The sequence below is a fragment of the Micropterus salmoides genome, unplaced genomic scaffold (genome assembly GCF_014851395.1).
Source record: "Micropterus salmoides isolate LMB-PRFRI ecotype aquatic unplaced genomic scaffold, ASM1485139v1 Ms_hic_scaffold_20, whole genome shotgun sequence".
Taxonomy (NCBI): Eukaryota; Metazoa; Chordata; class Actinopteri; order Centrarchiformes; family Centrarchidae; genus Micropterus; species Micropterus salmoides.
The window spans coordinates 11,501,151-11,607,851 of record NW_024041151.1 but is presented as its reverse complement, the minus strand read 5'-3'; the positions used below and the strand labels follow the sequence as shown (position 1 = coordinate 11,607,851).

The window sequence follows — 106,701 nt, the reverse complement described above, 5'->3', positions numbered from 1 at the left end:
ACTGCAGTTGCACTGAATGTGGGGCTGCAGCTAATGGTTATTGTCATTATCAGTTGATCAACTTATTATATTTTTAACTTAAGAAATTATAAATGAAAAAATAATAGATAATATAATAGAGAAATAATGCATGTACATATTTCTCAGAGTACAAGATGACATCTTCAAATGTCATGTGTTGTCATACCGGCAGTCCATAACCCAAACATATTCAGTTTTGAATTATATAAATCATTCAGATCAATCATTTCAGCTTTAATTGGGTGTTTTTTGTACCCCTGTACAAAAATACAATTGTAATTTATGACCCACAAATGGAGAAAAAAAAGATTGTTTCCAAAACAACATTTTTAATTACAAACCAACAAGCCTAGAAGTCCTTAGAGACAGTAAGCATCTCAGTGGATGAGATAGTCCCAAAATAAGGAACATGGAACAAGTCCAAAATCAAGCTAATTTAGCATACACAATGATATCTTTGATATGTTATATATTCAAATGAATTACGAACTGATGAACTAATCTGACAACCATTATTCAGGACTATAAAACCCTGCAAGCTGTGGTTCTTATATGTGAGCGTCTGCCGGAGGAGGCGGGGTTGTAGTTCAGCCTGAGAGGAAGCGTTGCCTGTGAGCCTTAAACCGGGACAATTATTCCCTATCAAGTCAGGGAGTTTGATAAATTGTTCTGCGTGGCCATACGGGCACATAGAGTCCTTTCTGTTGATTCAATGTGTCTTAGCCCCGCCCGCCCGCGCTGAATTGATAAAGCTTATGTAACAAACCGCCGTGTGAGCGTGGACGAGCTCATCCACAGTGTCTTCTCTCCATGCTGAAAACGGGCAAACGTTTCTGATCGAGGAAACCGTGGACGAGCGCAGTGAAAGTGGTTTTGCTGCAGGTTTGTTTTCCTTAACTTAGTCCGGGTATAATAACGTCGCGTCATTTAACATGCTTGCTAGCTGTGGTTCATGTAATTATATTTCACCGCTGACGTTACAGGATAGCTGGATTCTTCCGCTGGGCTCTTGCTATTTCTCCTCGCTAGTGAATGTTGTACAGTCGCAACGTGGACACCGTCGCTGGTAGACACGCCTAGCAAAACACAGACAGCAGCTGGCTAGCTTAGCAGGGCTGTTAGCTTAGTAAAGTAATGTCAATTTAGCCACATCGCAGATAACGTTAATCCAGCTATCTCCTGTTTGCAGACAAACAGACACGTTTTCCTATTTAAGTGTATGGAATTGCGCAGTTTCCTTTTATGTGCAGTTTATTCGTGTAGCTGTGTTTGATTTAGTTGGACATAGAAGGGTATAAGAAGTTGCAGTGCGTGATTAGCTTTCTCCACATATGGCTAATTTGTTCCGGATGGCACAAATGCACCTGTGAACGTGTTTTCTGGAGAACCTTTCATGCATGGAGGTAGCTGCGGGTGCTCTTGGAAAAACCCACGGTTAGTTAAAATGGGCGCTGCTAAAACCCAAACTATGTAGGCGTTGACCAGCATCTCCATGTAACTTAGCAAGGCCTCAGAGCAGGAGTGATGCTTGGCAGAAGTTCAACCTGCCTTTGCTGTATTCAGCTTTGCATCAGTGGGCAGTGTATGTAGGTGGACTGCATGCGTTCAGTATAACGTTACTATATTTACAACCTTCATGCTGCTGCGTGCAGTCTTGCTTGTGATTTCACATTATTTAACTTCTGTCACACACATATCACTTGTCAGCAATTAGAATTAATTAAAATTTCATCTTTAATTTTTTAAGCAAGTTGTTGATCAGAATAACAATCTGCTACTACTTTGATGATCAATTCATTGTCTGTTGGTTACAAAACAAGACATTTGAATATGTCGCTTGTTTTCTGATGTATGAAAACAAACAAATTCCAGAAAAGGATTGGCAGATTAATTGATGATAAACAGAATTCTTAGTTGCAGCACAATTCAGAATATTTGATTAGATCTATCTTTGCATGAACAATATGTAGCCAGGCTGATGTATTATTGCCCCCCCCCCCCCCAACCCCTCTTTTTAGCAGATCCAGGGAGAGGAGCCTGTTTGCATTCCAGTGCAGGTGCAAGACAATGGAGGTGAAAATCGAAGAGCAGGACGAAGACAACACATTCAGCAGCACTGACGCTAATGGTACAATCATACACGCCTTTCATTTTAACTGTAAACCACATGAATGCAGTCATGCATTAATTGGACAATGAACTGAGCCTGTCTTGAAATACAGCATGTAGATATACCGGCTAATTAGTTTACTCAAGGGAGGATAAAAAACCTGAACATTTCTGGCTGGCACTACATAGCATGTGGACATGTCAGATGGTTGGGAGATTCTCCTGTCCAAGATACTGCTGTTCTGTGGGCCCTGAGCAGATCTGACCGTGTTTTAATCCAGGAAGGGTACTTTGTGGCTCTGGACATAATCCAGAATACAGTTGGCTGCTGAATGAAACTCATTCTTGGGGTGGAACATACTGTAGACCTAGTACTCGCCATGTATTTATATTTTTGTCACTTGAATTAAATTCAGTGGCTGTGATTAGTAATGATAATTTGGTTTCCTAAATATTACAGTGGCATAGTCCTAAATTTTATTTTTTTATTTTATTCCATGTGTAGATTTTCTGTGATTGTAGAAGACTGTAGCAAGGTTTTGTTTTTAGAAAAGTAAGAAAATCAAATAAGTTTATATACTACCATATTTGGGTGCTGACGTTGTAAATGATCAAATTCTACAGAGTGGTGTTAAAGTTATTATCCAGGATCTCTGTTGTAACTGATGAGCAACTTGTGCAGAATGACTGCCTGGCTCAGATTTGAACTGGATTGTCTTCCCTCTCAGGTAAACGGCCAGCTGAGGACATGGACGAGGAGCAGGCCTTCAAACGTTCTCGCAACGCAGACGAGATGGTGGAGCTGCGTGTGCTGCTTCAGAGCAAAGTAAACATCCATAGAAACAATGGGCTGCATTAGTGGCGGGGCCGCTCCTTTATTTTATTTATTTTTTTGTCCTGTATTTTTCTAAGGAAAACCTTCTTTTTCTTCACAGAATGCTGGTGCTGTTATTGGAAAGGGTGGAAAGAATATAAAAGCCCTACGTACAGACGTGAGTAAAAACGGATAAAAATGCTGCTAACGTTTCTGCAGCTGAGGAGAAAATGTAGTTGGCTGATTTAAATTTAAAGGACCCCAACTTAAATTCCAATTTATTCAAACTTCCTATTCAATTAATTACCATAGAAACTTCTTCCCAGCTGATTTTAATCATTTGACATCAAGAATTGACATGCACTGTTGGTCAAAGATCACTTCTCCATACTAGTGAAACCATGTTGGCTCTTGTGGACAGACAAGGAAGGCCTCGTTAGGCAGATGTGTTGGGTTTTGCTTCCTGTCTTGACTTGATACCAGTTCCCCTCACAGAATTGAAGCCGTTGCCCTTGATGTGACAACAGGTGCCTGAAAGCCTGAGTGGATATATTTATTTCAGGGATGTTAATCTCTGTATGCTCCAGACTGTTTTTTTTTTTTTTATATTTTTTTATGAATAATTATCCTTTGATGAGGTTGCACTTCCTGTTCTTCTTCACTCACCACAGTTTCAAGTCTCTCATTTCACTTTTGGGTCAAATTATAGCTTGTATTCAATTAAAAATGTATTCCTTCTCCCCCTCTTCCCTTCTCCTTTTACTTTTTTGCTTTTATTTTTGGCCACCTTCCTCCGTTGCCCATGTACTGGATCGACATGCCCCTCCTGCGTTGCCCACCTTGACGTTGGCCCAACCTCCGCCCACCCCTGAACGCCCGCCCACCTGACACTTCCGGTTGGCCCCCGCCCATAAACCGTGCCCCTCCTTAAACGGGCACCTAACTTGACATCTTGTGATTGAATGCCCCTGCCCAATGCCAACCTCCTCCACCACAACCACCACCACAACCACCACCACCAACTCGGCCCATGCAGTACAATGCCAGTGTATCAGTCCCAGACAGCAGTGGCCCAGAGCGGTATGTCCCACCAGTTATTGCCTCACTGCCTGATTAGAACAGTGAAACACATGTCTTTGATAACCTGCCTTCTGTTTCATTTTAACATTTTTATATACATGACAGTATACTCCACCTCCCCCAAACACCCCCCTCCTCCACTTGTAAGAGACGTGTATTGTTCCCTTTTGATTTTTCTGTCCATTTTAAGCATCTCCGTTGAGTTGGACTTTTTGTCATTGCAGTTTATTGTCCATGCAGAGAATCACTGACAACCCACTACCAAGTAGTTGGTATTTAATGGTTAGCAACACGGCAGTTTGATGTTGTTTTTCCTTGCTGTGATGTTTAATTTTACCATGAAACTTGTGGAAAGCAGAAATCTTTTTCTCGCTCTGTCCTCTTTGGCCCACCTGGCCCCCTTACATCCGACCCCCTCCTTCCTCCAACCCCTCCCCCTCTGTTTTCAGCATCACTGTCCATGATTTCTGAGAGGGCACTGGCTCTTGTCTGGAGGTTCCGTCCCCCACACTCACTCATTAATGTCGTCTCTTTATTTGATTGTGCTACATCACTTCTGTTAAATTTCTCTCAGGCCACATCAGATCAGAGCTGCCTGTCAAACCTTTCATAGCCTCCCAACCCCTCCACCCCTGCTCCTGTCCTGTGCCACGAAGTAGTTGGTAACAACTCACATTTCCTCCCCTACCCCTCTGCTCTGTTACTCTCTCTGTTACTCTTTTCTACTGCCCACCTCGTCTCTTCCTCACCTCAGCCCCAAGACCCCTCCTCCCCACCTCTCCCCTCTTCCCCAACCCCTGGTCACAATGAAAAGGTGTGCTGGTGGTGCAATTGTCATGGCAAGCTATTGTCTCAGTTTGATACGTTCCATTTCCCCAACTTGCTGGTGGTGGGATGGTAATAGAAGATCTCTCTCTTTCTCTCACCCCCTCCTCCCCCAACCCTGTGTGGCCAGTCTCACGTTAATTTGAGTCGTTCTGAAGCTTTCCATCCGCCCAAGGCTTCTCTTACTTTGAATATAATGTTAGACTGAATGCATGTCAGCTGCTTATTGAATCAGTCTAGTGTCGGGGGAAAAGTTATAATATGTAGCAGTGTTCATTTTTCCTTTTGTAAGTTTGTCCGTTAGTATTTGCTGGACTGCTTCTCGTGTATTTTTATTTATTTAGTTTTTTGGTTATCAGATTTTGCTTTGCGTTCTACTTTTTGTCCCCCTTGTAATGCCTTACTTCCTTTTGGCCAAAATGGTTCCTGATAGGATCTTGAGTGTGAATGCCAGCATCGACACTATTGGAGACATTCTGCTTAGAATCATACCAACTCTAGAGGAGGTAAGCCACCATGTTAATGACCTTGTTAATTATGTCTACATCAACAGAGTCCAGGATGATTGATGACATTGTTTTGTTTTTTTCCCCAGGCCAATACAGATTATTAGTAACCAATTAGACTGATGACCGATATTTGGAACTGATATACATATGCTGTAAAATTTTTGATTTTGGTGTCAAAAATTGGAATAACGCAAACTCCAGCACAAATCTTTGTTAAAAATAACTAAACTAAAATTGTCATGTTTATTTTTTGTAAGTAGTAAATTAAATGAATTTCAGATCGATCCCAGAGATGGACTTGTTAATTATGAGTGATAAGTTATCATAAACTTTGTCTTTGCCTGCTGCCTTTGTATTTATTTTATATTGTTAGGATTTTATTGATACATTTGTTGATACTATTTATTGGTTCTGTTTATCTATACTCTTATTGGTTTTTCATTACTAAATAAATAATTTCCTTTTAAAAATGTACAATAAATTCAGAACAGTAATCAAATTTAACTGTTTTCAGAGCAGCCACAAAAGTAAAGTTTACAGCAGCAAAGTCACTGTATAAAATCAGTGTCTCACTGGAAACAAAAGGAACATGTAATATAAACTATATTCCTGACATCAAAATAGAATAGAGTGAAGTTTAGAATGAAGACATCATTATCAGTCAGTCGTTTGTCCTCATGTCCTCCTCCCTCTGCTGCTGGTAGAGAGGTACGTAGCATCTCAGCTAAACAGGCTACAGACAGAGAGGTTTTGTTTTAGCTTGTTTATAACTAGCCATTAGCTGAGCTAGCACATGTGTTTGTGTAAAACCAGAACACAGCTGCGATGGATGAGAAAGCAGATTAAAATATTGCTCCGTACACGTTCCTGCTTGTTGTACTGATGCAGTATCAGCCTTTTACTACTACTGCTTGTTTTGCAGTGCTTACTTAAAGTAACGAGCGTAGTTATGAGTAAACTGGTGTAATCTAAACTGATCTGCTCCTCATTTCGCTCAGTGTTTGCAAGCTCTGCTGAGAGGCTACTTGTGCACAATAGTCAGTGTTGAAAGGCTGTTACTCACGACTTGTTACCTATCAGCTAGTACAGTGGGCGGGACGTTGTACTCACCCCTCTGTGGGCTTGAGCAGACAGAAGCGGCTGCATCAGAGCCAAAGGAGCGCATTTTTTATTAATTATGTCGGCTATCTGTTTTTAAAATGACCGATGCAGATTATTGGAAAAATTATCGTCCAGACCAATTATTGGTCGACCCCTAGTTAATGTGCTCTTGATTAGGAATATGGAATCAACTTGAACATGTACTACAAAGATCTGTTGGATTAGCATTAATAGAGCATATAAACACACAGACATCTACCAAATCTTATCACTTTAATTTCAAAATCCAACAACGAAAAGGCTATGAAAACTGTCACCAGACAACCCCTGGAAAAGTTTTTAATGATTGAATGAGGAAAGAAAATTCCAATTTATTCTGACATCACATGATCAGTCACTGCTCACCGCTATGTGGCCGACACCCTCTGTCGGCACTTGTGCTAAATCATATGTGAGCTCCTCTATTTTGTCCTAATTTCTCTTCTCTTCTTACTTCTAACACACCAGATGACTACTACTTTTTTTCCTCCATAAGTTTTCAACGTAGTGGCGAAAGGCACTCTGTAGAGTAGTTTGTCTGTTCAGACTACTGTAGAAACATGGAGGCGCAACATGGCAACTTTCATGTAAGGGGACCCGCATTGTCTTTAGATAGATAGAAAAACATAACTGTTCATTATGTAAGGTCTTTATACACCAGTGAAAACATAGTTATGGATATTATATATTTCACTTGTGTCAGTAAATCCTCCTAAATATTACACACGGAACCTTTAAAGGTTCCCTGTGAAGCAGGGCACACGAGGACATGAGGGAGGCAAAATTTACATGCTCCCTTTTGGTTTTGCACTATACTATCCATTGACAGTTGGTGGCAATAATGCACCAACAAACACATCAATGTGTCAACTGCTAGTTATTCAAACTATTCAGTCAAATCTTGGCTTCTTTACTGAGCTCAGTCTTTGACACCACTGCTCTTTTAAACAAGTACAGTTTGTGTGTTTTTGGCAAATGCTGTCATGATTTATTGAGTTTATCTTGTGAAATAATTTTGAGACAAATTCAACAGCAATTTGAGTGCCAATTATTTGGCGTCTTTGTAGGTCTGTCAGTTACCCTGGGCTGCTTTTAAAAACATGTCTTCTATAACTGTTACAGGCTTATTATTTTTCTTCTATTTAATATTAGTGGTGTAAGAATGAACTAATCTGAAATGATTTCCAACCAGTTCTTTTAAAACCAGACTACAGTGATTCAAATCATCAAAATTTACATTTTTGTGTATTGATGATTTAAAACTTAAATCCCACTACATGTTAAACTGTAAAATGGAAATCATTTGTCATTGGCAACATAGACAGAAATACTAATCAACAATGGGAAGAGTTTCAGGCCCTACTGACTCTTATCTGATATTTCTTTGTATTTCTGTAGTACCAGCATTACAGTGGGATTGATTTTGACAGTGAGCTTCGCCTGCTTATCCATCAGAGCTTGGCAGGAGGCATCATCGGTGTAAAAGGTGCCAAGATAAAGGAGCTAAGAGAGGTAGGAAAGAGTCCAGGTTAGCAGGAGCCCTGCCATTATGCTCTAGTGTGCACCAGTAGTTGGCCTAGAGATGAGGTGGTGGTGTTGTTATTATTACCTGTATTTTGTGAGTTGCAGTAGCAATAATGGCACTACATACATGTATAAAATAGTACTTTATTTTTTATTTTTTTTACTACTTTCATTGTCTAGTTCAGTAGCAAAGCAATCCAAAAGTGAATTTGATTGTCTGGAATATAAGTGTTTAATGTGTGTGTGCACCAGAATACCCAGACCACCATCAAGTTGTTCCAAGAGTGCTGTCCACACTCCACTGACAGAGTTGTCTTGGTGGGAGGAAAGCCAGAACGGGTCATTGAATGTATAAAAGTTATTCTGGAGTTGGTGTCAGAGGTGAGTTTACATCTGAGATCTGTTGAAATCCTTAACATACTTTATACAGTCATGCGTTTCATCTCCTGCTAATGTGAGGATAGTTGTATGACTGGAGGATAAAGTTACTGAAAAGTCAAGAGAGTTGCGTGAAATGTAAGTTTGGGTGCTTTTACAGCTAATTTCAACAGTTATTTCAGAACAGAGCTGTCTTATCTTTCATCTTGCAGGCACCAATCAAAGGTCGTGCCCAGCCTTATGACCCTAATTTCTACGATGAGACATACGACTATGGTGGTTTCACGATGTTATTCGAGGAGAGAGGAAGACGACCCATTGGTGGCTTCCCCATTCGTGTGCGTGGGGGCTTTGAGCGCATGCCCCCCATTCGTGGCAATAGACCCATGCCTCCCTCCAGAAGGGAGTACGACGACATGAGCCCCCGTCGGGGTCCTCCACCACCGCTGAGCAGAGGTGGACGAGGGGGCAGCCGAGCACGAAACCTGCCTCTTCCCCCACCGCCGCCGCCAAGAGGAGGGTGAGGAGTGGCCCTCCCAATGTGGGTGTTTTCACACCTAACCTGTTTGGTTCATTAAAGTGAAAGTTTGCCCAAAGTGGTTTGGTTCATTCTGGCTGGTGTGAAAGCTGCTAAAGAGGAGGGTCTCAGTCTGCCTTCCAAGCAGACTGGTGTGGTTTGTTGGGCAGTCTGAAAGCAACAGTAGAAAGGTGATTTTTAGCATAAATTCAAAAGCTTAACTTCTATTAAATCCGTCTACTGATCACAAACTGCAGATGGACTCGCTGAACAAATATACAGATCATTTACTGATCAATTGAACAATAGCCATGGATCATGGTTTTCGACTAGTTGTTAAATTATAAAAAAAATCAAATAGTTTATGCAACTATCATTTTGTATTGAGAAATATATTTTCCTTTTAGTAATGCGTTACTACCGTGTGTGTGTGTGTGTAGCACCTTCGAAGAATGGTTGAATAATCACCATGTCAGTGATAAAGTAAAAAGGAGTTGAACTTGTATCCAACTAATGTATTTTCCCAGTGATGTAGTGCTCACAGAGTAATTATCCTCCTGTAAGATGCGTAAAGATGAACCAGACCATATCTAAAAGCCAACAATGTTTTTATTTTCCTTATCTGGACCAAATGAACCAAACTACAGGTGTGATAACACCATTAGATGCCAATTTGTTTAGATATTTATATTTTATTTTATTTTATTCAACACACTTTCCCTTGTCTGTAATTGTTTGCAGGGGAGACAGGTTCTCACATGGCAGCTATCATGGCAGCATGGACGACAGACCAAGGTGAGTATGGAGCAGGATTGTCAATGATACAATTTCTCTCTAAAGCAGAGTGATGGATATCACTGAAAGTTGCTTAGTAGCAGAATGTCAACCCACCATCCCTGATTCAGAGTCTGATCACAAGTCCTCAATATAGTCTGCATGTCCTTTCACACTCACAGCTCTCTAAATGCCAATCTAACAGTGAGGACCTGCTTGATACCGTAATGTCAAGTGTCCTCTAGAGTAGAGAAACTATAATAATGCTTATCTTTTTGTCTGTAGTGACAGAAGAGGCCGAGGTGGAGACCGTTACGACAGCATGGTGAGTCTGTGCACAGGTGCTGCTGTAATGCTAGGCTGCATGTTTGTAGCTTCCAAGCTGTGTGCAGTAGGTGAATTATTTTACAGATGAGGCGACTAGGATTCCTTTGTTTGAGTGTTGTACAAGCACGGAGGCATGGACACTGCTGCTTTTTCACAGTGTACGCACACTGATCTAGGCCTGTTGTTGCCTGGCAACAGTTGTCTCCTTGGTTACCACAGAGCAGCTGAGTACGTAGCCCAGAGATCCGCCAGGCTAGCAAATGAACTTGAGCTGAAACCAAAGCGATTCCTGAACACGTTCCCTTTTAGGTTCTAGCTACAAGCACGTTGTTTCAACCAGAAGGCAAAAACAGCTGCTTGGGGGGGGGGGGGAACAAACATTTTATCAAATAAATACCAATAGTGCTCATGTTTTAAAAACCTTAACAGAAATGTTTTTATTTATTATGCCCCATCTCAAATGAAGACTGCTCTATTAACAATAGTCAGTGACTTTATGGGGTTATGGCAAATGTCCTATGCATTTAAATTTCCTAAATGTGAGCAATTGATTCATTATCATGAACCATTTCTATCTTCTAACATCCCAGGTTGTTTCTCAATTATTTTGAGAAAAGGTCAAGTACTGAATAAGTTTAAATATTTTGACCCAGTTTCAAGCTTCTTGGAGTCCAAATGTCTGCGTTTCCTCCCCTGTGACTGCTTTCAATGTAGAAAATGGCTCAGTGACACATCTTCCTTTTCCAAGCCTTATCTTTGCATCATACATGTACCATTTATTTATCGCATCTGCTTCCCCACCCCATGATGTTACTTAAGATTAAAAAAAATGTTTAGAGCCCCTCTTCTTCCCATTGTATTTGCACTTCACTACTTATCAGTTGACATTTAATCTATTTTTGACTGTGAATCAAACAAAATATCCCACCTTTTTAATAGTTAGCATATTTACAGTACAAACTTTGTCAATGAGCTATGCAAAAAAGCTAAAACAAAATAATCATTCATTAATCGTAATGAAGGACAAACGTTCGGTTAATTGTGATTTTGATTGTAGGTAATCTCGTTCAGCCCTACAAAAATACACTCAGTGGCCAATTTAATAGATAGATACACCGGGGTGGGACTCCCCTTTGGTGGCATGGGTTCCACAAGGTGCTGGAAACACTCTAGAGTTTCTGATCAATGTTGACTTGATTGCATTACACAGTTGTTGCAGATTTGGCAGCTGTACATTTAGTGCTTCAAATCTCCCTTTCCACCACATCTTGAACGTGCTCGGCGATGTGTATCCAGTCTTCTAGGGCGGCTGTGGCTCAGGAGGAAGAGCGGGTTGGCCGTTAATCGGAAGGTCGGTTCAATCCCTGGCTCCCCCTGGTTGCGTGTCGAAGTGTCCTTGGGCAAGATACTGAACCCCGATCGGCTATTCCGCCAGTGTATGAATGAGTGTGAATGCTAGTTTCTGTTTGAGCACTTAGGCTCACTGTATGAATGTGTATGACTGGTGAATGCAGATGTAGTGTAAAAGAGTTTGAGTGGTCGAAAAGACTAGAAAGGCGCTATACAAGTACGGAGCATTTACATTTACATTCTACTTTCCACTACTCCAGTTAACAAAACCCTTGCAGAATTAAATTGTAAAATGTTAAACTTAGACACCAGATTTTGCATTAAAACAAAATGCAGACCTAACAGTCTGCCAGTGCCAGCAGTGCTTGAAGTGGCCAGTACCTGAGTTTGGTACCGTGACTTTTTAGCCAGTTTGAATGGGCCTGATGCAGCTGATAAAATGCATAATAGTATTGTTATCTATAATTGACTGGTTCAATGCAAAACTTTGCCAGTAGAGAAGATGCTAGATCATCAGCCTGTACAAGCACAGACTGAGTTAATATTCACTTATCTCATTCAATAAATATTGTTTGTTTCTCTCATTCTGTTCTGTAGACTGACAGATGGAGCAAACTGAAGAAGGTTTGTAGTGGGAGTACTGTATGAGGTGCTAGTCAAAGTAATGTTACATTAACCTTACAATCATCTTAATAAATTGCCATGTTTTTTTACTCTAATTGAAATGGTCGTCCCCCTGGTTAAGCAACAGTAACATCTTCTATTATCATTCAAAATGTAATACCTATTGTTTTTCTGACACCGACCGACACACACACCGCACCATGTGAAAAAGGGGAGTACTAGTCGTTGGTTTTTTTCTCATTTCAAGTACTGGTCAAAGCTGCAGAAGCTTTTCCTGTCCTTACCTATAGATGGCACACACAAACATGTCTAAATCTGCATTTCTAAACTGCTGCAACTGCTGCCAATCGTGCGCTTGCCAATAAGACTGAGCATGTTGGACTTGAACTGCAGGTCTAACTGCTGACGCTTTTACCTACTTTGTATGAATGATGAGTATGTGAGAGAGCGAGTAAGGTTGTTTGTCCCATGTCCCTTTTTGTTATTGTGCTTTAAAGGGGTCATTTAATTCATCGTCACATTATCAACATTAAATAATTGTTGAACAGGTTGTATCCTTTCATTGCTGTGCCATAATTAATATTTCCAGAAAGATCTTGACAAATTTAGATTTGTTTCAGTGGCCTGCAGGCCTCAGATTCAAACCAGTAATGTAAACCTTTCAGATGAAGTAGAATGGGATATTTGAAGCATGAATGTCACTGAAAAATGTGCAGGGACTGCTTAATGCTATGGAATCAGCACAGACTCCGATCCTAGTGGAACATTTGAAGCACTTTGCTGAAGCCGTGCCTTAGGTAATCCTGACTGTTCTGGATACAAAAATGATCGTACCCGGTAGTGGCCAGCGTTTAATATGAGGAATGGATACAGAGTGCATGGATTATTATTGTGCAGAAAACATGTAAAGGTTGTGCTAGCATACTGTCATTATTGTGTCATTAAAAGAGTTTTATGCTTGTCTTTTTTCTTTCCTCCAATTGATCCTGAAATGCAGAGTGGAGGCGGATATGGTGAGTGCTGACGTATGTAAATCCAGCACATATTTACAATTATTTAATCAAAGGAAAATCATGCGTTCTGCACCATTAACTATGACCTCACTGCTTAAAGATATAATTTAATTAACACCTCTGGGACAGTGTATTGGATTGCATTCGACTATACATGTGTACCTAGCAAAGTGGGAAATCTAAACCAGTAAATGTTAAAGTTTAATGTTTAACAACTAATTACACCCTTTTTGGCAGAGTGACTTCCTGGTTAAATTTTGGCTTACTGTACTATTGCATAATCTGTGCATGTACATAGTTAGTTATACTACATAATGAATGATTATATCACACATTTCAATGTTGCAATGTTACCCCTTTTTTTTTTAATACATGTTGTACATGACTGACTTGACTTAAACTAAGATATGTTTAAAATAATTTCATTCAAGAATGAACTCATGCTCAGTTGTTTAAGCCCCGTCTGGTTAACTGATCACTCATGCTTTGTGACATTTAAACTAAGTTGTTCAGCTGTGACTACAGGTTTTGACATTTCTCCACATCCCAGGAAGCACAACAATGAATACATTCCTTTTAACATTAACATTTGTTAGAGCACATAAAAACACATTTGTCTTGTGACATTTGCTGTATTTCCTGTTTACTATCTCACTGCCTCTTGTCTTTGTCCCTGTGGTGTACTTTAATTTTTCACTTTGTTGTTTCCTTTCCAATGTTTTTCAAAGACAACAATTCTTCCTGGGAGCACTTTCAGTCTGGTGAGTGGTGATGGATGATTACTATTGTCCCAGCGTAATGTTTCCTAACCTAAAGGGATTGTTTCTTCTTGTTGCATGTTTTAGTTAATGACAAATTCACCTTAAATGTTCTTTCTCACCACCTGCCGTAGGTGGTAGAGGCTCATACAGTGATATTGGAGGCCCAGTCATCACAACACAAGTCACCATCCCAAAAGATGTAAGTGAGACATCTATCCACTCTCACATGACTCTAGCAGCAAAGAATGACGGAAAAGACATTTCACTCCTAAATCTGTTTTCAATTGGCCCATGTGGTTGTTTTGCAGCTGGCTGGCTCCATCATCGGTAAGGGTGGCCAGAGGATCAAGCAGATCCGCCATGAGTCTGGGGCATCCATCAAGATTGATGAACCACTAGAGGGCTCTGAGGACCGCATCATCACCATCACAGGAACACAGGACCAGATCCAGAACGCACAGTACCTGCTGCAGAACAGGCATGTGCTCCTGTGATTTCCTCAAAACTCAAAATCACCTATTTGGAGCAGTGCGGTCTCCTCTGATGGCCTGTTTACTCAGCTCCGCTCTACTCCACTCATGCACCACTGCATGGAAGTAAACAGTTTTTGAGTAAACTTTGACTTAACTTTATTGTCCCCAGGTAAATTTGTGTTGCAGCCTGGTGACTCAAAGACAGACTTAATAATAAAATGCATAAAACATATAATTACGGTAGTTTGTTGACCAAACTTTGCTGTTGTGTTAATTGCACTATACACTAAATGCTGTGTTTATTATTATTATTATTATTATTATTATTATACTACTACTACTACTACGTACTTAGTTTTTGAACCAGAAGTTGTCCAAGATCATTAACACCAGGACGGTGTCTTGAGCTGAAACAAGTGTCATTGATTAACAATTATTCTTATCTGTTATTTTGAAAATCAGTCATTTTAAATAATCTTTTAAGCATAAAAGGCAAACTTTTCAGATCTTCTGCTTTTTGCTGTTTTCACATTATAGTGTCTTTGAGTTCACACTTCGAAGACCTCACCTACTATATATTACAATGTTAGATTGTTAAAACGATACATTTAATATGTAAGTAGCATTGTATGCAATATTTTACTACTTTGGCTCCCAAACAGTTAAATGAAACCATCTGAGAAGTTTAGAGGGGAAATTACTTTTGGTGGAACTGAAAAACAACTCCGACATCTGAAACTGCATCGTATTTTGTATGTAAAAGTAACTGTAACTTGGATAAGTCGTGGATTAAAAAGTACAATGTATCCCCATTTAGCATAAAATGGAAATAATCAAGTAGGAGTACCTCAAAATTGTACTGAAGTGTTCAGCACTGGAGTAAATGCCCTTATTTATTCTCCACCCCTGTCCTAACTGTAGCCCATATAGTTGTAAAGACTAGCTCCACATTGACGACAACACATTTTAACAACAGTGCCTATACATTAATGCACCAATAAAATTCAAATATTATACTGTATGTATGATAAATATAACACACTAAGTTGGGCAGATTTGCATAATGAGTACTTGCTTTTGATACTTTAATTCCATGTTTCTGATAATACTTTGTGCTTTATAAAGCACACAAATTTATACAGCCGTATAAAAACACTCGAGTACAAGTCCTGCATTCAATCTTAAGTAAAATATCTCAATATGTCTTTGACCACTATGTATGAGAGAAATTAATTAAAGCTCCGAAACACAAAAAAAATAAATAATTGCTTAATTGGCCTTGAACATACTTGAGTGCGCAATCACGCATTTGTGGTTGAATGTGAACAGTTGAGGTTATTTTCTTACATGGGTATTATATCTTGAAGAGCTTTTCAGTTCACAGACCCCCCACCCCCCATCACTAAATGGCTAAGCTGGTCTCAGCAGTCATACTGCTTCTTGGAGAAAATTTATTTTCAGCCTTGACCGTGGCATACTTTTTATTACTTACAATTGTGCTCCACATGAAAAATGTCTTGCAGTTTGCAGTATCCAGTCATTTACGGCTCCTGAGCCATGTCATGGTCCTGTTCAAATAAATATTCTTAATGTTATGATGAAATGTCCTTACCTTTTTATCTGTCTCTTATTTCAGTGTGAGGCAGTACTCTGGTCGGTTCTTCTAGGAAGAAGGAAATGAAGAAAATTTGAAGCCATGCTGCCATACTGTTTGCTCCTTCTATTCAGAGCCTACATTCCTTTGCTTTGGGTAGATGTGCCCCCTCCCCTCACTATCACACACTACACCATCTGTCTATAAATCAGTTTTTAAAAAAGTTTTAAAAAATATCTTAAGCTGTCAAACAGCAACCAAGGAGTAAACAACATGTTTCTGTGCTGGTGTAATTATTTTTTGGAGATTCTTGTGCAGTCATTGGAGTAAACTCATCTGTGTGATAACTTTTGGTGTTATGAGCCACCCCATTTCAGTACAGCATGCAGAATGTATCTTTTTGTTAGGAACATTATGTGATTTAAAGTTTATTTTTGCTTTTGTTTTTCCCCTCACATGTTTAAGTGCACTCTTCAAATGAAGTTGCATAGTCTTGGAATGGTTAAAGAACCATTAAATAAACTTTAGTTTACATTTTACACAACATTCAACATCTTCTTCCACTGTCAAATGAAGTGCTTATTTGTAAGATGGGCTTTAATGGAGTAGTTTGACAAGCTTATTCGTGTCCTGGTGTAAAGTTAGATGAGAAGATCAATACCACTGTTACGTCTTTTAAATCTGAAACTGCAGCCAGTTAGCTTAGCATAAAGACTGTGGGGGGGCTAGACTTGCAAAAACTACCACATCTATAGCTCACTAATTAACACTTTATTTGTCATTTCTTTAATCCTGTACAAAAAGCAAATTGTTTAAAGGTCAATTTATTGTTTTAGGGTTGTTATGTAATGCCTCTTGCCTGGCAACTGCTCCTAACCAAGAAATGGTTTAAGACAACCCCATGTGAAATGAGTTGTTGTTGTTTTTATCTTTTTTTTTTTGTAGGAATTAAACAAACAAGATTTAACATTAATTAGTGGGCTTTCAAGGTGCTGGTACTGCAGGTGGACTTTAACACAAGCAAGCTAGTTGTTTGCCCATTTACAGTCTTTGTGCTAAGCTAACCGGCTGCTAGCATAGTTATTGCTAGCTTCATGAGTAATGGGCAGATACAAGTGGCATTAATCCTATCATTAACTCTCTGCCAGAAATTTAATGAACATATTTTCAAAAATGTCGTTCTTTTGCTTTAAGTAGGGATAAATATGCCAGTGTGATATTGGGGGGGAGACAATTTTAAGATTTTATTTTTATTTTTTGGTTGAAAGACAAAGGGTTGTATGAAGTGTGTGTGTGTGTGTATGTTATATAACATAGAAACAGTAACTTAACTGTTGTGATTTCATGAGTGTTTAGATAGGCCCAGAATACTTTCTACTTTATTGGAAGGAGATGGTGCCATAAGACATGTTTGGTAATATTTTTTTTTCTTCCCCTCTCTATCTGTTAACGTGATTTATTTTCTACCACTCACCGTGATGGACTCGCTGTAATGCAGCCTTAATATCTGATCTGTTAGATGCATTCACTCTTGCTTGTTTTCATTTTTTTTTTTTTTTTTTTTAGTGAAAGGATCTTTAGGCTATTTGAGATGCAGTTTGAGAAGAGGAGCGTACAGCTTTGTGAGTCCATGAGTGGTGTCTTCTGTCCAGTCATATCTGTAACGTTACCTCTGTGTCTGATATCTATAGAACCTGCAGGTGTTGAAGAAATAAAAAGTCTGTATTACAGTTCGCAAAGTGTTTGTTCTGCTTTATTTCGACAGCGGATTGATCTAGTTACTTTTTTTAATGCTTTCCAGTGAAGGTGAAGTGTTTCAGGCTGTTGCTCTAACTGCCACATGCATCCGTAGTTCAGTACAAAACACCGGAAATCTGTTCCCATAATGTAATAGTCAAAGCCAAGCCTACATGATTTCCCGTCAGACCACAGCCTCCCGTCACATGGTACACTTGGTTTTTACCAGGAGGGGACAGGACAAACACAACGCAGAGGAAGATAACACTGAGATTCACCTATAACTGTGATATAAACGTGGCGTTAGTCATTTGTGGTTTGCTTTTGTAGCGCTATGAAGTGAAACTCCGCCATATTCATCCCACCACGCCCGCCTCGGCTAACGGGTAACTAGCTATTTCACGTCTATCTAAAGTTGTTGCGCGAATTAAACTTCTTCACAGGAGAGGAACAAGGTAATAAAATCAGCCTTGACAGTAACGTCTTTACTTACTTACATTAACATTGTTTAACCTTGTTTTCAGCTCAATAAAAAAACTGTTTTGGCGTACGCAGTGGGTATTGTGGAGGGGTTAAAAAAAAAATTGACTTTAGTATGCTCGGGGCATTTTTTTCTTGTATAACAAACATTATGTATGTTATGTATGTGTCTTTGTCTTGGAAGGTGTCGTCCAGGAGTAATGATTCTGAGCTCCGTGGGGGCTTGCTGCCTCAGTCCAGAGACCAAAGAGGCTCGCAGAATCAACGATGAGATTGAGAGGCAGCTCCGCCGGGACAAGAGAGATTCCCGACGAGAATACAAGCTCCTTCTGCTCGGTAAGGATCAAACAATACAGTACTGCTCTTGTAACACTTGTATGGTAGACTATAAATAATGGTGGAAGAAGTATTTAGATTTAACTGTTACTTGAGTAAAAGCAGCAATATCCTACTAAAAAACCAAACTAATATGTAAAACTAAAAACAATAACAATATGTACTTAAAAGAAGGCTGCTTGTTATGCAGAATGACCCCTTTCAGAGTTAACATATATCATTGTATATTCGTCATGTATTGTTGCTGCAACGATTAATCGATTATCTGATGGAAAGAAAACTTTCTTTTAAATATTGATTAGTTGTTTCAGGCATTTTTCAAGCAAAAAGCTCAAACATTTAGGGCTCCAGCTTCTTAAATGTAAAGATTTGCTGCCTGTCATTTATGATAGTAAATGAATATTCTTTGGTTTTTGACTGTTGGTTGGACAAATGAAGTAATCTGAAGACTTAACTATGGGCTTTGGGAAATTATGAAGAGCATTTTTCACTTTTTTTGACATTTTATAGACTTAATGATTAATAGTGAAAATAATCCGCAGTGTTATCGATAATGAAAATAATAGATAGTCGCAGTGCTAATTATTATTGATGCAGATAAAGAATATAGTGGATAAAAAGTACAATGTATCCCTCTAAAAAGTTGTGGAGTAGAAGTATAATATATCATAAAATTGAAATACTCAAGTAAAGTACAAGTACATCAAAATTTGATTAATGTTCTGCACTGGACTTTACCACTGTAACAGTATGGATGTTAAGATTAGCTCCACAGTGACGAGATAGATTCATTAATGCTTACACATTAATGCACATATAATATTCCAATAATATACTGTATGATAAGTATAACATTCTGAATAAGTAAAAGTACATAAGTATTAGCAGCAAAATGAACTTAAAGAATCAAAAGTACTCATTATGCAAAACAGACCTAAGTAAGATTAAGAATTCAGGACTTTTACTTGTAATTGAGTGTTTTAATACTGCTGTATTGCTACTTTTACTTTACACTAAGTATGATAGAAATTAATCAAAGCTTCTCACAAAAAAATTGACATTCAAATCCTTAACTTAATTGGCCTTGAAATTACTTGAATGCATAATGATGCTTTTGTGGTTGAATATGAAAAGTTAATGTGCACTGTAAAAGTGCTGCAGCTGTGTCTGGTAACAGTACAGCCCACCACAGAAAACTCTACAGAAAAATTACAGTGTGTAGTAAAGTATTGTTGTAATTATAATCAGGAGTGAAAGAAGGGTTCAGATTCCTTTCTTTAATGGGACACCACAATGTAGAAATACTCAATTATAAGTAAATGCAGTCAAAATCCCACTTAAGTCAAAGTACAGAGGTATTATCAGCTAAATGTACTTAAAAATGAACTGTCATATAAATGTAGTGGAGTAAAAGTACAATATTTTTCTCTCGCAAAGTAATGTTGTAAAAGTAAAAAGAGATATGCAAGTAAAGCACAAGCACCTCAAAGCAGTATAGTAAATGTGTTTCCACCACTAACTAACTAACTATCGAGTAGACACTTATTTGTCCCAACAGTTAGATAAATGTATGATAGCTGTGTCATTTTGGGAGGCACATTTTATTTGTGTTAGTTGACAATGGATGAATCAGTAATGCTGTGAAGTGTAAGGTAGTCCCATTGGTTATGATTATCTTGCTATTAAAAGTGATTGACTCATGCTGAATATATAACCAACCACCCTTCTAGGTTAAAAAGTCAGATGTGTGGCTTCAGTGCTCTCCAAACAATGTTAGTTATAAGTAAGTAATAATCATATCAAGTGTCAACCCTTAAATATGTTTGTCTATTTTTTAAATGTCTTTAAAATTAAAACTACATGCTAATGAACATGCCACATGCACACATTCATTTAAACTTCACTCTGTCTGAAAGGCTGTCTAAGTGTTACCAAAGAATGCTTTCAGTTCAATTTGGTTAGCTGCAGGGGGAAATGGTGCAACTTCTTCTATTTAGGCTATTTTTTTTTTAAATAGATGCTGGTGAGATGACAAAATACTGTTTGTAAAACTCGACTGAAAGAATAAACACAAGACCCATAAGGGCATAAGAATAAGATGAAACCCAGACTATGGTGATTTAAAGTTAGTTGAAGATTGCGTAAGAGTGAGATGTGAAAGTACTTCACACACAATAAAGACAAAACCTGTTGCTTTTTTTTTTGATATAGACAACAGGCAAAGTTAAGCATAAGACTGGAGATAATCTATATTTTTCATAGTGTCAACAAATCCCATGAAAAGATCAGAACTACAACGGATTGATCCTACTAACAAGTATTGCATGCATAGCTAAAGTCCATGCTAGCAGCTCTGTAAGACCGTACTTTGGCATAGTGGTGCTTTCCGCTAAGTGCTAACATCAACATGCTATCATGCACACAATGACAATACTATGCTGATGTCTAGCGGGGGGACAATGACGCTGGCTTGTTTGTATTTTTTTAAACCAATCACAATTGTCTTGGGTTTACTATTAAACTCATCAGTGAGCCCCACAGCAGTGCACTTGGTGACATGTTCTCCCATTACCATGAACATGAGCACTGTAGTTTATTTTGAGACAAGCATACTGCTGCCGTACATACTAATGCAGCAAATCCAAATTAATCTGTGGCTGAAAATAGTTCTCAACAAATACACAATTTACTCCAGTAATGTTTACTAAAACCTACATTGCCCAGCTATTTTGGAAAAGTCAGAGAGAAACAGACAGGTAGGGAGATTGTCAAGCATTAATAGATGGACATTTAGTTTTGGTCTTTTAATGGGATTTGTTGACAATTTGTTGACAAAAATATAGAATAATGTAAGCCTTATCCTTTAAGTCAATATGTGTGTGTACATCAATGATCTGTATCTTTTGGCGGCTAGGAACTGGTGAAAGTGGGAAGAGCACTTTCATCAAGCAGATGAGGATCATCCATGGCCGTGGATACTCTGACGAGGACAAAAGAGGCTTCACCAGGCTGGTCTTCCAGAACATCTTCACAGCCATGCAGGCCATGATCCAGGCCATGAACACTTTACAGATCCCCTACAAGTATGAACACAATAAGGTACACCAGACTAATGTTTCTTTGTCATTTCTTTGCTGCTTCACACAGATTAAGAAAGAGGGTTTACCACACACTGTCCCACAGAAGCGTGTGCAACGTTTATTGTCTCTGACACTGACAGAGCCTGCAGTGTGTTTTCAGGGTAAAGTACTTCTGGTAATTTGCAACAGTGTTTAGTTTTGTAATCCTGCTGCCAGAGAGTTTTGTCTATTTACTGAAATAAGTACACATGATGTTACACTGCAGACATGTAAAGACAGGTACTCCTATGCCAAATGCAAGTAAGAAACTTAAGAGTCCACTTCCTGTGATCGGGAATTAACCAAGTCTGAGTCAGCATTTGGTTTTGTGGGTTATAATGTTTTCCTTTCTCTGAGTGTGAGTGGAGGTAATGTTCTGTGGAAGCTCACAGGATGACACTGTTTGTCACTGAGCACGTAGACATTAGTACTTAAATGTAGAGTGCCTTTAGGTCAGAGAGGTCAAGAAGCCAATATGCCAAATGGCCATTCACTAAACCCCTCTCCCAAACAGAGATTGTTCAAGCGGTATGTAAGGGCCTGTAGTAAGACAGATACTCATCATCCAAGTATGCAGGCTATGCAGCCAAACAAGGTCATGTTAAAACAAAACTAAATAGTCGGATATATTTCCCTATTATACTTATAATACTAGAGCTTGCTAGAACTACACTGCAATACAAGAACAATGCTGTTTCTTTATTTACATCTGCATGGATCATTACTGGAAATGATGATGTCTTTTTTCGCCTGGGACCTGTTAGCTTTAGCCTCAATCTTTTATCATGATATCATGTATTTGACCATCCAGTACATACAGTATTTTAGTACTTGCTTTACAGGGTTTGCATTTCAAACCGAGTCAGCTGGAAAAAGTACAAAAATCAGTTGGTGACTTTTCAGCTGACGATTGGAGCTAAAGTTATATTAATTAGTTTGTTAGCCACAGTGGATAAAATCTGCTTGCGACATATTTGCTGTGTGAGAATGGAAAGCTTGACAGATTTTTGATTGGTCTCAGGTTATTTCAGACAATATAGAGAAAAGAGATGAAATAGCAGAGGCTGTCACAGTAGTTTCTTTGGATCCCTTTAAATTGTCCCATCATTTGAAAGTGATGAAGCAGGAGGGAAGGGCATGGCTTCCCCCACAAATATTTTTTAAAAGTAAGTTAAAAATACACTTGCCAAATTGTTTTGAACACAAATACAACTTCTGGTAGCAATTTCAGTAAGCCGAAAAACAGGAAAATCTGTGTGTCTTATCATTTCATATTCAATTTGGAATCTAAAATGAAAAAACAATTTGTCGTTATTCAATTATGAATCCAACACACACAGATAAAATAACGGCTTGTTTTTTGTACTACCATTTTAGTCAAAAACAGGAAATGAAAAAAACGGGCCTTGTAATGAATTTGAATTTCATATTGGATTGTGTCCGATTTGTAGGAGTGTCACTGTTCCAGCACAGACCACTGCCGAAGGTGTCCTTGAGCAAGGCCCTGAACCCCTAACTGGGCACTGCACAATGGCTGCGCACTGCTCCTAAATAGGATGGGTTAAATGCAGAGAACTTTATCTTTAATTTATACTCCAATAAAGTGTAAGAAAAGGAAAAAAATACACTTGGGCGATGGCGCTACCTGATTTAATGTAGGCTATTGAATGTGAGCTTGTACATCAGTGGATAATTTTTTATCCACAGAAGTATTACGGGGCCCGTTCTATTTTGGACAACAAAGTTTGCCAAATTAACTATTAACAGTTCATTTTTTGCTGTGTACCATTAAATGTACTGACAACTGTCATTGAATTTATTTGATACCGAAGAACCTTTAAAAAACTGAACTCTCTGGCAAGTTTTGAAGCGTTCCCATTCTTGTCCCAGTACATATACATATTGTTAGTTACACTGTGTGTAGTTGAACCCCCCCCACACACACACAAACACACACCCCACACCCCACCCACACACACATGTTCAAGCTCATATACATTAGGCTACATTAAAACAGGTAGCGCCATCATCCATGCATAGGCCTATTTACTCAGTTGCCCATCAACAAAATGACAATTGCACTATGTCTACAAAAGCACCTTGTACAATAAGGCTGTTTATTGATGCATGTGTAAACAGACTTGGTGCAATAGTTTACCCATAAATGACCATAAAAGTTCTCCAAATTCTTGTGCAGATTTTCCCAAGTGTTTCCTAGCTGAAGAATTGCACTGTGGGTCCACAATTGATGTGCAGCCAGGATAATATTTATTATTAATCAGACACAGATTAGGGTGGTAAAGGGTATATTCCAAGAAGACGCAGGATATCACTTAATAATCCAATGAAAGCAAGGCGACCTTGAACACATAGAAGCAGTTTAGCTCTTTGTGTTTATAAATGTACATATGAAAGACAAGAAACTAGGCACACTGAAATAAATAACACTGAAGCAAACTAGGAGAGAAAGTAAGTGTACTCTCTGTGGTAGTTATGTGCAGTACATCATTGCTACATCTACCATCAATTAACTGTGCAGGGTTGTGTTCAGGGTTTACAGAAGGAGTCAAAGGCAGCTTAAATGAATAGAGCCTCCAGTGACTGATGCTGAGGACAAGAAAGACATTTGGGTCCTAATCGTACAATCTCTTTGATGGAGATTCTATGACCATAGTCTTTGTAACGGACTGGATAGTCCCACATCATCCTTCGCTTGTGGTGCTATTATTTTATGTTGGGTAAGTATCCAGTCTACAAATGATAAGTGATCCAAGTTTTGTCGATGAGTCGGCATAAAATCTGTGCTGAGAGCTCAGTATAATCATATAAGTTATATAACACAATTTATAAACAAGGACAGTTAAAAAAAAAAAGCATAATAATTACTCTAAGAAGATTAGACAAATTATATTACATCTCTGGGGACAGTGTGTTTCAGCTTCTTGTTCAGTTGCAATCAGACTGAACGTGTTTAAAAGCTGTCTGTGAATGGGGTTAAAGTTCTAATTGTTCGCTGCAAAGTTCTCATCTCTCATCATAGATCAATTCTGCTGAAGATCAAAACATGTAGACAATCTAAATCCAGCCTGTTGTGTGAGCTAAAGTGATTTTATTTTTCCACACTGTAAGTTGTTAATGTAAAGGTATTTTCCCCTGTCTAATCAAACTACAGCATACATCTATATTTGGAGATGCATGCTTGATAAAGCCAGTGACATCACCAGGACTCAAGAACTCAAGCATTACATCATATAAATCCTAAATCCTTCTGTATATTTGTTTCTGAAAGTGTTTGGCCATGTCATTAATTTCAGTGCGATGTTATGTTGTTGTTTAGACAAATGCCAGTCTTGTCAGTGGGGTTGATGTGGAGAAGGTCACAACGTTAACAAACCCTTACGTGGACGCCATTAAGAGCCTGTGGAGCGATCCAGGGATTCAGGAATGTTACAATCGGAAGAGGGAATACCAGCTCTCAGACTCAACCAAATAGTGAGTGGGAACAGACCCGAATAACTCCTCAGACATTGCCAAATAGTTTCCTCTGTTTCATCTGCCAGGTGTCTGTTTAATGAGCTCAGAAGGTTCAGGTTCAGTGGTTATTCCATTTAAGGTTGTTGACAGAAGGCCTAAAAGCAAAGAAACAATGTTTATTATTCAGTATAGTGAAGTGGCTGAAACAAGAAACATTTCCAACTCTTAATATTTTACAATAAATGTCTCCTTTGTCCCTGATCTGTTTCTATATCTCTCTTTTTGTTCTATGGGTTGTCTTCCTGTGTTAATAGCTATCTGAATAGCTTGGACCGAATTGCTGATACTGCTTATCTGCCAACCCAGCAGGATGTCCTGAGGGTCAGAGTGCCCACAACAGGTATTATAGAGTACCCCTTTGACGTGGAGAATGTGGTGTTCAGGTGAGTATTTTATGTTGTCGTTATATTTTATGTTGCAGTGGCTTACTTTCTGTTGAGGTCATAAACAGTGAGAGTAGGGGCAGCTAACGTAGATAAAATTTAATATCTATGAGAAGTTTTGTATCATGATGAGGATGTACTGTATATCATGATATGTTTTCTGGAAATGTATTTTAAGTGTTTATAGGTGAAATGACAAGATGAGGGTGTCGAGGTACTTCATCACATAGATGCAAAAATCCATATAACCTAAATTGCCCTGCTCCATTGATGGTGCAGCATATCTCACCATCTTTCAGAAATATTGCTATGAAATTTTGGTATACACATTCATGTCCCCCTCTGGATACATTTTTAAAAACTAATTACATTACCATCAGCCTGGACTGTATGCTAAGATACTAAGCATAGTAAACATTGTACCTACCAGCATGTTAGCATTGTCATTGTGAATGTTAGCATGTTGATGTTAGCATTTAGCTGAAAGTACAGAAGACGCCAAAGCTGATCACGGCCATTCTAGACAATGTTTGTGATTCTACCAGATGTGTCGCAGCCTGTTTCAGAAGCTGCCCAGAAGCCGCTCTCAGTGGAGAATACGCGTCTAGTCTATTTTTGACGTAAGCTGTGTCAATCTGCACAGAGCAAAAAGAAAACATTTTAATCACGAAGCTCAGAAATCAAGGTAAAATGACCAAATGAGCAAAATCTGAGCAACTCAAGAAAATTAGACACACAACACACTCTGCTTCTGAAACGCTCCCTGTGGGGTGTGAAGACCGCCTGAGGATGGAACAAAACCAGGTTGCAGATGCGACGTGCCAAGTAAAATCCAGGCGATAGTGTTGTTCCTTTCTGTGTCCTTTGACAAGACTAAACAGCATTGTTGTGGAAGTCGAGACACATGTTGGAAGCCCTTGTTTTATTAGTCTTGTTTGAGCACAGCTGGACCTCGTTTAGCAATTAATTGTCAGAAGCCCGTGGTCTTTTATGTGGATTTATACTGTAGTTTCACAAGTTTCATTAGCTGTGTCAAATCAGGCTGGTTTTGGAAGTGGGTTTTGTTTCTGTTGAATTACATGAAATTGGTAGCATGAAAGAGGTCTTAAGACTTTTAAATGTCTCCTTTTGAAACCAGCAGATTATTTGGGGAAGTTTCTCCAGAATTTAACCTTGATGCCACAAAGGCAAATGTCCTGGTGGTCATGACAATGTAGTAAAATCATTAAAGCCTCTCAACACTTACCAAACAGATTTTTTGGTAATGGCAACAGTACAGATAGAACTAGGCAATACATTAATATAATGTTGCTATTGAGATATTAGATTATGTGTAATTTGGAATTTTGGTTGTTGTAAATGTGTGATAAACGCTGCAGTACAGTGAACTGGTGCAACCTTGTGAACTTATTACACTGTAAAGTAAAAAGGATAATCCCCCCACCTGATTTGTCATCATGGCTATTATACTTATGATCTATTGTCAAAAAACGTTTGTCATATTATCAATATTAAGGGATTTATTTCACCATAGCCCAGCCCTAAAGAATAAAACTGGTTGTAAATTGGTGATGTTGTGTGTGTGTGTGTGTGTGTGTGTGTGTGTGTGTGTGTGTGTGTGTGTGTGTGTGTGTGTGTAATGATGGCTTGAACATGTGCCTGTAGGATGGTGGATGTGGGTGGCCAGCGTTCAGAGAGGAGGAAGTGGATTCACTGTTTTGAGAAAGTCACCTCCATCATGTTCCTGGTGGCGCTCAGCGAGTACGATCAGGTCCTTGTTGAGTCCGTCAATGAGGTGAGATGCACGCCGCTGCCTACAAAATTAAATGTAACAATTACAAGCTAATTTTATATATCTTGTAAGTCTGTACATGAGAAAGAAAATGGCTCAATTTGGGATAATCAAAAAAATAAATCACTGGGATAGACACAGAAGGACATTGTTTCTTTTGTTTAAGGCCCACAGATGATGGAGATGATGATCTATTATTCTACAGAGTAGACACTATTTCAACACTAGTCTGATTTCTCTCTCTTATTTTCTTTCTGTCTCTCTGGTCACAATGATAAATGTTGACCCTCCTGTGTGGCAATGTGCATAGTTAATCTGCAGGGGGAGCTCTTTAGTTGCTCTGTTCAGCAAAGCGCACCTCTCAGCAAGGCTTGTCCACTTGATGATAGTGCAGCTAGTGGAATATGCAATAACATAAATTCATATTTATGCTTATGTTTAAGATGTCTGTTTCTTGTGTTTTTTCCCAAAGAATCGCATGGAGGAAAGCATGGCCTTGTTCCGGACAATCATAACCTACAAGTGGTTCAAAAAGTCTTCAGTCATCTTGTTCCTCAACAAGATAGATTTACTGGAGGAGAAAATCATGTACTCACATTTGGTTGACTACTTCCCAGAATATGATGGTAAGAGGAAAATGGTCAAAAACGCAGTTGAGCAGGGTGGTATTGATATTTTTAATACAATATTATAGTAGCTTAATTTACCATCTCTAAAGTGACACTACGTATTTTAGATATAACACGGTCTTCCTTTTACAAATGAAAAGCTGAATTCAGAAGCAATAAAACACAACCTTGCTTATGTCATTACACTGGAATTGCATCAGCAGCCCACTGTGGTGGGGTATGACCTGTAGCTTATAGTGGCTAATGTTAGATAATGTTTAATGTTGCCAACTTCAAATATTACAGTGTAACTGACTTACTAAGTCAGCTCACTACTTTATAACTTTGCTCAAACATTAACACACTGGAACGTGTTTTCTGCTTGTAGTTCCATTTTATTCACTCTAAGTCAGTCAACTCATGATTATGTCTTTAAATCCAAGAGGAAGTGTTATTTCTTCTTTCAAAAGTTGCAGTTTCACTTGAATGTTGGATGCATTTAATATTACAGGGCTAGCCTGTCTTATGTTCTTAAAGGTTTTATGTAACTTCTGAAAAAACTGACTTTCATGTCCTGTTTTTGCCCTCTGTCTCTTTCTGCCAGGTCCCCAGCGGGATGTCATAGCTGGAAAGGAATTCATCTTAAATATGTTTGTCAGTCTCAATCCAAACGAGAAAAAAATTATCTACTCCCACTTCACCTGTGCCACAGACACGAACAACATTCGATTTGTCTTTCACGCAGTGAAGGACCACATCTTGCAGATCAACCTGGAAGTCTACAACTTGGTTTAAAATGGGGGTGTTGCTGCTCTAATTCAATCGGCTTTGTACAGCTGGTAGTCAGGGGAGCTCGGCAGTGATTCAGTTTGCCTCACACTGCTGCTGAACACTATAATCCAAAACAGGAAATTGAGAAGCAGAGCTTGTCCACAAATGACTGTACTACTGATGTATTTCAAATTTTCCTGTTAGACTTTTTGAAAATGGATGTCTCCAGCTATAATGACGTGTGTCCTGACAATTAAAGTGCTGCCTTAGTGAGTCTACTATAGTGTGCACTCTGAAATATATGGAGCCCTTTGTAAATGTTTTTGAGCAGTAACAGTATAAATGCACTTGGATGGATTGAGAGGGGAAAAAAGTACTTCACTGGCCTCAAAAGCCTCTGAAGACATGTAATGTACTAGGTCTCTCCTTCAGGGAATCTGTGCAAGTGAATGTAGACTAACTGCAATGCAGCACCTCACATCACTAACCCAAGTTGGTCATAGTTTATTTTTTTAAGTTAAATACTGTTTGAAATACTAATGCCTAGTTTGTGTCTTCACTTAATGGAAAACGAGTCATAATTAACACTAATGACGCATTTACTTTATTACAGATATTGATTTGCACACTGTACATTTTGCAACAATGGTGTTTGTGCTGGTGTTCTGTTATGTATGGACCTCACTTAGCTGGGTATGATAACTTCCACAACCTTGTGTCAAGTTTCTCTAGACTATACACTTTGCATTTGTTTGTGATGGCATTGTTCAGTCTTGAACCACTTTCTGTGAGCAAAGCATTAATATATATATTTTATAATTTAACACATTTCAAAGGGAATCTTACTGTCACTCTACTAGATTCTGCTACATTAGCATTCCTTTTTTTTAAATCTTCATTTTCTCAAAGCTGTAGAATCACATGTTCGTTCAGTTCAGGGACTATTTGATTGTATTTTTAAGTAGTTGCCTAAACATTGTCCTTGCTAAAATGGCTTCAGAACCTGCCCTTACTTGTTTACATTAATGCATATTGTGAATATAACATGGTACAATACATTTTGTTCCCCACCTTTGTTTACATCAAGGTCAGTGTTGAAAGGTTAACTGCTGAAGAGAGAACTGTTATGTTAAATAATCTCTGAGGCATTACTGCGCTTTTGATCTTAATTCATATGCTGTTCAAGGGTATTAAATGCATGAATAAAAAGCTAATGAGAGTGTATCCACTAATGTTTACACGACCCTTCTCCTCTTGTTAAAAATAATTACAGCCTAAATTGAACAGTTTAATTTATGGTTAGATTTCACTGTCACTGCGATGTCTTAATGCAGTCTTAGTGTTTTTAATGTGATTAGAAAAATAAAAATATTTTGCTTTTCATTTGCTGATTTTGTTTTCATTCTATGTTTACAAATCAGCTCCGGCACACTGTCAGTTTAGCATTCAAGTGTTTGTCTGTTTGGCTGCTCCATTGTCTCATCTAGAGCAGTGTTAGTCCTGAAATCCTCTATGATGATAACATCCATCTGGCTAGAGCCTGCAGCAGCACTTCTATTGGAGGTCTGTATATTTAGTGTTGTACACAGGGACATACAGCGTGGCAAAGAACCTTTATTTTTGGAGGACAATGAAAGTATATGTTGCAGCAGTAGGCTACATAGTACTATTGATTTGCAAGAATGGATGTAGGGATGAGGTGGCTGTCGAGCACGGGATCTTTGCTGGTCCCTTCCACATTTAATCAATCCAGACTCAAATCTTCCCTGAATATACATAACACATAATCCACTGTATACTAGGGCTGCAACTAAGAATTATTTTCATTATTGATAAATCTTAATATTTGTTTCTCTCTACCGCATATTTGTGTCTTCTTTGGGAAAACACTAGTTTTAATACAATACAGTGTATATTAAAGCAGGGGTAGGCACCTTAGAAGAAACCTGCTGGAGACAGCTAGATTTTTAAAGTATCCACTGGAAAAATCTCACCACCTTCCTCCAACGCACTTTCATGCAGGAAGAGTGCATGGGCAGAATGCCTTCAGGGACACATGTAGACAAACAGGTAGCTAAATCATTTCATTTGGACTGAAACAGTTGTATAATGGTGATGTTATCAGGGAAAATTCAGATATGACTGTAGAATACAGAAACCCTGTGTTACCATTTAACCATACCAGTCAGGAAGGGTGAAAATGAAAGACACTGTTGAGTTGCAGGACAGGAAATGTAGGAGAAGTGTTTTTTTTAACAATTTAACAATAGGCACAACAAGTCAGGAAATCTCTGCTGCTTGGATTCTGACCACTCAAATCTGTCCCAACCTTATGTAAGCACAATGATTAATTACCCTTTAACCTCAAATGTAAACTATGTGTTGTCCCCTGGATATTGTAAAAGTCGAAACATTTTTGAAACCTCAGTTTGATTTAATAGATTCAGGTATAATAAGACCTGCAATGGCATCATTAGGTTTTAATTTAGATTTAATACATATAACCAGACAAGTTGGTGCCTGGCTGTCCTCCATTATGTTTCCCCTCCAGCACCGTAGACTACCTCATTGTGAGGAAAGAGAGGCTCATGGGAGTACGGACCTGTAAACAGACACACAGGAGCTGTCCACATTTAACTCGAATTGCCTTTTTCACTCAGAGCCTGCCCATTCACCCCGCCTCCCTTGCACAGCAGGAATGTGAAATGCACCTGAACTGGATCCTACACGAGGAAGATTGACTGCTGAAAGTCACGAATCCACCTGTTCCGGGACAGAAGTGAACCTGTCAGATCCGCGCAAAAGCATTATCCATTCGTTTCATTTGCCTAATCCCTGTCAACTGTGAAGAAACTGAAGGCAGCTCGTAAACGCGTGTACAACAATGTTTGACTGCTGCGTGTCAGGTGAGGAAGCGGAGAGACTCAGGATACACAGAGAAATAGAGAGACAACTTCGTCGTGATAAAACAGCCTCTCACCGGGAGTTGAAGTTGCTGCTGTTAGGTGAGTGTTTGTAGCGTAAAGTTTAGTCATTTCCACATGCGACTGAAATGTTGAAATTATCAACGACATACTTACCTTGGGATATTAAATGCATCCTATTAAAATGTGGATATTACCATATAAATCTAGCCAACAAAGGGACTAAAAACTGTACATAGAATAAACAAATAGCTTGCTATGGACTAATTGTTACCCCAAAGGTAGCTTATATGTAGTTACAGTTGAGTCTAGGTTGAATTGACAAACGTACATATATTTATACAACTATAGCTCAACAGAGGTTTTCCTGTAGGCCTAAAGCAAGAACTTCCTGTGATGATCCAATAAATACTGTTATTTGTGGGGATGTAGAAATAAAATAGCTATAATTAGTTTGTAATAGAGTCTTCATGACTTATATTGGAGTTTAGAAGCTGTCTTTGTTATTTAAAAGTTAGTTTAAAAGTTAAAAAAATATTTTATATATTGGCAAATATTTGTTGTTTTTTTAAAACACAAAACATTTTGGGTGTAACACCAAAATCTGTGACCTATCAGATTCTGTGACTACACCCAAACGACGATGTTTTCCTAACCATAACCAAGTACTTTTGTACTTGAAAAAGTAAGGTATCACAAATTCGTTTTGAGTGGTATATGAATGTGTGTACCAAATTTCACGGCAATCCATCCAGTACTTGTTGAGATATTTCACTCAGAAACAAAAGTGTCAACCCCATGTTTGCAATACTGGAAAGGAAAGTCATAAGGATTCATGCTCTGGGCACCATAAATGTCTGTATAAGATTTAATGACAATCCATTCAGCGGTTGTTGAGATATTACCCCCAAAACCAAAAGTTGAATCCTCTGGGCACCATGATCCATTCAAAAATTTTAGATTGGATACTGGACTGAAGGTGGACTGTACTAGCCATAACAAGACTAAAAATTGTGTGTGAGATAGACGATAGTCGGACTTTGGAAGAAAGTCTTAAATAAAAACACATCATCATTTAGGTTTGCAGATTGAGATTTTTTGTCCCCCTGATGTCAAGGGTCATATTAGTTTGATCTGATAAAACCAGCAAATACAAAAGTGTCTGGATCAATAGCTGGCAAGCCTTTGGTGTGTGTTTATTCCTGCATTGTTCATTTTAAAAGTTATTACAGGTTACCCTTTGCATTCAAATTGTTGGTGAAGCCCAGATTAGCCAGCACTTGATAACCTTTATAGTTTTCTTCCCTTAAAACCAAACTAGACTTCTGCATGTTTTCACAAGTGTAGACCTGTGTATTTATGCTTTATGTGCCGTTGTTTGTTAGGATGTTTTTGCTCACAAGACATTAAAGTCTCCAATAAAAATGCTCCATTGTAAAAGCCATGATAGGTCAATACAGTACAAGCAGGCTGTTTTGTTTTTGTTTTGTTTCTTTGAATGACACATTGACTTGCACAGATCAGACACAAGCCTTTACTGTCCCATAACAATGTAGAGTATGCAAAACATTTGTAACTGGCATAACCATTAGTGGGAAATTACAAACATAAACGTAACTTCCAAATACGTCTTTTTATTAATCTATATTCTTTACATATTTCTCTTACGATGTCGTCTTTTTTTATTTTGGTCCACTGTGGGTTTTTTGATTATTTGACTTGTTGGTTCTTTGTCTGTTTTTATGTTGTTCATGTAAGTACATATACACAGAAATTAAATTAGATGATGTGCGTACCCGCATACCTATAGAAATAACGTTAGTAATGGGGTGTTTTGTGGAAACAGGGTATAAATGCACCCACTCGCGTACACATACTCACATGTATAGCTTGGGGGAAAAAACTATAATAAATTATGAACCTTTATTTAAAATATTCCTACATTCCTAAGAATGCAGCCTTTTTTTGTTGTTGTTTTGTTGCCGAAATCCTGTTTAGCTAAAACTGATTGATGTTCAGATGATTTTTTTAGTGCATGTCCTATTTCTGGCATTGCTTTGATGTTATTCCATTTCTCATCCTTGGGTCTTATTCATCTCATTTGCCTAGGGACTGGTGAAAGTGGGAAGAGTACTTTCATCAAACAGATGAGGATCATCCATGGCACTGGATACAGTGAAGCTGACAGGAAAGGTTTCACTCGGCTTGTGTTTCAGAACATCGTCACAGCCATTCAGGCGCTGATCCACGCCATGGAGACTCTACAGATTGACTACATCAGTGACCAGAACATTGTGAGAAACTGTACCCATTTAATAAAAGATGATATTGATGTGTTATGGAGTACATTTGCAGTTCTCATGCTCCTAATGGTTACTAATAGGTCAGTCAAAGATTGAAATATTGTGTTTAGAAAGGTCCCCTGTGGATGTCTTGTGTGTTTCAGCTCCACGCACAGAAGTTGAGCCAAGTAGAGGCAGACCGGGTGTCCACTTTGGAGGCTTGGCAGGTGGACGCCATTAAGAGAGTGTGGAATGACCATGGTGTTCAAATATGCTACGACCGCAGGAGGGAATTCCAGTTATCTGACTCTGCCAAATAGTAAGACTTTAAAATATTTCATGTCATTTACATAAGCCCAGGGCTCTTCAAGAGAACCAAAGCTTTTGCACTCATCAACTCAAATTTAAAACTTTTAATGTGCATGTGACGATGCTATTTCTTCGTTCAGGTTTGTGTTAGGAAATTAAACTGGATGCATTGTTGTTAACTTTTCAGTTATCTGACCGACTTGGACAGAATCACAGCCCCGTTTTACATCCCCACCCTGCAGGACATCTTGAGGGTCAGGGTCCCCACCACGGGGATCATAGAGTACCCCTTTGACCTTTCAAAAGTTATCTTCAGGTAGGGTATTGTTAACTTGACTGACTATAAAACGAATCTTTTGCTACATATATAGGAGGAGTATTCCATGTTTTTACGTTGCTTAACGCCGCTCTCTCCCAACGAGTGCACGCATCACTGGCAGTAGCTGCCTTCCTGTCAGTGGTGGAGTTTCTTTAAGTTTCACATTGCTATGTGGGTTTAGCTGATGGTTCAATAAATTAGATGAAAGCAATTCCGTGGTTGTTCTTTGCATCTTTGTGACACAATATTGGCAATACTTACAGGTGTCGAAAGAACGCCTGTCTGCCTCGTTCTCAATTCTTCTTTTAGCTTTTTGGATTTTAATAACAGAAGGGCCTCTCGATTTGAATTACCACTGACTTGCTGCGTAATCACGCATACACATCAAAGACAACAAAACAAATTCTGGTAATGCAGTACCGCAGCGTTACACGGACTAATAACTGTACTATTACTGTTTTGTAAATAGTAATTCCTTACACTACTAGTTACTGGGGAAAGTGATAATATTACGGTAACACGTTATTTCCCAACACTGTCTGTTGCACAGGACTGGGACTGACTCTTAACAATGACGAGAACAACTTGGGGATTCCCTCTTGGTCAATCAGGTTGTGACAGTGTCCAAACTTAAAGGAATAAGAATACCAGAGGCGCGGAAGCATTGTGAACATTCCCCTATGTGGTGCAGAACTCACTTTTCCAGACATAGTCAGCCTGAATCTTTGTCCTTTGGGACCTTCTGAAACCTCTTTGCTGTCTCTCTTGTCTACCTTTGATAGCGACTGAGTATTATGGATGTTAGCACAGAGTAAATATAGAGCCCCTTAGCTGGTATCTACTGGGGCTTAAATTCAGCCTGGGACTTTGGCATTAGTAGAAGGATTTTTTGCAGTTATTTTAATAGTTGTAGTGTTTTTCTGGTATAAAAGAATCCGATTTCGACCTTCAAGAAACTTTTGGATGATACCTGCCTCCTCAGTTACTATAAGCAAGTCACCAGTGCACTGAACAAGTCCAGGTCAGGCAAGCCCGAGCTGGAAAACCACAGTACAGGGCTACTGCTATATATAATGCAATCTCCTTGTAGGTAGGTAGGTTTATTGTCACAATATAACAAGTGAAATTGTGTTTTGTAACTCCCTTCTGCTACATAGCAGACAATATACATTAATACGGAATCAATTATTAAAAATGGTAAACAGAAATAAACTATAATCAATGGAGCAGGGCTGAGGATGAATTAGAGTTTAAGAGTCACATAAACCCTATGTAAAGTAAACTCCTTTTGATTTGCACCGTTGAGCAGTTTTCAGCTGAAAAGAAGATCGGTCCAAGTTGGGAGGGGCCAGGAATGAACCGGCCATTCGAGAGTCTCCCCGAACTTCCCAATGCCCAGTCCGCCCCTGCCCCTTTGTGCCTAAAGCAGGGAAGCCTTTGGTGTCATTTGGGCAAGTGTTTCCTTGCCCAACATTACCTGCTGCTTGCAGGCTCCCATATTTGTTTATTGGTTTGTTTTCATTAAAAAACACTCTTCCCATTTCTTTTTTTACCGTCTTGAAAAGGTATTTGTTATTGAAGAGCCAATTGTTGATCATCTACAAAGCGTTGGATTAGTTTTTGAAGAGGAGTTTTATTGTTAAAGTACGTGTGAGATTTGTTCTCCATGGTTCTTATTTATTATGTGTTTGTGAACTGGGTCTCATGCACATTTTTCCCTGAGCTGTGGCCTGTAGAATCAGTACCACCATAGTTAAATGAGAAGATAGATAATACTTATATCTGTACGCTAAATATAAAGCTAGAGTTAGTAGGCGTTTCGCTTTGGCTTAGCATGAAGATTGGAAACAGTGGGAAACAATTACACAAACAATCATTTAAAAACAACAAGTTCGGGAAGTTACCGTTTACCTTGTTAAACCAAAACTTGTTGTTTTTACATTTAAATATTTGTCTGAACTTTTATATTGTCATCTAACTTGGCAAGAAAGAAAATAAGTATATTTCTCAAATTACATATATTCCTTTTTTAATTAACTTGAACAAATGTTCGTGTGTCTAGGATGGTGGATGTGGGTGGTCAGCGTTCAGAGCGGAAGAAATGGATCCACTGTTTTGAGAATGTCACGTCCATCATTTTTCTGGCGGCCCTCAGCGAGTACGATCAAGTCCTTTACGAGAGTGAGAATGATGTAAGGTCAAAAGCCTTTCCATCCACTCTGTACTTCTTCAAAATGATGATTTGATTCTCGATTTCTTGTGCCATGGTTATATTTTGCTCTCAGTAATTTTCTCTTTAAAAGGAACTATTATTTCCATACAGTAGTCTTTTGTCTAAGACTATTCTCACCTCCTTCTTCAGAATCGACTGAGAGAGAGCCTTGCCTTGTTCAAGACCATCCTCTCATACGCTTGGTTCCAAGAATCCTCCACTATCCTCTTCCTGAACAAAACAGACTTGCTACAGGAGAAAATCACAAAGTCTCATTTGGCAACCTACTTCCCAGACTTTACTGGTAAAGCATGCATTCTCTTTTTGCTCTGCATGTGTTAAAACAGCATTCATAGCTATGAAGTAAATTAACATTTACTATTTAGTGCACCATATTTACCATATTTACTGAGTGCCATTTTATTTGATTGTCTCTTTCACTCTTCTATGTAGAGATAGTCAAAACAATTTATCAGCAACTATTTGATGATTGATTTACTATTTCTATTATTGACTTGATCCTGCTCTTACTTTGTGATGATTTGCTGCTTCTCTCTGTATTTCTTTGTAATACATCTTTGTAAACTCGAATATTCTGTTGATCAGACAAAAAAAGCAATTTGAAGACATCATCTTGGCTCTGAGAAACTGTAATGGATGTTTTTTCAAATTTTGTACTTAAAATGACTTAATAATCGGCAGATTTATCAATAATAAAAATAATCCTTAGTTGCAGCATTCATTCTGAGTGTGACATTTTACTATGGCATGAAAGCAGTATAGTCCATGGCATGTATACACTATAGAGCCTAATAAACAGAATCTATTATACTGGGATAAGTAAGGGGAACAAGGGTGTGATTTTGGACAAAGCCCATGTCTTAAGGGATCACAATTAAATTTATTCAGAATACACAGATTCTCTCTGATTTTGACCACTTTCGCCTCCACAGGGCCTCAGCATGATGCTGAATCTGCAAAAAAGTTTATCTTGGAAATGTACAAGGAACGGCATTGCGGGCACCCTAAACGCCTTTACACACACTACACCTGCGCCACGGATACAGAGAACATCCGGATTGTCTTTAAGGCCGTCAAGGACACAATCTTCAGAGAAAACCTGGGCAAGTTCAACCTCGAATAAGGAGGTTGTAGGACAAAGTGATCACTTGATCTCATCATTTGGAACAAGAAAACTGGTACAGTCACATGCTGTAACACCTTTGTGGACATTTTATCTGTTAGTGCTCCCAGTTGTAGCTTGTTCAACAACATGAGGCAGTCAGACATCAGTGTCAGGTAAGGAACATTTCTCAGACACAGACAGTATGTGCCATTTTTTTGCAACACAGTTCATCATATGTGGTATAAAAAAAACACATGTTGTATAGCTAAAAGAGAGGAATGGACAATTGAAATGTTAATTGTTGTACTGAATTGTTAGACAGGCTCCTTTTATACCATTACTGTTTGACAGAGAACTAAATGGAGTTGAACTAGTATGATAAAATCATATAGAATGCAACCTTCCCTGTCTTACAGCTCTGGGAGGAGGAAGAAACCTGCCTTAGATTATACATATGATAATATTTTTATGTGTGCAACAACAACCACGTAGCCTATGACATACTTTTTCCCCCACTGTTGCTAACTTTAAAATATACATATTAAAAACCACAAATTGTTTTTAAACAAACTGGATTCTGTGTTGTCCTGGTCTCTATGCATATAACTTAATTTTGACATTAAATAAATATACATATGTTTCCGTACAAAAATGTGTCATCCATTTTGTGATATATGACAGCAGATGCATGGCATTCATTAACCAAAGGCTGTTTTGGGGCGTCTCCACTCTATGTCGGCGCTCCAGGCGTGGTCACACTGATTGGTATGTAACAACCTTTGTACTAAACAATGTGCAAAGGTCTGACAGGCTGGTCTCTGTCTTCCTGTCTAAGTGTTGGGACTGAATAGTGGTAAGTGAAAAGAGGCATTCACTGACGGTTAAACCTGTGGAGAGAACAATGCTTGTTTCCACACGGAAGGAGAGACTAGGTACAATTTATTTTATCTGCTTTGTGGCTATAGTTTGCTTGTTTAAGGGTTGAAAAGTTCAGTGCTAATGCAGAATATAAAGGACACATTTGGTGTTCTCTTATAGACAGTGGAATGGTAAGCGTCAGATGTTTGGATTGGATCAGTCTTTATTTTTCTACCAGCATGTGGTAAAGTGTGTGAATATTATCAGCACATGAAGCTGACAATGTTCTCGTTTCTGATTGTTATTGCTCTTTTTTCCCATGAGGGCTAATAAAATGTTGTAGCTGCACAGCTAGCCCTCACAAATCTAATGTCAGGCATTAATAGCAGTACCACACTCCTTGGGTAGTAATAACACAACAGCTCCTACACATACACATAGAGTTAATCCCCTCCAGTTTAGGATAATAATGACACACAAACACACCCTCCTATAGCACCATTTAATGGCACTGCTTGAGGAAGCTGCTGTGCAGAGAGCTGTTATAGCAGGTGATCTCCCTTATTTGGTAACAGCCCAGATCATGTGACCACAAAATGGTGGAAGCTGTGAGCTGTTTGTAAGCTGAGCATCTCCACCGAGAGGCTGGGAGCAGGAAATAGGCAGGAAACTTGGAAGTACATCCATGCTCTGAGACGCACAAAGAGAGAATCCCGATCCCCAGCAGTGGTGAGTAGATGGCTTTTGTTCAGCAAAGATAAATAGAAGAGAAAGAGGGATATGTCGTTTTTTTTTCTCTCCCAGCCAGCAGACAGGAAGCAAGAGTGAGGGAGGGGCTGCTGTCATCAGCACTGTGGTCCTGTGCTGAGCTGTGGATGTGAAGCAGCTCGGCATCCTTCATGGAGGATGCAAAAGACAGCTGATGCTGATTTTGTTATTCTGCGTTGTAGGAGGCTATGTCATTGTATGTTTATCTCTGTGAATGTTTAAGGGTGGGTGTGCACATATATCTGTGAATCGTCAGCATGCCAGCCATCTCCACTGTACAGGAATCAAACATTGGCAGATTTCTGTTGTAGCTGTTAATGCGATGACATTTTCCTTGTTCCAGGCAGAGTCTGCCGAGGAGGAACAAGGATGTATCTTTTTCATGATGAGCGCACGTGACTCACTGAATTTGCATCTCTGCCCAATCTGTGCTCAGGCGAGCGTGCAGTCATTCGCTTTGAATCAGCACTAGAAAAAGACAGCGAGGGGGGGGGGTTGTCATGATGTAACAAGCGTTGTTCCTCCCCCTCTGCCAGTTTGAATGGAGGGATTATTCATAGGGGAAGATGACCTTTAACCTCAAAATCTCTCCCATTTCTTTCACCCCCCCTTCTCCCCTTACCACCTTACAACTCTTGTCTTCTTTGTCTCTCGTTTTCTGATAACTGTGTAAATCTATCTGTAAAATAGATCAATATAGCTGTAAAACCAATACACCATGTGCTGGTGTTTGGGAGGTTCTTGCACTTACGATTTATAGTATAGCCAGACTGTTACTGGATCTTTTGGGCCAATATTGGTTTTTGGGAGTTTGTCCGACTGTAAATTTTCAACATAAACACAACATAAACATGGATCCCTTACATTTGCTTGTGACCAAGATTCATAGGGACTATTACTATGTAACAGTGACACTGTTTCTAAATTATCTCAAACCTAGTATGGCATTTCTGTTCAGACAAATACTTGTCATGTACACCGATTCCAATGTATCTGCAATAAGATAATGCCCGATTTATCGGTCTAGGCCTACTATGTGCTCCAACAATATCTAAGAAAGTAGAGTAAGAAAGTATTCACATTCTTGACTTAATAAAAATAGCAAACTGCATATTAAAACAGTCCATTACAAGGTACATTCATTATATGTTTTATTCTGTAAAGTAACTTGTAACTAAAACTATCAAGTAAATGTAGTGGAATAAAAAATTACCTCCAAATTGTATAGGATAAAAGTTGAAGTAGCATGAAATGTAAATATTGTAAAGTACTTGCCCAAATGTATAATAAGTACAATACTTAAGCAAATGTGCTTAATTACAGTCCATCACTGGTACATTTAAAGTTTAGCATAATTAAAATTCAGATTAATGTTCTTGTTTGCAAATTATTAAATGTAGAGGAATCGCAGACGATGCATTACACAATAGTCTGGATTCTCTCCAGGTTTGTTGTTGTATCATAAGAATCCATTTAATAAGGAAGTAATAAGTAATAATTCCTGTAATTATCTTCTCGTAGGTCCTCCTGGGGATGGACCTATCATCAGAGAGTAAAATGAACTCTGAGGGTGGCGAAAGCAGACCAGGTGAATATGTGAATATGAGTCAACCTATGCCGAAATTGCCAACGGTTATTCAAAAGAAATATAAAGAAACCAGCTAAGTACATAACTGTTGCTCTTCTTTTCTGTAGTCCCTCCTAGCTCTCTACCCCTGCAAGGAGGTCCCACTCAAAGAAAAAAACTATCTGCCCCTCGAATTAGCCTGTCACTGGATCAGAGCGAGGATGACTTGGGGGAGACACCAGATGATCTTGACATTAACGTCGACGACCTTGACACTCCAGATGAGGGGGATTACCTTGACTACACAGACCATGAAATGGACTGGGAAGGTGGGTCTTCCAGAGAACAAACAGTGAAAAGCATAGGTGTAAATAGGAAAGTGAATGATGGCTGAATCCCATATAGCTTCAGGTCCTGGTATTTTGTATATTGGCTCACTGTCAATTGAATAGAACAGAGCCATCATTAATGCTATTCGCCTGTGCTTTACCTACTATGAAAATGTCTGCTGTGAAAAAGGCCTATAACACAGTATTTGGTCTTTTCTCCCATCAGACCCCAATGAAGCCGGTAGGAGTGGGACAAGTGAGCCCTATGATCCAATCCCAACATACAGCGCTGAGGAGGAGCGTCAGGATGGCAAACTATGGAGGACGGTCATCATTGGGGAGCAGGAGCACCGCATCAACATGAAGATCATTGAGCCCTACATGAGAGTCATCTCCCATGGAGGTGATCATTTTACCATTATAACTATGGATGTTACGTCCATCTTAAACATTACCTCTATGAGTACAGAAGCAAATCATTTTCAAATATACCCAATAATGGCTCAGAAATCGTTGTTGTTATGCTCACTGTCTAGTTATGTTAATATGCTAATCGGAGTTGCTTCCAGTAGCCTATTGCTGTGTGCTTACAACAATTAAGCTTCAGAGCAGTTGTGAGTGATCTGCGGATTTTTGCCTCTCAGTCAACATACAAGCTGGAATACTTTCGTTGAGGCAGATTGCATCAGAGGATGAAGACCCACAGACACTTTTCAAGGCTTGAAAAAAGTACCTCCACCTCCTTTGCATCTTCAGTAAAAAATAATAATTGAACCTGTTTTAATTTACAGTAAAAAGATGCTAGAATTGAACACCAGTCTAAGATAATGCCGTAAAGGCTCTTGCTATAGTAAAGATTGAAACATATAAACATTATTTATTTAGTTTAGGTTCATTGTTGACGTAGGAAATATAAATAATTTAAAGTATCAGCTTAGTGGGGTTAGTACATGAAATGCTGGAAATAAACTAGTGTAATATGGGAAATAGTGTATTACATATTATTATTCATGCCATTACTTCATCATAATTTGTTATTTTATAAATTTAACTTTAGATTTTGTCCAACCTTTCCTATTAATGTTAATTATTTTAGAAAAGGATATCTCCTTGGCTACTGTCACAGGAGGAAGCAATTAGATCTACCAAAATCTGTTGCAATATGCATATGGGCATGTGTACGGAAGATGATCAAACTCAGAACTAAAAGAAAACCTCATTCTACAACACCCAATATTCAACCTGTGTTCCATTTATGCATTTTAGAGATGCTGCCATAAATATAGCAAAATAAAGCAGCTATTCAGTGGAATTAATATAGGCATTGTTATCGTTTGAGCAGTAAACATGTTTCAGTTTTCAGTTTCACTTTAGAACAGGACTGAATATCTGATCCCAAGTAACACCTTCCCATAACAGTCATTATCTCTGGTATTCTGTATCACAATCACCTATTGTTTTTGGCTTCTGCCACTTCTCTGCTACCAAGATGCCACAACGATGTCTCATTTTGGAATGCATTCATCTTACCTTGGATGTGGGCCAACCAAGAATGAGGAAATACAGGATGTACAGTAGTTGAAGCCAGCGGATGTGTTTTATATCATCCAGTGGCCATCAGAGAGGGTACTCTCCACAAACAAAACGCAGTGGAAATTTGTATGTCCAATTTTTGCACATCCTCTGCCAATTTTCAACTCGAATCCTATTGTTCTGAAATACAAAGTGGCCACTTGACATTAATATGCCCTGTGGTTTAAAGGGAACTCTCCACAAACAAAACGCAGTGGAAATTTTTATGTCCAATTTTTGCACGACCTCTGCAAATTTTCAACCTGAATCCAATAGTTCTAAAGTACAAAGTGGCCACTTGACAATAATATACCCCGTGTGTTTAATGAATTGTGACTGCTGGTGTCCAAAACAGCTCTCTATAAGTATACAGACAAGTGTCAAATCAACGAAAAAATCAAAATAACAAGTGGAGAAATAAGTGCATTTGCTTCCATACACTGAATGGTTTGAGAATGAAAAAGTTGTGAATTGTATGTTGCAACCTTCACAGTCGGTAGATCTCAACTCAACTGCAAACTTGTGGGAATGTCTTAACGATTATTTTTATTACCATCAATAACTTTATTGATTAATTAATTAGTCTATGAAATCACCATCATAATTACCTAGATTAACTAAGTAGAAGTCTTCAAATGTCTTTTTTCTTCCAACAGTCTAAATCGCAAAGATATAAAGGTTTCAACCATATAAGACAAATATCAAACAGCAAATCATCACTTTAGAAAGCTAAAATCTAACAATCATTATTATTAAAATAGTTGCCGGTTATTATTTTCTGTCAATTGATTAATCAACCAATCATTTCAGCTCTAGAAATCACCAAATGAAGGAATATCTATTAGAATAATACTGTCTATTTCTCAAGTAGAGTTGCAGAAACTTGAGGATTTACCAAGCAGCATTGACACTTTTCTTGTTATACTAAAACAGTTAATATTGTTTTTTCCTTTAATTTGTCTGTTTAAGACTGCAGGGGGATCTTAAATTGAGGCCAGACACTGAGTCACACCATATTGGTTTCACAGTTAGGGGCCCATCTCTCTCTCTTCTCTCCTCTGTGGGGCCCTCTAAAACCCCAGGGCCATGGGCTTGTGCCCTGGTAAGCCTGTGGCTTATATAAGCACTGACCATATTACCATTATTGGTGGAAATCAGACCCCTAACCATAGCAGGTAGTGCATTTTCTTCCCACTGTGCTCTGAGCTTAAGTGAAACACAGCCGTCCCATGGAAACAGAGATGTCTGTCACTGAACAGTCAATACCAAAAGCTCAAATGTCATTTGGATAAAAGACCCTCTGTCTGAGTGACACCAAATCTGGTGATGAATGGTTTGGTGAATAAAAGGAAATTACATTAATCTGAAAAGTAGTGAGAGGAAACAGGACAGAGAGACACAGATTGGCAGATAAATTGAATAAGAAAATAAGGGAACAATCAAATTATGAAAACTATGCTACTAAGCTCTTACAACAATGGAACAAGGTCAGGTTAACTCTTAAACTGTTATTTTATGTGTGTTTATCAAGGCTACTATGGCAACGGAGTGAATGCCATTATAGTGTTTGCTGCTTGTTTCCTGCCAGACAGTGACAGAGAGGACTACCATGAAATAATGGAGAACCTCTTCCTGTGAGTATTATACTGCAATAACTAACACACACTTTTAACCAGTCATTTACTTTTTCAGTATATTATACAGTTGCCACTTTTTAAATTTTCAATCATTCATCAATTCAATCACGCATCCAATTTTGCTATCTAAGAAATGTTAGTTATTGGTTTTTGCAACTACTAATTAATTTGCTTTTCAGCCACGCTAGTGATGCTCCGTCCATCCACCACTTTATTCATGGCTGATATAACTCAATAAGAATAAGAATAACCAAAACAATGAAAATAGTTAGAATAAACCACAATCATCCTTAAAGTCACAAACAAGACTGTGTACTGAAAGCTGTGTCTCATTTCAGATACTTCTGTGTAGTAAGCTATCTACACTCTGTACTTACTTGCATAGAGCATTAATTTAGACATGGTAGTGTTGTCTCAAATCAAACATGGGTTACTCGTTGTGTGCTTACTGGAAAGTAACATTTTTATTAAAAATTAATGGATACTACTTTTACTTGCTTGTGTGTGCAATTGCAACCGCTGCAGCTTCCTCGGCTGCAATTTTCACATGTGACTCATGGTTGGTGACAACCATGCAAACGTCTGGGCCTGTATTGAAATCCATAGAGCCAGGCTGCTAGCTGGATAAAAAATGTACTGCCATGAAATTTTCAACAGTCATTCGTGTTCCCCAGAGGACAAGCAGGGGACCTTTGAGTCCTTTGAGTTTTCATCTAGCAACATTTACTTGACTTTTTTGGTTTCTAGACTCCGTGGTATGGATATCCAAATACCTGCAAAAACAAATGACATACCCATCAGCCTCAGCTGAACTTTGCTAACACACTAAACTAAGATGATGACCATGCCTGCTAAATATCGCCATGTTAGAATTGTCATTGCTAGCATGTAAGCATGCTGACATTACATTTAGTCCAAAGCAGCACTGTACATACAGTGTCACAGGGCTGCTGGCATTGCTGAAGACACAGCTCAGGTACTATTTCATGCTAAGACCTGATGCCATGCTTTTTGAATTTATACAAAGAGACCTCAATACAAAAAATGCATTTTATTCTCAAATGGTATTTAGCATGTTGAGGATGCTACCGAATTAATCAGCCACACCCCCTCTGCGTAAGGCAAACTCTCTAAATAAAGTGATAGTCTAGCTTGTTTGCCGAGACCTCCCATGTTGATGTCTTCATTGTGCTGGCACAGTTGCATTTCATGCTTAGACAGTGTGGTTGGGATCCCACAGGCTGTTCTGTGAAAGATATTGAGTAAGCTGGCATATCTGAGAGTTTTGGATAGAAATGAAAGGAGGTAAACCGTAGTGTCTGCAGTTTCTGATGCCAGATGGCTTGAGGTCTGAATCCTTGCGAGGAGGAGTTATAGCTGGATGGTCAATGGTATGCAGCTTGATGTCAGTAGGAGATGATCACAATAGTCACGAAACAGAATGGATCAGCAGTGTTGGTTTGTAAGCTGGAGAATGACATTGGATCAAAAGGAGAGGAAAGTCCTTGAAGTTAGAGGAGTTATTGAGGAATTTTTTAAACTTTATTTTCAGAGGAGGTAGCAAGAAAGAGAGAAGGTGGGGTGAAATGAGAAAGAGATAACGAGTATTGGATTTAGAAAGGTAGAAGTCTGATTGAGCTGCCGAGATGGATGCAAAGACGGACAAAAAGAAGAAATTCAAAGCAAAACATCTAATCCATGAAGAAACATTTGTGCCAATTTCTCGTAGCTGACACCAGAGGAGAGATGTTTCTTATATGCTGATAGTTTTTCGAATACAGAGTGAGACAGATATGTCTCCTATTGCCTCATGTGGCGTTCAGATTCACAAAACTTAGTTTTGCATTTCTTGCTCTTGCATTTCACCATTTTGAGGTATGCTAGTGAAAGACTTCAGTGACACTGAAGTCAGCAAATGTTAGCATGCTATCAGGCTACATGGTAAATATAGAAAACATTATACATGCTAACATTAGCATGTTACCATTGTTTTTGGAAGCATGTTAGCATTAAGCCATAGTACAGTTGTTGGCTGTTGACTCTAATTTTGTTTGGCTTTTAAAGGGTATGTGGAGAGTATATTTATTCCAGTGTTCAAATGTTTGGTCACATTACAATCATACTTTCTCATGTTATTCCAGAGAACAAATACTGCTAAATCTTCCTGGGACATAAGTCAAACTTTAAGTATTTAACTGTGTGTGTGCACATTTGTGTGTTTGTCTTCAGCTATGTGATCAGCACACTGGAGCTGATGGTAGCAGAGGACTACATGATCGTTTACCTGAATGGAGCCACACCCCACAGAAGAATGCCTGGCCTTGGTTGGCTGAAGAAATGCTATCAGATGATTGACAGAAGGTATGTCCTATTTCATGTGACTATGATTATTGAGAGATAACAGTAGCATTGTATGACCTTGAATGAAAGTGAAAATGAGCTCCAATGTGGACATAAACACACTTCACATGTAATATATTTTGTTTAGGCTAGGAAGAATTTGAAATCCTTCATTATTCTCCATCCATCATGGTTTATCAGGACCGTTCTAGCCATTACCAAGCCCTTCATCAGGTAAATAAAATCCTGTTTTGCTAGCTTTTGTACAGACAATTGTGTATGGAGATATTTTAGTGCCAGCACAAACAAATCGGAATTTAATAGTTTTAAATTTGAAATGTTCAAACTAAACATTGTATAGTAAATTTAAAATTGTATTTCACAGATGAAATGAAATTATATGGTTTGAAATTGAATTGAATTGATCTTGCTTTCAATTTATGAGTATTATTTAAATCAGTGGAGTTCCAAATTAAGTTTCTCAAAATTCAGTTTGAACTCATAGACACTCATCTGGGGGACTCTAGTCTACGATAGAAGAGTTCAGATTTAACCCAACTCCTTTCAAATTACTTACTCTGACCCAAGGCTTTCTGGGTATGTAGACCATCAGGGTAGCTGTGTAGTGTCTCCCATTTTGTTATAGCTGACTTGTATACTTGTGCTTCTGAGTTTGGAAGTTCAATTTTAAACCATTAGATTCATTTTCAGTCTGTGAAATACAATTTAAAATTGTGCATACAATATTCAATTTTAACATTTCAAATTCAAACCTATTGAATTCAGATTCAATTTATGTTGGCACTGAAGTAACTCCATAACTGTGGTTCCCAGCAGATGAATTTTAACTGTGTTGGTGATTCATTATGAGGTTGAAATGTTTTTGTTGTGTAGTTAAATGTCTGAACAATTATGGTGTGCCATGAAATTTGGTGCAGACATTCATGTTACCTTCAGGGTAAATTGTAATAACATTGGTGATTCTGTGACTTTGACTCTAGTGCCATCATCAGGTCAAGATTTTTATTTGTCAAGTTGGCCTACAGCCTCAGAGCTGCTAGCATGGCTATAAACTGTTGTGTAAATGTTCATTGGCCTTCTGTAGCAGAGTTAAACTACTGTAGTTTCACTTCAAGAAAGACAGACAAATTTGTTCCTCTAATGCCAAGCCAGTTACTTACTATGCTTTTAATGTGTGTCATTGCACTTTTATTTGTGTGTGTGTGTGTGTGTGTGTGTGTGTGTGTGTGTGTGTGTGTGCATTTGTTGCTCTTGTCACAGCACCAAGTTCAGCAGTAAGATAAAGTATGTGACCAGCTTGGATGAGCTGCATGAACTCATCCCCATGGAATGCATCCAGATCCCAGAGTGCATCATTAGGTGAGTAAAAGCCCCCCAAATGCTACACCACCCCTCTACCTCCTCCAAGCCTGAGTTGTCTTTTTAAGTGACTTATATTCATCTTGTCATTTGAACTTTCACCTCTAGACTTGACAAGGAACTGAAGGATGCAGCAGAGAACTCAAAGTAAGCATCGACTCTCCTGCCTCTCATTACTTCCCTCTGCAGAGGCAGTGGCCCCTGCCTCAGTTTTATCCTTGGCTGGAGTGCTCATTTATCAGATGGCTCACTTTAAGATCACAGGGACTCTTCTGCTGGATGAGGACCAATTAGATTTGGCTATGGTTGCAATTACAGGAAGGAGAGAGAAAAAAAAAGTTGCTAAAGATGCTAAATTCATCGCTTTCATCTCATTTATCATTACAGTAAAATAAATGAGCCTGTCCTTATTGCAGAGGGATCTATTACACTGATAATAAATGTAGGAACAAAATTGCAGAATTCACACACTAATCTCCTGCTGACTAATTGTGCATTGAATCCTAAGTTGCATGTGTCTTCAAATTCACAAAATACCACTGCATTACAACAATAAATCTGCTCTAACAACCACTCTTTTTTCTTTCATTGAAGAGTGAATAGTTTTCTGCTGGGATCGGAGCCAACAGCAGCTGGCAGAACAGAGTAAGTCCTCTTAGACGTTTAAGTTTACACATGGAAGAGAAATTGCCTTGTGTCAGCAGTCTGTCACCCATACATAAACAGACTCGTCTTTATTGTCAATGTTTTGTTCTTTCGTCTTCCCAGCAAACCAGACGAAGCCGGTGCCTGCAGCTCTTAAACCCAAACATCCTAAATGAATAGGTCAGCTCAATGTTCAGAAGTCACTGTCATATTTTATGGGTAATGCTGGAATACAAAGACAAAGGCTTGTTAAGCTAGTGTGTGTGTGCGTGTCAGTGGTTATCAATTACACACTGGAGTTTAATTAGAAAACACAACTTACAATAGTAAGAGTTAGATCACATTCTTTATGGCTGCTGTAGCATCTACTGTACCTTGCACCTGAAATCCAGAGAACTATATAGTCAAGTGGGAAGCTTGGCAGCACTTACTGAGTAGCATCATTGTTCATGGTAGGGTAGGAAATGCAATTACACACCAGACAGTGCACTGCGCAAAATCCATTTGTAGAGTCTATAGTTTTAGTAGTTGTGTGCATGAGAAGCAGGGAAGCAATAATATCACCCTTTACTGGTCACACATTCTCAGTATGTCAGATAAAGAAGTGACTTGTGTGTCAGCAATTTACAATAAAAGCACAAGGTCTTTGCCAAAGAACCTTGTGCCATAGTTGATCAGCTATTGCATTTAAGCAATCCAATCCTCTGTCTTAATACTTGTTCTAAAACGGCAAAATAATTCTACAAATGGATATTTTAACTTTATGGAGTCTATTCGAAACCAAGGAAGAATAAGTTAAATATGAAGTTATCAGTGCAATGTGAGAGCATGTCTTTTTAGCTCTGCAAATGTATGTGTGTGTGTGTGTGTGTGTGTGTGTATTTTCAATCTGTTTCTGCCAAATACATAAACATAAACTGGGAATCATTTCCTCAGCTTCTCCTGGATTATCAGGAAAACCTCAGAAGAAAGTAAAGATGGGATTTCTGTAAAGCACAATATCTGTGTGTGTGTGTGTGTGTGTGTGTGTGTGTGTTTCCACACGCATTTGTGTGCATCAGTGCATGTCCCCTCATAGATAACTGATGGTCCTCTTACCCATGAGTCTTCTCCTGTGGTGTATTGAGGATGTACAAAGCAATTATGGATCACTGTCCAGTAATTCAATAAAAATGGACTGAAGTCTGAACATTTTCTGTCATTGTTTTCAATCATGTCTGGTTTGTGAGTTGGACTTCAAGATCAAGATTTTATTTGAACAGAATAACAACCCATTTTCAAATTAAAATTCAGTGACAGCAAACACTTGGGAATATATAAAAGCAAATTAAATACCACGATTAATCAAATTTATAATGTTAATCCAACACCACAACAATTAAAAAGATGAATAATATGATTGTTGAAACTGTCTAATGGCCAAAATAAATCATCATACTCAAAACCTACTCTAGAAATCAAGCTTAATTATGTAAAAAGTCCTCAAGAATGCTAAACAACGTGGAATGTTTCTGCAGCACATTTCATTTTGTGAATGGATCGCAGTTGTGAAATGCAGCTCATTATAAATAGCTTCTCATGTCTCATTTGGTCCAACTCATATTCAGTGATGGATAAATGGGTCTGTCCCTCAGGGCAGGAGGAGTGAAACAGCAGAGGAAGGAATGAGGGAGACAGAGACAGAGAGAGAGAGAACGCAAGGGGAGGAATCCAGAAGAGAAAGAAGAAATGTTTCTTTAGAGAAATTCTTATGCTTCACCGGAATGTGTAGCTCTCATCATCGTACTCCAACTCATCCTCATTGTCCTCTCCCAGCTGTCCGTACCGGAACTTCCTGTACACGGTGCCATCCTGGCCCATGTAAACAATGTCCTCATCATCGTCGTCGTCGTCATCATCCTTACTCCCTGAGCGACGTTCACCAATGTCAACCAACTGAGTCTCCTGGAACTGACCGCCGGAGGAGCTGGCGCGGCCACCGTAAGACGCAGAGGAAGCAGAGCTGTAGCCGCCGTGTCTGGTGCTGCCTCCGTATCCCCCACCTGAGCCCAGCTTCTCATAGCCACGGGGACGTATGTCTGGGGGTGCACTCTTGGAGCGGGAGTGTCTGACGAGGAGGACGACAGCCACAAGTCCCAGCACCAACAGGATGCAGGCGATAATGAAGACTGCCAGGTTTCCTCTGGCCTCCTCTTCTTCCTCATTCCTGAATGCCAAGTTGGTGCTGAGGACGCACTCTCCTACAAATCCCACAAAGACAGGAAGTTTAGACACAGATTTTCCTGTCTAAATGGGAAGATATTAAAGCATTTCTCTAGTTGATTGATTGATTAGTTGAATGCCATAGATTTGTCATTTTTCTGTTATCTTCAAGAGTGCAGTTTCCACTAAGGAAGCGGGCACATGACCCCACTCACAAATCTTATTTTTGGCCCACCAAAACTTCTACAATTTCAGTTTGATTTATTCACTGAAATCTGTCTAAACAGTGTCTTCTAAAATCCAGATGAGAGAAGAAAGGAGCTAATAAAAAAAACAAATGCATCTGAGCCACGTTTAGTTATTAACACGCACCCACAGTGATGGGCTTGAGAACCCCCCCAGGCTAAGCAATTTATTACAGAAGCATTTTTCGTTATATTTGTAGAAATTAAATCCTGATTAAATCAAATGTTCTGACACAAAAATGAAACAAATTCAGTATCTGTGGCTGTCGCAGGACTTTAATAAGCACGGTCAATCATTTAATTTGGACTGAATCCCTACCTGTCTGTCTACCTACCTATCTGCATGCACTCTGCATGAAAATGTGTTTTAAGGTATTGGCTTTGGGGGAGGCCTGAAGGGAGGGGGTGGGATTTTTTTGCCGGAATACTTCCAAAATTTAGCCGTTAACCCACCAACATTTTGACTTAAATGTTGTCCCTGTTATTGATTGGTACACAGAAATGCTTAACATCACCTTTTTCCCAAGTCCCACCCCCTTCAAACAGAGGTGAAGAGAGGAAAAGGGAATTCAGAAATCTTCATGTGAAATAACCAAAACTATTGAAAAGTTTTATCTATAGAGCATCCCTCTGTACAACCAGAAAAGATGATCAAAGTAATGAATAATCAGCCATGCCCTGACAAAGGGTCTCCGTTTCAGAAAAAAAAGACACTTCAAACCAAGTCATGCACATCTCCATTCTCCTCCATTTTCTTTCAATAAGCACCATCGACCTACCTCGAGTCTCAGTGCAGTTACAACAGTCCTGCTGCTGTGTTGTGGCCTCCTCTTCCTCCTCCTCCTCCTCCCCTTCCTCAACACGGCAACAAAGCAGACAGCGCCCTCCGGCTTCTAAGATGGCCTGAGTAGGACACATGGTGCAGTTGGCTGAACCAGGCCCCCTACACTCCAGACAGGAGCTGTCGCAGTCTTCACAAGCGTGGCCTAAACCCTGATGAGGGGCAAGAGAAAGGACTGCCATTGACAAGACTTCATAATCCAGACACACTGCTGCAGCATGCATCTTACATCGCATCCACTTTGCTTCTAAAGATATGCACAACTTTCATTTCTGAAAAGGACTGAATATAAAGGATGCATTTTCTCTCAGCTTAATAATATGTGTCTACCTGCCAGACAATTTCAGTCAGTTGCCTCACAGCATGAGCCTGAGATTTATTTTGAAATCGTGACAGAGTAATAATTTTCACTCTGCTGTTTGAGATTTTTCCTGGTGCAGTAATAAGTCAGTCTGAATTACATTATATGATGCCTGGGGCCAAAACATTAGTAATAATTATTTTGGTGAAGCAAGGACAGGGTAAGGAATTTTTAAAAAGTTAATATTTGTGAAATTAAAACCTAAAAAAAGTGTGGTTACCTTTATTACAGGATACTGGCCCATGTCGCACATGGACTCACACAGGCCATCTGAGAGCAGGTATCCAGGGTAGCATGAGCCACAGGACTGGGAATCTTTTCCTGCAGATACATGACAACTTAAAGGGTAGGTCTGGTGAGATTCTATATTTTTCTTCAAATCAACACCAACAATGAATTGATCCTACTAACAAGTATTGCCAGTGTAACCAAATCCTGAAATGTATTCCTCTATGCCAACATGGGCCACTATTTTGAGTCAATCCCGCATGTATTTACAACTACATTTGTCTTCACATGTCTTCAGTAGGATCCAGTGGGCTTGAGGATGATGGCCACACATAGGCTGGGGAAGTCAAAAAGTATTGAGAGACGGACTAATACATTGTTGGTTTTGGTGTTTGTTGACAGAAACAAAAATATGTAATATCACCAGCCTTGTTCTTTAACTTTAGATTACATAAAATGTAAAATTTAAAATGTTTTAAATGGTTGTCCCTTTGTAAGACATACAGTACGCATGACCCTGTATATAACATTACTATGGTTGATTTCACATTTGCAGTCTGTGGAGAAAATGACTGCATCACTATCTCATCACTTACATGTGATTCTGTATTTATCAGCATGATATTAAATTACTGCTGAGTGGATGCTCGTACCTGAGCATGATCTGCAGCTGGTGTGGCAGGGCTCGCAGGTTCTGTGCGCAATGTCGTGGTAGTATCCCTGAGGGCACGAGTGGAGGCAACGGCCTTCTTTCCGCAAGTAGATGAGGCCCAGAGCACAGCTCAGGCAGCTGTCCTCTCTGTCCCCGATACACTCGCCGCAACTCGGGTCACACTTCTCACATATCCTTGAGCTTGTGTTTCCATAGTGACTATTGGAGAGACGGTGAGAAAGTTACGATAGATTAGATTCAATTAAAGAAGATGCGATAAGAGTTTTGTTTGTCCTCAAAGGAAATTCCTTTCCACAGCCACTCAGTCACATACCCCTATAAACAACCAAAACTACTCAGACACGACATAGACCAAGATACCAAGACAGAGGGAATGCAGTCATAACAGAACCCTTCAAACCATCGCTGAGGAGTGCAAGACACTAGTGGCTCTCGGAAAGGAAAAGAGCCATGAGATCCGGCACCATTCAAAGAGCTGTAATTCCAATAACTACAAGACACGAGTTCTGCATGATAAAGTAAAATATATTCCTTTTTGATATATGCCGCATTGCTCGCATAAAGGTCTGAAAGTATCTAATAGCCTTTGTATCCCTTTTGTTTTTTCCAGAGTATTTAACTGCACATCAATTTAACGGCACATTAATTTAACACTCAATCAATCAAAACCCAAATAAAATCCAGCCTAATTAGCATTTTACAGGCCACATGTATGGCTATTTAAATCTCAGTCTAAATTAGATTCTGTCTCCAAACTGCACCCCTGTCCAGTTAACTAAAGAGAAGCAATGGCCTAGTGTCCACAATGACATTATTTGACTAGGCCTATCTTTATTAATGACAACACTGTGCGACCGCACTTAACGTGATGGATGAGCAACTCAGCTGGATGGTGTGCAGGTTAAACTACCTGTGCTGGCAGGTCTCCACACACTCTTTGCCCTCTCGAAAGAGGTGGTTGTTACAGGCGAGACACTCATGGCTGTGCTTTCCAGTGCAGGACTGACAGGAAGGGTGGCAAGGTTCACATTTCTCCCCCGACTCATCCTCATAGTAGCCTGTGGGACATTCATCCACGCAGGTGCCATCTGTACCAACAAACACACATGATGATCATGCAGCTACACAAACAAGTCTTGAAGAGCTTTCCAGGACATGCAGACATCAAGAGAATTCAAGAGCCCAGCAAAGACCAAACACGACTCACTGAGCAGGAGATGTCTCTGGTTGCAGCTCAGGCAGTGAGTCTTGCCAGGACCTGAACACCTGTGGCAGTATTTGTGACATGGATGGCATTCCCCGACATGGTCTGCATACTGGTGAGGCGAGCACTTGCTGGCTGATGGCACACAATGGCTGTGGCCCTCTAGCCTCTGATCCTCTCTGCAGCTGATGCAGGAGCCAGCATGGGGCCCGAAGCAGGTAAGGCAAGATGCATCACAGTCTGAAATACAAGTAAAATAGTAACTGAATCAAGGGGTATTATAAGACCTACAGTGAATCCCATCAAGGACAATCAATTTGTTTTCATCTTGACTTGATATCTATCTGATCTTACATGGTAATAGTTTATCTGATGATAAATCATTACCTGTTAGGTCAAATATTTAAATAATTCATCGGTAATAATAATAGTAATACATCTTAACTGGCAGTTTCCACCCATTGGGTTCTCAAAGTGTGATCTGTGAAAACATTTGCCTCAGCCTGTGTTCAGTTCAGATGAAAATAAACACAGAAATCAACTCTGTCCATTTTGCAGTACAGCAATGTACTTCCTTTAAGATGTCTTACTGCTGGCAGCTACAATATGCAGCAGCAATAGTGGGCATCGCCTACAACATTTTCCTGGGAGAAACACACCATCCTTTGTGTTTTTGAATAACAAAACAAGAGCGGTGTGTCTTTCTCTAGGGAACTGTCTTTGGCATTGCTGTTCTGTTTTCAAGGTTTGACAGCTGCCTGTTAACCGTCTGAAAAGCGTTGCTATTTTAGTCTGAGCTAAAGTCAGGAAAAACACTCAGGCAGACTAGAGAATATAATTGAGAAAATGCAAGAAGGACGTTCTACGGGACAGAAATTGTTGTGAGGAGAGTTAAAAGTTTTATGCAAAATGGAGCATCTCATACCCAAAAGGGCAGCAGTTCTGAATGTATAATAAAATATACATCAAATTAGATAAACAAAATAAACGGGTTCCAACTTAATTATGATCAGAGGAGTGTGACCCTCTGTGCAGTCCAACATCTCAAATTAGCACTCAGTAACCAAAATTCTGGCAGATAAATCTTTCTGTTGTACCTTTACATTCTCCTGTTATAGTGTCTCTGAAGGTGTGGGAGGGGCAAGCTGACAGACATGCCCCATTGTGCAGAGTTGCCTCAGGGTCCATACAGGCATCACAGTCATTATTGTTCGGGCCGTCACACAAAGCGCAATCAGGGTGGCAATGTAAACACTTCCTCTGCTCTTTGTCTTCAAAGAACATTTCGGGACAGTCAAGCACGCACAGGCCCTCGTGAAGAAAGTGATACTCCTCACAGCCTGCACATAGAACAGCTTTTAGCACTGAATGGAAGAACAATTTAGTACAACTCAGTGAAACTATACTGGAACTGAAGAGAAATGTAAGAGGAAGAAAAGCCCGCTCTCTAACAAGACTAAAGAAAAATAGAATTGAAACAGGTGAATCACTCACTTGTACACAGTAGCTGATTTTTTTAAATTTCTGACATGTCATCTAGACACAGTGTATTTAGTGGACATGTTGGGGAATAAGACTAAGAATGTACAGCAAGCCATCAGCATGCTAACATGTCCACAATAGCAATGCTAACATAGTGATATTAGCAGTCATTATGTATTATGTTCACCATCTTAGTTTAGTAGCATGCTAACATTTGTGTGTGGCTGAGGCTTATGGGAATGTCATTAGTTTGCAGGTATTTGGTCATAATCCAAAGTAGTGGGCAAGTGTTGATGGCACTACAGGAAAAGTTAAAGGATCACCAGTAATTGACCCTTTACTAAGCCCCGCCCCCCTTAGTTACTGTTGCTAAGTCCGACAAACTGTCGCCGCTGCCACAGTCTATTACTTCACTCCCTGGAGAAATATTGTCAAATTTGTTGAAAAAGCGATTTCAGAAAGAAGCAGACAGTTTTGCAGTTGCATTATACATTTGAAGGTTGTATTCAGGCTGTCAAACTGACTCAAACTGACTGAAAAAAATGAAAGCTAGAAGCTAAAGCCTACCAATCACACAGTCCAAGTGAACCACTGCATCCCCGACGATTACGACAAAAGACAACGATATTAAGGATCAACACTGTTCCTGTAAAGCTGGGTAGGCCTCTGTTCATTATTACAATCATTAAAAAGCAGAACAGTAGGGCTTTATAACGTTACATTCAGTTGGAAGTTAGTTAGCGTTAGCTAACATTACATTAGGAACAATCCACAGCTGACAATTTTCTGGATTTATTTTAGGTTTTGGAAAGAGAATAAATCGTACTTCTCCTATCAACCTTTCTGGGTAGCGACTGTAAGTATTACAAGTGCCCCAGGAACAGAATTTGACCATATCTTGGAAAAATACAGTATCTGTAGTCTTTTTGCTTTAGAGTCAATGGAGCGCAGCCTTGAAAGTGTCGGACCTCAGTTAGAACGAGTCCTATACTGCACTGTGATTGGTCAGCTGTGTATTTGGGGTGTGGCTTAGCGAAGGGTCAATTAATTATTTCATGATAATCCATCCAATAGTTGTTGGGATATTTCATTTAAAAGCAAATATGTCAACCTAAAGGTGGTGCTATAGAGGAAAGGTCAAGGAATCACCAAAGTCATCAGGATACATTGTCTGGAAACCATGAATTCATGTACAAAATTATCCATGCAGCCAACAACCCATCCAACTGTTGTTGAGATTTTTCAGTTTGGATGAACGAGGTGGACCGACCGACTGATTTTGTCACCCCAAGAGCCATGTTGCAAGTGTGGGTAAAAATAACAAACACCATACTTGCTGGTAATGATTCGAAGAGGGCTATTGAGAAGTAAAAGCGTTTTGGATTAGACTGAAGAACCTCTAAAAGCTGAATTTGCTCTTGTTAGCATTGTATTTCAGTACCTGTGCACTGCCCGAGTGCACTGCACTCCTGACAGGCTGAGGGGCAGTGCTGGCACTCCCTATCCTGGACAGTGTGCGCTGGAGGACACTCCTCCACACACTGGTGCTTGTGTAGGAGGAGATGTTCTTCACAGCTGAGGCAGTGGGTGGCGTTCTTCCCACAGGACGCACAGCCCGCTGCACAGCTACGACAGACCTGGCCTATAGGAAAACCCCTGTGAGAAGCCAAACAGAGATCAGTAGACACACATGCAGACACACATTGCAGTTTACTGGGCTTCTTATGCATTTTGTTGAAAGCACATCAGTTGAACCAGGCTGCATAATGGACAAACTGTAAATTAGACATATACATATATACATATATTATACATAGACATATCACTAAACACATGCATTATAGTCAAATTCCTAATTAGGACCACCACAGCAGATATAAAAATTGGTGATGTATTGTGTCTCTAGTATTAGTATTAGTTTTCTTTGTGATGTGTGTCAGGAGACAGTCTATGGTCAGGATGGACATGGACATATATAAATAAATTAAGTGTTTTAAAAAAATTAAACATGCTGTCATGAATTTGTGCATTGCTGCTGGGGTAAACAAGAGGACTGACATTTTGCTCTGCTCTCTGCTTCAGGACAGCTAATAATTTATCCAGACCATCATGTAGTACTTAAGTGTTGTTAGAAAAAAGCTGCTTAGTAGTAAAAAAAAAATTTAAATTAAGCCCTCATGGTCAAAACGTTAAAATGGTCATCTCAGCTCTAATGGAGAATCAAGGACCTCTTCAGCAAGGACGAGATATTTTTTCAGTCTCTGGGATGTCACAACTTAATGGCGCATAAACATCAAGTAGGAAATGTCAAATTCATGGCCAGCAAATACATTTCATTTTTGGCTCTTCAAAGATTGCGCATCAAACATCTGACCTGATGTTCAAAAGATTTTTCCAGCAGGGTTGAATTCCCAACATATTTCCAAATCGAATTTCCAGATCGAGCTGGGGCACCCTCACGTCCCAGTGTGTAAAAAAGTATGTAAATACATTAAAACTTGAGACAAAAATGAAACAGCGATAGCATTGACCTCTGACCTGAGACACTGTTGGACACACTGTCCATCCTGCAGGAGTAACTGAGCTTTACGAGTGCTCTGACAGCGGGTGCAGTGCTGAGCATCCACACACTGCAAACAGCCTGGAGGGCAGGCCTCACACACACCGCTCAGCCGACTGGCAACAAAACTCCCCGGACACTTTGACACACATGTATGCTGTGTGGTCAGAAACCGCCCTGGGGGAGGAAGAAAAAAAGGAAACATCACTGCGCTGCAAAAAAAACTGGATATGCTGTGGTGCAGTCGTGAAAATATGAAACTGTGCTGTTGCAGGTCAGACAGCATGAAACGCCTAATGTTTTGCAGACCTTTTGCACATTTTGTGCACTGGTTCTTCTCTTCTCCAGAGCAGGACTCACATGATTGGTGGCAGTCCTCACACTCTCCGTCATCTGGAGGTTAAACAACACAGTGAACAAGACAGAGCCACAGTGCTCCTCATTACAGCACAGCACACAGCAGAGGGAAACCTAGCCCTGAACCAGGAACATCATAGTACAAATCATCGTCCTGGCTTACAGATGGAACATGAGCATTTCAGTTGTCACATGGTGGTGGACAATCTTCTTAGCTACTTGTAAGGAAAAAAACATTGCTTGAAGATATATTACAGCAATACTGCTAGTAGTGTAATTTATATAGCCTATAGTTCGACACTTTGGGAAATACACTTATTTGCTTTCTTGCTGAGAGTAACATGAAAGGATACCACTTTCATTTCTGTACGCTAAATATGAAGCTAGAGATAACTGCCTGCTGGCCTTCATAGGTAGTGTACATGTGTATATGTAAACCATCCTCTTCTGTCACAGAAAATCCTGTTTTAGTTAGTTCATGCTCACCTGATGGTGATTTTCTTCCACCTTGTAATAAGCTAAGAGGATTGCTTACCATCCTGTGAGTTTCCATAATGAATTTTTTGAATGCCCGGGTGACTGAAATGGCTAAGGAAACCATTTCAGCATGACATGAGCATAGACTTGGATGATGTACCTTTTCTACCTTTCCTGCCTGAACTCATGTCTCTTATCCATTGTAAAGGAATAGCTATCTTGCCGAGAGTTTGGGAAGAATTGATAACATGTTCTTGTCTTTATTCCAAATATAGACAGACATGACAGTGATACTGTATCAGTCGTCATCTAACTCTCAGCAGGAGAGTGTGTTTCCCAAAATGTCTTCTAACAACAGCATTTAGAAATAAAAACCCAACTAAGATTAGTATGTAATCCCCCTCAATTGGCAATTACAGAAAACCCACATTTTGTGTGACAGTTTGAGATTCAAAGTTAAAGAATAACTTTGCTTCTCTGTGTTGATTTTCAACCTTTGTATTAACCTATGTACTTTTCTCTGAGTTATTTTAGTTCCTATAATTAAGATGTCTTGCCTCGCACTAATTACCATATGTTGTTTTAAGGTCTGTCCAACTAATTCTTGGGGGGAACTAAATGTTCGGCATATACAATCAATTATTTCAAAGTTGTATCTGGCCGACGCTCAGTAGTTGAGCCTGTTTGGAGTACTTAAGTTGGTACAGGGTTCAGGGACGATGGCACACAGACCAATTACCCTCCAAGATTTCTTTCTGCCCCTGTGAAAGCGCCCAAATCCCTGATTCATTATGAGCAGACAGTTGGATTAGTGGAATACATAAGTATTAGTCTCACCGCTGCGAAAGGTCTTAATGGGACAGACCTCATGGTCAGGCACACACGCTCTGTTTTCTAGCATCTTCCCCTCCTCACACGACAGACAGTCATCGTCCTTGGGGCCGCTACATGTCACACAGTCTGAGTGACACTCCTCGCAGTCATTGGTGTCTTCGTCGCCATAGAAACCATCAGGACACACTGAAACACATCTTCCCTCTGGGAAAAATAGGAGAATTTTTCTGTTTTTTTGAGATCAATATTGTATGTAATCCATTTACCTGAGCAAGTTAAGTTCACAATTTTAAGCACTTGTACTTTAGTTAAAGGTTAACGATTTTACACATCAAAGTCTAATTACAGGTCTTGGGGAGTGTTACTGCCTATGTGAAAAAAAGTTGAATAAACCTTTTGTGACTCCAGAGGAAGCTGCGTGAGGTTTGATAAGTGAGTTGGGGCTGAAGACTAAAAGTTAAAAATGAAAAAAACATTTGGGGGTGTGGAGTTTGAGATAAGTGAGCTTACCAGACCTCTGTAGCCTGCTCCTCATGTCTGTTGAGGGTAGCGGCTCTAGGCTACATTAGCCGCTACTAGCATAACATAGCTGAATCTCCGATCAAATTGTCTGCAGTTGAGTTGCATTTTGAGTAATTTAGATGCCAAGTAAGAAGAATGAGTGCAGTGCTTTATTGGTTGAGTACTCTTTTAAGTATTTCCATTTTATGCTACAGTACTTTATACTTATTCAATATACATATACCAACTGCACTGCCCTGGGGCCCCATCTTTTCTGTCATGTGATTAAACTGATTTGGTAGTATGCACCATTAGAGCACAATATATATTAATATGGTAAGCACTTACAGTGGCTTCTGCATTTTAACTCGAGGTCCTGTCTTTTAGAGCAGCCCTGTGTCACAATCTACTTTAAATGCTTTTAGTAGGTCAGTCAATATCAACCCTACATGGTATGTGTTCTAAAACAAATTGTGTGCAATCAAAACATCTTAAACTAACTTGGGAGGATAGATTTGGCAACCACAGCACATTTTGCTGTAGTTACTTAAGAAGATTAATATTTGAAATATAAAATTTGTGTTCATGTTGTAAAATACAATTACATTACATTAAATTATCCAAAGTAAAGCAGTATAGGAAGTTGTTAAAATTGGATCAACCTGCTCTAACATTTCAGTGCTGCTAACAGTCTAAAACATCAGCTCTAATAAAATACTAATATAGTAAACATAATATGCATGTAAAGGACCTCACTTTTGATACGTGGTAATACATCTGTATTTTTACTTCAAGTGCAATTCTGAATGCAGGACTTCCCAGTGGTGGAATGTAACAAAGTGCATTTACTAAATTACTCTACTTACATAATGCATTAATGCATCAGTAATAGTAATCCAAAATATGATATGTAATAATATAAGACTCATCTGAGCCATTTTTCCACATTATGAGTTCTTTTATGTTTAATACATTTAGTACATTTTGCTAAAAATACTTTTACTTTAGTGACATTTTAAAGACTTTTACACAAGTAAAGGATTTGACTTCTTCCACCATTGTAAATAATGCTTCATGCCTTTATGTCTTGACCATCTGAGGCAGTTTTACCTGATAAGAAGAAGTCGGTCTCACACCAGTAGCACTCATGTTCATCACAGTTCACACAGTTGTCATCACATGCAACGCAGGTCATCTCCTCCTCCACGCTGTACGTCTTAGCCGGGCAGTTTTTGTAGCAGCCATCCTGAAAACTGATAACAAAATCAGCAGTCTATATGTGCGGTTCTCCCTTTCTCTCTCTCTCTCTCTCTCACACACATACACACAAATCTACAGCAAAAGGACCCTTTTCATTCTAGCATAACAGCGAATTGAAAGGCAGAGCGAGTGCAGAGGACAGATCACACATGGCGTCAGTGAGGCACACAGCCTTACTTGTAAAAGCCCTCAGTGCAGGACAGGCAATGCTTGGGGTTATCTGTTGAAAGCAGACAAAAAACTCTCCTTTTAAACAGGAACTACCAGGAGCATGGTTGGCAACACACTGGGAGGGGAGCTCGGCCTAGGCAGCGTTCATTTTGGCTACTGAGCCGCGACTTACACAAGACGCACTTCTTGCAGCCCTCCTCACAGGCCATGCAGTCGTCGTAATCTGGATCCTCCACCTCCCCTGAGAGAAAAGGATAAGAGAGTGTGAAAGAAAGATACAGTGAGAGGAACCATCAAAAAAATGTGAAAGAGCGAAGGGTGGGCAGGTTTGATATGATGCTTTTTCATCTCTGACACTGTGTCACTGTGTAACATAACAGAAATAAGAAAAATGGCACATAAATAAGGCTGTGACCTTGTTACCTTCTCCACACTCCAGCTTTGCACATACTCCATCAGAGACGTAGTAGGAGGAGTTACACTTGAGGCAATGGGTAGGGCTTGTGCAGAGCTGGCAGTGATCGGAGCAGGGCTCACAGGTCCTCTCCTTGGTGTGGTAGAAGGCCTCAGGACAGGCGTCCAGACACTGGCCTTTATACAGGTAACGCTCCATTTCAAACTTATCTGGAGAAAAAATAGCATATCAATGTGTGTGAAGTAGTGTGATGTCAAACTTTGGCTTGTATAACTTCCTGGTCATGCATATGTTTTGTTTTCCACAGCCAATTCAATTTGGATTTAGATGTCAAGTTGGTAAAAAAAAAATAGATCCGTTAAGTCTAAAGAATCATTTATCTCTTCTGTAAGCAGCATACACCAACGCACAAAACATTCAGCTGGTCATTTAACTATATATACAATCAATTATCTATTGGGCAAATCTTAAGTTTCCTTTTTTTTGAATGTCAGTCTTAAATAAATAAATTGTAGTTCTTAAATCTGCATTAATGAATAGGATTTTCCTTTATCCTTTATGGTAGTTGGTGGTGGCCCTCCTGCACCCCATTCACCTCCAGCTCATCAAATCCAGGCCCAGTTCAAGCTCAGCAGAAGTCCTCTCCTCATCGCATCCAGATCTCTAGCTTTTCTTCATCCCTTTATCAACACCACCAGTGTCTAGACTACATCGGAGGGTTTTCTATACCACTACAGCTTCACCACACCAAGTTCACGATTGGTTTAAAGCAAAAAATTTATGACCAAATCCAAATCTGCGTCTCTGTCTCTCTCTCTCTCTCTCTCTCACACACACAGACACACACACACCCACATGTTTGTTCCTCTGTCAACGTGTGGACATCTCATTGACATAATGCATTCCCTAGCCCCTTATTCTAACCTTAATCACCACGACTACATGCCTAACCTTAACCATTACCCTTACCCTAGCCTTAACCTAATTCTACCCCTAACCATAAAACCAAGTCTTAACCCTCAAAGAGCACTTTAAACCTGCGTGGTCCAGCCTTTTGGTCCCCAGGAATACAGTAAACTAAATACACACACGCAGTTTAAATGTACACTAACACAAACTGTGTGATTTACTTGTTCTGTCCTCACCAGTGTCACAGCTGGTACAGTTGGCAGGCTCTGCATCCACACAGGTGGCACAGGTGTGGTCACACAGGTGACACTGGCCACCTGACTGGTACTTGCCCTTTGCACATTCCACCACGCAGCGGCCCTCATCTAGAGCCCTGCCGCCGATAACAATGTCAAAAACACTTTTTTATTTGCAAGACCACAAAAATCAACACATATAATGTCTATGCAAATAAGCTGAACTCATTTACATTACATCATGTAACATATGGCAGAGTTACACAGATGAAGCTGAGTGTGTTGACACAGGGAGAAGAGAGAGGGGTATGGGGATGGTTGGTTAAGAGCTACATATATATATATATATACACACAATATTTCTATATATGTTCATTTATATATACATATAGATTGGTAATCAGATATTTGAATATGTTTAAAAATACCATATGTGGTAACACTTTCTATGAAGGTCATCGCTATAATGACTTATGCATATATATATAACACGATATAATGCGTCCATAAGACATTATAACAGTTGTCATAATCACTTACAAACATGCATTAGACGCTATAGCAAAGTTCATAATGTATTATGACCTTTTGATTTAATGTTTTATAACTAATAGTAATACCAGTTTATATCAATGTGCGCCAAGAATCTCCGACCATGTTCCATAACACATTATAACCACCGACTCTGCCTCATTATAAATACACTTTAGTCACAACTTAGAATTGTATCGTACATACTGTACATCCTGATAATTAAGTTAAATTATATTTCAGTGCCCAGAGGAGTCTGATAACTGGTTGTTAAAGGAAGGACGCTGGTGAGCCCGATCAGCGATCTATCGGAGGTGAGCTAACCGCACTTATACTGCCGACACTGGGTGAACTGAGTTAGAAGGGTGAATGTCTGTCGAATATCCAACTTGAAACTAACTTCACCGCGGTTTGACCACCAGACCAGTAAATCAGGGATGTAAACTAGTCCTTTTAAGCAATTGAGGAGACATTTCTTTTGGATTTTAATATGCAAATGTAATGTAAAAAAAACTGACACCTCTTTGTTTAGTGCCAGAAGGACAGTTTTTTGACTGTTTCATTGACACTTAAGATAGGGTGTCAACCATTTTGTAGACAAGCCCTGTTGTTCTCCATGAATAGTTTAGAGCAAAAGACTGTTTATTCCTGTGGATTGAAGGAGGTTTCACGTCTGGGAATTGGCGCTCTTTTGTTCGACCAAAAGTATCATAGAGCAGTAAGGTACACCCTTCCTAATTGGGTGACGAAAAAGTAACCAAACGACCAATGGCTATGGTCCTGAGCCATTTGGAGGAAAAGACCCGCCCACATACCTGGAGGATATTAACAATTCATTTTGTGAGAATCAGGACTGTAAGCTGTAAATCTGAAAAGAGCAACAACTTTCCAGTCCACTGCAGTGTTTTTGTTTCATGTTTGTTCTTTATTGCCATCTTTTATTCACCTATTTTTTTATAAAATTTTCTTGTTAATTTTCATCAGATCCAGCCTCTCCTTTCTCAAAATCTGAAAAAACGCAACAGCCTCTTCTTAAATGATGTTATATGGTTGGCAACAGCGATCTTTCACCACCCTGAGAATGAGTGTCCTTGATGTAATTATGTTGTGTTTTTGTGCTAAACTGCAAAATGTTCAGGCAGAGTCGGTGGTTATAATGTGTTATGGAACATGGTCGGAGATTCATGGCGCACATTGATATAAACTGGTGTGGTGTCCGAACAATAATGCTGCGATGATGTGTTCAGAAGAAATCCGCTTGACACTGTTCTTGATCATAAAGGTTTATTACATCAAGGAGTTCAGCATCAATTACAAGCTCTGCAGCAGCTTGGAGAGTGACCCAGCCCGATGGCCACTCTGTCTTTCTGTACATCAAACATCGCTTATATAGGGTGTGTAGGTATCTGGTACCAGAGAAGGGTTTAGTACTATTCTGAGGTAACAAAACAAGGGGTCAGAGGTCAAATTCCATAGAAGGGTTCAATCCCTACATAACCACCAATCACTACTCTCCCCTTAAGAGGTCACTGACCCTCTGTCCAGCTGCTACAGTGCTATTTTGAACTGTTATGCGTCAAATGCACATATATTATACACCACACTGGTATTACTATTAGTTATAAAACATTAAATCAAAATCAATAAATTGTAACTAAAGTGTATTTATAATGAGGCATGGAACATATGGAACATGGTCGGAGATTCTTGGCGCACATTGATATAAACTGGTATTACTATTAGTTATAAAACATTAAATCAAAAGGTCATAATACATTATGAACTTTGCTATAGCACCTAATGCATGTTTGTAAGTGATTATAACAACTGTTATAATGTCTTATGGACGCATTGTATCGTGTTATAAATATATGCATAACTCATTATAACGATGACCTTCATAGAAAGTGTTACCACATATGTATAAACACAATATGTCTATAGATATATATATGTTTATCAACAGCCCTAACCTTTCCCTAAGACTGTATAAAGTACATTACTCTGTCATTTATCATATATTAAATGTTAAATGTTAAAATGTTATTCTCACAAATTATGAAGAATGCATATCTTATTTTGTGAAAACCTAAAGAGATTCAGTTTACAATAACACACGACAAAGAAATACCCCTCTCTCCTCTTGAAGGGCTGGAACCAGAGACTGTTTGGCATTTTAGTTTTACTAATTTTGCTTAAGAGATTACTGAAACGATTTGTTGATTATCATAATAGTTGCCAATCATTTTTCTTTCAATCAACTCATTAATAAAGTGACTGATTGTTTCAGCTTGACATCATTTTATTATAATAATAATAATAATAATATAAAACTCATTCCTAATTGTGTTTCTAGAGAAGACACTTTTTGAGTACTTTTTAACATAAACAATTCATTGTCATTTATATCTAATTGATTAGCATCTTGCTGGCTTTGACTGTATAAAATACCAACACATCTGTTAAACATTATTTGTTACTAAGGACACGTTGGTAAAACACCTTTTTTTTTAACTCAGAGAAACAAATTTATAATTTCTCCTCTGAACCTGAATCTAAAAAGTCAAGACCATCTCACCGTGAAGAAACACAGCTGATGCAGTCTTCTCTTTGCGGCCCTGTGCACTTCAGGCACGTTGCATCACACGCGTGGCACCTTCCGTTACTGTCCTGATACTCTCCTGATAGACAGCAAGAGAACCATACAGACTAAATGAACAACCATCTGAGGTGTATAGTAGAGGTTCGGATTCCAAAGAAGGAAAGCCACATTATGCCAAATATTTATTTATTACAAATAAACATGACTTATGGTTAATCTAGCAGTAGTGAGCCAACATGTAATAGAGGAAGAAGATGGTTGACTGACCGTCTGTGCACTCAGTGTTAACAACACACACTTCCTCCTGCAGGCTGTGACCGCTGGAACAGCTGCTGCAGTTCCCCTGGCTTGGCCCCACACAGGTGAGACAGCTGGAGTCACACCTGAGGAGGAGAGCGCAGAGACTGAACACACAAACACACATACTGACCGGAACACACAAGAGAAAAAGCTACACCCATACAGGCACACAACTACAAACACAAGTGTGAAAACCAGCACAAACACACGCAGAAGCCAACCACCAGTATAAGGCCTGCCATCAGCAGATAAACAAACCACCCACACCTGAATACACACCAATGAGCTCACCTCCTACATATCCTGTGCCCATCAGCTATCTCTGAGTTTGGCCCTGTGGCGTAGAAGCCAGCACTGCAGGAGGACACACACGTCCACTCCTCCATTAAGTAGCTCTCTGCACAACGGTTGCATGCCTCAACACCTGCACCTGATGCCGACAGAAACAAACAGGAGTACTGCAAACAACAATGTGTATACCATGACATGTGCTTTAATGACATTCAAGTTCAAGACATTCAGTTTTCATACAGTTCATGACCCTTGACCTGTGCTCTCACCTGCACAGGTAGCGCAGGCCTTGTGACAGGGCTTGCATGCACCTTCCTGCTTGTCGTGGTAGAATCCCACTGCGCAGCTTTGCTGGCACCGATTCCCCTGCAGACTGGAGAGGGCGGAGAGAGCATGTGGCACCGTGACACACATAGCCAATCATGTGACACTGTGAACATTACCTTCAGACTGCTCAGTTTCCCAGCCTACAGCACACCACCACAAGTACTTGGTGAACTGAGTCAGTGAACACAGCATTCTGGAAACTTCTAACTCAACAATATGGTGAATTTGAGATGTTTCATGTGAGGATGTTGCAAAATAGAAATGAAGATACATGTTTATTTTCGAGCTGTGTGTGGAAAGGGAAGGATAACGCTTGTGTTCTTTTGAATACAGAGTTAAAAATATTGTAGCCTTTTGTAATTGTTATGATGCTGCAGAGGATGTGTGCGCAGGGAGAATCAGTATTCTCAGCAGCTGGAAGAGAAGAAGCAGTGTTTACTGAGCAGTTAATTCAAGCATCATCCGAGAATTTGTTTCACCTTATGTCTGGTTTGCATTCTGTGCAGATGCTGTAGGAGGTGCACTTCAAGCAGTTTTCACTGCACTTTCTGCACATATTTGCATCTGTGGGGAAATCACACAATACACATAGAATATACATCCGAACGATTAATCAGTCTTACTCACAGACCCCTCAACTGCAGTTACTTTAACTGACTATTCATTAGCAGGCACATATACGGCTCTTCTGTAAGCCATGGATCATAAAAGGTTCACTCGCGGATTGTCTGTTTTGTTAAGTATAATACATCACAAAATGTGAAAAAGCACTCTGAAATTCATAAATGCAGGTGTGAGGTCAGAAATCCAACCGTGGTCGAGGTAGTAGTTATCCCCACAGATGGCTGTGCAGGTACTGGTCCCCTCAGTTAGGTGATGTCCAGGTTGACAGGAAGTACACTGGTCACTGCGACTCCCAGTGCAGCTCTCACAAGAGGAGTAGCACCTCTTACAACGCAAGCGGTCGCCCCAGAATCCCCTGGGACACTCTGGTACGCACATCCTATTGGACAGACACGGACCAACGCACATAGAGGACAAGAGGTGTGACTCTCTAAATGTGTAGGAGTGGAGGCAATTATATTTGGGTACATTTTCTCCACCACAATGTGAAATCATGGTCATGTACACTCTTTGTCTTCTTACATGCAAGCTTTAAGGATTTGGTAAAGGATGATATAAACAGCTAAACAACAGTTTGCAGTATGTATGAGTCATGTTTTGCAGCAACAGTATCAACACACAATGTGTACACTGCATTCTGGATCTACTAACTGTACTCTATGCTGTGTTATCATACTAACCTTGTGTTGTTCTTGAACTTGAGAAAAAAGTGTAAACACGTGACACACTGCTGCGGGCTGGGCCCCTCACAGCCATCACCACTGCATTCTGGGTCACAGGGTCCTGGAAGGGCAAATAATCGCACAGTCCTGCACCATCATGGCAACAACGGATAAATTATTCAGACTGCTGATATACTTCTATGTTTAACTTAAAAAACAATCTGAACTGACATCTGCTATAAATCTGCATCAGAGTGCATTTAGCGGCTGTGTGAGAGGTCTAAGCTAGAAGAAGGGGCAGCTTAAAACCTGCCGAGTACATGACTCACCACTGTATTCTACAGTGAAGGCACTTTCCACGGGCATCTCAGGCGATCGGGCTCGCTCACGGTGTTTGGGATACGGCTGCTCTGCGGTGCCATAAATCACCAGGGACCACTCCTTTAGCGTCCCTATGAAACAACAGACAAACAGAAAGAGAGCAAGATAAGAGGCCTATCCCGGGAGGCCTGCACTGTATTTAAGCTGCTGTTCTAGTTGAACTTCAATGTATGTTTCACAATACTGAGATGTTACAAAGAGGAAGAGCAGACCTAGTTCAGTGTTTTCTCTCTTCTGAGAGGGAGTATCCCGGATTTTCAAAGTCCATTCCCCTGCTGCCTGCTCCCCCCAGCAGTGAGTTGTCATAAATTCCCAGTTCTGAAATCCCTCAGTGGAGTCGTCAAGAGGCCTAAACCAAAACATTACATAATCAGGATAATACTACCAGTAATACTACCACTACCACCACTACTATTGCTACTGCCACTTCTACTGCTAATACTGCAGCAGATGCTACTACTACTACTACCATTGCTAACAATGCTAATAATAGTAATATCATTCAGTTTATATTGTGCTTAATTAGCACTGAAAGAAGTATTACTTAAAAAAATTAACAGTTAAAATGTACAAATTTTCCAAAGTCATGCATTTAAAGTTTTACTTATGTAAAAGTAGAGCACTAATGTCAGTGAAATACACTTCATTATCAGTAGTAAAAGTACCCATTAACCCAAATGTCGGCTTTCAGTGTTTTATCACTATATATTAGCCAAACATGTTTACTGATGCAGTAACATATCAGTAACATACGCAGTGACTTTTGAATGAATGTACTGGAGTAAAGTATAATAGTTCCAAAAGCAGCAAAAAACAAACATTCCAGTCAATTAAGAGTAGTGAGAAAAACTAAAATAAGTAACCTTGAGAGTCCTAAACCAAAACAATGAGCTTAAAGACATTCACAAACACACTCCACTGAGCTGAGGGGAACTGTAGTCATGTGATAAACACAGACAGTAATTTCATCCAGAGCAGTTGAAAAATGTACTTTTCCTCCAGTGTGCTTTAAACCACCAAGTTACCAACACTTTGAGTTTCTCTTGTTGCTATTTTGTGGTGTACTTTTGACATTGCAGAGTTTTCTGAAAGCAAGACATGTAGTGGAAAATTCCCAGAAATGAATTTTGCCAGAAACTTGCCCAGATACCAGTTACACACACACACACACACACACACACACACACACACACACACACACACACACACACACACACATATATATATATACACAGGTGCTGGTCATATAATTAGAATATCATCCAAAAGTTGATTTATTTCAGTAATTCCATTCAAAAGGTGAAACTTGTATAATGTATACATTCATTCCACACAGACTGATATATTTCAAGTGTTCATTCCTTTTAATTTTGATGATTATAACTGACAACTAATGAAAACCCCAAAATCAGCATCTCAGAAAATTAGAATATTGTGAAAAGGTTCAATATTGAAGACACCTGGTGCCACACTCTAATCAGCTAATTAACTAAAAACACCTGCAAAGGCCTTTAAATGGTCTCTCAGTCTAGTTCTGTAGGCTACACAATCATGGGAAAGACTGCTGACTTGACAGCTGTCCAAAAGACGACCATTGACACCTTGCACAAAGAGGGCAAGACACAAAAGGTCATTGCTAAAGAGGCTGGCTGTTCACAGAGCTCTGTGTCCAAGCACATTATTAGAGAGACGAAGGAAAGAAAAAGATGTGGTAGAAAAAAGTGCACAAGCAATAGGGATAACCGCACCCTGGAGAGGATTGTGAAACAACCCATTCAAAAATGTGGGGGAGATTCACAAAGAGTGGACTGCAGCTGGAGTCAGTGCTTCAAGAATCACCATGCACAGACGTATGCAAGACATGGGTTTCAGCTGTCGCATTCCTTGTGTCAAGCCACTCTTGAACAAGACACAGCGTCAGAAGCATCTCGCCTGGGCTAAAGACAAAAAGGACTGGACTGCTGCTGAGTGGTCCAAAGTTATGTTCTCTGATGAAAGTACATTTTGCATTTCCTTTGGAAATCAAGGTCCCAGAGTCTGGAGGAAGAGAGGAGAGGCACAGAATCCACGTTGCTTGAAGACCAGTGTAAAGTTTCCACAGTCAGTGATGGTGCCATGTCATCTGCTGTTGTTGGTCCACTGTGTTTTCTGAGGTCCAAGGTCAACGCAGCCGTCTACCAGGAAGTTTTGGAGCATTTAATGCTTCCTGCTGCTGACCAACTTTATGGAGATGCAGATTTCATTTTCCAACGGGACTTTGCACCTGCACACAGTGCCAAAGCTACCAGTACCTGGTTTAAGGACCATGGTTCATGGTACCTGTTCTTACTTGGCCAGCAAACTCGCCTGACCTTAACTCTATAGAAAATCTATGTGGTATTGTGAAGAGGAAGATGCGATACGCCAGACCCAACAATGCAGAAGAGCTGAAGGCCACTATCAGAGCAACCTGGGCTCTCATAACACCTGAGCAGTGCCACAGACTGATGGACTCCATGCCACGCCGCATTGCTGCAGTAATTCAGGCAAAAGGAGCCCCAACTAACTATTGCTCATACTTTTCATGTTCATACTGAAAAGTATGAGCAATAGTTGGCCAACATTTCTAGAAATCCTTTTTTGTATTGGTCTTAAGTAATATTAAAATTTTTGGAGATACTGAATTTGGGATTTTCATTAGTTGTCAGTTTTAATCATCACAATTAAATGAAATAAACATTTGAAATATATCAGTCTGTGTGTAATGAATGAATATAAAGTTTCCAAGTTTCACTTTTTGATGATATTCTAAATATATGACCAGCGTGTGTGTGTGTGTGTGTGTGTGTGTGTGTGTGTGTGTGTGTGTATATATATATACATACATACATACACATATATATCTATATATCTATATCTATATCTATCTATCTATCTGTCTATATATATATACATACATACATACATACACATATATATCTATATCTATCTATCTATATATATATATATATATATACATATATACATACACACATACACACACACACACACACATATATATACTTTGATATATATATACCACGATTGAGCATTACTCTTAGTTACCTGTTAGCCAGCAGCTGAGACACGGTGCCTGAAGGTGACGTGAGCGTAATGGAAAGGTCACCGCGACGACAATGAGCGATGGTAACACGGACGATGACATGCTCCACATAAACAACGTGCTGCTGGGGCTTGCTAGAGCAGCCCCCACTCTCATACACAGATGTCAGCACCGAGCCTGGATGAATAGTTCTGTCATGAGACGGCGAGAATAAAAACACACAGTGAGCTGCAGAGATGAGAGAGGAGGCAGAAAACAAGAAGCACAACAGAGAGTTACAAGGAAAGCAGCACTAAAGAAAATGACACCCATTAAAGTGTGTGAGAAGCAGAGTGAGAGAAATCCATGCATGAGAACTGAGACAGAAATAGATAACGTGCGATAAAAGAGGGGAGGAATCAGAGGGAAGCCCTGACTCAAAGCGGAGATCTCTTGCAGTGTGGTTGGTATGATACCTGCTCAGCTGGATGGGAGTCTCCTCCACACACTCATGCTGTGAGGGGACTTGTTTCCAACGCTCAGCCTCCTTCACCATGCTCTCAGCATCCAGCAGGCCAAAGCCATAAAGGTGGCTCACTGACACACACACATACCACTTTATCAGGGGCATAAAAGGCGATGTAGCTTATTAAAGACATCACACTCTCCTGGGACTTTGTAGGCGTTTATTACTGTCTGCTCACAGTATCTCATTAGTTTGTATGCTCACTGTTTGATAGTTTCCCTAAAAAGAGCTGAGAGAACATTTACCAAATTATGCTTATAAAGCTTAACTTATCTTCTTTATTATACTTTTTGGGTGGGTTGCATTTAAACTATATTATGTAATTATCTATTTTCTCTAAACTACTGTCAAAAAAATACTGAAATAAAAAAACAAAAACTGGAATTACAAAGTTTACAGAAGTCCAATGGGCATACCTGTGTATCCGGCTCCATTAACGTGCCAGTCAGGAGCAATAAGATGATGAGCTTTTGATGTTCGGACAATAATGTGCTGTACATCCCTCCAGATGAGCAAAGGGCTGAGAAAAGGTCAATCAGAGAAAAAAATCATGCTCTCATCACCTGATGCTGCTTGTATGGATTTTATGTGTGGGGGAGGTGCTTACTTGGCGTCCAAAGTGAGAGCGATGACACCTGCTGCCATTGAGGAGGAGAGTGAGCTCTGTGGTTTAGATCGGCTACAACTCTTCTGTGGACCCAGCGTTACCTGTCAAGGACACCGACACAGTATGTACACACTGAATGTACAAGATTTTTACATAAATGTGATTTGTCAGGTATCAACAGACTTTCCTGTCCATACACAGTTTCTAAATAAATGTTCCAGAAAATAATAAGTAATAAATCACATATTGATATAATATACAAAATTAGACATACCATGACCCATATCGCCCTCTCCGACGTAGTATACAGTGTGCCAGCTGGACATTAGCACACCATCTGGCACAATACCATTCGCCTTCCTTTTTTATTACATTTTGATTATTATATTACACACTACGGTCCTCGTAAACTAGGAGACTGCACACATCTGATCTGTTTCAAAACACCAAAATTAAACTGACACTTATTTGAAGTTGTTTTAAGTCTCATGTAAAAGATAGCTCACTAAGAGAGGAACCAAGTGGTTTATTAAACTAATTGGCCAAGCATAAATCAAGGTAATGGGTTTTGAAAGTACTGTACGAGATAGAAAAGTATTGCCATGCAGGCCTATACATGACTTTGTTGTTGGCATGTTGTCAGGCATGCAAACAAAGAGGTTCTGCTGAAAGAGAGCAAATGTGAACCCCTGAGCAGCTCTCAGTATTCATCTAATTTAGTCAATTGAGCTGCCCAACTCACCCATGACCTCTGCAAATTACATGAAATGAGAGTGGTGGAGAGAGTTTTTTTACCTGGCAAATTTTCAGTTTGAACTCAGTTGCCGTTCCAGTTTATTCATAAAACATTTAAAATACTTGTACAATCGTATAAGACATTAAGGACATATGTGATGTAAATGCTACACACCGATTCAGATCAAAACATTGCCTACTTAAATAAATGTGTTCATTTATATTGTTGCCTTGCACTGAGAGTACACATAATTACATACTGTATAATTTCAGTTTTTCTTCCCTGGTGGGTTGCCATGCAAAACACATAAATTACTGCCAATCAATCAGGTAAAAAATGTAGAAGTAGGTAATTATTCCATAGGACGATATCTCCTCCAACATTAAGAAGCTTGTTATTTGGCCATACTGTCTACACTACTATGCTACTGTAGGCCTCCTGAGTCTTTGGCTTTCAGGATGTTCCTACTGTATAGTCAAACTAGCTGTAACTGTTGACATGGCTTACAACGCAGCTCCTCTAATGGCTTTTATTCCATATGAGGTTATAGGCCCTACAAGCCTGTAGGGTCTAACCAATTTCACTTTTTCTCGTGTCTTGTTAATTAAAAAAGTTATTGTTCTACCAGAAAGAAAGTTCATAGGCAGAATGTCTGTGGGGTATTTGCTTGATTGACAGGTGTCTCGCACTATCAAACTCAACTGCAGAAGTGGTCGCTTGCTCGCCCCCAACGCTTTTTGGCTTTAAGCAGCTGGCAAGACGGTGGAGATTGTTCAATCCAATTACAAACATCCCTTAAAGTTTAACCAAAAGTTACAAACATCATCATGTAAAATTATGTAAAAGTGATTTAATTTTTTTAATTTTATTATCAAAAGCGAGAAGAAACATCTTTGAAAATATAGAATAAATGTTCCTCCAGCGTCCAAGCCTCTGGTAGGGTGGCTGTTATGAAGGCAACAATATGAATATCAAAACACTACACATAACTCAGTCATTCCGTAATCTCTGTTTAACTCTGCAGGAAAAGCAAAGGGAGCTTAACTAATAGTTCACTGTCTATTTTCCTTATAATTACCACTAAATTACATATTTATCTCCAGGAAATGTCTTGAAAATTCTTAGGAAACTATTCAGCAATGAAGGACCCGTGAAATAATTTGTTATCAGACAAAACGAAAACATAAAAAATAAACATCTTTACCTTTAGTAATATAAATGTAGATAATTTTGAAGTTGGGGTGATGGCCTCAAGTGACAAAATGTTTTTTTTGTTATACAATAAAGAAGCAATGTGCAGTTTGTGCTTGTAGATGGTCAATGAGAAGGGGCTGTGTCATTTGATCATACACACCTTCATTTAGAAGAACACAGAACTCAACACTAAAATGCTTCCCTTACCTATACAGAGTCATCTCAGCACATCATGACCTATGTATTTATTTTGGTAGTTAACCATACTGAAGCTGTTCCTTCTGTTACTCACAGCCTCTACTCACCATTTCCTGATTCTCCCCACCGGTGTAAGCTGTCGCAAGTGTGGAGGAGCACTGCTCCAGGTAATCTGGCTTGCTTCCATGCTGAGTGCAGCTGCTGATAGAGATGGTGTAGATACTATTGCTGTAACCATCACAGGAACAGTGGTCACCTCTTCGACCTCCGTTCCCTGATGCCCAGACAAAAATAGAGCCCCTCCCATGCCGGCCCTGAGATTAATTGGGAGAGCAGAGGAGATTAATTTATTAATGATTATTTACACATCAATAAGGAAAAAAAAGATAAGCTCTTGAAGTAGATAAACAGCCGCAGGTAGGACATAGGCATAAACAAACAAACAGTAAGCATTTCTCTTCCTTTTTTACACACAAACTTTCTCTGTCTTTCTTTCTCTCACTGTTTTGATGCCACTCTGTAAAGCAAGACGAGCCAGAAGCCCGGGTCCCCCTAAAGTGGCCCCGTCATCTTCTGGCCCCCAGCTAGCGGAGTAGATGTCAATATACTGTGGTCTGAAGCTCAGTGATTGGGCTTCCACAATGTCTGTCACATCTCCATCCAGCATACGGATGCCTACAAATAAAGGGGGCAGAATGTTTAAATCCATTATATACAAAAATTTGACCTCCAGATGTCCTTTGGCAATGTAGTTTCATACCAATACATAGACTCACCGCCTATCCGTGCATGGAAAGAAACCCCGACCGTGCACTGAGAGTTATTTGCAGCCGCAGCAACCATCCCTGCGCACTGAGTCCCATGGCTTTGGAGAAAGGAGGAGAACATCAGAACATGAGGTTAGATGCATATGCATGAGGAGTAGATGGGCTATTTCCGTTACATCAAACCAGTGAGAAGACAGAATTCAGACTGGGGAAATTGCATATCCATATATGCATGTAATTACTGAAAAATGGGAAGAAAAGCATGCATTAATTAACGTTAGAATCATGATGGGGAAAGGAAACAGCAAAACAGGTGCAAATTAGAAATTGAGAAGTACTCACTAGTTAGAAGCATTGTTGGAATAGTTTGGAGAGGGATCTTGGTCTTGTCCGTTCACATCATAACTGGCGAGAGGATCCTAAATCAGATGGATAGTAAGTAGCAGCACATAATAAGATGCCAGCGGCTATCTGTCTCTGTTTCATCAGACAAATCACAAAGAGCATTATTCACCAGTCCACTCGACAGTTAAGTGGACCAGACGTTTAATGTCCATTCCAATACTCTTGGCCGGCCATTTCAAACCTTTGGCCCAAGAGCTCTGCCTGCAATATCTGTCTCAGCTCTCCACTCTTACACTAAGAGCTCTGCCAAATTGCTTATGATTAATGTCCCCTTCCCGAGCACAGCGTCCCATCCCAGGGCACTTACATAATTTGGCTTCAGATCCGGATGCTCTCTCTCAATGCCATCATCTAGGACAGACACCACCACACCCTTCCCAGTATACCCTCTCCTCCAGGCCCCAGCAATGTTCATATGAGACTGGCAGCCTTTGGACTCATCACTGCAGAGCTGTGGAGCAAATAGTGGGACATCCAATTTAGCCCTTGGGAGTAAAGAATAAATCAGGGTCTATTTTGGGCTGTGTCTGTCTGGGTTTATGTGTCTGTGTTTCAGACGAGCTTAGTAAAGTGGAAAAAAATCAGACTCACAATGTACCACAGGCTGTTCCACATTGAGTCATTATAGTGAAGCATCCGGGTGCTGCTGGACTGAGGTTGAACAGTGGGAAGGTGTTTGATTTGACTAGCTCTGGAGGTCCTCTTTGCTCTTCTCTGGACCACCTGCTGTTGGAGCCATTCCACCTTGAAAAGAACACGCAGGGCACTTTTACAGATGTAGACATGTATATAGTGTTTTTAGCCAAACTAACGCCATGGCTTTAAGGGATGGAAATGTTCCGTCAGATAGATAGTCAGCCCGCTGCTTTGGTCCAGACTGATATATCTCAGCAACTATGGGATTTTGTAAAATGTCAGCAACTGCTGGACTGATAACCTTGAAAGTTGGTACACACTTTCAAGATGAATTGTGATAACTTGGGTCACCCCTTAACTTTTTCATCTTGCACCATTATTAGGTCAAATTTTTTAAATAGTCCAAAACGTTGGTTTATGACCAGATACATGCGGAATTAACAACTTTCCCATAAGCTAGCATGGCTGCAGACTGTTATTTATAACAATGTTTGTGTGCATCTTATTTTCATAGTTTTGGTCATCATTTCTAATGGGTTTTATATCAGTTTTACCCAGAGCAGCTGCTGGCAGATGTTTGCAGCTGTAGCAAGCTAAACTAATGTCAGCACCATGAGTTGGTTAAAAAACGTAGACTCAGACTGACTATTTAATGTTGCAGCTGACTCGTTTTAAAACAAGAATCTTGAAAAAGGGATCTTAAATATGCCATTTATGACTTCTCCATACACGATTTCGCACCAAAAGATTAAGGCTAGCTGCATACATAGAACTAACGAGTATTTATAATAAGTTTGATGAGGATAATGTAAGATCTGACTGTTATTTTGTTTTAATAGAACCCTGTTTGACTTGTTTGGGGAGGGGTTTAGCAAAGGGGGGTTTAGATGGATATTTATAACAGGGTACAGTTTGGGTATATCGTCTGACTGCTCATCTTTCTTGCCCATTCTGACTTCTTTTTTGGGAATGTCACCATTTTCCCAGATCTCAGCAGTTGACACAAACCACAAAAATAAGATCCATCTTAGAATAAACCAGTTATCCTTTAAATGAGGTGTGTAATACTGGGCATTTTATTCCTCTTTGTTAATGACTCTTGGCAACTTAAGGTTGTGATTGTATGTGTGTGCGTGTGTATGTGTGAGGCCATGATGTGAAGAGATGAGTGTGTATGTGAGGCCAGTACAAGAACATGTGTATGCTTATGTGTTAGTATCTGGAAGTAGGGTGGGGACATGCAGATCATTAATAACCCAGCAGTCTTCATATCCCATTACTATACCTTGGTCTCCTTGGCGACACCAACAGTCACGTCTTTGTTGGACACAGTGGACCGCTTGGCTGTCTCGTCGTGTTGAAAACTGTAATAACTCTTCAGGTCTCCAATCTGGTGAAACAGCCATCCAATCCTCTAAATTAATTTGTTTTCAGGTGAAGGTGTGTTCGCTCATCCCACTCTGTCGCTGTGCTAAACAGCTGTTAAATTATGAAACTGCCTTTGGTGTCTTTTATGAAGGCGGCTACCTTATACCTGTGATAGTTTTTCAGGCAACCTGAGCCACAAGACTTCAGCCACACTGCTGCTGTGTGTGTGTGTGTGCCTGCCTCTATATGTGCACATACTGTACGTTTGTGTGTGTGTCTGTAATGCCATGATGTAAACAGATTTTTTAATATATAAGAAGTGAGGCTCTAGGTAACTTATGTTTAATAAAAAAGTGTCTTAGGTTGGCCATTTTCTGTGACTGACAAGAATCATTTATGGCTTTATTTATTCCCCAATTTCTCTGTTGTGAAATTTGCTTTTGACTTCTGGCCTCAGTAATTAAAAGCAAAGTATCTTTTCAGTTTAAAAGGGTATTTCTGGTTCATATCACCTGTACTGAAACATGGAGCCAAGACCTGCAGCTTTCATTAAAGCACAGTGAATACAGGTGTTGAATTTTATGAGCCTTGCTCTGTTTTATTTTTATTTGTTCATTCTGGGGTAGTACTGACATGTCTGGTCTGATTGATTTCTGTTTTCATTTCTCTCTGTACATATAGAAACACATTCTTTGTGACCTTGGTTAAAATGGCAATAAAGTGCTAGATATTTGAGGTTTAACTGTTTGGATGATTAATGTTATATGCTGAGGGTTTTAATAATAAAAATGAAGGTAATAGGAGACTGTACCATACTGTAGTTGTCTTTGAATGTGATGTGGTCTATTACTCAGGCCTTTTCACTCTGACCCTCTATGGGCCTCAATAAACACAAACAGTTACAGTCCGAGAAATTAAAAACTTTAACTGAGATCAAGACAAATGTTAGGTAGACTATAGTATGTCCTTGTCTGGTGCTTCTAATATAGGCTACACAGTATGTTAGATCACACCTACCTGACCCATGTTAGTAAATCCATATTTCTCTGCTATCCTGTTGACAGAGTCGCGGTCAGCCCTTATTCTTATCGCCCAGTTGTTGGTGAAAATCGTTGCATGACAAAATTGGAGGAGAGTTCCCATCCACAGCATGTAAAACCGCACCATCCCTACAGAGATAAAGAGGCTTCCTCTAATTAGACTGTGCAAAGGTGTTTCATGCGTTGTCCCAGCACCTTGTTCACCTGCGATAAACTTCTCTCATTGCGCAAAGTTTGGGTTTAAAATTGAAGTCCACTATCGCAAAGAATCATCAGATGTTCTGCAGAAACGGAAGGATCACTGCCGGCTGAAGCTGTCAAGAATTGACTCTCCTTCACTGGGAACAAGCTACTATCAAATTACTGCTTCAATATGGGTGCCAGGGATCAACTGTAGTGTGTCCTTTACATGGATCAGACCAGTGGTTGCAGCTTTGTCTGTATGTTTCAGTTTAATTATATCGACCCTGCTAACTGTAAAAATATAGGCTATGTAAGATGGTTAACCGGCTTATAGATTTGCCTACTGCAAATTACAATAAACCTCAGGCTTCCTCAATTTAATATTTACGTAAAGATGGTATGAACCCACGACGCACCGCGTGGTTTCCAGTGTTAGGTCATAAAATGAAATAATAGGCAATAAGACGTTTTCTATAGGACCATCACATTACAGTTGATATGTTGCCAAAAAGAAATTACAAACACATGTACTACATATTTAGATGTAGGGCCTATCTTCATTATAACCAGTAGAGGAAAGTACATTTATTTATTTCAAGAGTTGTACTTAAGTAGTGTTTTGAAGTACTCTATTTTATTCTTCTATTCCAACACATTTTGGAGGGAAACATTGTTTGCACCACAACATTTAACAGCTGTAGTTGCATTCACTATTTACTTATTTTCATTTTAAAAAATTTTAAAACACAAGATGCTATTAAAGATTAAACCAGTGATTTTCATCTTAATGCTTTTTACAAAAGAAGCCATGTATAGTGATGAGTCAGACGACTTTTTAGGAGTTCCACCAAAAAGAGATTGTTTCATTTAAATAACTGAGGCGCAAAGAGGTCAAACTGTTTTAATGTTAGTGTTTCAGGCCCCCCGCTTTTTGTTTTATACTTATTTTCACTCATGTTAATCAGCTCACAACCTTCCAGAATTATCTTGTGATCCTTTAGAGGGGACCTGATATATTTAAAGTACAGTTTGGTGATAGTACTTCCACACACAGGATTGAGTGTAGCTTGGGCCTCAAACCCAAATAAGTTCAGAATACTCAATATTTGTGGAAACTGATTACCTCAAATCTATTCAGCTTTATGCAAATCTTGCATAAAGCTGAATAGACAAAGCAATTGACTGCTTGATCAGATAATTAACCAGCAACAATTTGTCTTTTTTGTTGAACATTCTCCATTTCCAGATTCTTAATGAGATTTTTTGGTGTTGAATCTCTTAAGCTAAATAAAATTTCTTTTTACTACTTTACTGTGTTTTGTGGAAAAAGTGACTTTGTATAATTTCATTCCATCAGTAGCCTTTACTTAAATATAAAAGGGAGCTTTAAATGTGGAGTTTCATGGAATCATAAGCAAATAAAGACGAAAAGAATCAAGAAATAAAATAAGAAGTTCCACACTACGCAAATTGTTAAGTTAGGTAGATGAGGTAATGGAACAATCAGAGTTTCTGCAGGTTTCACCTGGTCAAATTTAGGACTTTAAGACCATGATGAATGAAATTCAAGACCTATATCAGAACTTAGAAAAAGAAACACACAAAGAAAATGCAGTCACAAAATTACTTGCAGTAATGTATTCAAGTTAGGGTTGAGTGATGTCTACAAAATTGGCATTGGACGATAACAATGAAACACCGGGATGGACAAATGACATTGATAAGCTACAATGACATTAACAAGTTGGCATGCGGTGGACCTGCTGAAATGAAAAATGGATCACTGGTAGACAAATCCAGGAAAAAAGAAAAAAAAAAGTTGTGTCTTTTGGCAACTTTATAAAACTTAGCCTCCTGCTGTTGGATAAACTCAGGGGAGACAAACTACACCCCAAAAGCTAAATAAGTCTACAGGGGTTGAATTTTAACCATTAGATCTGGGAAAATTCATTTTGTTAGTTTTGATGCTCTCCAGTGATTTTATATTTATTGCGCAGCACCAAGCTGTTTTGAGCCACACCACCTTATAATGGCAGGAAAACACTGTTAACATGACCTCAGAATCATTACAGATATGACAGTTCATGTTTGCCTTTTGTGTCTTAATTTACTGCTTTATACATTTGTAGAAATTAACATGAGAACTACCTCCCTTCTGCATTATTACAAGCATTTCATTTGTACATCAAAATCCAGAATAATCTCATTAGCTTAAAAGGACTAACATTAGTTTGCATCCCTAATTTGCTTTAATGTTACTAACCTCAGCTCCTCTGTAGTAAACACTGTCCTTTGTTTTTAAGTATCAAGATGTACAGTAGAGGACAGAGCTAGAAACCTGACAACTGCATTTCAATGAGCATTAGAGGTAGTGTTACATGGACGTTGGAAAATAAATACCCGTTTAAAATTATTTAAGACTTAGAACAGAAACTTCAGTGAATTTAAGACCTTAAATTTTGAGCGATTGTCCGAGTGACAGTGAATCTCAGGAGGAAAATATTCTGGCACTAAAAAAATATGGAGTCGGTGTGTCAGGTAATAAATGCTTCAGCTTCTCCAGAACAAAAGTCTGTTTCCGAACGGCTGGAGAAGTGAAACAGGTTAAACATCTCCCTTTCAGACTGGAAGCTGAGCAGGAAGCTAACAGAAAGTCTTTTAGTTCAATTTATAGCAAGTAACGAGCAGCTGTATTTTATTCCAGCCTACCAGCTGAGAGAAAAGTGGTGTTCAGCTCCGTCCTGAACACAGACTGAATCATCCATGGGGTACCATATTTGGGTCACACATAGTGACTTGTCAATCACAAGGTAGCCCCGCCCTAAAGCCTCCCCTGCTTTCTGGTCATTTTCCTCTAAATGGGACTATAATTTACTAAGTGACCATCATGCTGTTTTGAAGAAGACTAGCGACTGAGACAATAAACTCATTAGCAAAGTGTTTACTGAGGTAATAAATCAGCTGAGAAGTAGCCACATTTTCTATAGACTTCTATACGATCAAGTGGAGTCGCCCCCTGCTGGCTGTTAGAGAGAATGCAGGTTTGAGGTTTCACTTTTCAAACCTGGAGGTTCCTGCTTGGTGAAGACACAGAGCTGCTTCCTGGTTTCACAAATCAGACACATTAAATATCAAATTTCCGTGTGGTTTTGAAACAGACCAATCAAAGAACGAGACGCAGATTCAGGAGCAGGTGGAGTTACATACTGAGGCTCTGCTGGAGGCGCTCTCCTTTCTGTGAGCGAGGAGGAGGCCGGAGCCTTAAGGTGGAAGTTGGGAGGCTTGGTCTGGGAGTCCTCGTACTCCTTCCAGGGCGAACAGGTCGCTGAACCTGTAGGAGGAGGAAGTGATATCACCACCGCAGTGATGTCACCCGTCAGTGTATGTGTACCTTATCTTGTGGACCTCGTCACAGCTGGCCTGAACGTGCTGCAGAGCCAAAGGATCGGGGTCTGAGTGAAGACTGGCAGAGACAGACTCAGCTAACAGTTATCAATCCCTCCTGAAGCGATCAATAAGCCTGTGTGTACTGACAGCTGTTCTTTGTGTTGGGGCTGGTAGTTCTTTGCTAGGGATGCAGCAACTACTGATTTCAGTAGTCGCTGCCACCGGGACCACCACCCAGCTTTGCAGGCCCAAGTAAAGGTAGGCCTACATTAACGTAGCAAGTTGGTAGGGAATTAAATATAAACGCGTCACTTACAATTAGTGCCGTAGCAGTGGGAGTCAGCTTTCAGTGCAATGTCAACAAAGCAGCATGTAACCTTTCAGACCCACCGCAACAGCCCCGCTGTGCTATGAGGCCCATTGTTTTCAATGGCTTGCGCCGCGCAAGGTGTTTTTGCTGCTTGCGTGCGCAGCAGCTTCCACGCAGCTTCCACGTAGTGCAAATCGCTTCTTTTCTGAAAGGGTTTTATAGAAGAGAGAATGCAGTCCTCTCAAGACCTTCAGTCACTAAACATTTAACTTACATCATGTTGTCTTCTCCTGTCGGTGTTGACAAAAATGTTGCCAGGTGTACAACACTAACTTACATCAGGAGCTTAGACCAATTAACTGCATTTCATATCATTTTCACTAAAACAGTTTATTCCCCTCCTTTATGACAACCCTGGTTAGTTAATATTCCTTATATAAATACTTACATATTATAGAAATTGTTAATGCAATTAATTAAAAATCAACTTATGTCATTATTGTTGTGAAATTAATTAATGCATAATAATCATGAAACTGATTTCTGACAATAATCATACCAACAAAATCTGTAATTGTTGCATCCCTATTCTCGACCAGCTGGGCCTTGATGCATTCTCTCAGCGTGTTGTCGTGATTGAACGCCCAGTGTCTCAGGATGCTGGTGCTGAACTGGTCCTCGGGGTGACAGGGACAACTCAGGAAAATCTTCACCATCTCCTCACTGGGCCTGGGACACAGAGACGGAGATGTTAACGGGGACCCAGGAGACTCTAAGATGAGTGTCCAGGTGTGTTCCTGTCATACTTCTCTCTGCAGAGCAGCAGCAGACAGGACAAGGCCTTGGTGTTCTAGGAACACAAAGACAAAAGGAGTCAGAGGACTGATCAGACTGGAGGACAGGGCTCCTTTCCTAGACACCACTCACCTTTAAATTTAAGGTACTGCAGGATGGAGATGATGGTCTGCAGGGGGATGCTGTGGGCCAGGAACAGCTGCCAGGTGCTGTACTGTTCGAAGGTCTCCCAGTCTAGAGACTAAACTGGACACATGAAGAAGAAGATGTGAGGACAGGTGGAAGACATGAGGACAGGTGACCTCTGAGAGTCCTTCCTGAACATCACCAGGCTCCCCATCATCATGGACACATCAGCTCCTGCAGCTGCAACAGACCTGCTTACTGAACACAACCTGGATCAGAACCAGCAGAACCAGACTAAAGGTTCTGCAGAGGAGAGTCCTGATCAGCTGTTACCTGTGTGGAGTCTGACAGCTACGATCATGTTGAGCAGCTAAACGCTCCACAGCGTCTCATCTGGGAACTGAACCGAGACAGAAACATTCAGTCTGTGTAGATGGAGGGGGTGAGGTAGCGGAGCAGCCAGACGCTGCTCCCCCTCTAGCAGCGTGGCAGTGATGGTGGGATGAGGTTTCATGGAGTGATGCATCACCAGGATGGCTGGTTCTGACACACAGGAGAAAAAAAAAAAAAGAGGTTTGAAAATCTGCACCAATGTTTCAAGTCGAGCTCGACTTCAGCGAACCTGATGGAGGTGAGCTCTGACAGGACGGACAGCCGGAGAGTCATGGAGGAAGCGATCATAGCTTATTAGCCGTCAGCATGCAGACCTGGTTTACACACACACACTTAGCACTAGGGATCATTAACTTTTGATACCCTTACCGAGACCCTTAACGATCCGATTCTTTAACAATACCACTTGCAATACTTCATTATTTGGTGACTATTTGGTAAGACCAGACCCAACAGGCATGAGGTAGGCCTGCACGGTTCGAGGAAAATATTAAAGTTAACATTAGCTGTGCTAGTAAATAGTAGTCTGATTCTGGTCGGACCTTTAAACTAATGCAGTTACTGTTTGTACCAAACTCTATTTAATTTGGAGAACACACTCACACTCTGGCATTGGACGATGTCAACAATGAATCACTGGGATGGATGATGACATTGATAGGCTACACAATTAACAAGCTGGCATGTGTGCTGACGTGAAAAATGGATCACCGGTGGGGAAAAAAAAAAATTCTGTGTCTTTTCTACGACTTTATAAAACATAACCTACTGCTTATAGCGAAACTCAGGGGAGCAGACAGGCCGAGACAGAGGCGGGGAAAGCCGGTGTGTTTGCAGTGAGAGAACAGAAGTAAAGGTGTGTGTGAGTGAGTGCAGGGAGAAGTCGAGGCAGGTGCATTTAGAAATAAAAATAATGTCCATAGGGATTTAAACATGCTTTTGCAGGGTGTCAAATTGCAGGGTGTAAACATTTTCCAATAAAGAAATGTAAACAATTTCCAATAATTACGCAATTCTACATAATTTTGGAACATTGTTATTACAACATATGTGAATAATAAGTAGAGTAAGATTTTGAATACACTAAAACCAAAGCTAAATTTGCTAAATAAGTCTACATACAATAATGAGCATACTTATTGGTTGTGGAGCAGTGGATAAGACACATGCCTTTGGTGAGACAGACCTGCATACAATTTCTACTGTGACACATCCATCAATGTGTCCCTGAGCAAGACACTTAACTCCTAGTTGTTCCAGAGGGTGCCACCTTTAACATATATAGCAATTGTAAGTCACTTTGGATAAAAGCATGAGTTAAATGGCTAAATGTATTTATTATAATACACTCCACCTGGTTCACTTTACTGGCCCTACCGCCCTTTCAGCACTAAGGTCTGCTGACTTTGCTTGGTGTGTAAGAGGCAGATGCTGCAGCATTACATTAAACTAAGTTAACTTACACCAAAACTTAAGAAGCAGAGATAAGAGAACCAGTAATATTGTAGTTTATCAATACCAAAATTACAATCTTTAATAATTTAGACAAGGGGCTTATTTAATATCAATTGCTAAAAGAAAAATAGTTTGTCAAGACCACCACCTAACAACTACTAACAGCTAACAGAACAATTACTGAGACAAGACTGTCAATTTTACATTTAAATTTGGTAATGTTAGACACTTTTTCTAAAGCAACTTACATTTCAGGAACATACAAGCATTAGCAAAGCAAGATTAATTTAACTAGCTAACATGACAGCCAAACACACTTTTGAAAGGGCTGTGAAAGTAAATCAGTAAAGGTAACACTACTTACTACTAAATAGGCAGTTATTTATGCGACATTATTTTGCTATGTCCTTGTAGGACTACCCGCGAATTGTTCGGCATGGACATCTACAGTACATCAAGCTAAAGGTAGTTTGTTTAATGTTGCCAACTCCTCACACGTGGACATTTTAACTGATATATGGAAGACTCCAAATATTACAACAAAATGACTCTTCCACGATGACAATGTTAACATTACCTCTTGCCAACACGTCTAATTTAACATCAACTAGTAAGTTAACTTAGCTTCTCAGTGGCACATTTAAGCTAACGTTAGCGATCAACTGGTCACCTTAGCCCTGTTTACAGATAAAGTAAGCCAGCTGGAGTTTATGGTGAACATCAAGTTATTCTACAACTCGGCTCCTGTTAAAATACAAAACAATGGTTTAATAAGTAACAGAGACTTACCAAGGTCCATAGAAGTTTGATACGCGACATCAACGGTCCTTTTACTTTTCACAAGTTTTGCCACCAAATGATGCTGAAATATGAAGGGGATGATGAACTGAATATTGATTTAACTTTTTTTTTACAAGAAAAGAACAAATACATGACTGCTCTAAAATTGGAACAATATCTGAACAGTGGGAAGGGATCATATCTGAAAATTTTTACAGATGGTGCCAGGGAACCAGAGAGTGGGAGAGCAGGTTTTGGGGTGTATAAGTTATAGCTCAACTGGACTTTAGGATTAGCAGGAGAATTACAGACGGAAGTTCTGTCTTTACAACAGAGCTACTGGCAGTTCTTTGGGCTCTGTGGTGGATTGAGGACGTGAAAATAAGAGAAGCCTTAATCTGCTCTGATTCTGCAGCTGCCCTGATGGCCTTGAAAGGCAGTAAAGCAAAAGCCTGTCCTGATATCATAAGTGAAATACTAGCATTGGTAGCAATGTTATGTTCTGCTGGGTCCCTGGACATGCTGGAGTTGAAGGAAATGAAGTAGCAGACTTTTTAGCAAAATCAAGCTTAAAGAAGTTAGAGACAGATATAAATATATCATTGGGAAGAGTGGAACTAAAAGAAAAAATTAAGCAAAGGATTGAGGGGGAATGGCACAGATTATGGGAAAATGAGACGAAGGGGAGACATTATTACTCGCAATCTCAGGTTAAAAAAGTCAGGCACTGTTATGGATCCAGAAGAGATTCTGTTAAAATCTGTAGGTTAAGACTTGGGCATTGTGGGTTGAATCAGTTCTTATATGTCATTGGAAAGCATCCTAATGGGCTTGTATATTGTGTATATTTTACAAAGTTCGAGAGAACCCAGCTTTCTTTGCAGTGCTGTGAAAGTGTTTTTTCTTTTCTGTTATTTTAAACCGGAGGCAGTTTGTGGAGTCAGTTTGCCACATTCCTGTCATTCTAACGTTAGTTAATGTTAGCAACTGTAAGGTATCACCAGTGGTTGAAACCTTTCCAGACAGTCGTCAACACTTAACACATAATTTTCATCTGGGGCTGCTCCTTGTTACATGCGCTTTGTTCTGGTAAGTGAAAAAGTTCTGTTTTCAGGCGCAGTAATGTTAACAGAAAGTTAAGATAAATGATAAAATATTGTATTTTTTTTAGAAAATCAGCATTCGATGATGTTCTTGTTGACCGGGCTAATGAGAAATCTTTATATTGTTTGTTATATTTGCTCTCGCAGGATCAGAGTATTGAGTGGCACTACAGCTATCCAAGGTATGTTATCAATTTGCATATTTCTGCATCAATTGCTGGCTTGCTAAGCAGACATACTGAGGATATAAAAAATACTACATTGCTAGAACTGAAGCCAGCAACATTTCACAGTGGATGACATTTTAACATGAAAGAAGATACTTTAGCCCTGACTTGACACGTAGGGGGGATATTATACTGTTTTAGAAAAATGCATTTGTCCAGCTGTGACTGTGAGATTTTAGAATGAATATGTATATTTAGCAATTTAAAATTCTCATAGATTTCTTTCAGAACTGATTGGCAGTGATCAAAAGCTGAGAAAACTGCAGACCAAAAATGGCACTGTTGTGAAAAAACACAAGGGTTTGCGTTGGTGTGGGAATGTTGCTTCAGATAGAAGCTAAATGATGAAATATTATACAATTAGTCTATTTTAAAATATATTTGATTGGCTAACTCAATTCTCAGCCACATAATCTTTCATTTTGATGCAGCAAAACCTAAGTTAGGTTAAAGAAATTTGCAGGATGACCCTGCATTTTCTGTTCTTGTCAGTGTAGTGGTCTATGTTCATTTCTCAGGTAAAAACTATATTATTTTTGCCATATAGTCAGCCATCCTGCTTAAAACAAGTAATTGATGCATTATGTTTTTCTGTCAAGGCCCAAGTTGAAAGCCTTTAATCTGCATACATTTATGTGTTTGCAGGTGTTTGCTGAGTTCATCGCTTTGTTGAACCCATGTAACCAATTCTACTGCGAGCTTGAGAGATACACACCTCAACTGATTGCCCTGTACAGGCAGAAGGCCAAGAGAGCAGAGGCCCTGCAGAGATCCTCAGGATTTATGACCTTCAGGTGAGTTTAATATTACCTTTGCCGTAGCAACAATGTTGATCACATAATGGTACAGATTGGGAATAGTGAAATTTGATTATGATATTGTCTACTTTCAATTGTTATTTCTCATTTGCATTTATTTTTGTAAGTTTTCTGGTACATGATCACTTTAAAAGGCATTTACAAGCTTATTTTTAAATTCTTCGGCTGCCCTGAACACATAACCCAAGACAGATAATCCTCAATTTCGCTCAGATTTATGTGCTGAGCATGACTTTTTATGTTTCTATCTGTCCAAGAGACCAACTCCATCCATGATCGGTTGCCATACGGTCTACTGACGGTTGCAGAGACACAAACAGAGAGAGATGTACTATAGGCCTCCTCCAAAAGCAGCTCACCTGCGGTTGTTACCACAGATTTGTGGGTGAAAAAGCTCAAAACGCGAGCTGTGTTTTTTGGCCAGTAAAAAATACGGCTGACAATGAAAGTTGAAAGTGGACAGATAGCAGCCTGTATGCGTCTGTCGCTGTATGATACAGCAAGAGAAAAAAGGGCTGTGCAAGCCGGTGTGTGTGCAGCGTTGTGCGGGACAGAACCGTAGGTGCTTGTGTGAATCTCCACATCCCAAAATTGAAAACTGAATACCAACCCAATGAATGAATAGTCAAATATTTGGGTCCAGCTCTACTGCACTGCCATCAAATCTGTTCTATTGTCATGTTTAAGTTTATAGTTCTATTTCTCACCCATTGTTTGAGTCACTGTGTTTGTTTAAATTAGACTTGTCTTTTAGCAGTTGCAGCTGCACACTTTGCTAATGAGTTTATTGTCTCAGTCGCTAGTCTTCTTCAACACAGCATGATGATCATTTAGTAAATTATAGTCCCATTTAAAGGAAAATGACCAGAAAGCAGGGGAGGCTTTAGGGCGGGGCTACCTTGTGATTGACAAGTCGCTATGTGTGACCCAAATATGGTACCCCATGGATGTTCAGTCTGTGTTCAGGACGGAGCTGAACACCACTTTTCTCTCAGCTGGTAGGCTGGAATAAAATACAGCTATTTACTTGCTATAAATTGAACTAAAAGACTTTCTGTTAGCTTCCTACTCAGCTTCCAGTTGAAGGGGAGATGTTTGCTAACCTTCTTTACTTCTTCAGCCGTTTGGGAACAGACTTTTGTTTGTCTGGAGAAGCTGAAGCATTTATTAACTGACACACCGACTCAATATTTTTTACTGCCAGAATAATTTCCTCCCGAGAGTCCAAGTCACTTTCTGTCACTCGGACAAACACTCTGAGACCTCCAGATTAAAGGAGCTGCTCTGACAACAGCAGCTGTCCAGTAGATGTCCTGCAGGGTTTCTGCGGGGTCTTAAAAAGTCTAAAATTTCAAAATCAAAATTTAAGGTCTTAAAAAGTTTTAAATTCGCTGAAGTTTCTGTTTCTGTCTTAAATCATTTTAAACGGATATTTATTTTCCAGTGTCCATGTAACGCTACCTCTAATGCTCATTGAAATGGTTCCCCAGTTGTCAGGTTTCCAGCTCTGTCCTCTACTGTACATCTTGATAGTTAAATTAAATAAGAAAGGACAGTGTTGACCACGGAGGAGCTGAGGTTAGTAACGTTAAAGCAAATTAGGGATGCAAACTAACGTTAGTCCTTTTAAACTAATGAGGAGATTATTCTTTTGGATTTTGATGTACAAATGAAATGCTTGTAATAATACAGAAGGGAGGTGGTTCTCATGTTGCCTATTATTTATGTTAATTTCTACAAATGTATAAAGCAGTAAATTAAGACACAAAAGGCAAACATGAACTGTCATATCTGTAATGATTCTGAGGTCATGTTAACAGTGTTTTCCTGCCATTATAAGGTGGTGAGGCTCAAAACAGCTTGGTGCTGCGCAATGAATATAAAATCACTGTGGAGAGCATCAAAACCAACCAAATTAATTTTCATAGATCTAATGGTTAGAATTCAACCCCAGTAGACTTATTTAGCAAGTTTCGCTGTCGAGGTGTAGTTTATTCCAAACCTGGTCTACATTTTCCTACTTATTCACAGATGTGGTAATAACAATGTTCTAAAATTATGTGGGATTGCATATTTCTTTATTGTAAAACATAATTTTCTTGGGGGAGGACCCCTAATCCCCCACGCAAAAATACCATCTTAATGTTTTACATTATACCGCCCTGTGAATGGACAGTATTTCTAATATTATTTGTAAATGTATCTGCTTTGCGCTTGCCTCGACTTCTCCCTGCACTCACTCACGCACACCTTCACCTCTGGCTTTTCCTGCTTCTCTCTGTCTCCCAGTCTGCTCCCCTGAGTTTAACAATCAGCAGTAGGTTATGCTTTATAAAGTCACCGAAAAGACAACTCTTTTTATTTATTTATTTTTTGTCTACCGTTGATCCATTTTTCACGTCAGCGCGCGTGCCAGCTTGTTTACGTTCTTATCAATGTCATCGTCCATCCCGGTGTTTCATTGTTGACATCATCCGATGCCAATTTTGTAGATATCACTCTACTCTAACTTGAATACATTGATTTACTTTTGAAGTTATTTTGTGACTGCATTTCCTTTGTGTGTTTGTTTTTTTTTAAGTCGTGATATAGGTCTTGGATTTCATTCATAATGGTCTTAAAAAGGTCTTAAAAAGTCCTAAATTTGACCTGATGATTACCTCGTCTACCTGACTTAACAATTTGCGTAGTGTGTGTAGCTCCCCTCCAGTTTAAATCACGAACACAAGGCATTCCTTTGGTTACAGGCATTTATTCCGACATTCACATCGTCAAGCACGCCGTGAGAACTAGACAAAATAAAATACACAAATCATAAAATGAGTCAAATAAAATACAAAGCATTCTCATAGAGAATAATCATTAAATAAATCTTTCACAAACACAAAATAGCTGACAAATCCATCCCTTTGCAGGCTAGAAGCTGTTAAGCTTGCAGATAATTTGCTTACTTCAGATGATGCCATCACGTTATCACGTGAAACTCTGCTAATAGGTCTTATATTAGCTGTAGTTAGCCTATCCACCAATATAAACACAACGTAAAACTAAACAAGGAACCCTGCATACCTCGTTGGCCGCATTAACTCAAGGGGAGTAAAAAGGAACCGTCCAGCTTGATCTTCTTACTTAATAAAATCACTACACATCTCTAAACAGCAACGGAGCTACAGCCATCATCCTCCGTCGGATCGGTCAGGTGTTCTCCCTCCCTCTAATGCTAATAGAGTGCCACTAATAATGACCCGACACAAGAATATTAGTTCCGCTATAATATGCGTTACATGTTTCTTAATTATATTCAACTTACCAAATAAAAATGTGGTTTTTAAACAGAAATTATTCTTACATTAATTGACATTATGAACTGAACTTAAACTGTACAACCAGATGACAGCTACAGTGTGGGACTTGTTATTTAAAAAAATCTTTATTAGCTATCTTATATTAAAATTATGCATAGTCACTATTTCCACAAAACGCAGTAAATGAAGTAGTAAAGTAAATTGCGGCGGGAGCTACATCTCTTGCTGACTGGTTGGAGACTGACCTAGCAACGCCATGTGAGGATCACATGTGTGGTAGGCTTGCTAATTCTAAATTCACGGCTACCGTAGCCCAGCAATTGTCCTACTTACCCACACCTCAACGGCAGGATATAATCAATTTACTCCATACTCACCCCACAATCTTAGGTGATGTGCCCTCCCGCACCACAGTACTGGCGCACGACATTGACGTGGGCGATGCGAGACCCATCAAGCAGCATGTTTACCGCTCACCAATAGCCAAGCGAGAAGCAATGAAAAGGGAAGTCAGTTATCTGGTGGAACACAGCCTAGCCAAGCCTAGTAACAGTCCGTGGAGTTCCCCTTGTCTGCTAACGCCTAAATCTGACGGAACACCTCGTTTCTGTACTGATTTCAGGAAGGTGAATGCAGTTACTGTGTCGGATTCTTTTCCATTGCCCCGCATGGACGATTTAATTGATAGGGTCGGTCCAGCTAAATACATCACAAAGTTAGACTTATTAAAAGGATACTGGCAAGTGCCTTTCACCCAGCGTGCTTCAGATATCTCAGCCTGTGTGACACCAGATGCATTTATGCAGTACACTGTGATGCCGTTTGGGGTGAAGAATGCTCCTGCCACATTCCAACGCCTGATGCAGCTTGTACTGGGGGATGTGCCCAACTGTAGTGTCTACCTCGATGATGTAGTCGTGTACTCGGAGGACTGGGGTAGCCACATGTCCAGTTTAGGGGCTGTGTGTCAGCGGTTGACAAAGGCCTCTCTCACCCTTTGGCGAAGTGTGAATTTAGGAAGGCCACAGTTACTTACCTTGGTAAGCAGGTTGGCCAGGGGCAGGTCCGGCCCCTGGATGCTAAGGTATGCTAAGGTATCGGCTGGATACTATAGATGTTTTTGCCAAAACTTATCGGTGGTGGTTGCTCCACTCACCAGACTGTGTAGTCCTTTGGTACCTTTTGTGTGGGATGATGTTTGTGGCCTTTTGGCCTTACCGGTAAGTTTGCACTGGAGTAGGATGGCCCACACCTCTTTAGGCCAGCACAGAGCTCCAGCAACGCGCTCAAATGCACCAAAGCCAGCCTCGACCTCAGCCTCGCGGAAAAACAGGAACCAGGGCAATATATTTGCCCACATCATGACCACCGGCAGATTGTGAAGACAACACACTGGCTGGCAGAAGTAACGGGGCGAGTAGCCGAGTAACATTAACCTGTAACTCTAGCTGTCTCATTTTAAATGTTGTCTCTGCCTCTAACCTCTTTAGCTCCACCTCCCTGCTCATTTCTGTCTCTGCTGCCAGCCTCTTCAGTTCCAGCTCCCGGCAGAGTTGGAAATCTCTCTCCCTCTCAATCTGAAGCCGCAGCAAACGAACTTTCACCCGGCCATCCTGCTTAGAGCCAGGGGATGACTCAATTGAGAATGGCACAAATTGGGGCATAGTTACCGGATTCTCTGGTGGTACCCCCTGTCGACCAGCAGGAGTCCCATCGCCAACCCGGTCCCCCCCACACTCAGCTCTCGGTCAGGATGGTGCGCTGTTCCTGGCAAGGTGATGACACCCTTACTGATAAGTCCATCCAGAACTAAAGCTTTTAGCTCAGCCTTCACTAGGGAAGTGGACACAGCAATGTGGTAATGGGTGGCAATGGCATGGAGCTCAGTTTTCTTGCATCTATCCAACTGATTTAAATCTGAACTAGACACAAACTTACTTAACTCAAAGGCTATCATGGCCACAACACGTAAAATACACACAATATGCTGGATAAGATTATGTTAATGCTTGATATTGACCCTCCGACAGGCAGACAGCCCCCCCCCCCACAGAGCAAACTTCCTCAGCACCTGCCTCGCCAAACTTACCTACCTATCTTCAGGAGCGTGCTGGGCTCGAGGCGACTTACAGGCAGTACATCAGCGGCCGAAACCCTGAAACGCCAGCCCCCTTCGGAGAACGCCGTCTCCGCCCAGGATTTTACTCCCAAAAATAATAAAAGGTAAAACAATAAATTAGTGCCCGATGGAAAGGCTGCTTCAGCCCAGCTGGACACTACCCTGAGCTAAGCTGAGGAAGCAGTCAAGTGGTTATTCATATAGGGTAACATCAATCATTATATTACCAACCACAGCAAGCTAAACCAAACACAGCAGCTGAATCACCATACATACAACAAACATGGATCAAGTACCCTGGTTTTCCAGAAAATATCCCGGACGAGCCCCCACTTTGTTACGTCCCCAGCTTATCTAGGGGTGGGGGACGATTAACCCGGGTGGAAAAACCAAGGACAACTCAAAACAAGTGTCAAGTAAACGCATTTATTCTTAAAGAAGAGGGCGAAACAAAAAGCGATCTCTGCTTACACAAGAGATGAATATAAATGTAAATTATACGAGGTATCTAAATACACACATAACAAGTACCACCCAGCGGACCACACAGTCCCCACCGCCACCGCGCTGGGGAAGCACGCATGGAGGGCACCCGCCGCTCACCACACCGGCTTCCACTACACGGGGACGCCGAGCTGACAGCTGCCTCCATGGAGCCTCCAGCCCTACCGAGCGTAGAGAAGTTGCAAGTGGCACACCGCCGGTCACGTCCTTCAAGCCACACAGCAAAACACACTGTAAACCACACAGTAAGTCACACAGTACGTTACCCAGACTAATGTGAATGACCACCGACAGATGAGGGAGTGGATGAGCCGATGACGAGCAAGGAGTGTCACTGAGGCTGTATCTGACACTTCTATTGAACTTGCCTTGAGAAAGACCAAGCATGGCCAAGCGTCAAATAAAATCACTGGAGCTTAGTGTGCTGTCATTGTTCCTTCAATAAATGCCAGTCAACTCCTGCTGATTCTAAGCTGCATATTAGACCACGATTGACTTCCATATTACCATACATACCATCAGCAGATAAATATGTAAAGACCCTTTGAGTGTCAATCTCTGCACATGCATTATTCACAGTGAAGGTCAAACATCCAAGTGAAGTAACAAGATGCAAAAATCCTTTAAAGGCTATGTGATTTGTTTTTGTTTTTTTACAGAACACAAGGTATACGCACAGCTATTACTGACAAACTAATGGGAAATCGCATTTCTTTCAACTTTAGTTACAAGTACTTCCATACTTTAACTTTTTAATTTTTTTGAATGCAGGACTTTTACTTGTATTGGAGTATTATTAGACTCTTGTGTTGCTACGTTTACTTAAGTACCTCCATCTATCCATCACCATCAACTCTACTGATTAGAATACATTAACATTAACATAAAAAGGTCAAATGGACAGATAGCTTTTTTCTCCATATTTAGGTTCTGCTCTTCTCCATATGTAGGTTCTGCTCTGTTTCACAGTGTACTCAGTATTGAAGTACACACATCGGTACACAGAGAATTTGGTTTTGCAGTATAATACTCAGCACATTTATGTATCTTTCTTACATCAACATGTGATGCTTATTGGTCCTGGACAAAACCTTTTGATTCAGACCAACGACAAGGAGTGAAAACAGCATTAAAACATCTTTGGAGTTGCTTGCTTTCTCAATGTGACAACTCTGCTATAATTTGAACCACATACATAATGACATTCTCAGTCATGTAGTAGTCACTGTCTGAACTTATAGTATATACACCCTCTGTGTTTGCAATAAAAAGTCTTATCCTGGGCCTGAACCCAGAGGATGTATTAACTATTTTGGGGGGAAATAATATTTGCCTGGAGGCAATGGATTTTTTAAATTCCTTTTTTTGGCCAATTTCCTTTCCCCTCGGCACCCGCAGTCTGTGCATTGTGAAGCATTTAAAAATTTGCTGCTTTAACTGGGTCAATCTGAAGCAATAAGAACAAATCCTTCATGGTGTATAAGAAGACATCAAGATATTCTTATATTTTAATGTTGCAATTCTACACGATGGGAAAGTCTAGAAACTTGAGAGGTGATAGGTGATAATTGCAGTTAGTGAATTGTGGAATCACCTGCAGCATATATGTATTGGACAGGCCATAACAATGCAAATATGTGTGAGTTGTTGACTTCAATTCACTTTGATTAACAATACAGTATTTTAAAGGAATAGTTCCAATACACTTATTTGCTTTCTAGAGGAAAGTTAGCTGAGAAGATTGACATCACTCTCCCCACTCCCTCTGTATGCTAAATATTAAGTTACAGCCAGCAGATGGTTAGCTTAGCTTAGCTCAAGAACTGGAAACAGGGGGAAACAGCTACTCTGGCTCTGTTCAAAGTTGAAAAAAAATCACCTACCAGCACCTTAAAGCACATTAATTAACACAGAACAAGACCAGTGCCTGTTCATCACAATGAAGGTAGAGGTTCTTTAACAACAGCAACCACAAAAGAATTTATATTTTCATTTATTTAAATTCACATCATTTAAATTGTGTTATGTTAGACAAAAATGTTTAATAAAAGATTCATGCTTCTACTTCCAACTCAAAACTCTTTTTCCATAACTCCATATTTACTAAAACTAATGTTTACTACTAATAATTTCCATATTTACTACTGTCTTTTAATGTTTTTAATAGCCAATCTTAACTTCTCATCCAGTGCCAAAGTAGCTCATTATTGCATGTTTCATACACCACAATACTATATTACACAGAAATGCAAATGGCTGAGTTGATAGGAATACCAGAATATGTGATGCAACATGTCCCAATATGTTAATTTTAGCTCAATCTTTGTGCATTATTTCAGAAGAAATGTTGCCTTTCTTGCATTGTATCAAACCAAGTGCTGTCCTCCCTCTTCATTGATTGGTTCATAGTATAGCTTACATACTTTGACTGTACTTTGCTTGAATGGGCTCCAGGCCCAAACATCTAGATAGTTATATAATACCATTGACGCTGATCTTCAGGGACAGTAATTCCAATTAATGCCACAGCATTAGTCATAAATGTCACTAGAGACCTAGTATGTGTGTGGCTGGTAGATGACGTTCTAATGTGATATATTGCATGTTGGAGAATCCCCGATTAATTAGGAGGTGTAGGCATCAGCTTCTGGTTGCTATTTGATGCTGTGGGAAATAAGTCAGCACAAAAGCCGATTATTTCTGATAAGGCAGCAGCGGGTCCAATTTGAAAAAACTCAACGTTTACTGTATGTAAATCCAGATGGGTAATGATATCAAATATTTAATTCCTGTGAAAACTTGGTTTCAGATATTACTGTAAATATTTCTCAAAACTATGACCTATTCCTATGTATTATAGTAATGTAACATTTTGGGAAATACTTTTGTTCTGAGTTAGACGAGAAGTGTTACGCGGGGTGGTGTGGGGGCAGAGGACCCAAACGCAGCACTCTGAGCGAAGGAGGTTTATTGAGGGAAAAAGGGGTAGAGGTGGATGTCAGGGAAACACAGGCATGGGGAACCAAGGAGACTGGGGGCCAGGGAGCCGGGAAACACTGGGGCGCCAACAAGCAACAACGCTCAAGCAAGAGTGGTGTGGAGAACCGGGGTTGAAATACAGGCAGGGATGAGTTGACCACTGGCAGGTGTGGCAGGCTGACGAGGTGGCTGATGAGGTGCGGGTCATTGGCTGGGCTCAGGAGCAGGGAGAGAGCACACACAGAGGAGAAAATACAGGGAGGCAGGCAGGGAACAGAAAACCAAGGAAAAAGCAGAATAACTGATAAATAGGAGAAAAACCAGGACACTCACCGTCAGCCGGGCTGCCACCACAACAAGAAGGTAGATACTAATGTCATGTCTGCACGGTAGCTGGTTAAGCTGTGCTTAGCATAAGAAAAACAGCTAGCCTGGCCCTGTCGGAAGGTCAAATCTGCCACCCACATCTGAAGTTTACCAATGAACATAGGCGTCGCCAGACCCTTTTTACTGGGGCGCGTGCCCCTGTATCCATGTGCTGTGCCCCAGTAATTTTGACCCCTTGGCGTCGTTTTTGGACTTGTAGGGCTCCGTGGTCAAGTTAGCAACAATTGGCAACATTTGCAACATCCGGTCAAGTTAGCAATAATATACAGGCAACGTCTGGTTACACTTTCAAAATTAAATGCATGTTGTTAATGATATGAAACCTGTCAAAAAACGAGTCAATGTTGAAAGCGATGCGTTTACAACGTTGATGAGAGGACAAAGAGGGACAATCCCTCTGGGCACAAGAAGAGAAAATAACTCAATGAGAGTGACTTTCGGGAACAGCAGTCAGGTGAACTTGTGTTCTCTCCTCTAAACGTCCGGACATCCGGCTGAGTGGTGCTACGTCCACAGCTGGACTTTATTGCATTCCAGCAGCAACATTCGTGGGACCAGTCCAGACAGCACACAGATGTGATGGCACTCCTCATAGGCACACATAATTTTCAAACAAGAAAGTGATTATCTGTCTCTCAGTGAAGGTGTAGTTATAACTCTGACTCTAATGCAAGATGGAAAGCATTGGATTTACATTGAGTATTAAAATGTTGTGGAGCAGACGGGGCAATATGGATGCACATCTCTCAGTAAATAATAAACATCACTTATTCAGTCAAGTCATAGTATAAATTAGGGCTGGACAATAAAACAATAGCCTAACAATAATTATCATAGTGTAATTTTCCTCAATAACAATATAACAAATGTTCAATAAATATTTATTTATTTGATCTCATTCTTTGAATCAAGAACGAATTAGCACTTACTTTTTCTATTAAGATATTTATTTTATTGAGCAAAAAGGGACTCAAAAAAGAAAACTTAATTTCACTCATGCATATTTGTTGAAAAAAGATTTTAACATAATTATGAATGTTCTACCTCTATTTGTGAAGTGATCCACCATTTAGTAAGTGATTTTCAAGCTCTGACCATAAAGAATAGTTTACACAAATAACTATCTGGTTTGTTCAGCTTTCACTAAGGAGCAAAAATCTGCCTTTAAACTCGATAGAAATCATGATTTGACATTTATCCTGATAATTATCGATATTGTATGGTATGAAATTTTTTATCGTGATAACATTTTTGGCCATACCGCCCTACCTAGTATAAATAGTATTTTAGCTTAGAAAATGTTAAAGGAAACCTGGGAGCCAGTTTGTAGGGGCCTGATGCAGCTGATAACATTAATATCTAACAAGTATTGATATCTATTATTTAAAGGGGCTATGCTTACATTTGTCAGTAGAGTAGATGCTGGATCATAAGCCAGTAAGAGCACACTTGATCCAAATCCAGTTCTAGCACAGCCAGAGATGTATAGCCAGCAGCAGTCTTAACAGACTTTGAGGATTGTTCTTTTTTTTATGCATACATAAAATAGGTGTGTGTGCTTATGCTCTGGTCAAATCCCTTTCTGACATGACCAATATTAATGGGCTAAGCAAAAGAAGCTGGTGAAGCTCATACTAACACATTTCATAAACTTCAATCAAAAATAAATCAAAAATTTACATGAGGGATGTGGGGGCCTATGCCCCAGCAGAGCTTTATGTCTAGCAACGCCCCTGCCAATCAGCATATCTCATTTGTTTAATCTGTATAAAACGGTGTGAACAAAAACAAAACAAACAAAAAAGTGTAAAAATGACAAGTTACAAGTCGGGAGGGGCTGTGTGCTGCTCTTTTTCTTTAGTGACTTCCTGAAGTCTCTGCTGAGGTTAAATATAATGTGTTAGTTTTTTAGCTTTAGATGTGCGGTTTGACGGATTTTTTTACTTTTAGACAAAGCCAGGCTAGCTGTTTCCCTGCTTTTCGATTGCTTGCACATACATAATATCACTTAAATACAATCTTTGTTCACAAGAAGGACAGTCTAGAGAACCTTTTATCAGGTAATGTTAGCCAAAGCAGGAACAGGTTATGACCATTTCTGAGCTAACTTCTTACAGAAGACTTAATAACAATGCTGTTCCACTACAAGTGGCCAAGGACCCAGAATCTCACAGAAAATCAAATCCGAAATTCCTGGAACAGCTCTTTGTTGTGGATCAGAAAATTTAGAGCCTAAAGGAAAAATGTTTCTGAAATACTTACATGCACAAAGCAACCACAAAAAATCGAAGTTTCAAACTGTTACAATAATGCTGTCTGTTCTGCCATCAGGTACCAATTTATGGCAATTTCTGAACAAGAAAAGGAAGAAATCAGCATGAAAATAGGTTCTCCAAGCTTCTTGCTTGGATACCAACCTGTTAGAATATTTTGGTGTTTAAAATCATGTTCAATGTCCAATGTGTCCTTGAATTGTAAATTACAAAGAACAGGTCCATGATGCAATATGCACTCACAGACTTTATCGTCTACTCCACAATGGAGTGGAAAACAAACTGAAAACAAAAGAAAAGCACCTCTCGGCAAAGCAGTCACAGGACTTTGAAGTTATCTAACATGTCTTCAGAGAGACTGACTTTGATGTTCAGAGAACTCCTCTCAAACAGTGACACATTCCCTTGAAAATAATTGTCAAACGTATTCCTGAGCACATTGACTGCCCTGCAGGCAGCATAGGCATGAACTCTTGTTTATTCTCTGTTCAAATTTTCTTCTTACTTTATAAACTCTCATTGTTCAGTATCATGAGTTTTTCTGCATGACATACCATGGTAAGAAGTTCACAAAACTACTGTGCATTTAAGTGTTGTTTAATTTCTTTTGCTTGTGAACTGTCAGATCTTCTTCTTGTGTATTGGGTCAGTGATTAACTGAAACAACAGTGTGTTGACTTAAACCCACTCTGAAAGAGACATGTTGTGTTGTTTTATCTATATTTAATTTAATTAATCTGTTTATTCAATAGTTCTGTGAATGTTGAAATTAACTCCTTGTAAACAGCTGGATGATGAATGATATTAGCCGCTACAGGGTTCCTGCTAGAGAGCACAGAGTCACTAGTGGTGGTTCAAACTTCTTTACTGATCATTGCATGGAGTTAACGTATTACTGGCAGTCACGCTGTACATGAGTTGTAATGGCAACTGATTCTGCAATAAAATACAGAGAAATGCTCCATAACCATCACACCACATAAATCGTTATTACAGCTTTGGAGAAGTAAACTGTTAATCACTTACAGAAATATAAGAACAATTATCTTCATACTGATCAAATTAAATAAAGATTTTCCCAATTCTGTGACAACATACAGTGTGGCTTACATCAGCTAGAAGTATGAAAACTAGGACTGAAACGATTAATTGATTAAATCAATTCATTCGATTACTAAAAAACATTGATGCAAATTCTTTGCATCGACGATTTGTTTAATCCATATAACTATTTATTACTGTTCTACATCGCACTTGCGCTGTGTGAACACGACGTGATATGATGGCCCTGTTTGCAAAGTGGAGGAAGAGAGAGAATATAGTGAGGGACAAAAAAGAATGTGTCCAAAGTATGGGATTATTTCCAGCTAAAGAAAACAACAACTCAACACATGTTACAGTCTGTCCACAGTAAAACGAAACTTAACATTACCGTAACAGCACGACGGCAACTGATCAGAAAGCACCCAGTGTTCTGCCAGTGGACCACAGACAAGGTAACAGTAACTTTAGCATTTAACTGAATTCATGATTGATTGTTGAGCTGAAGGCTAACAAAAGTAAGCCGCAATCCTCAGCTGCCTCGAACGTAAAGTCACAGTCATGAGTTAACTGGGTGTCAGGGAGCTACACCTTATTATGACTTGTATATAACTTGGGTGATGTTTGTGTTGGTTAAGCAGTTATCTGATGTTTGCTGTATGACACAAAATTAATTTCCGAAAGGACTAATAAATGTCTATCAACATACACAGTTGATACCGTTACCGGGAGGGGGGTGGGCGCCACCAAGCCAAAGTACTTCTTAAACGATGCATCGATGAATCGCTGAAATAATCTGTAGAAGCTTCGTGTACTAAAATCTAGCTAGCTAGCCATGCAAACACATGGAGCAGGAACAACAGGTAAACACACAACATTCAGCACACCTCTACCAACTACAGATGACTTAAGCAGAGGTTAATCCACTATAACATCCGCTGTGTAAATATAGAGTGTGAATTACATTGTCTCTGAATGTTTCCAGGCAACCGCCGTAATGGAACGAAACTCTGATGTCTCGAGACAGCTCCGCTATTTCTGCGTAACTTATGTAACTAGTGTACGTCATTGGCGTAATCGTCTATAAACATAATATGATCCGCCCTGTTCCTTTAAGTGAGGAATTCACAACAGTGAAGAAGTCAATATTTCTGCACATCTTTCTACGGAAGCCCTAAGCACCATCAATTCAAACTTTTTTTAACCCTTCCTGTGATAACGGGATAATTATCTCATGATGTCAGGATAACAACTGTTGTTGTCCCGTGAACGGGATAATTTACACATTTCCTGATGGCTATTTTGGAACCTTGAAATAGCCGTCGGGAAATGTGTGATTGGATTCTCTCTGGATACTCTTCATAACAACTTTTTTGAAGAGGATACTAAAAAAACACACAAAAGACAGAAAAAAAAAAAGTCAAATCATAATCCCTGGAGTACAAGTCCCACTCTACCAACTGAGCTATCCACTCACACTAGAAAGTTTGTTTAAATTATCCTAAAGAAACGCACCAGCCGACCGCTGTATTTAGCTATGGTTTGTTATCTCGAGATCACGAGAAAATAAAAAATGGCCGCTTAGGGCTACCGTACCTTTCAAATCTCAACAGCGTATAGTGTAGACCGGGTTCTTTCTTTTAAATTTACTTATAACATGAAGAACACTGGATATCTTGCAATAGAATGCAATAGAATAATGGATACATTAATTTAACGACTGCTCAGTTTTCAAAAGAGGGAAGAAAAAATGATAAATTCGTAACAGACCATGATGCTGCTCACATATCATAACAAAGACATATAACATCATCATTACAAGTGAAGGAATGAGCACACAGTCAAAACTTTGTTCCTCTGTAGCTCCAACTATGTACATCTGGGAAGTTCTGATTTTTCTGAACCTCCTCCAACATCTCTGGTTCAGTCTGGGCCCTTGTCAAGTATCATCCCACTCTTTCTTAAAATCTTTGCCGTGTGTGTCTACTTTGAAGTTTTCTGCGAAGGCAAAATGTCCAAAACTAATCAAAACTTATGCAGTTTACTGACAAATTCTGCACACTGGAATGTTTTCCTTTCCAGCCTGCCAGAGAACTCCTCTAGAATGAAGTTTTATTGCTTATCATGCGTGCCATGTATATCTGATCGTGTTTCCTGCCTTATATGGAGCACCCTGGTGTCGCAGGTCTACAGTGTTTCTGTGTCCTCAGCCCAGCCGTGATGTATTTACATTTCATTGCCCATTTTTGCATCAGTGACAGCAGTGGCAGGGGAGAATTTAGCTCATATTTTATTAAACCAATCTGCAGCTATCGCAGTTGACTCAGAAACTTGGCAGGTCGTCTGGAAATGGGTACTTTTTAATTCATTATTTATCATGTCCCTGTGACACACACACTCTCACAGTGCTGCAGTGCTACACATGCAGATATGACTGGGATTTTGTATGTGTGTGATTCCTCTGAAATCTACAGAGCCAAGCCAGAGGATGCGCCCAGGCATTGTGTCTTTGTGTGTGTGCACGCGTGTGGGTGTATTTTTAATTTGGATCCCCTGGTCCACATTCAATCCATATTTTTCTTTTATTTGGTCACTAATGAGGCTCCTATCTCAGTTCAAAGACAAGAAAATTCTTTCAAGTATCATTGCAACGTTCGGGCTTGTTTATCAGCATCATTATTAAGTCATTGAGAAAAGACACAGTTTATGTTGCATCATTTATTGCATTAGCCTTCAAATAATATTATTTCGCTGCTGGATTCGCTGACAGGTTGTGTCTCCGGCACCTCTGACTTCTTGGTCTGACTGACTGTGAAATGACCTCTTAGTTGTAATGTGGTAAAGTGAAACATAATATCTCAATAGCAGCCTAAGCTCAATGACTCATGCAGTATTAGCTTTGCAGCTTCCTCTCAGCATGCAGAGGCAGTTGTAGTTGTTTTCACATGCCCATTATGCATGCTTGTTGATGCCTCGAGACATGGTTATTTCATTTTCCAGCCGAGCCTCGACTGATGTTGCACTGGGTTGCGTGAGCCAACTTTGACCCTTGATGTTTCTTTGAAGAGGCCTCAAAAATTGTCTTGTTCTCTCTCTTTCTCTGCAGGCCTATGTATTTTCACTGGAGCTCCATAATGACCAGTCTGGACCAGAGCACATTTACCTGATGTGTCAGTGTGATACACCAGCGGTCCGGGTTGCTTTCCATGTAAAGCTTTTCTCCCTTTTGTATGTGCCAGCGTTCTTGAATAGCACTGCAGCATTGCTGACAAAATAGTTACCTACCTCTCCCCAGAATCCCTACACACACACACACACACACACACACACACACACACACACACTTCCTTTCTCTTTATGGATTCAAAGCCAGTCTTCTCCGACTCCTTTGTTCCCCACTCCAGGCTGGGCTCAGATCCTCTCTGCTCTCTGTAAGCCCGCTCTGCTCTGTCATCAGGATTACAGGCTGTGCTGTAGCAGATTAATGACAGACATCTCGACACTCCTCTCAGCATTGCGCGGCACACACAGAGCTACTAGGAGGAAGCGTGTGCTTGGTTGTGAGGGAGAGAGGAACAACTGCGGGGAGATAATGCATTGTGTTGGTCTGAGAACAATATGTTAGCTGTGTAATTGTGTGTGTGTGAGAAGTGAATTGTGTAGTCGTGAGACTGTGAGTGTGTGTACGACAGGTTTTGTGTTTAAATGTGTTGTTTATTTTGAAGCAGTCATACGTGCAGCAAAAGCTTTTCAACTTTTCAAAGTCGGCCATAGAACAAGCTTAGGTTGACATTTGTGTGTGTGTGTGTGTGTGTGTGTGTGTGTGTGTGTGTGTGTGTGTGTGTGTGTGTATGCTCATGTGTATATATGCATGTTTGTGGTGTACTCATGTCTTGAGAGCCCAGCAAATGGCAGTTACAAGTCCAGTACAGAAAGGGATTGTGGACTCCTGCCTGACACGAATGCGTGTTCCCTCCAAAAACTCTTCCCAATAAAAACATAAACAGTCTGTTTCTAACTACATTGTTTGAGGCAAAGTAGAAGCTGGCAGTAGTTGTACAAATCCAAACAAGCAGCCAAACAAACTGAGAGCTAACACTTTCTGAAGTTTGGAATAAATTAGGCCAGGATCTCATACCACCTCAGAGCCTCATAGAAGCAGCTTATGTGTGTCATGAATTACTAAGTAGTAATATTTGGGGCTTCTCACAGCCATCAAACAGCTGAGGCTTAATTCCCTGAGACTTGCCCTGGAGTGTCCAGGAAAGTGGGCTGCGTGAGCCACCATCTGAGGACAGAGAGGCGTCCGTTCATTGCATTAGTTTATGACATCTCCGATATGTGTAATGTGTTTTCTGTTTTGCCAGAGATTCATAATTATTTACCTATCCTTGTGTCCTAAAAGTGACCAATAAAATGGTTTATAATAATAGATAATCCAGG

The 106,701-nt window shown here is 39.7% G+C and overlaps 5 protein-coding genes and 2 long non-coding RNA genes across 13 annotated transcripts; 4 read left to right on the top strand and 3 right to left on the bottom strand.

The window, feature by feature from the left end:
• Window positions 1-654: 654 nt before the first annotated feature.
• Window positions 655-17,566, top strand: hnrpkl (heterogeneous nuclear ribonucleoprotein K, like). 5 transcript variants are annotated; one of them, XM_038734338.1, is made up of 16 exons: window positions 655-903; window positions 2,043-2,149; window positions 2,859-2,956; window positions 3,066-3,122; window positions 3,981-4,024; window positions 5,283-5,355; window positions 7,897-8,010; window positions 8,275-8,403; window positions 8,613-8,920; window positions 9,659-9,712; window positions 9,977-10,016; window positions 12,990-13,005; window positions 13,734-13,766; window positions 13,898-13,965; window positions 14,075-14,244; window positions 15,876-17,566. In XM_038734338.1, the coding sequence occupies exons 2-16, from the start codon at window positions 2,089-2,091 to the stop codon at window positions 15,904-15,906; spliced, it is 1,296 nt and encodes a 431-aa protein (XP_038590266.1). In that variant the 5' UTR covers window positions 655-903; window positions 2,043-2,088; the 3' UTR covers window positions 15,907-17,566. The 5 variants fall into 5 exon arrangements, with proteins under 5 accessions (XP_038590266.1, XP_038590265.1, XP_038590264.1 ...); XM_038734337.1 differs by having other exon boundaries at window positions 2,040-2,149; XM_038734335.1 differs by lacking the exon at window positions 655-903 and adding an exon at window positions 1,063-1,455.
• A 176-nt stretch (window positions 17,567-17,742) lies between these two features.
• Window positions 17,743-29,976, top strand: LOC119914811 (guanine nucleotide-binding protein G(q) subunit alpha-like). 2 transcript variants are annotated; one of them, XM_038734340.1, is made up of 8 exons: window positions 17,743-17,956; window positions 18,235-18,386; window positions 21,301-21,485; window positions 24,843-24,997; window positions 25,294-25,422; window positions 27,088-27,217; window positions 27,687-27,840; window positions 28,427-29,976. In XM_038734340.1, exons 2-8 carry the CDS (start codon window positions 18,251-18,253, stop codon window positions 28,615-28,617), a joined length of 1,080 nt encoding a protein of 359 aa, XP_038590268.1. In that variant the 5' UTR covers window positions 17,743-17,956; window positions 18,235-18,250; the 3' UTR covers window positions 28,618-29,976. The 2 variants fall into 2 exon arrangements, with proteins under 2 accessions (XP_038590268.1, XP_038590267.1); XM_038734339.1 differs by having other exon boundaries at window positions 17,743-18,025.
• Window positions 25,041-25,879, bottom strand: LOC119914815. Its single transcript, XR_005446846.1, has 2 exons — window positions 25,850-25,879; window positions 25,041-25,134 (listed from the first exon to the last, which is right to left on the bottom strand). It is a non-coding gene; the product is annotated as an uncharacterized LOC119914815 (long non-coding RNA).
• Window positions 29,977-31,242: 1,266 nt separating the features above from the next.
• Window positions 31,243-37,877, top strand: LOC119914812 (guanine nucleotide-binding protein subunit alpha-14-like). The gene is made up of 7 exons (XM_038734341.1): window positions 31,243-31,598; window positions 33,627-33,811; window positions 33,964-34,118; window positions 34,296-34,424; window positions 36,490-36,619; window positions 36,790-36,943; window positions 37,593-37,877. The coding sequence occupies exons 1-7, from the start codon at window positions 31,478-31,480 to the stop codon at window positions 37,781-37,783; spliced, it is 1,065 nt and encodes a 354-aa protein (XP_038590269.1). The 5' UTR covers window positions 31,243-31,477; the 3' UTR covers window positions 37,784-37,877.
• A 1,366-nt stretch (window positions 37,878-39,243) lies between these two features.
• Window positions 39,244-50,050, top strand: LOC119914814 (protein prune homolog 2-like). Its single transcript, XM_038734342.1, has 11 exons — window positions 39,244-39,352; window positions 40,913-40,979; window positions 41,087-41,287; window positions 41,514-41,690; window positions 44,391-44,493; window positions 46,726-46,861; window positions 46,985-47,070; window positions 48,118-48,216; window positions 48,325-48,363; window positions 48,811-48,861; window positions 48,985-50,050. The coding sequence occupies exons 2-11, from the start codon at window positions 40,925-40,927 to the stop codon at window positions 49,016-49,018; spliced, it is 981 nt and encodes a 326-aa protein (XP_038590270.1). The 5' UTR covers window positions 39,244-39,352; window positions 40,913-40,924; the 3' UTR covers window positions 49,019-50,050.
• Window positions 50,051-50,079: 29 nt separating this feature from the next.
• Window positions 50,080-80,200, bottom strand: pcsk5a (proprotein convertase subtilisin/kexin type 5a). Its single transcript, XM_038734525.1, has 37 exons — window positions 80,051-80,200; window positions 78,951-79,055; window positions 77,621-77,773; window positions 77,337-77,480; window positions 76,967-77,043; window positions 76,634-76,722; window positions 76,360-76,532; window positions 75,965-76,171; window positions 73,730-73,830; window positions 73,539-73,642; window positions 73,073-73,193; window positions 72,620-72,808; window positions 69,748-69,884; window positions 69,484-69,606; window positions 69,173-69,275; window positions 68,681-68,871; window positions 68,348-68,432; window positions 67,811-67,914; window positions 67,542-67,680; window positions 67,218-67,333; window positions 66,927-67,029; window positions 63,818-63,954; window positions 62,681-62,881; window positions 62,430-62,498; window positions 62,264-62,306; window positions 61,937-62,079; window positions 60,329-60,529; window positions 58,967-59,050; window positions 58,636-58,834; window positions 57,539-57,753; window positions 55,713-55,955; window positions 54,619-54,855; window positions 54,322-54,499; window positions 53,392-53,609; window positions 52,731-52,831; window positions 52,088-52,301; window positions 50,080-51,101 (listed from the first exon to the last, which is right to left on the bottom strand). Exons 1-37 carry the CDS (start codon window positions 80,198-80,200, stop codon window positions 50,617-50,619), a joined length of 5,682 nt encoding a protein of 1,893 aa, XP_038590453.1. The 3' UTR covers window positions 50,080-50,616.
• Window positions 80,201-82,537: 2,337 nt separating this feature from the next.
• Window positions 82,538-87,888, bottom strand: LOC119914676. 2 transcript variants are annotated; one of them, XR_005446811.1, is made up of 6 exons: window positions 87,512-87,888; window positions 85,208-85,417; window positions 84,881-84,994; window positions 84,760-84,803; window positions 84,513-84,682; window positions 82,538-83,587 (listed from the first exon to the last, which is right to left on the bottom strand). It is a non-coding gene; the product is annotated as an uncharacterized LOC119914676 (long non-coding RNA). The 2 variants fall into 2 exon arrangements; XR_005446810.1 differs by lacking the exon at window positions 82,538-83,587 and having other exon boundaries at window positions 84,325-84,682.
• Between the last annotated feature and the right edge of the window lie 18,813 nt (window positions 87,889-106,701).

Bases quoted from the DNA above. Each gene is read 5' to 3' on its own strand.
- hnrpkl (XM_038734334.1), top strand. From the start codon at position 1,415: ATGCATGGAGGTAGCTGCGGGTGCTCTTGGAAAAACCCACG. The intron at 4,025-5,282 runs GTATGTCCCACC...GGTTCCTGATAG, and splicing joins GACAGCAGTGGCCCAGAGCG to GATCTTGAGTGTGAATGCCA. The intron at 8,921-9,658 runs GTGAGGAGTGGC...AATTGTTTGCAG, and splicing joins CCGCCGCCGCCAAGAGGAGG to GGGAGACAGGTTCTCACATG.
- LOC119914811 (XM_038734340.1), top strand. From the start codon at position 18,251: ATGATTCTGAGCTCCGTGGGGGCTTGCTGCCTCAGTCCAGAGACCAAA. The intron at 24,998-25,293 runs GTGAGTGGGAAC...CTGTGTTAATAG, and splicing joins CTCTCAGACTCAACCAAATA to CTATCTGAATAGCTTGGACC. The intron at 25,423-27,087 runs GTGAGTATTTTA...ATGTGCCTGTAG, and splicing joins GTGGAGAATGTGGTGTTCAG to GATGGTGGATGTGGGTGGCC.
- LOC119914812 (XM_038734341.1), top strand. From the start codon at position 31,478: ATGTTTGACTGCTGCGTGTCAGGTGAGGAAGCGGAGAGACTCAGGATA. The intron at 34,119-34,295 runs GTAAGACTTTAA...TTAACTTTTCAG, and splicing joins TTATCTGACTCTGCCAAATA to TTATCTGACCGACTTGGACA. The intron at 34,425-36,489 runs GTAGGGTATTGT...TCGTGTGTCTAG, and splicing joins CTTTCAAAAGTTATCTTCAG to GATGGTGGATGTGGGTGGTC.
- LOC119914814 (XM_038734342.1), top strand. From the start codon at position 40,925: ATGGACCTATCATCAGAGAGTAAAATGAACTCTGAGGGTGGCGAAAGC. The intron at 41,691-44,390 runs GTGATCATTTTA...GTGTTTATCAAG, and splicing joins GAGAGTCATCTCCCATGGAG to GCTACTATGGCAACGGAGTG. The intron at 44,494-46,725 runs GTGAGTATTATA...GTTTGTCTTCAG, and splicing joins ATAATGGAGAACCTCTTCCT to CTATGTGATCAGCACACTGG.
- pcsk5a (XM_038734525.1), bottom strand. From the start codon at position 80,200: ATGGTGCGGTTTTACATGCTGTGGATGGGAACTCTCCTCCAATTTTGT. The intron at 73,643-73,729 runs GTAAGCACCTCC...ACCTTTTCTCAG, and splicing joins GCTCTCACTTTGGACGCCAA to CCCTTTGCTCATCTGGAGGG. The intron at 58,835-58,966 runs GTCTGCAAAACA...TTCCTCCCCCAG, and splicing joins GTGCACAAAATGTGCAAAAG to GGCGGTTTCTGACCACACAG.